The sequence below is a fragment of the Homo sapiens genome, chromosome 2 (assembly GCF_000001405.40).
Source record: "Homo sapiens chromosome 2, GRCh38.p14 Primary Assembly".
NCBI lineage: Eukaryota > Metazoa > Chordata > Mammalia > Primates > Hominidae > Homo > Homo sapiens.
In genome coordinates, this window is record NC_000002.12 from 222,852,950 (window position 1) to 222,996,591 (window position 143,642).

Consider the following 143,642-nt stretch of genomic DNA (forward strand, 5'->3'; position numbering starts at 1 on the left):
ACCTGAGGTCTGGAGTTCGAGACCAGCCTGACCAACATGAAGAAACCCCGTCTCTACTAAAAATACAAAATTAGCAGGGCCTGGTGGCACATGCCTGCAATCCTAGCTACTCGGGAGGCTGAGGCAGGAGAACTGCTTGAACCCAGGAGGTGGAGGTTGCGGTGAGCCAAGATCGCGCCATTGCACTCCAGCCTGGGCAACAAGAGCAAAATTCCATCTCAAAAAAATATATATATATTCCAGTTTTTTAACATAAGGGGAAAAGGCAGCCACTGTTTTTCATTTTTATTTTTTATTATTTTTGAGACAGAGTCTTGCTCTGTTGCACAGGCTGGAGTGCAATGGCTTGATCTTGGCTCACTGCAACCTCTGCCTCCTGGGTTCAAGCAATTCTCCTGCCTCAGCCTCCCAAGTAGCTGGGATTACAGGCATGTGCCCCCAAGCCAGGCTAATTTTTGTATTTTTAGTAGAGACAGGGTTTCACCATGTTGGACAGGCTGGTCTCAAACTCCTGATCTCAAATGTTACTCCTGCCTCGGCCTCCCAAAGTGCTGGCATTACAGGCATGAGCCACCGCATCCAGCCTAGCAGCCACTGTTGATTGTCTACTTGTAGCAGAGGTTTTGGGTGCCCTGCATACATCCCCTTAGTGTTCTCATGTCTAGGATGTGCTGTTGACACCTGTGACACCTCAGTGCCTCTACCAGTGCCTAAGCCAGTGATTTGTCCTTTCTGAGATAGATCTGTAACCTCGGTGTGAGTTTGCTTTTCCTGCCCACTGATCCTTGCCAGTACCACAATCCGAGGGCTCACAAAATGTCTGATTTGCCATCATAGAATCCTGCATAGCATCGTTCTGGGAGTGAGGGCCCACTTTATGGCAGAGGAGCAGCAATGAGCATGTGACAGTGGGACCTATGGGTCCTACCAAGTGCCTCATCACTGAGAAGTGTCACCAGATGGAACACTTCGAGTCCCGTTAAAAACCCAGCAAAGGAGCCAGCTTGAGGATGATATTCTATTGGAGTGGGGCCTTGTCTTTCAAAATGTGGCATATATAGTACTTTGAACCAAAGGTCAAATGTTACTGTGTCCCCAGTAGCTAGAATACCCTCCCCAAACCCTAGTAGATAATCTATGATTGAGATAGATTTATCAGGGTAATTTCATTTGCCAGTGATTGATTTAGGGGAAATTAGTTGAGTGCATCCTGGAAAGATGTAGCTGTTCAATAAACCCATACTGACGTGTAAGGAGAAACTGCTTTTCTCTTCTGGCTTTAGATGTGTTGTGTAAGATAACATTTGGAGCAGTGGCAGCCATCTTATCACCATGAAGAGAGAGACAACATAGAGACTGAGAATGGTAGAGTGAGCAAAGAGACAGGAGGAGCTGGGTCTTTGATGACACCATTGAGCCTTTAAAGCAGCCCTGGGGCTAGGCACAGTGGCTCACACCTGTAATCGCAGCACTTTGGGAGGCTGAAGTGAGCTGATCACCTGAGGTCAACAGTTCAAGACCATCCTGGCCAACATGGCAAAACCTCATCTCTACAAAAAATACAAAAATCAGCTGGGCGTGGTGGTGCATGCCAGCATTCCCAGCTACTTGGGAGGCTGAGGCAGGAGAATTGCTTGAGCCCGGGTGGCGATGGTTGCATTGAGCCAAGACTGTGCCACTGCATTCCAGCCTGGGAGATGGGAATAAACCCTGTCTCAAAACAAATAAACAAACAAACAAACAAACCCCCTCCCCTCCCCCCCCCCAAAAAAAACCAAAAAGCAGCCATGGAACTGTTTCCTCTGGACATTTTGTTAAGTGAAATAACAGATGGTTTTATTAAGCCACTTTTAGTCCAAAATGGGTAATTTCAGGTGATATTCATGGCAGATGTTGCTAGTTAGGCTTTCCCACATTTATCCCTTCCCATGGCTTCCTTTGTGCTGATAGTGCCTCATTTCCATTCCAGAAGCCCAAAATGCCTCTCTAACACTTTCCCAGCCTCCTTTACAGATAAGATATGGATGTGTGACTCAGTTCCCGTCAATGAGATTTGAGGAGGGGTCTGTTGTGAGCCTTCTGAGAAAGGATTTCCTCCTTAATAAAAAGTGACATTTAGGGAACATGCCCTTATTCTTTGGCCAGATGCTGTTGTGTATTCATGTGATACTTGAAACTGTGGCTGCCATCTGTGACTATGAGTGGACAGTCTAAGGATGAAACCAATATGCTGAGAATGACACAGTGAATGATAGGGAAAACCCAGGTCCTCAATGATATGCAGAGTCCTGAACTCACCTTGGACTTGCCCTGCCTCTTTAGTTCTTTTAATATGACATAAAAAATGTCTTTTTTTTGTTTTTTTGAGACAGGGTCTTGCTCTGTCGCCCAGGCTGGAGTGCACTGGCACGATCATAGCTCGCTGTAGCATCGAACTCCTGGGCTAAAGCAACCCTCCTGCCTCAGCCTCCTAAGTGATTGGTACTACAGGCATGAGCCACCACGCCTGACTAATTTTTGTATTTTAAAATATTTATTTATTTATTTATTTATTTATTTATTTATTTATTTATTTATTTTGAGATGGAGTCTCGCTCTGTCAGCAGGCTGGAGTGCAATGGCACCATCTCGGCTCACTGCAACCTCCGCCTCCTAGGTTCAAGCAATTCTCCTGCCTCAGCCTCCCAAGTAGCTGGGGACTATAGGCGTGCACCACCACGCCCAGCTAACTTTTGTATTTTTAGTAGAGACAGGGTTTCACCATGTTGGCCAGGATGGTCTCCATCTCTTGACCTTGTGATCCGCCCGCCTCGGCCTCCCAAAGTGCTGGGATTACAGGTGGGAGCCACTGTGCCTGGCCTATTTTTTTTAAAGATGGGGCTTCTCTGCATTGCCCAGGCTGGTCTTGAACTCCTGGCCTCAAGCAAACCTCCCACCTCAGCTTCCCAGAGTGTTGGGATTACAAGCATGCACCACTGCACCCAGACAATAAATGTCATTTTAAAAACTGTTTTTTGTTGAATGTTCTGCTTCTCAAAGCCAGAGTCATCTGAACTCAAACATGCAGTATCATATGCCACCTTAACTCCTGCCTTCTACCCCCAAAATTCACCAGAAGTGAAAGAACTGAAAGATTTCTGTTAAAATTTTAAACATCAGCTGGTCTTGGTATTGTACTGTAATGACTATGGAAAGTGCTTATAGTATTTTATTATATAGTCACAGACTATTTCTGCCACCCTTCACATGAAACAGATCATTAGGTATTCATGAGAATTATGAAGACATCTCTTCTCAATGTCCCTGTTATTTGGACAAATAACAAAACTATAAAAGGAACTGCTGTACTCCTACAGATGTTTTCATTCATTTGGACATAATAGTTTCTGAATTTAATTTTTATAAAAAGGAAAATATAGCCAAATTCTATAATTCTCAAAAGCTGTCAATAAAAATATATTGAAAACTTTTCAAGAGAAAATCAATTATACACATGATTTTTTTAATTAAAAAAATAAAAAATGTAGAAAGTAGAAATACTACAGGCATACCTGCTTTTGTTGCACTTTGCTTTATTGTGTTTTTTACAAATTGGAGGTGTATTTGTCTGTTCTCACACTGCTAATAAAGATATACCCAAGACTGGGTAATTTATGAAGAAGAAGAGTTGGCCGGGCACGGTGGCTCACACCTGTAATCCCAGCACTTTGGGAGACTGAGGCAGGTGGATCACGAGGTCAGGAGTTCGAGACCAGTCTGACCAACATGATGAAACCCTGTCTCTACTAAAAATACAAAAATTACCTGGGTGTGGTGGCGTGCACCTGTAATCTCAGCTACACAGAGGCTGAGGCAGGAAAATCGCTTGAGCCCTGGAGGCAGAGATTGCAGTGAGCTGAGATCACATCCCAACCCCAGTCCCCAGCCTCTCCCTCTCCTTGGGCCTCCCTATCCCCTGAGACACAGGGATATTGAAATTAGGCCAGTTAATAACCCTACAATGGCCTCTAGGTGTTCAAATGAAAGGAAGAGTCACACGTCTCTCACTTTAAATCAAAAGCTAGAAATGATTATGCCTAGTGAGGAAAGCATGTTCAAAAGCCCAGACAGTCTGAAAGCTAGGCTTCTTGTGCCGAGCCGTTAGCCAAGGTGTGTATGCAAAGGAAAAGTTCTTGAGGAAAATTAAAAGTGCTACTCTAGTGAATGCATAAGAAAGCTAATTAGCCTTAATGATGATATGGAGATACTTTTAGTGGTCTGGGTATAAGATCTAACCAGCTATAACATTCTCTTAAACTGAAGTTTATTCCAGAGCAAGGCGGAGCTCTCTTGGATTCTGTGAAGGCTGAGAGAGATGAAGAAGTTGCAGAAGAAAAGTTTGATGCTAGCAGAGTTCGGTTCATGAGGTTTAAGAAAAGAAGCCATCTCTATAACATAAAAGAAGTGCGAGATGAAGCAGCAAGTGCTGATGCAGAAGCTGCAGCAAGTTATCTGGAAGATCTAGCTGGGATTGTTGATGAAGGTGGCTATGCTGAACAACGGATTTTCCAGGTAGACAAAACAATCTTATATTGCAAGAAGATGCCATCTAAGACTTTCATAGGTAGAGAGGAGAAGTCAATGCATGGCTTCAAAGCTTCAAAGGACAGGCTGACTTTCTTGTAACTGGCTATTGCAGCTGGTGATTTTAAGTTGAAGCCAATGCTTATTTACTATTCTGAAAATCCTAGGGCCCTTAAGAATTACGCTAAATTTACTCTGCTTGTGCTCTATAAATGAAATAACAAAGCCTAGATGACAGCTCGTCTGTTTTCAGCATGGTTTATTGAACAGTTTCAGCACATTTTTGGGAGTATTGTTCAGAAGACGTGATTACTTTCAAAATATTATTACTATTGACAATGCACCTGGTCACTCAAGAAGTCTGATGAAGCTGTACAAGGAGATTAATGTTATTTTCACGCCTGCTAACACAACATTCATTCTGCAGCCCATGGATCAAGGAGTAGTTTTGATTTTCAAGTCATTTAAGAAATTTCATGGGGCTGTGGCTGCCATAGTGATTCCTCTGATAGACCTGGGCAAAGTAAATTGAAAACTTTATGGAAAGGATTCACCATTCTAGATCCCACTATGGACATTCACAATTCATGGGAGGATGTAAAAATATTGACATAACAGGAGTTTGGAAGAAGCTGATTCCAACCCTCATGGTTTACTTTGAAGGGTTTGAGACTTCAGTGGAGGAAATACCTGCAGATATGTTAGAAATAGCAAGAGAACTAGAATTAGAAGTGGAAACTGAAGATATGTCTGAATTGCTGTGTCTCATGATAAAACTTGAACGGATGAAGAGTTGCTTCATATGGATAAACAAAGTGGTCTTTGGAGATGGAATCTCTTCCTGGTGTAGATGCTGTGAACACTGTTAAAATATCAAGAAAGGATGTAGAATATTACATAAACTTAGTGGATAAAGCAGTGGCAAGGTTTGAGAGGATTTTTTTATTTTTTATTTTTTTGAGATGGAGTCTCGCTCTGTTGCCCAGGCTGGAGGGCAGTGATGCGATCTCAGCTCACTACAACCTCTGCCTCCCAGGTTCAAGCGATTCTGCCTCAGCCTCCTGAGTAGCTGGGACTCCAGGTGCGTGCCACTATGCCCAGCTAATTTTTGTAGTTTTAGTAGAGATGGGGTTTCACTATGTTGGCGAGGCTGGTCTCGAACTCCTGACCTCGTGATCTGCCTGCCTCGGCCTCCCAAAGTGCTGGGATTACAGGCTTGAGCCATCACGCTCGGCGATTTGAGATAATTGACTCCAATTCTGAAAGAAGTTTAACAGTGGGCAAAATGCTATGAAGCAGCATTACATGCTACAGAGAAATTGTGAAAGGAAGAGTCAACCTATGGTGCAAACTTCATTGTTGTCTATTTTAAGGAATTGTTACAGCCATCCCCACCTTCAGCAACCATCACCTTGATCAGTTAGCAGCCATCAACCCTGAGGTGAGACCCTCCTCCAGCAAAAAAGATTACAACTTGCTGAAGACTCAGGTGATTGCCAGCATTTTTTTTGCAATAAAGTATTTTTAAATTAAGATATGTACATTGTTTTGTTAAATATAATGCTATTGCACGCTTTATAGTATGAACATAACTTTTTTTTTTTTTTTGAGATGCAGTTCACTCTTGTTGCCCAGGCTGGAGTGCAATGGCACGATCTCGGCTCACTGCAACCTTCGCCTCCCAGGTTCAAGCGATCTCCTGTCTCAGCCTCCCGAGTAGTTGGGATTACAGGCGCATGCCACCACGCCTGGCTAATTTTTGTATTTTTAGTAGAGACAGGGTTTCATCATATTGGTCAGGCTGGTCTCGAACTCCTGACCTCAGGTGATCCGCCTGCCTTGGCTTCCTAAAGTGCTGGGATTACAGGCGTGAGCCACCGCTCCCGGCGAACATAACTTTTATATTTACTGGGAAACCAAACAATTCATGTGACTCACTTAATTTTGATATTCCCTTTAAGTGTCAGTGGTCTGGAACCAAACCCACAATGTCTCTGAAGTATCTCTATGTATTTCTACTTAGCTTGTTAAACAGCAAACAAGATGAGAATTTAGAATTTTAATTCCCAGGACCATTTTCTTTTAAATATAGGTCCATATCCATAATATATATTCCATAATATAAAGATAATGAAGAAAGATATTGTTGGAATTCTTCTAGTCTGTTTTAGGCTTATGGATAGATAAAAAGGTGCAATATTAGTTTTCTTCTCTCGGAAAAAAACCAGTATTTTCCAGAGGATTTCATGGTTCTAGAAGTACTACTTCTAAAGCCTGCTTCTCTCTGCAGAGCTGCGAATGTCTTTTCAGATAAGAAATTCTGCATTCCATTTATCTTCAGGATGTATCCTTTGATAAGATTTCAACAGATTAATGAGCAACTGAACTGCCATATTTTGAAGTGGGAGAACAGTTTGCCTGAGTCAGGTATCCATCCCTTTAGGTTCTCGATTGGCCCTTGGCCCACGGTGAGTGAGCTCTCTTTGCTTGGTGCATCATCGCTCCACCTAGTTCAAGTTCTGGCGGCTTCCTGATTTTGATTCTCTTGGGAAATGAGGCCTGCTTTAGCCTGAGGCTGGCTCAGGAAGGCAACCTTTCACCTACTTAAGGAAAAGTTCACAGGCAAACTAAACAATATGTTGGGTTAAAAAAAGAGACCAATCCTACTAGTACTGGGTGAGTGAAAATCTTCTCTCTTACAGTACATGTAGTTCTACTACCTGCACTGGATGCTTTCTTTCTTATCCTTGTTTAGTGTCTAAAACGAGAAACAATGGCAAACTCCTTAAAATACAGAACCACTGTGGATTCCTAAGAACGTTCAAAAACAATAATTTGGAGTAAACTTTATTTTTTGAAAAGAAATAGCAAATTTGCATGGTGAGTGCATTTAGAGGAAAACGGGTTATATGCTAGGTCAAGTGAGGCCAAAACAAGAGAAATGATAATGGATAAGCTTTGAGTTTTTGAGGCTCTTCTTGCCCCAGGCAGTTCCAAAAGCCATTTTATTTGGCAGGATTTGACAGCAATTTCTGCAAGAACGGGATAACTAATCCAGTTAAAAACGAAAAAGAATATGCATACTATTTCATAATTTATATTGAAATTTATACATTACAGCAATAATTGTGCGACTGTAATTTTTTTTTTTTTTTTTTTGGTGGAGGGGTGTTTTTTCCTGGAGGGACGGAGCTCCTGCAGACCCTATTGGGCTAGCCGCTCCTCCCACGTCGCTGCCGCAGATCCCCGCTCCCCTCCCCCACCCGCGGTCCGTCCCTCCTGGTCGACCCCGTTCCCGCCCCCGCCCCGCGCAGACTGCAGCCAGGTCCGGTCCGCGGCGGCTCCGCGGAATGACCCGTAGTAACCTCGCCCCGCCCCGGGCCGCCAGCGCCGCGCTCCCCGGCCCGAATTCGATAGGCCCAGCCCCGCACGCGCCACCGCTCGCGGGCCAATGGGTGGCAGCCTCTCTGCATAGGCAACGAGTGCCGGCCGGGGGTGAGCGTCCCAGGCGGTTCCGCTCAACAGACGCTGCTGTGGCTGCGCCGGGCTGCGACACTGCAGTTGTCTACGCGGCCGGGGCCGGGACGAGGAGGCGTTGGACGGGGTCGCATACGTTCGTCCCCTCGCATTGCGGCCCCGACAGCTGCGCCAGGATCCCCGGGCGGCGGCGCGGGGCGTGAACGCTCTGGGGCTCAGCCAGGCCTGCGCGGGCCCGAGGCCGGAGGAACCCGGACTCCGGCGTAGCGGTGAGTGCGGCGCCGGTTGTGGGAGCGGCGGGAGCCGGTTGGCGGCGCGGCCTCCGCGTGCGGTTCGGCTGGGCCCGAGGGGCTCCCCAGCCTCGGGGCCTGGGACCCTGTCGTCGGCGCCGCACCTGACCGCTGGGTGTGCGCGCGGGCGGCCCGCGGCACCAGGAGCAGCGGCGAGCAGGGTGGGAGGCGGCCCGCTGGGGTCCGGGAAGCGGCTGACGTGGGGCCTCGGCCCTGAGCCCACGCGAGCCGGGAGCTGCAGCGCGAACGGCGTGGGGCGGCGCTGACCAGGCAGGGAGGATGCACTGCGTGCCTCCCGGCGCTGTGGGGCGGGGTGGGGAGGCCACCCCCTTGAATTAAGAGGGCTCTGCCGCGGCCCCAGCAGTGCGGTGTCCGTGGAAGGAGACTCAGCCCTGCGATTTCGGAAAACCCTTGTTTGGCGGGGCGGGAGGGGCTGTTGCTGCGTGGGGTGAGAAGAAACTAGGTGCGTGAGGTGGGTCGACCTTGGTGATTGGTTCTGGGCACTATCGTGGTGGTGGGACTGGGATTAAGACTGTCGTTTGGGGTTTGAGAGTTGCAGCTTTGCTTTTCCCCAAGTGCGTTTTAATCATATACTGTTGATAGGTTGGGTAACTCGGGGACTGCTTACTACCAGCAGTCCTGTGGGGTAGGTGTTATCAGGCTCGTTTCACAGATGAGGAGCCCGAGGCACAGGTTTTCAAATGGTTTTCGCAGGAAGTCTGATACTAGAAAGTGTGCTCTAAGCTGCTGTATAAAAGATCCCTCGAAAATGAAAAGGCTGGAGGAATGTCTTTAAAATTATATGGAAGCTAGAAAGGCAGTAGGCTTTGTGAACGAAATTATAGCTGAAAAGAATGACAAATAGCTGACATTTATTGAGCTTTTATTACATGCCACGCACTGTTTGGAGAGCTTTATGTACAGTGTCTTCACACTGTTAACAGTCCTCTGGGGTGGGGGTTATTCCCATTTTACAGCGGGAGAAACTGCAGATTGGACGACTTAGCTTGCCTCAGATCTCAGCTAGTAAGAAGCTGGGATTCAGACAGGCCTGTGTAAATCCAGAGCTCTGAAATCTAAGCACTATATTTTGCTGCCTCTCCTTGGTGGCTGGCTGAATAGTTTCCACAGTGGATTTTAGTCTGGGTGGCCAGGAGAGTTGTAGTTTGATGATACCTTCTTTCATGTTTATCAACCTATTTTGTTTCCCCAAATTAGTTCTGAGAGTTAAGGGTGCTGATGAGTTGCTCCTGAAAGTGTATTAGAAGGGTATTATAGGGGACAGGTGGTGTGACATGGGAATCTTTTGCACAGACTTGATTTTGTTTTCTGGCATTTTTCTGGGCAGTTCCTCACACTTGGGGATGAGTAAGCCTTCTAATTGTCGCATGCGTTTTCTCTCTAGACTTTTCCTGGTTTCTCTTTTGTATAAAAATATTGGTTTTGTAGGATGACATTGGGTGTGGGGCAGAGTGGTCCATTGGACCTAAGGGTCAAGGTGACAAGTCACCTCGTATCTTTGGATCTCAGTTACTGAATTTGTAAGGCTTTAGACTCAGTGACTTAAAGCTTAAATATTCTGAGGGTCTAAAATGTTCTCCTTGAAGGAAGAAAGGAAGAATGGGAGAAATGAAGAACGCACAAATTATAAGGGGAAAATCATCCTCTGTCTGGTTTGGGGTGAGAATCAGATCTTAAAGCCTCGAGGTCTGTTTCATTTGCTTTTGTGTTTCCCTGCTGTTTGGTTCCAGTTAAGTGACTGTTTCATTCCTCATTTGATTAATTGACTCACCTAGAGCCATTTAATTTTTGTGATATGTCAGGCACCTTATTAGGTGCTGGGAATACAGCTGTGAATAGAGGGAAAAATAGACAAGAAGCAAATGGTCATACAAACGGATAGGTGGTTGCAAGTTTGATAGGTACGATGAAGGAAAAGTATTGTGTGAATGAGGATTATGAGCAAGATTGTGATGTAGATGGAAATCTAGTCTAGGGAGCTGTTTTTTGAATTGATGTGGTGAGATTTTGCTAGAGGACAGTCTTGAAATCTGAGCCTGCAATTATGTACATAATGCAAGAGTTTGGGAAGTTGTCAGCAACAATAATTCTTTTCATTGCACAGTGTATTTCATACTCAGAATGTCATCCCGGCTCTCATTGCAAGATACGAAAATGAGATAGGCAACTTTACAAGTTGTCATTCTGTCTGCCTTCAGGGTACTTAAAGCTTAAATAGTCCTCTAATACTTTCTCCCACTCAAAATGAACTGTAAGGGGGAGTAAGACTCTTTTATGTGAGATTTGGGCTTGAATATTGGATTTAGATTTTTTTTAGGAAAGCTAGGCCAAGGGTGATAGGCTTTTAAAACAACGAGCATCATAATGACTCAAAAGTATCCATTGTAGCATACGCTTCACAGGGTCATTTAACTTAAAAGTCTCATCATCTTAGGAGATCATTTTTTGATGGCTGGATTGGGAAATATAGATTGTTAAAAATATATAAATGTCTCAGTTGAACATGTATGAAGCCAATTCAAATAATACATTGCAATATATTTACTTAATGGCCATCTGCATGCAAAACACCGTCCTAGGGGTACCATGTGGCATAAATAAAAAAGATGAACTTGCCAAAGTTACTGCTTTCAAAGAGATTTCAGTTAATGTATACTAATACTCAAATTTAAGGTTTTTTTTTTTCAAAGTGCTAGCATATCTCATCTGATCCTTTTAAGAGCCATATATGATAAACAGAAATACTGAGAAAATGGAGATAAAAAATTGTCAGGATATGGTGATAAATAGTAAATGGAGTGGGAGAAAGAGGTGCTAAGTGATTACTAGGTTTCAGACCTATGCAACTAAAGAGGTATGTGTGCTATTCACTGAGCTGGGGCTTAACTGGTAGAGAACTAGGTTCTGGATATGGGAAGGGCATGACTTTAGTTTTGGAAGTGTTCAGCTGGAGCTGCCTTTGAGGCCTTTATTGAGGTACTGGTTTTGTGCTGAGAATTGGGGTGGCCATTTACCGTTTTGAAGACCTCCATGTAGAGGCAAGAGCTCAAACCATGGGTATGGGTGAGATTGCCTGTGGGGAGGCTATAGAATAAGAAGAGAAGGAGGCCTGGGATGGAGCTGGGCAGAGGAGGTTGAGCTTGTCAAGGAGACAAGAGTGGCCAGGAAGGTCAGAGGACAGCCAGAAACAGATGTTCCTGCAAGGCGATGAGTCAGTACTGTGGAATGCTCCTATGAGAGAAGAATTGAGAACCATCATTGAATTTAGCAACATGGAGGTCACTGGTGACCTTTGAAAGAGATGCTGATCTGCAGGTAGGGGTGGGATGGGGAGCAGTGGGAGGTGAGGAAAACGGAGACAGAAACTGTTTCCAATAGGTTTGATTTCAGCATGTTTAAATGCTGATGGGAAGGCTCAGTGGAGAGGGAGTGGTTGAATATAGACTAGAAAAGGGTTTGTGCAGAGTTCCTAAAAGGATGGGGTTGGGATGGGACCCAAAGTACAACTGAGGCCTGTGTCTTTGCTGGGAGGAGGGGACACCTTCCACAGTAACAGAATACAGGCCTGTAACCTATGGAGTACTAAGCAAATGCCAAAAATTGTCAAGAACTGTTAAATTTCTAAAAATTAGCCCAATTTTAGTTGACTCATGACAGTCTTTTAGAAAACTTTGTTGCAAGAGCATTGTGTGATTGATTTAAAATGTGGCTCAGTCTTAATTTCATCCCTCAATAGAGTATATATTTTCATCTGACTTTTGATTGTAATTTATTTATTTTCTGAAAAAGGAGACATTGTAAATGTTAAATCCTGTGGTGCCTTCCTTACATGTTTATTTTTGGTTTCATTAGAAAAAAGCTTTCAGACGGTTTCTGTTTTCCTGACATCATAGGTGCCTTAATTCTTTTAATTTAAAGTTTAGCTTCTGTTATTATTGGAATATGTTTATTTACGTATTTTTGATGTTTCCCATTTTGAAGGGTAAAGAATTGGATGATTCAGTAGTTTCAACTGATCTGCTAATTTTTGTTTAGAATTGAAGATACTTAAATAACCAACCTTTTGGATAAGTGGCCTCCAAATACAGCTTTCTGCTTGTTTGTGAAGGTATTTGTTATTAAGGATTCATTCATTCATGTATTTACTTAGTGTCTGTTTTGCAAGGTACTCGGAATTTGGAAATGATTGGGCGAGTTCCTGCTCTTAAGGAGCTCACAGTTCACCACAGGAAAGAGGTGTATGAACAAATTACAGCATGGTGGAACAGAAGAAGGTATATGAGCAAATATATTACAGGATGGTATAATCAGTGCAGCAGTGGAATCTGCTAGGAAATAGAGAAAAAGTGCAGAGCAGGCACAGAGTAGGGAAGGAAAAGGGGAGACTTCTCAGTGGAGATGATAGCTGAACTAGGTTTTCCAAGATGAACTGGAGTTTTCCCAGGTCAACAGGGAGCCAGGAAATAGAATGTTTTACCTTGATTTTGGATCCTCTGTGTGTGTGTGTGTGTGTGTGTGTGTGTGTACACAGATGTGTACGCATTGGAGATGTTATAACGCTACCAAAGAATATTGTTAGAAAAATTAAAAATTGCTTATCTTACTATCCTCATGTTGATTGCTCTAGCTGTGAAAAGCTGCACATTTTCCCCTGTCCTGTCATGGTCAACTTTTCTGTCTCCTATTTGATGCAGAAAGTAACTGAACTTAATTATATTATTTGGATACAAAGCCTAGTTTTTGTTTTTCTAAATGAATGGTCTTTGGAATAAGGATAATAGCCAACACCTTTATAGTATACTGTGGCCAAATGCTGTTCTAATTTTTATCTCAGCCTTGCAAAATAGGTACTTTTTTTTTTTTGAGACGGAGTCTCGCTCTGTCCCCCTGGCTGGAGTGCAGTGGCATGATCTCGGCTCACTGTAAGCTCCGCTTCCCGGGTTCACGCCATTCTCCTGCCTCAGCCTCCTGAGTAGCTGGGACTACAGGTGCCCACCACCATGCCCGGCTAATTTTTTGTATTTTCGGTAGAGATGGGGTTTCACCATGTTAGTCAGGATGGTCTTGATCTTCTGACCTTGTGATCCGCCCGCCTCGCCCTCCCAAAGTACTGGGATTACAGGCTGGGAGCTACTGCGCTGACTGCAAAATAGGTTCTTTTATCATTCTAATTTTTACAGCTGAGGAAACTGAAGCACAGAGCAATTTAAGTGACTTGCACGATTGTGTGCTAAATGTGTGCTGGATTTCATCCCAGGCACTTTGGTTCCAGAGTCCCTGTTCTTAACCTGGGCGCTGCATCTCCTCTCTGGAGTGACAGTTTGAAGTTCATGTTAACCTTTGAAGGCATGATTGTGTAGGGAAAGGAGCTGTGATGACATTTAGGGGCAGTTTTATGTCTGTTTTAATTACACAAAGTTGCTGCCCCAAATAAAACTGCCCTGCCCCCCCCGCCCCCCCCCCCCCCCCCCCCCCCCGCCCCGGGGAAATCATAAGGAAATTGAGAGAATTTAACTAGAATTTTCTTTTTTTTCTTTTTCTTTTTTTTTTTTGAGACAGAGTCTTGCTCTGTCACCTATGCTGGAGTGCAGTGGTGTGATCTCTGCTCACTGCAACCTCCGCCTCCCGGGTTCAAGCAATTCTCCTGCCGCAGCCTCCCGAGGAGCTGGAATTACAAGTACCCACCACCACACTCGGCTAATTTTTGTATTTTTGGTAGAGATGGGGTTTCACCATGTTGGCCAGGCTGGTCTCTAACTCCTGACCTCGTGATCTGCCCATCTCAGCCTCCCAAAGTACTGGGATTGCAGATGTGAACCACCATGCCCGGCCTAGAATTTTCTTTTTGGACTTGAACATAATTCCTCAGGATGCTTTCCCCTTTAACCTTACTTCGCAGGAATTGTTATTGACTTTTTAGATTGGAATATAAAGGAATTTGGGATCCCATAGTCTGCTAATTCCATTTTCTTTTCCTGTCTTTTAACTAAAATATTGACGCACTTTCTGTATGTTTGAAAAATATTTCATAAAATTTAATCCACTTAAAGAAACCCACTCCTTTCCCCCAAATCTTACAGCTAACCACTGCTCTGAATTTGGTGTTTATTATTCCTATGTATTTCTGTACAGCTTTATTACACATGTGTGTTTCCTTAGACAGTGTATAGTATTGTTTTGTGTATTCTTAAACTTTATATAGATGGTACTGCATGTATTCTTGTTCAGCATACTGTTTATTTTATCCCCACTCAAAATCACTTAGCAGTGTGGTTTCATGAATTGAGTTTCAACTCAATTCATCAGTGTGGGTTCATGTAGATTTAGGTCATTTATTTTTACTGTGACAAGTTAGTACATTTTAGGTCTATACCATATTTATTTCCCCTTTGCTCTCTTGATAGACTTTTAGGCTGTTTCCATTTTTTTTGTTATTACAAACATTATTACCGTTAAGTATTATTGAACACAAGTCTTTGTTTTAATTTTTGACACTGTAGTTAACCTGTGCTCCTTTTTCTCTGTTCTTCACATTTTTGTCTCGGCCTTCCTCTAATCGTTTCATTATTTGAGCTAAGGTACCATTCTTTGTCCATTATACTTAACAGTACAAAACTGTAATGGGCACTTTTCCTCGAAGGCTCTTTTTAGTAATCTTTACTTTAGTTAACTTTCTTTGCTTTTTTTTTTTTTAAATAAAAATATCTTAAAATATAGAAATATCTTGAACATATTTTACAGATATATATTATTTTACTTGTAATTCCATGCATGACTGCAGGGATAATTCACGTGTACCCTTTCTCTTGGGAAACGTTTCTGTGTTGATGTACATTTGATTTAGCTAATTCTGTATTTTAGTGTTTGTTTCCTTTAAATATTTTCCTCTAAATGTAGTGCACTTTTTTCATTGCAGTTTGGTGGGTAGGAACATGAGCTCAGAGTTAAGATTGCTTGGATTGGAATCCGGGCTCTACTTTTTAGCTGTGTGTCTTTGGGCAGCGTATTTAATTTCTATGTCTCAATTTCTTCATCTGTAAAATGGAGATAATAGAAATCTACCCGTAGATTGTTGTGAGATTCAAATGAGGTGTCTGGCATAGTCATTACTCAATACATATTAGCTATTTTTATTAGTTTTATTTTTTGTTAGAGTATGCAGTATTTTCTAAGCCTACTCAGTTTGTGGTGTTGCCTTCTTTTTTGAAGCAGCATTTTAACACAGACATCTATGCCTCAAGGAAATGTGTGATGTTTTATAACTGTTAGTGGAGATTGGGAAGAGATACTGTAAACTGTAGCAAACCATAAGTTGAGGTACATTAACTAGATTGTTATATTTTAATATCAATAATTTAGGATTTGGTTGGGCATGGTGGCTTATGCCTTTAATCCCAGCACTTTGGGAGGCCGAGGAGGGCGGATCACCTGAGGTCAGGAGTTTGAGTCCAGCCTGGCCAATGTGGCATGAGTCCAGCCTGGCCAATGTGGTGAAATCCCGTCTCTACTAAAAATACAAATTAGCTGGGTGTGGTAGCGGGTGCCTGTAATCCCAGCTACTTGGGAGGCTGAGACAGGAGAATTGCTTGAACCTGGGAAGTGGAGGTTGCAGTGAGCCAAGATCATGCCATTGCACTCCAGCCTGGGCAACAGAGGGAGACGCTGTCTCAAAAAAAAAAAAAAAATTAGGATTTATCGTGTTTCAATTTTTTTGAAATACGTATAAAGCACTTTGAAAGTGAGTTGACATGGTGAAATTCTCAGATAATTACCAAGGGTCTACTCTTGTTAGTTTTAAATACCTTTTGTAATATGACCCTGATAATGATTCAGATGGTGTTTCTAAGTATATTATCCTATGTCATCAACCTTGTGTTGTTCAGTGGAGAAGGAACCATTGCCATCCATGTATGTAAAGCTTCATAGGTAAATTTGAGCGAGTGACTTAACCTTTCTCAGCCTTCCATTTCAATTTCTGTAACATAAAGATTTCAATTCTTACCTCACAAGGTTATCATGACTTATGTTAGTTGCTTCCTTCATCTCTCTGGCTCCCCTGTCTTCTCTTGTAACTTCCTTTTTTTCTGTTTTCCCTATGTATATTCTTTCTTCCTCTTTATCCCTTCTCTGCCCTTCACAAGTAGTTTTTTGGTAAATGGTAACAAGACATTCTGAACCAGTGTGTGAGTGAACCCATTATATTAATAAAAATACACATTATTTAAAGGGGACTAGGAAATGTTAATTCTGTAAGGACAAGAGGATTTAGGCCATATGAAGTTACAGAGGAGATGCTGTAAATGTTAAATGAGCAGTATAAAGGACAGAGAGGTCATGTTTTGCCACAGTAGCCAGGGAATGGTCAGCTGAGCAAAATGAGACTAATGTTAGATTTGAAGAAAGATTTGTGAGGAAGGTATTCACATAGGATGTCCAGTGGGCAGTGGAGTTTGGAAGATTGGCAAATAAAACTGAGCCATCAACTGCTTGGGAGGACTCAGGAAGCTGTGAGGATAAATCACATCCCATGGGGAAGAAAGGCACATGGACTTGGAGGACAAAAGCAATTAAGACCTAGCGTAACCTCTTTATTTATTGATTAAACTCTGAAAGTAGTTGTTGAATGAATTAAACCTTCTAGGAATAGAAAGGGAGAACTAGCAGCTAGCAAATGGAGAGAATTGAGTGGCTCTGAGTTGTTGCAGGAGGAGCTTTGAAGGTCTGGCCCGAGTTGTTTGTAACCCTGCCGTTGAGACTGGTGGTGTGGCATTGTCTGTGCCATTTAGTCTGACTGGACTTCTGGTTTTTTTTTTTTTTTGGTCTGTAATCCTTTCTTGCTTTTGGGGGATGGAGAGGGATCTGCTTCATCACTGTTCTTTTTACCTCCTTTTCCCCCTCCTTTACTTGACTCAGGATTTTTGTTACCTGTGCCATATTTATTTCTTAGGTGTCTTTGACTTTATCAGTTAGCTTTGTGCATTTCCCCATGTATTCATTGATGTGTTTACTACCTGGAATTTAATGGGGTGTTTGCATGAGTCTCTTCCTCTTTTGACATCTCAATAAGCAAGATTCTCATGGAAACCATCTCAGAGGCAGTGGGCAGTAAATAGATGGAGTGAAAGATGAGGCAGAACTGTTTCTCTGCATTCTATATTGAGATGTACAATTGTTTAACAAATAATTACAAAAGAAAATGAGTGCCATGAGAGAGTGCCCTAAGGGGTCAGCGGATGGGTAGAGAAGTTCAGGCTGGGGCTAGGGCCAGTGGAGGTTTGGGTATCAGAGAATGCCTAATCAATTTAGATGCTAAGAGATAACTAGGCTTTGAATGTATGCAGAAGAATAAAGGACATTCCAGGTAGAGCTAACAGGGCAAAATGAGCAAAGGCAGAGAAGACAGGTAAGGGAGACAAAGAAGTGGATGGAATTGATTTGTTTGTAGTGTGCGAAGTAGAGAGTTGGAAGGTGAGAGTTGAAAAGTAAGCTGACTTCAAGTTGTGGAGAGTCTTAAGTACTTGGCAGACGAGTTTGGAATTGTTTTTTATTCCTTCTTTTTTTTCCCCTTTTGGACAATGAGGAGGGAATTGAGATTCTTGAAGAGAGGATTGATGTGAAATACGGGTTATAAGGGAGTGGCAACGTCACACTGGCAACATGAATGAAGGATGCATTGATGGAGGAGGGGGAGAGGGGACTAGAGACAGAGGAATAGTTAAGGATACAGTTGAATTCTGCCAGGTGACAGGAGTAAGGACCTGAACTGATAAAGTAACACGTGAGAAAGGGCAGGAGGCAGGGGATGACAGAGGAAGCAGAACCATCGGGACTTGGCAACTGACTGGATCTTTGCAGGGCAAGGGAAGGGAACATTACCAAATGCTTTTTAAGTTTTGAGTAAGTTCTAGAAATGGGAAGAGTCAGCTTTCCATTTGAGTTGGGAAAGGTGAAAGCAGAGTGACAGTAGAAGATGTGGAAAGGAGAATTCAGTTAAAAAAATTTATTTTTAAAAATGCGAAGTGGGATAGCTGGGATCTCCTCAAAGAAAGCCAGATGAGGGGTCATCTGGGTAGGCGATGGTGAGATCAGGGAGTGGCGGAAAGTGAACAAAGTTCTGGGCTTAGATGTTTATAGAATGAGGTGAGAAGTCAGTGAAAGATGTGTAAAGTGCTTATCACTAGGGGCCCAGTAGGCATTGTCTAGGGAGGCCTCAGCTAAGGCTGGGTCTCACAAACATGTGGCATTGGTCCTGGCTGTATAACTCTCCAGCTGGCAGCCTTGTGAGTAGGAGTGAAGAAAATGCAGTGAATCTGCAGGGAGCGGTTGTGTTTTAGAGCTCTAGGATAGCAAGTGCTCGGGAGTCCTCCAGGAAGGACATGGTTGTCACAGAAACATTGGTTCCTGGGACTAGGCTTTCAGGGGACAAGAGAAGACACAAGGGAGTTGGTGGCCAAGATGGAGTGGGAGAGCAGGTCTAGTGGGTGAGGGGTTGTGGGGTTACTAACAGCCTATTCTCATTCTGTTAATTTTTAAGGCTTGAATTAGTTTTCTAATGATAGGAGTCTTGTTGCTTTGGGACCACAGATGTGAATGTTATTATTATTATTTTTGCTTCTCTGCTTTATCTGTGGCATTACTGCTCTTGTGGCATTCCCCCCCACCCCCGACTCCCTTGTTTTTGGTGAACATAATAGTCACCGTAAAAAAGATGTATAATTCTAGGGAAAAACTTAAGTAGGGCAAATGCTCAACAGGGAAAAGTTCATAATTTAGAATACAGGTGTGCCTAAGGTTATAAAATAGATAATAGTACTAAGACAATTAATTTTTTGTTTTATTTTGAGACGGAGTTTCGCTCTTGTTGCTCAGGCTGGAGTGCAGTGGCACGATCTTGGCTCACTGCAATCTCCGTCTCCTGGGTTCAAGTGATTCTCCTGCCTCAGCCTCTCGAGTAGCTGGGATTACAGGTGCCCACCACCACGCCCGGCTAATTTTTTGTATTTTTAGTAGAGACAGGGTTTTACCATGTTGGCCAGGCTGGTCTTGAACTCCTGACCTCAGGTGATCCTCCTGCCTCGGTCTTCCAAACTGCTGGGATTACAGGTGCTCCTGGCCGACAGTTACATATTTTTTATAGAAAGAAAGTAAAAGTATCTTAGGAAAATTTAAATAAATTATTATTCTTAACATCTGTCATCCATCCATCTGTTTGTCTATCGGTGTGATGGATGCTCCCACCAGGTACTTTGCTAGTGGACACCAAGGATAGAATGATGAATAAGACAAATACGGCCCTTCCCTGGTGCATAGAGTGGGAAGGTGAACATTAAGCAGTTCCACAGTAATTATTTAATTACAGTTGCAGTAGGTCCTGTGAAGGCAAAGTTGTGGGGTGCCGAGGGTGGGGAACCAGAGTAGGCTGTCTTGAGAGGCTTCTCTGAGGAAGTGGCATCCAACTGATCTAGGAGAAGGGGGATGGTAGTGGGGCGGTGTGGTGGTGGGGCAACTGGGCCGCTTTCTAGGCAGAGGCTTGAAGCAATGTGGGGTGGGGTGGGATGGTGACTTGGCTTTGGGGAAAATCCACAAGAAGGGCAGGAGTTTGTGCAGAGGTCTTCTGAGATGAAGCTGGATGCAAAAATAAATGGGCCACAGCATGCATGAGACAGAAATAAAAATAAAGCCGTCTCTTAGAAGCAATCCATTGAGAGTAGACTGGGAAGATGAGGGAACTTGGAGGCTTGACTGTGCCAACTAGTTAGCAATATCTGTATCAAGTCAGTATGCTTCTTTGGTCCTCAGTTACTACAAAAAGTTTAAATTTTATTATTACAAAATTTGCAAACAGTTAACTTTTTATGATTTGAATTTTATGATTAGCAATGTTACAGTTTACCAAAATTATCTTCAGCAGTATTAAAACATCTATAAATATATATAACAATATACCTGACCATATATTATGTTGATTTTGGTATTGTTCGCCTATTAAGGCCAATGGGAAACTTTTCAGCTAGATTGGATATTATTTCATAATTCCATAGAGTTGTATGTTTTGAACAGAAATATTTTTAGTGTCTTCTCTAAGTTTACTATTCAATTTCTTGTTTAAAAGATCATAAATTGACCTAGTGTTTCAGGCATGTCAATACTGTTGCTATATAAATTTGTAGAAATTATAATGAATTTATATATTTGCTTTAAGTTTTTCTTCTAAGAATGTGTGTTTGATGAGAAAGTTTGGAAAATACGTAAAAGCATAAATTCTACATTCTAGATATAGCCAGTGCTGAGGTGCTTTCGGTCCTGATACCTGTTTGTGTGTATGTTAACAAAAGTGGAAATATATTGTGTGTAAATATTTAACCTACTTCTCATTTATCATATCATGAGCAATTCCCATGTTATTGAATGTTTTTGAAAATATTTTTAGTGGTTGTATAATAATCTACTATATGTACATAATGTACTTTACCATTTCCCAATTATTAGATTTGCATATTTTCATTACCCATTATTATAAATAGCAAATGGAAGTTCTCAAGTAAATTTGTTTTTCTTCATTAAATATTCACAGAAGTGGAATTGTTTGGTCAAAAGGTATGAAAAATTTAAAGGCTCTTAATAAAAATTACAATTGCTTCCCAGAGAGGTTGTACTTATATATCTGTGCCCTTTAGTTTGAGTGTGTCTTTCCATTGCACCTGTACTTGGATTTATTTTTTTATTTTTATTTTTTTTTGAGACGGAGTCTCACTCTGTCACCCAGGCTGGAGTGCAGTGACGTGATCTTGGCTCACTGCAACCTCCATCTCCCGGATTCAGGTGATTCTCAATGCCTCAGCCTCCCGAGTAGCTGGGATTACAGGTGCGCACCACCACACCCGGCTCATTTTTTTGTATTTTTAGTAGAGACCAGGCTTCACTATGTTGGCCAGACTGGTCTTGAACTCCTGACCTCAGGTGATCCGTCTGCCTCGGTCTCCCAAGGTGCTGGGATTACAGGCGTGGGCCACTGTGCCCGGCCTTGTACTTCCATTTATATATTGAAAACCAGAAGAGAGATGTTGTTTCATATGAATAATATTTTGTATAATTAAAAAAATTTCTTGGCTGGGCACAGTGGCTAACGTCTATAATCCCAGGACTTCGGGAGGCTGAGGAGGAAGGATCACTTGCACCCAGGAGTTTGAGACCAGCCTGGGCAGTATAGGGAGACTTGGTCTCTATAAAAATAATAAAAAATACTAACTGAGTTGGGTGCTGTGGTTCCGGCTGCTTGGGAGGATTATTTGAGCCTGGGAGTTCAAGGCTGCAGTGAAAACTGTGATCAAGCCACTGCACTCCAACATGTGACAGAGCAAGAGACCCTGTCTGAAAAAAAAAAAAATTAGCAACCCGAGTATTTATTTTAGTTAAACCAGTCTTAATCTAGACCTGATTTAAATAAAAAGCAATAATTTTGCTTATTGGATATATCCTGCTGAAGGATTTGGAGAAAGAATAGAAATTTTATAGATTTACAGTTTTTAAATTACATTGGCTCACTACTGTAATCCCAGTACTCAGGAGGCAGAGATGGGAGGATTGCTTGAGGCCAGGAGTTTTGAGACAGCCTGGGCAACATAGTGATAACCCGTCTCTACCAACAAAAAAAAAAGATATAAAAGTAAAAATAGAATTGAAGAATTAAAAATCTTCATTTATGTGAAAATTTGAATGGAGAGGTGAAGTTAGGAATAATTGTAAAAATTTAGCTTTTGATTTACTTTTTTTTGCGTTGTGTATAACCTGCTAATGTTAAGGATAATATATACAAAGTGATCAGAACAGTGCCTGGCACGTATTAAATGCTCAGTAAATGTACCTATTGTTATTGTTACTTTAAAAATGTCTCCTTCCAGCTCTCTGAAGATTAGCTCATATAATACAGTGTCTCTCAAAGTTTTTATCACTGATAAAACTTTATCACTGATCTTATCACTGATAAAATCAAGAAGATTGGGGACGGAAGGAATGGGATTTTTGTTTTTGAATAAAAACCTTTGGAGTGGTGGGTTGGAGGGAGGAATCTCATATCTATTCGTCATGATTCAGATCAGGATAATAATGAGTTGATCTGTGTAGTGCCAGTTGAAATCTTGATTTTTATTCAATGAAATAAAAAAATTCATTGGTTTGGCTTTTCACTGATTGATTTATATCCCATTCTGTATTCCTTTTGGTTCCTGGAAAAGAATAGGAATAATTTCTGTAAATTTGACCTTATTGGTATTAACTTTCATATGGCAATTTTAGAAAGAAGTGCCTATGGAAGATGACTTATTGGTGAGGCTTCTTTCCTCTTTAATTGCATGACGTTATAGCGCAGAAATGATCACATCTATGAACCTAGATGGCCTTACTGATTGCTGCTTGACGGGTTGTTGAATGAGCTGATATTGACCAGAGTTTCTACCCCTCCTCCCCTCCCCTTTTGGGTTGTCCAGTTCAGTGTCATAAGCACAGACATAATTCCTTAGCTTATTGCTGGGTTTTTTTTGATGATGTTTCTTTTTGTTTTTCCCTGTTTTAAAATTTTATTCATAAAATCAGCCAACATTTATTGAACATATACTAGGTAATACTTTGTAGGTTTCTTGGGATTCATATTTCAAAGATGCATCATTAGAGTGTTTACCTCGTTGAAGTAGATAGAAAGTAAAACAGTAAACATACAATCCATAGTTAAAAGTGCTAATGTAGATGTATGTGCAAAGTGTTTTGGGTTCTTAGAGGACTGCAAGTAGATATTAGAAGACTTCATAAAAGAGGTGACATTTGAGCTAGAGTTTGGACTGTTTCACCAGTATAAAAGTATTGGGATTAATAAGCAGGGGAAGGAGCAATAGTGTGTGATTTGTAAATCATAGGAGCAGCTTTGATTCTGGTACCCATTCCCTACCCTCATGTGGGATAGCTTTTCTCAACAGATGTTTGAGCAAGAGCTAGTTATTGCTTTATGGTTTTTTTTGTTGTTGTTGTTTGTTTGTTTTTTTGTTTTTTTTTGAGACAGAATCTCAGTCCTAGGCTGAAGTGCCATGGCACAATCATGGCTCACTGCAGCCTCAACTTCCCCAGCTCAAGTGATCCTCCTACCTCAGCCTCCCAAGTAGCTGGGACTACAGGCGTGTGCCACCATGGCCAGCCAATTAAAAACATTTTTTTTTGTAGACACTAGATCTATTTTGTCCAGGCTGGTCTTGAACGCCTGGACTCAGGCATTCCTCCTGCCTCAGTTACCCAAACTGTTGGGATTACAGGCATGAGCAACCATACCTGGTCCTACTTTATGACTTTAAAATATTTTCTTTATGCCTATTTAAATTATAGAATATAAAATAGTATTTATAAAAGTATACATTTATTCATACCCGCTATGTATCACATACTCGGCTAGATTCTAGGAAAGCAGAGAAAAAAAAAAAGTCCTTGCTTCAAGAAGCTCACAGTCTGTTGTGGGGAGACAGAAAAGCAAAGTTAAAATACAGTTGTAATAAGTTACGTTAATGGTATGCCTGAAGTGTTTTGGAAGCTCATAGGAAGGACATCTAACCCAGCCTTGATGGAGGAGGGGAGATAAACGATGGAGGTAAAAATAGATGGAGAGAGTTCATTGAAAATCTATATTCCTTTACTTCTGGATAGAGCATAGTTTTTCTGAGTTAGGAGGGGATTGGAGATGGGACCCAGGGGACATACCAAGCATAAAGGCATGGGACAAGAACACACATGGGGAATGCTTGGGGAACTGAAAGGGTGTGTTACAGGATAAGTCAATTAACAGTAGAGATCAGGCAGGGGGAGGCCTGATAGATTGAGAAAGATGGTGGAGAGCTCAAGGGGATTGGAGTTCTGGATGAGGTCAAAGGATTGAAGTGAAAGAGTTGGTGGAATAGGACTGGTTATGGTTAAGAGTAGTTTTGGAGTTTTGTACTTGAGAGATGGTTTTGTACTTAGATTGTTTAGAGGGTGTTTTTTAAAAGTTAGTTTTGTGATTTTCCTTGTAATGAAGAGGTGGAGCAGATGATAGCCCAGATGGAAAGTTCCATGAGGGCAGGATCAGTTGAATACTCAGGGCCTGTTTATGTAAATCTGAACTTTGGTATTGAGAATGAAAAGCATAGCACATTCGTAGATTTACTTTTTTGGTGAGAAACATCTATATTGGCATTTGTTGTTTTTATTAGATACTAACCTCAGTGACGGCTACATATACACTTATACCTTTATAAATACCTAGTTCAGAAATGATTTTGTAGGCATGTAACAGTTTCTGTTCTTTGCATTGATGTTTCTGGGGAGAATGGTGGACATAGTGTAAAACTGGCATATGTAATGCCTATATATTATATACTACATCATGTGTTAGATTACATGCTAGAAATTTGGATGGAACACTACCCAGAATTGTGAGTCACTATTTGGGAATTGCCCTTGATGCATGGATAATTTACCCGTAGACAATTGGGAGCTGTGTATTTAAGTTAATAAAATTTCTTTGTATTACATGATGCCAGAGTACAGGCATGTTAATTATAGGTGATCACAGTTTTTGTTTCTTGTTATTAATTTCAAATAGCTTTATGAAATAATTATATTTGCTGTCTTTCTTAGATAAGTCAAGAACATAATGTGTTTCTTTTGAGCTCCTTCAGGGAGAGTAAGTTTAATTTATTCTTCCACTAGAAAGAAAGATACTGTGCTTTATTCACTGCTGCACACCCAGTGCCCAGCGTATAGGAGACACTCACATTTGTTGAATGAATGAATCAGTCTCTGCATCCCTGCCACCTAGCACAGTAATGGACATGAGATACTGAGTAAGCATTTATTAAATTGAGTTGAAAGATTTGAATATATTACCAGAAAATTTTTGGAAGGCCAAAAATCTCATATCAGAATGACCAGTATATACTTATTAATGGAAGCTCAGGAATTCCTGAAGAATAGCTTTTCTGTTGGTAAATATGTACTAACTGGTTGAGTAATATATGCTAATGTAATTTAAAAAATTATGTGATTGTGAAGGCAGGAAAGCGATGGATTGTTTCAGGCCAGGCCCACTGCTTGCTGTACTTTAATGTCATTGCTGCTTATCGCCTTCTCTGCAGCCTTGTTGACACTCCTGACAACAAGTGTTTGTCTTTGGCTTCTAGGGCACTGTTTCCTGTTCCTTTACCTTTCTTGTTGGTTCTTCTGGCATCTGCCCTTAATCCTTTATCCTACAATTGAATATACTGTTTCTGAGGAATTCTGTGTTCTATGAATAGAGTCAATGATGACTGTGACCTCTGCATCTTCAGCTGTTTGGAGCCCCAGCCCTGTATTTCTAACAATATAGTGAATCTCTCTTCTGGTCTTTCCCACAAACTTAACATCCAGCCCTATATTTATGCGCTCATATTTGTGTCTGTTCTTCTTGTATTCCTCGTTACACGCCACCATTCTTTCATTCTGGAAATGTAGACTTTAATTTTCAGAGCCCTTACTCTATACATCCTACCTGACAGGTCCTACTAATTTTACCTCAGAGAAGCCTGTACAGTTGGTCCTGTTTCTTCTGTGTCTACTGCCTTAAATTCTGCACTTCATCACTTGGGCTGTGGTAATAACCACATACCTGGAATCCCTTTCGGTTTATTTTCTGTGTTGACCCAAGTAATCATTCTTAAAAAAAACAACAACACACATTTAGGACTGGGAACAGTGACTCACACCTGTAATTTCGACACTTTGGGAGGCCAAGGCGGGTGGATCACCTGAGGTCAGGAGTTCAAGACTATCCTGGTCAACATGGGTGAAACCCTGTCTCTACAAAAAATACCAAAATTAGCCGGGCATGGTGGCGGGCGCTTGTAATCCCAGCTACGTGGGAGGCTGAGGCAGGAGAATTGCTGGAACCCAGGAGGTGGAGATTGCAGTGAGCCTAGATGGTGCCACTATACTCCAGCCTGGGGGACAGAGCGAGACTGTCTCAAAAAAATAAAATAAAATAAAAAACAAATTTAGTTAAATGCTTTACTTGAAAACCGATCTCATGCTATCTACAACATTTTCATTGCTAACTCCCCCCATATATTTCCTGTGTTCCAGCGATCTCAGGCTACTTGTGATTACTCACTGTATGCTCACCCATGCCTCCCTGTTAGGCAGGAGTGAAGGAGGAATAAGAGCCTGGAGGGATTTATTCAGCTTTGTCTGTGGGTAATTATACTCATCCTGCATCTTGAAAGATGAGTTTATTTTGACAGTCCTCTTAGCTGCTTCTGTCTCTCTCCAATTCCATACCCCATTCCAAGTTTTGGACAGAAGAGTATGATTGGACCAGCACATTCATGTTTTTGATACAGGCTTCACTGGTCACAGGTCTGCTGGATACCTGTGGATGCACACATTTGCCGTAGTCTGCGGTGTTGGAGATGGGGACAGAACAGTATCACATATGTGAAACAGAGCCAGTGCTTCCCTTCCCAACAGTCGTAGGCCAGGCAATGTGGACTGTGGGTTGACATCACTGGAGACTGTTTCAGAATCAGAATAAAGACCAATAATAAACCTTTTTTTTTTTTTTCTATTTATGGAATATGGGAGCTGTGGAAGAGAGGTATTACTAGGCTGGTTGTTTGCTTCAGGGATCTGCTTCTCATCTTTCCAGGACTTAATTCAGCTACTACCTCTGTTAAAATTTTTCTTTGATGCTGTGCAACTTACTGAATAAGATTTTACCTGCTGATCTGTGATGTCACTATTGCCATATACAAAAGTCCCATGACTATTTCTGGTTTTAAAATTCTGTATTAACAATTCGTGTTTTGATATGGAATAGGGCAAATATGCATTAAATATGCTGTTTCTCAAAGTTTTTTCTTCTAGATAAATGTTAGAATTAATATATCACATAAGCATACAAAACAAACACGTAAGAAAAATCCTAGTAGGATTTTCATTGGGATTGCATTTGGTTTATGGGTTAATTTTGGCAGAATTACATTTATCCTTTCTACTCAGGAGCAAGTCTGTCTTTTCATATATTCAGGGTTTTTTTGTGTGTGTCTATCAGTAGCATTTTACATACACAGACACCCATATGTAAATATGAATGTTATATTACATGAAGTATTTTAAACTTGCGTTTGCTATTGTGACTATATTTCCGTTTCAATTTCTAACTGGTGATTAATAATATATAAAAAAACTGTCAATTTTTGGCCGGGCGCGGTGGCTCATGCCTGTAATCCCAGCACTTTGGGAGGCCAAGGTGGGCGGATCACGAGATCAGGAGATCAAGACCATCCTGGCTAACACGGTGAAACCCTGTCTCTACTAAAAATAAAAAAAAAATTAGCCAGGCGTGGTGGTGGGTGCCTGGAGTCCCAGCTACTCAGGAGGCTGAGACAGGAGAATGGCGTGAACCCGGGAGGCGGAGCTTACAGTGAGCAGAGTTCACGCCACTGCACTCCAGCCTGGGTGACAGAGCGAGACTCTGTCTCCCAAAAAAAAAAAAAACAAAAAAAAACCTGTCTATTTTTATTATTTACTTGGTATCGAAGTATTTTTGTGAATTCTCCCTCTGGTTGGATATTTTTCAAATGATTCCTTCAGATTTTCTTGTCAGGCAGGCACTTATCTGCACACAATAATGATTCTGTCTTTTTCAGTATTCATAACTGTCGTTTATTTTTTCATTGCATTGGCTAAAGTGCAGTGCTGTTCAGAAGACATGCCTTGAGAGCCGTAAATGTAAGCCATATATGTAGTTTTACATTTCTAGTAGGCAATTGATTTCATTACATTGTTTAATGTAATATATTCAAAATCTTATTTCAGTGTATATGTTCAATATAAAATTTATTAATTAACTATTTTATGTTCTTTTTTTACTACTAGGTCTTTGGAATCCCATGTGTATTTTACACTTAGATCACATCTCAGTTTGGACTAGCCACGTTTCAGGTGTGCAGTGGCACTTGCGGTTACCGCATTGGACAGCATAGAGTTAGAGCCTTCTTGATATATAATAATTATGATCATAGTTGGCCTTGTTGTCCCTTACTTGGTTGGAATTTGCTTTTCAGTATGATGTTTAATGTTGATTTCTAATAAATATACTGTTTTTAAGTTTAAGCAATTTTGTTTCTGAATAAGATGTTCCTTTAAAACTTAGTAATTGATATTCACTCCCCGCCCCACCCCTGAGATGGAGTTTCACTCTTGTCGCCCAGGCTGGAGTGCAATGGTGCGATCTTGGTTTACTGCAACCTCCGCTTCCCGGGTTCAAGCGATTCTCCTGCCTCACCCTCCTAAGTAGCTGGGATTACAGGCATGCGCCACCACCCCTAGCTAATTTTGTATTTTTAGTAGAGATGGGGTTTCACCATGTTGGCTAGGCTGGTCATGAACTGACGTCAGGTGGTCCACCTGCCCAAAGTGCTGGGATTATAGGTGTGAGCCATTGCGCCCGGCCTCACTTTTCTTAAATACTTAAGAAAATGTATGGTGATGCTCACACCTTTCCCCTCCTACTTATGCCTGTTAAATATAGAGGATGGTAGTAATAAAGAATTCTCATGGTGAAGCATCTTTTCACTCAGAGTAAACAAACCATGCTTGGTTATGGTGTATCATTCTTTTAACTCAACTGGATTAGATGTGCTGACATTTTAGGATTTTTTCCCTCATATTCTTTAAAGAGATTGTCCTATGTGGTATGTCACGTTTTGGAATCAGCATTATATCAGCTCTTGTAAACTAGGTAACAAAACTTCAGATCATTCTGGCTTAACAAAATTGTTTTAAAACTTAAAGGAATATATGCACATGATTGAGGACTTTTTAAAGTAATTTCTTAGCAAAATGTATTTGTGGAATGTAAATTTTCTAAGTCCTTGAAAGTCTGAAAATTTCTTTATTCTACTTGCAATTGATTGGGAAATTAGCTGAGAGTAGAATTCTAGGTTAAAACTTTCCCTTAAAACTTTTAAGGCCTTGTTCATAGTTGCCTACCTTCCTGTGTTTCTGAGACATCTGATGCCATTATGATTCTTACTTCTTTATAACAGCGATCTCCAAGCTTTTTGGCACTAGGGACCCAGTTTCGTGGAAGACAGTTTTTCCATGGACAGGGGTCGAGGAGGCAGTGGGGTGGGGGATAGTTTTGGGATGAAACTGCTCCACCTCAGATCATCAGGCATTAGATTCTCATAAGGAGCGGACAATCTAGAACCCTTGCATGCCGAATTCCTGCTCCTGTGAGAATCTGATGCAGCTGCTGTTCTGACAGGAGGCAGAGCTCAGGCGGTAATACTTGCTCACCTGCTGTTGCCTACCTGCTGTCAGGTCTGTGGCCTGGGGGTTGAGAATTCCTGCCTTACAGGAAGGGTGACCATATATCCTGATTTGTCTGGAATACCTCCAGATCACTGTTTTTTTTTTTTTTTTTTTGAAGACAGATTCTCGCTCTGTCGCCCAGGCTGGCTGGAGTGCAGTGGCATGATCTTGGCTTACTGCAAGCTCTGCCTCCTGGCTTCAAGTGATTCCGCTGCCTCAGCCTCCTGAGTAGCTGGGATTACAGGCAGATGCCACCATGCCTGGCTAATTTTTGGTATTTTTAGTAGCAATGGGGTTTCGCTGTGTTAGCCAGGATGGGCTCGAATCTCCTGACCTTGTGATCTGCCTGCCTTGGCTTTCCAAAGTGCTGGGATTACAGGCATGAGCCACCACACCTGGCCCAAATCACACTTTTTAATAGTACCTCCTTTTATTCTGATATGTATCCTTCTTTGTTGATCAGTTATAGAATCACCTTATTTGTAGGTGGTTTGCTTTCTGTTTTTTTTTTTTTTCTTTTTTTCTTTTTTTGAGACAAAGTTTTGCTCTTGTTGCCCAGGCTGGAGTATAGTGGCAGGATCTTGGCTCACTGCAACCTCCCCCTCCCGGGTTCAAGCGATTCTACTGTGTCAGTCAGCCTCTCTAGTAGCTGGGATTACAGGCATGCGCCACTATGCCTGGCTAATTTTGTATTTTTAGTAGAGATGGGTTTCTCCTTATTGGTCATGCTGGTCTCGAACTCCCGACCTCAGGTGATCTGCCTGCCTCGGCCTCCCAAAGTGCTGAGATTACAGGCGTGAGCCACCATGCCCAGCCAGCCTTTTGTTTTTTTAGGAAGATTTGAGGATATTCTTATACTCTGAGCTTTGAGAATTTACGTGGCTCTGTCTAGAAGTCAGTTATTTTTTCCCTCATTCATCTGCCCAGTCCTTTCAAACTGAAGACTAGTATTTATCAGCTCTGGGATATTATATTGCAGTGTGCTTTAGGAATTTCTGCTTGCAAAATGCTTCAGGAATTTTTGCCTCTTTGTTCTTTTTTTCTATTTCTGGAACTCCTTGTAATGGAACTTGAATCTCTTGGATTAATTTAACACCTTATTTTTTAAAATGAGAATTAAATTTTCTATATTCTACCCCTTGCTTTTGCTCTTCTTTATCTGGAAAAGAGTCTCCACCTCATTTTCTGACACTTGTATTGACTCCTTAATTTCAGCTGCTATTAATTTCAAAGAACTTTTTCTTATTTTTATTCCTTCTGTTAATATATAGCATTGCATTCTTGTTTCATAGATGGCAATAGCCTCTCTTATGCCTTTGAGAATATTACATAGACATATTTTAAAATTTCCCACATTTCCTACATTGTCTGTTTCCACTGAGGCACTTTTTGTCTGCTGTTTGTCTCTTTCTTTGATAGTGATGGTTTTTCACAAATATCTGGTGATTAAGAACTTTATCTTCTGTCTGGATTTTGAATTTTTAAATGGTTTTCCTGTTTCTAGTTTCTTTTTCCACAAATAAATTCTCAACATTTGGCACCAGGTTTAATATTATGAAACAGATCCGAGTATGTCATCCCCCTGCTAATAAAAGTTAGAAGACTTTTAAGAGATCTGGATAATGTTTCAACCACTTAGGGCAGCAAACATTCACAGTGGCAGTGAGGCATTTGTCTTCTAGGGCCACTGCAACAAATCACCACAGACTGGGAGGCTTAGAACAACAGAAATTTATTCTATTAATGTTAATAGAGACCAGAAGTTCAAATCAGTGTTACTGGGTTGAAATCAAAGTATCAGCAGAGCTTTGAAGGCTCCAGGGAAGAACCTGTTCCTTGCCTCTTTCAGTTCTAGTGGCTGCTGGCATTCCCTATTATCAGTCCAATCTTTCAGGCCAGCATCTTCAAATCTCTCTGCTCCATCTTCACGTCACCATCTCCTTCATGTGTGTCCAATCTCCTTCTGCCTCTCTATTTATAAGGACATTTGTGAGGGCATTTAGGGACCACTGGGTAATCTAGGGTCTTTTTCCAAATAAGGTAACATTTGTAGATCCTAGGGATTAGGGCCTGATAACCTTGAGGTCCTTTATTCAGCTTACTACAACTACTTAGAGTCTTCTGAAATTTCTCTTTTCTTGTACAGTTCCCTTCGCGTTTACAAATAATTGTTATTATTGCCTGCAGTTATTGTCTGCTTGAACAAAAATACATGCATCAACTCAGTTTATAGTGATTTCCTTGACCTTGTCTTCTCCACCCTAGACAAAAGGCTGCAATTGCCTGTTTTCCTAATGCAGCTGATGCACTTCTCATAGTTTTTGCCACGTTAAAGTGATTTGTCAGGCTCTACCACTGACTAGGAATTTTCTTTTTTTTCAGTACTATGGTGTCATTCTTAGAATGCAAAGTGTCGGGTCTGGAGCTGAGTAAGGCATTTAATAAATATTTGTTGAAGAGATTTTTAACATTTATTGAGGGCCAATTACATACCTAGTAGGACCTGTCACCTTGGGCCATTTAATAAAGTAGGGTAAAGTAAGCATGGCACATAAGTTTCCCCAGGGCATATTTGTCAAAAGGGATTGCTGGGTCATAGGAGTCTACATTTTCAGCTTTTGCTAGATGCTGCCAAATTGCTCTCTTAACTGGCTGTACTTCCGTAAGAGTGCCAAGATCTATCTTGTTTGCCATATCTTTGCCAACACTTGTGAATTTTTTTCATTAAAAAAATTTTAATGTAGGAAATGATACTGTTTTAATTTGTATTTCCTTGATAATTAATGAGGTTAACCATTTTTAATAGGTAATAAACAATGTGGAATTTTCTGTTAATATACATAGCCTGCTTTCTCCTGTTGCTCTTTTTTATTTATAGAAATTCTACAACTATGGATATGAATTATATATAGCACTGTTCTCTTTTACATGTGAGGAAACTGGCACAAGAAATTATTAATAACAAGAAGATTTCTAAGTTATTTCCCCCCTGGATGAATAGATGCATGACCTTGTCTGGAGTCATAGCTAATAAGAAACAGCAGGGATTTTGAACCCAGTAGTATCTGAGTTTAAGGTCTGTCCTTTTTTTTTTGAGACAGAGTCTCGCTCTGTCACCCAGGCTGGAGTGCAGTGGCATGATCTCGGCTTAACGCAACCTCTGCCTCCTGGGTTCAAGTGATTCTCCTGCCTCAGCCTCCAGAGTAGCTGGGACTATATGTGCACGCCACCACACCTGGCTAATTTTTGTAATTTTAGTGGAGTTGGGGTTTCATCTTGTTGGTCAGGCTGGTCTTGAACTCCTGACCTCAGGTGATCCACCCGTGTCAGCCTCCCAAAGTGTTGGGATTACAGGCGTGAGCCACCATGCCTGACTTTAAAAAAAAAAGTTTATTTATTATTTTACTTTAAGTTCTGGGATACATGTGCAGAACGTGCAGGTTTACATGTATACGTAGGTACACACGTGGCATGTTGGTTTGCTGCACCTTTCAACCCATCATCATCTAAGTTTTAAGCCCCACATGCATTAGGTATTTGTCCTAATGTTCTCCCTCCCCTTACCCCACCCACCTACAGGCCCAAGTGTATGATGTTCCCCTCCCTATATCCATGTGTTCTCATTCTTCAACTCCCACTTATGAGTGAGAGAACGTGTGGTGTTTCTTTTCTGTTCCTGTGTTAGTTTGCTGAGAATGGTGGCTTCCAGCTTCATCCATGTCCCTGCGAAGGACATGAACTCATTCTTTTTTATGGCTGCAAGGTCTGTCCGTTTTTACAAAAATTAATAACAAATTAAAAGTTAATGAAGCAGTGGTATGTTGAATTAAGTGATTCAAAAAAACTTAGCTTTTAGCTCTACTTGTTAATATATTCTTAAAAATAACTATATAATGACTGCTAACCTGTTTGCTTCGCAGGTGATAGAGAAAATCATTGAAAAAATTTGAAAGTGTTTTTTAAAAACAATGTATTAATATCACCACATATACATCTTAATACTTATTCTTTATCATCATCATGAGTAAATGAACGCAGCCTTTATAGTATACTTTTTGAGTTTTGGAAATACCTTATTTTTTATAATAGAGTTTATTTTTTAGAGCAGTTTTAGGTGTACAGCAAAATTGAGAGGAAGGTGCAGAGATTTCTCATATACCCCTTCCCCTACACAGGCATAGCCTCCCTCTTTATCAACATCCCCCTACCTCCCCAGAGTGCTACATTGGTTATAACTGATGAACCTACATTGACACATCGTTATCACCCAGAGTCCATAGTTTACATTAGGGTTCACTCTTAGTACTGTACCCTCCGCAGGTTTTAACAAATATATGATGACATGTATCTACCGTTATAATACATACAGAATAGCTTTATTGCCCTAAAAGTCCTTTTGTGCTCTGCCTATTCATCCTCCTCTGTGCTCTAACCTCTGGCAACCATGGATCCTTTTACCATCTCCATAGCTTTGCCTTTTCCAATATGTCATATAGTTGGAATCATACAGTACATAGCATTTTCAGACTGTCTCCTTTCACTTTGTAATATGCATTTAAGTTTCCTTCATGTCTTGTCATGGCTTGATGGCTCATTTCTTTTCAACACTGACTCATTTTCCATTGTCTGGATGTACCACAGTTTATATATCCATTACTTTGTTGAAAGATATGTTGATTGCTTCCAGCTTTTGGCAATTATGAATCAAACTGCTATGGACATGCATGTACAGGTGTTTTTGTAGACATATTTTCAACTCTTTTGGGTAAATACCAAGCACTGTGGTTGCTGGATCATATATTTGGAGTATGTTTAGTTTTATATGACACTGTCAAACTTCCGTAGTGGCTGTACCATTTTGCATTCCCACCAGCAATGAATGAGAGTTGCTCCACATCCTTGCAAGCATTGGGTGGTGTTAGTGTTTTGGGTTTTGGGCATTCTTACTGGTGTGTAGTGTGTGTACTATATGTTTTTGAAGAAAAGTTACATGATAAAAATTTTGTTTGCTAGCGTGATAGGTTGGTGTTTCCAGAAAAACTCACCGGAAACTTTTCATGTGAGGTTTAGAAGTAAAATAGTTCCAGGAAAAAGTTGGCATTCGGCTCTGATTAACTAGAATATGAGTAGTAATGCTTGTCTTTTTTATGTTTGTTTTGACAGGTTTTGACACAAGGGCGCATATCTTCAAAGCACCTAGTACCTCCTACCATTGTCAACTGGTAAAATATTTAATTTTTTATTACAATAGATTTCTTTTATTTGTTATAAAATAAATATTAAGTTAAAACCAATTATGGCTAAATTGACCAAAAAATTGTAATTCTCATTTTATGATTATATATGGAAGATAGTTTTATATTTACTTTAATTCTGTATAAATCAATTGGGACATTAAACCATGTCATTGAGCAGTATTGTCTATCTTCCTTTCCTTAACTTGAATTTCACTAAGTATCTGCAAGGGATTTGAACTCAGTGGCCTCTTTATTTTGGATAGTTTAGCATGAATTAGACCATTTTAATATGTGATGGTCATTTAAAATTTGTATGAATGTTACTGTAAATTTCTAACTGGACATTTTAGTAGAGATTGTAGTTTCAAGGGCTTTTTGTCAACCCATAGAAGGTTCTGCATGGTTATTACAGTTGTCATGGGGCATAAGAAATATAGCACAATTTTATTCTTTCTGTGTCATCTGAAGTGAATTAGAGTTTATGAAATTTTAGGGCAAAAATTTAAGGACGAAGGTTTTTAGCGTTCTGTGAAATGAAAAAATTGAGTAGGACTGCTGTAGGGAATAGTCTATGTTGGTAAAGTGCTTTGATGATGACGTAAAGGCAGTAAGCATTTTATCCATTAGAATCATGATAGTTGACATCCTTCTTTTCAGAATCTCATTTCGAAGTCTTTTTTCATATCAGTTGAATTTATTAATCTTAACATTTTTAACTGATTTTAAAAGGAAATCACACAAGTAATATGTTTATTATTAAAAACTGTAAGCAATGTAGGAGCATCTAAGTAAACAGGAAACTCCTATGTTACCCTGGTTCTTTTGCTAGGGATTATCCCTTATTTTCATAGAGTGTATCTTTCCAGACGCTTTGTTTGCGACGCTTTGTTTGCGTATCCAAGATTGCCATCTTTTAATGAAGTAGATGTGATGGAAAAAGGAATATACTTTGTCCACTTTAATAGTACGCCTCACTTTGTTTTAGACATGTCTGTGCCTGCGTCTCTTTGAGGGATATACGTGATCAAATTAAGAGTGCTTTTGAAGTGACTAGGTAAACCCATTGTAACACAGTACTCCTCTACAAATTTCTTTTAGTAGTTAATGGGTTATGGGAACTCCAAACTTTGAATTCTTAGCTAAGAATGCATCAAGAGAGTTTAGCAGATTTACAATAAAATTGAAATTGCAAAGATAATTATGACATATTAAATGATAGATTTTAAATAGGTAGACATTTATAGAAATGACTGTAATTACTGTTGAGGATCAGCTAGGTTTGTGTAGGTGAAGAAGTGGTTTTGGAGCTTCAGTGCATTTATGTGTGCTCAGTAGGGTACTTAGGATATTTGAGGAGGGAAAAGGCCGTCAGAAACTGATGTGGGAGGGTGGTGCACAGGAAGAAGTACTATGGTACAGTGACAAAGATAACTTTGTCATAATTTTGCCTAAAAAGAGAAATAAGACTCGTAGTCATGTTATATAGGTTAACTGTGCGATGAAGTAAAGGGAATGTCATGAACTACTTGGGAAACCCAGTGTCTTGAATCCCGAAACTTAGAACTCAACCTTTTCACGTTTGGGAATTGCTTATGTTCAGAAGTCCCATGATTTAAGAGATAATGTAAAAATGGAAGTTAATTCACATTTGTACGTGTCCTTTGTGTGATTGTCGGATTGAAACATTTTAAACTTCTTAAGAAATGTAGCGAAGCAAATTTGGATTTGTATGTGAAAGTGACCTAGATGAGAAGTATGGAAGGAGACGGAGACAGCAGCAAGTTTGCTCCTCCCTTGGTTTCAGAGGAAAATGGTTTTTAAGAGCTGGGCCAGATGTTTCTCATAGCTACTTAAGGTGGATTCCTTTTTTCTGTGTCTTCTGTTTTTAAGTGTAATCTGGTTTTTGAGCACTTGCAGAAAAGCTGCAGAGGCCAGGGAATGACACAGCAGAGAATGGAGGTGAGAGGGAAGACAACTGGTGATCTTAGTTGCTTTGATTTTGAAATATGTTGTTCAGGAATAGCTTTTCTTAGTGGTAAAATAATTGGGAATTTGTAGGAAGAAGAAAATATGTTGTAAAGAATTTAAAGATAAAAAAGCAAGTAATATTTGAATACAACACAAGACTATTGACTAAAGGAAGTAATCGGATGTTTAAACCTTATTTTTAGCTACTTAACCTTTACATAGTACAAATGAAGACAATATGTTAATTGTGATGCAGGTTATTTATTCTGTATATTTCCACAACATACTTTTAAGTTCTAATTATATGTTATTTTCCTTTTCTTAACTTTGTTTTTTTAGCTGGTCCATGCAGACTACAGATAAGAAACTGGGCTTTTGGGGGTGGGAAGGGGAGTGGAGGAAGAGAAAAGGAAACATCTAAGTAATCTTACTGAATGATATATAAATCGTTGAAATTAAAGAAAATATATTCTGGGTAGACTTAGCTTGCAAAATTATTTTAAGCTATTGTACCTCTTATAAATGGAATAAGCATTTTAAAATCATCTTGAAAATCTTCAGAACCTTTAATTCTTTTACATTCTCAAAGGTTAAACATAACCGGAAGAGCTGTCTTCTCTCAAATATGCATACTTTGTTCATTAGATTTACTTTTGCTAACTTTTTTTTTGTATGTTTGGAACTGTTATATTTTTCCTCTGGCCTTTGAATTTTCTTTAATTTTATTTTTTATTTCACCCTGGGGGAAAGAGAGGTGGGTAGATTTGTTTGTTTGTTTGTTTATTTTTGAGACAGAGTCTTGGTCTGTGGCCCAGGCTGAGGTGCAGTGGCGCAATCTTGGCTCACTGCAACCTCTGCCTCCCAGACTCTGGTGATTCTTGTGCCTCAGCCTCCCAAGTAGCTGGGATTACAGGTGCGTACCACCACACCTGGCTAATTTTTATATTTTTTAATAGAGACGGGGTTTCTCCATGTTGGCCAGGCTGACCTTGAACTCCTGGCCTCAAGTGATCTGCCCACTTCAGCCTCCCAAAGTGTTGGGATTACAGGCGTGAGCCATTGTACCTGGCCGAAAAGAGGTATATTTAAAAGTGAATTTGTTACTTCAACTAACACAACCTTCACTTAAAAATTAGGCTGTCTGTTCACTCTCCTTAGTACAGGTTCATGTAATGCCAAATGTAGTACGTAGCTGGATTGAGTTGGAATTATGAAGATCCTCAAATATTCATGAGCCAGGTTGATGTCATTAAGTAATCCAATAGTTCATGTTCTCCTGAAATACTTATATAGCTGGCTTTCTCATTAATCATTTTGTAGGAAATGATTGGAATAAATAAGGAGTAGTACTGAAAAGAGTAAAGAATCCTATTCAGTATTGTCTTAATCAGTTTTGGGAACCCTAGGCATCAGTAGAATATAGTCTTAAAATCGATCTAGTTGAACTGCATCAATATTAATGGTGAACAAATTAAGATTTAGTGACCTGCTCAAGATCTCTTAGTAATTGGCAGCAGAGCTCAGTCTAGTCTAGTGTATGTGTTTATGCACATATGCATGTGTGTATATGTATTTAAAATCCCTGTTGTGTATCTAACTGAAAAAGATATATATTCCTTTGCCTGATTTCTGTTTCCTGTTGATTTTTATCTAGAAGAGGGATAAAAGCTGTTTTTTAAAGAAATAGTGGGTCTTGATCAGTTTTGGGGAAATTGAGGGGACTGTATTTATAGTTTAGGGAGAGTACTCAAGAGTCCTACTGTTATTTCCGCTATCATACTAATAGGACTGAAACAATTTTAAAATTACACTGGATAACTGAAACTTAAAAAGTTGGCTTTGTTAAACTGCTTTTTCATGTAGATATATTCATGGGAAAGACTTGCTATAATAAATGTTCCTCCCTCTCTCCTTTCCAATGTTTATCTTTAATGCCAACATTTCATTTTCTGAGGTTAAAATAAATATAGGCTTTATAGTTTTCTTAAAAATAAAATACCAAATTATTATTTCCTCATAAAACTTCCTAGTTGTAAAGTGGAACTTTTTATCTAATCCAGATAGTAATATGACTAAACCTTCTAATAATGTTTTTAATTGATTTCCTGTCCAGAATCTTTTCGACAATTTTATTTTTGTATTAAGGAGGTTCTTGCATGGATTAATGATCTCGATTTCAGCCCTGTAGTCATTGCGATGTCATACATTGCAACTGTGTGGGCATAGTTGAAATCTTTGAAGTTGTTGAAAGATTGTGTTAGTATTTGAGGATTTGGAGAGGAAAAATTCTTTGTCTTTACTAAATACATAAGAACCACTGTATTACACATAATAAGTTAGTCTGTGTGTTGTTGATATTTGTAAGAATTTAAAACAACTGTCCTACTTTTAGGTCTGCTTTTTTTCGGGAGGGAGGCAGCAGGATATATAGTAAGTAAATGTTTTAAAACCATTCTCTTGAACTAGGTATCTAGGTATGTATTTTTATTATGTGTTTAGCTTTGGATGCCTGAGAAGCAAACATGTTTGTGAGAACCAGGGTGCCCCTCTAAAAAAGAAACTCTTTCCCGATAGTAAATAATAGTCTCTGGTTGCACTTTCCATTATAACTCTGAGAGATTAATTCTGGGTAGGAAATAGTTCTTTCTGCCCTTCTTGACCCTGGTTTCCTATTTCATAATACATGATTTGCGTCATTCATCTGGGACTCTTAAGTCTCTGTAGAGTGTGTATGACTGTCACCTAACTTTTGTGGAAAGGAGACTCTCAAAAGTAGTGTATTAAAGGATACTTTTTTCTCCCCAACAATAAGGTATTAACTATAGAATTTATTAAGAGAGTATAGGGTCATTAAAAAGTTTGGACATGCCTTGGAGAGACATGTAGGTTAATATCCTACCTTACCTGCTAGCTGTAAGTGCCTTTGGGGACAATCTATTTGAAATTGGGTTTTGTGAGAATTAAATGAGATAACATAAAAAGTTCCCTTCACTGTGCTTGTTTGCCTGCACTCAGAATTGTTTCCCATTTATTGCAAGCTTGGTGAAAAATTCCAGCCACATTTCATACTAGCAAATACGGATTCCTTGATATCCAGCATTGTGCAAGCCACTCATTTATACTTCATTAGAGATAAAATGCTAAGCCATATTATTATTATTGTTATTTGCAGATATGAACAGTTGTATAGTATTGGTGCCTGAGTGTGGTAGGCTGAAAGAAAAATACAGAGGAGGAAATCAGATTGAGTGGTGGGCAGGATTAACTGAGAAGTAAATTGTGGCATATCAAGATGCACCGTCTGCAGTATTTTCTCCTTTTCTGTCCTCTCTTCCCCCTGTCCTCATCCTCTGCTGCCTTTGACTTTGTGGGAGCATTTCTAAGTGTTGGGGCTCTCTGCCTGCTCTGCAAGTTGAGTTTTCAGATTCCTTTTCATGATGGTGGTGGATGTGAGGGGCATAAAATGTCTGCTTGCTCTGTCAGTAGGGTGTGAATATAATACCATTGTTGACTTCTTCCCTCCTTAGACAGTGTACATGTCTTAGATTCTGAGAGTGACTCCTGTTTTCTTTGTTCAGTCCATGAGTTTTGTGGAGGTTAATTTCACAGGTCTGCCAATTTTGGGTTGAGTTACCATGTTGTATCTCTCTTGCGCCTAAGAGATTCTTGAAACCCCAGATCTAAGCAGGTAGAACCATTTGATACGTTAGTCTGAAAGTGATCCCTGTGGCAACCTACTTTTTTCCTGTTTTTCTCTTAGGAAAACACGTCATCTCTGATAGAAGATTTTCTTCCTTCTCTTTTCTTTTCTCTTTTTCTTCCTTCTCTCTTCTCTTCTTTTCTCTCCTCTCCCTTCCCCCGCTTTCCGCCTCCTTTCCCTCTCCTTCCCTTCCCACCTCTCCCCATCCCTCCTCTGCCTCTTCTCACCTCACAGGGTTGTTTTTTCTCACAGGGTTTCTTTCTTTCTGACTTTGTCTTTTCACAAAGTCTTGCTCTGTTGCTCAGGCTGGAGTGCTTTGGTGTGATCACAGCACACCACAACCTCAACCTCTGGGCTGGAGAGATCCTCCCACCTCAGCCTCCATTGTAGCTGGGACTACAGTCATGAGCCACCGCTCCCGGCAAGAAGCTTTCATATGAGCATTTGTAGCAATTTTTGTTTTGAAAAATTGGGAGTTGTTACAGGGCATTTGACTATGATATTAATAATATTATTTAATAGCAATTTTTAACATAAAATTTTATTTTAACATCCACTTCATACCTTTTGGAAGTATATCATTTGAAAGTGATTTCCTGGCTGATGGTTAAGCTCCGTTACTTTACTTACATTTGTTTCATAACACAAGATCTGAATAACACAAAATCCTGTCTGGTCTCCTTTTCCTTCAGTCTTTCCAAGTCACCTGTGTTCTTCCTCTCAAATAATAGAGGTCATACAGAGAAGAGATCTTCCTTGTGCTTGATCATTCTGATTTAAAACAATTGCTAATTAAAATATAAGATGTAAATAACTCTTTGATCTAATGCAACTGACCATTGGCATAGAACATTTTAAAAAACACATTTCAAGTGTTTGAACCTAGCTATTTATCACACAATTTTATATTTCAAGATTTTGTTTGCTCATCTTTATTGTATAAGTAGTAATAGGTCATTTTCTTTTAATGCTGTTAAACTTAATTCATCTTGTTATTTTAATTAGCAGTTGTGAGAGTTTAGTGAAGTTGGGAGTTGTTAAATTCTTCATGGTGAAAGATTAATGGACTTAGACCTGCATTTAAATATTCAGGGATAATTTCTTAAAAACCTTGACTTGCCTATATCTTTTTCTGTAGTCAGGCATGAAGCCAGGCATGCCCGTGTATACATTCTTCTCAGTTGGCAAGGTATCATAGAAGTTCTTCTAGGTCAATGCATGTACATGTAGCTTACTTTTAATGGCTGCATAATAGTCTGTTCAATGGGTATATATGTTTTTCAGGCATTCTTTGATTAATGAATCTTTAGATCATTTTCTATTTTTGGTTTTTTGCCACTGAAACAGTACTGCCATGTCTCCCAGGTGTGTGTGTGTGTCTTTCCAAGTTTTATCTTCAGACTATGTTACTACTAGTTGCAGTTAACTACTCATCCCCAAATCTGTAAATATGTCTTCCTGTGACCCTGACACTACTCTGTCGTGATTCTTAGTGATTTCAATATCGTTCTAACACTGTGGTCTTATTATTTCATACTCCAGCCTGCCTTTGCTATTCCTTTTCCATGACCATTCATTCTGCCACTCTCCTAGATGACTATTTTATACTTTCTCCTTAATTTTCTAATACCTTCCTTTCTGCCTCCCTCACATCCAATGATTTTGCTTATTACTCTGAGAAAATAGAAGCACCCAGAAGAAAATCTTCTGCAAGCTCCTATTCCTGCACATCTGTGTCCCTGTTTCTCCCACCCTCTCTCCTCCTCCAGAGGTGTGGCTCTCTTCTGCATAATACTTTCCTCTGCTGGTTCATAGCTATCAGTCTGCAGACAAGCTCTACTATTTATGTTAAAAACAAAAGAACCTCTTTTGTCCTGGCCTGTTACCATTACTTTGTTCTTTTTTTTTTTTTTTTTTTTTTTTTTTTATTGATCATTCTTGGGTGTTTCTCGCAGAAGGGGATTTGGCAGGGTCATAGGACAATAGTGGAGGGAAGGTCAGCAGATAAACAAGTGAACAAAGGTCTCTGGTTTTCCTAGGCAGAGGACCCTGCGGCCTTCCGCAGTGTTTGTGTCCCTGGGTACTTAAGATTAGGGAGTGGTGCTGACTCTTAAGGAGCATGCTGCCTTCAAGCATCTGTTTAACAAAGCACATCTTGCACCGCCCTTAATCCATTTAACCCTGAGTGGACACAGCACATGTTTCAGAGAGCACAGGGTTGGGGATAAGGTCACAGATCAACAGGATCCCAAGGCAGAAGAATTTTTCTTAGTACAGAACAAAATGAAAAGTCTCCCATGTCTACTTCTATCCACACAGACCCGGCAACCATCCGATTTCTCAATTTTTTCCCCACCCTTCCCGCCTTTCTATTCCACAAAACCGCCATTGTCATCATGGCCCATCCCCAATGAGCCGCTGGGCACACCTCCCAGACGGGGTCGTGGCCGGGCAGAGGGGCTCCTCACTTCCCAGTAGGGGCGGCCGGGCAGAAGCGCCCCTCACCTCCCGGATGGGGCGGCTGGCCGGGCGGGGGGCTGACCCCCCCACCTCCCTCCCGGACGGGGCGGCTGGCCGGGCGGGTGCTGACCCCTCCACCTCCCTCCCGGACGGGGCGGCTGGCCGACCCCCCCCCCCGCCGCCTCCCTCCCGGACGGGGCGGCTGGCCGGGCAGAGGGGCTCCTCACTTCCCAGTAGGGGCGGCCGGGCAGAGGCGCCCCTCACCTCCCGGACGGGGCGGCTGGCCAGGCGGGGGGCTGATCCCCCCACCTCCCTCCCGGACGGGGCGGCTGGCCGGGCGGGGGGCTGACCCCCCCACCTCCCTCCCGGACGGGGCGGCTGGCCGGGCAGGGGGCTGACTCCCCCTCCCCCCTCCCGGACGGGGCGGCTGGCCGGGCGGGGGGCTGACCCCCCCCACCTCCCTCCCGGACGGGGCGGCTGGCCGGGCGAGGGGCTGACCCCCCACCTCCCTCCCGGACTGGGCGGCTGGCCGGGCGGGGGGGCTGATCCCCCCACCTCCCTCCCGGACTGGGCGGCTGGCCGGGCAGAGGGGCTCCTCACTTCCCAGTAGGGGCGGCCGGGCAGAGGCGCCCCTCACCTCCCGGACGGGGCGGCCGGCCGGGCGGGGGGCTGACCCCCCCACCTCCCTCCCGGACGGGGCGGCTGGCCGGGCAGAGGGGTCCTCACTTCCCAGTAGGGGCGGCCGGGCAGAGGCGCCCCTCACCTCCCGGACGGGGCGGCTGGCCGGGCGGGGGGGCTGACCCCCCCACCTCCCTCCCGGACGGGGCGGCTGGCCGGGCGGGGGGCCGACATCCCCACCTCCCTCCCGGACCGGGCGGCTGGCCAGGCAGGGGGCTGACCCCCCTCCCCCCTCCCGGACTGGGCGGCTGGCCGGGCGGGGGGCTGACCCCCCCACCTCCCTCCTGGACGGGGCGACCGGCCGGGCAGAGGGGCTCCTCACTTCCCAGTGGGGGCGGCCGGGCAGAGGAGCCCCTCACCTCCCGGACGGGGCGGCTGGCCGGGCGGGGGGCTGACCCCCCCCCACCTCCCTCCCGGACGGGGTGGCTGCCGGGCGGAGACGCTCCTCACTTCCCAGACGGGGTGGCTGCTGGACGGAGGGGCTCCTCACTTCTCAGACGGGGCGGTTGCCAGGCAGAGGGTTTCCTCACTTCTCAGACGGGGCGGCCGGGCAGAGGCGCTCCTCACATCCCAGACAGGGCGGCGGGGCAGAGGTGCTCCCCACCTCTCAGACGATGGGCGGCCGGGCAGAGACGCTCCTCACTTCCTAGATGGGATGGCGGCGGGGAAGTGGCGCTCCTCGCTTCCTAGATGGGATGGCGGACGGGCAGAGACGCTCCTCACTTTCCAGACTGGGCAGCCAGGCAGAGGGGCTCCTCATATCCCAGACGATGGGCGGCCAGGCAGAGACGCTCCTCACTTCCCAGACGGGGTGGCGGCCGGGCAGAGGCTGCAATCTCGGCTCTTTGGGAGGCCAAGGCAGGCGGCTGGGAGGTGGTTGTAGCGAGCCGAGATCACGCCACTGCACTCCAGCCTTGGCACCATTGAGCACTGAGTGAACGAGACTCCGTCTGCCATCCCGGCACCTCGGGAGGCCGAGGCTGGCGGATCACTCGCGGTTAGGAGCTGGAGACCGGCCCGGCCAACACAGCAAAACCCCGTCTCCACCAAAAAAAAACGAAAACCAGTCAGGCGTGGTGACGCGCGCCTGCAATCGCAGGCACTCGGCAGGCTGAGGCAGGAGACTCAGGCATGGAGGTTGCAGTGAGCCGAGATCGCAGCAGTACAGTCCAGCTTCGGCTCGGCATCAGAGGGAGACCGTGGAGAGGGAGAGGGGGAGGGGGAGGGGGAGGGGGAGGGGGAGCTACTTTGTTCTTTAGAGCTCTTTCTACTTACTGTCTTTCTGCCCTTTCTTGAACCCTCTTCATTTGAGCTTTGGTCCTTAACACTTAAGCTCTTTTCAAGTTTAAGGTCAGTGGAGACCTTCACATTATCAAAACCAGTGTTTAACTCTCAGGCTTCCTCTTTTATTTCCTCTTTTTTGGCTTCCCTGTTCATACTCTGTGCCCATTTTCCTTGTGTTGCTTGACTTTTATTTTAATTTATAGGCGCTCTTTGTATATTTTGTCAGCATTTTTTCCTGGACACTTGTTTTCCTTTTGATTCTTTTAAAGTTGTGTTTCGTCATACAGAAATGTTAACTCCTCTGGATTTTGTAGGAAAATAACTCTATAAGAATCAATGAGAATTTTGAAAAATGTGGGTAGTGAAGGTCTTACCAGATATTTAAAGCAGAAGTTCTCAAGCATTAGTGTACAAAAACCTGCATGGTTGCATTTTAAAAATGAATCTGTCACAGGAGTTTTCAATTTTTAGGTATTGGGGCAGTAAGGAACATAGGGAGGCATATCTGAGGAATCTTCATTTTAAATGACCTCTAAGGTAATTCTGATATGATTGGTCCATGGGCCACATTTAAGAAACATTGCACTTTGGGAGGCCGAGGCGGGCGGATCACGAGGTAGGAGATCGAGACCATCCCGGCTAACACAGTGAAACCCTGTCTCTACTAAAGATACAAAAACAAAATTAGCCGGGCGCAGTGGCGGGCGCCTGTAGTCCCAGCTACTCGGGAGGCTGAGGCAGGAGAATGGCGTGAACCCGGGAGGCGGAGCTTGCAGTGAGCCGAGATTGCGCCACTGCACTCCAGCCTGGGCAAAAGAGTGAGACTCTGTCTCAAAAAACAAAAACAAACAAACGAAAACAAAACAAAAAAAGAAGCATTGCTGTAAATTTATATTTGGTATAAAGGGGTATTAGCAAAGTAGTAGGCAAATACATGGCAGGAACAGAATGGTGTTTAGAAACACATTCAAGTGTGAATGAGAAATTATTAATGAAGAGGACATTTTGTCTATTTGAGAAAAGAGTGGTTTATTTAAAAATGCTTTAGGCAGTTTATCTGAGAGGAAAGAATTTAGCTTTCACCGTCATACGATATAGAAAAATAAACACTGTTGAATTAAAGATCTAGATGTAAAAATTAGGTAAACACTGGAAAAAATACAGGAGACTGATAGTTTAACCTTTGGATAGCTGAGGCCTTTTAAAACTAGATTGGAAACCTAGAAGCTGTGAAAGAAAAATTGACAGATTTAGCTGTTCAAGTTTACTTTTACTTTTGAAAGATAATGTTCTAACACGGTGAAATCCCATCTCTACTAAAAAATACAAAAATTAGCTGGGCGTGGTGGCAGGCGACTGTCGTCCCAGCTACTCAGGAGGCTGAGGCAGGAGAATCGCTTGAACCTGGGAGGCAGAGCTTGCAGTGAGCCGAGATCGCATCACTGCTCTCCAGCCAGGCAACGGACGGGACTCTCTCTCAAAAAAGAATAAAAAAATAAATAAATAAAAAGAGAAAGATAATGTTACAGGACAGGGGTCCTGATCTAAACCTGAAGGGAAGGTTCTCGGATCTTGCGCAAGAAAGAATTCAGGGCGAGTCCATAGTGCAAAATAGAGGCAAGTTTATTAAGAACATAAAGTGGCGCAAGAATAGCTACTCCATAGACAGAGTAGGATGCTCCTGAAAGTAAGAGGAGGAACGCGCCCACCCTGGGTACAGTGCTGGTATACATGGGAAGATGTGCTCTGCTACAGGGTTTGTGATAAAGGAATAATTTTCTTAATTACTATATTAAGATAACATTGCAAAAATCAATGTTATCTTTAAAGCAAAATTAGGAATGCCTTTGTTCTCCAGATATCGGGATATCTGGACACTCCCAAGTCTGGATCTGTTTTTTAAACATTATTAATTTGTTCCCTTAACTGGAAACACCCGGAGGCTCGGAATGCCTAATTTTCTGGGAATGCAGCCCAGCAAGTCCCAGCCTCATTTTCCTAGCCCTCACCAAAGACGGAGTCGCTCTGGTTCAAACGCCTCTGACAGTAATACTCATTCTAAGGTGTAGCAACATAAAGTATCTATGACTAGTTCTAAAGATTTTTTAGAGCCACCTAGCAAATAAGATGCGGTTGTCCAAATTTGTTACTTTACTTAATTTATCTAGAACATTTTAGAAAAATTAAATGGCTTAATTGAATGTGGCTGGTATCACTAGGCTGCATTTGACGCCCTTGAATACTTGCTCTGTGGCTCTCCCCTCCCTTGGCTTTTGCAACACTGTCCTCTCCATTTTCTTATTGGTTTCCTCAGTGGTACTTTCTCCTTCTCGGCCCCATGGATTGGTTTCTTTTCAAAGTTTTCTGTCCTTGAGCTTGATCTTGTAGATTTCCTATGTGTTCTGTTTGGGCATTCTCATCCTTCTCTTTATGGCTCCAAAATGTGTGCCTCTAGCTCTGGCCTCTCTGAAGTTTCACAGTTTGTGTATATTTGGATGACTCACAGGAATCTTAAACCCGTATTTTCAAGACTGTATTTATTTTCTTTCTACCAACCATGCAACCACTGACCACCTATTTTACTTCTTGTATTTCTGTCTTGGTGGAAGGCACCAAGATCATTTTCTCTCCTTGTATTGTTACAGCTCTAATTCATGACTTAATTCTATATTGTATTCAGATACAGAATTCGTTGTTGGGAAGGACTGGGGAAACAGCTGTAACATTTGCCACCCTCAGAAGCTGCTGGTCCTGTGTCACACCACCTTAGCCTCTTGATCGAGGAAGGTAAAGAATTACTTTCACTGATTTTTATCTAATTTCTTTGCCTTTTGTTTCTGCTGCCTTCACATTGTCTTCTACAGATAGTTATTTTCTAAACCTGCATTTGTGTACATTAGAATGCAAACTAAGTTCTTTTCAAAGGGCACAACAGTTCAACTTCGTCTCCTCCCAGCCCTGCTCTTCTGGTTTATTTTTTGTTGCTTGAACAAAAGACAAACTTTTTGGTGCTTGGTCAATCTGTGTGGTGCCATAACTTCTAAAGCTCCATCCCTACTCCCACTCCCCTACACCATCTTCACTTGTCCTCAGCCTTTTAAGATCACAAAAAATTGCCATTTGATCCAAGAAGATTTCTCAGAAAATGCCAGAACTAGTCTCTACCTTTTACTGTACTCTTCCTGAAGCACCATTAACACTTGATTAATACTTACCTTTAGGTTATATGATCAATTTGAGTTAACTTTTTGTATGGTGTAAGGAAGGGTTACAACTTTTGCTTGTTAGTTATTTCAGTACCATTTGTTGAAAAGACTGTTCTTTCCCCATTAAATTTTCTCACCACCCCATTGAAATTCAGTTGTCCATAATATAAGGATTTATTTCTGGATTCTTAAATTGACTCCATTGATCTATCTGTCTGTCCTTTTGCCAGTACCACACCATCTTAATTACTTTTCCTTTATAGTAAATTTTAAAATTAAGACATATAAGTCATCCAAGTTTGTTCTTTTTCAAGATTGTTTGGCTGTTCTGGGTGCTTTTAATATCCATGTGAATTTTAAAATCAGCTTACTTATTTCTGTCTAAAAGCCAGCTTTTATACAGCTGAGATCTTTTTTAAGCTAACCTTAGATTTAATGAACTAGTTATTTAGGTCCAAAAGAAAAGGCTGGGCATGGTGGCCCACGCCTGTAATCCCAGCACTTTGGGAGGCCAAGGTGGGCGGATCACAAGGTCAAGAGATCGAGACCATCCTGGCCAACATGGTGAAACCCCATCTTTACTAAAAATACAAAAATTAGCTGGGCGTGATTGAGCACGCCTGTAGTCTCAGCTACTCGGGAGGCTGAGGCAGGAGAATCACTTGAACCCGGAGGCGAAGGTTGTAGTGAGCCGAGATCGCGCCACTGCACTCCAGCCTGGGTGACAGAGTGAGACTCGGTCTCAAAAAAAAAAAAAAAAAAAAAGAACTCAAATATTGTTGAGGTAGCAAATATTCTATCATCTGAAACCTCAGTGGTAAACACAATACCCAAATTTAACATATTTTTGTTACTTGTTAAATACATGCGTGTAAATATATTCACTTAAGTAAACTAAGTGGACAAAATTAGATAAGTCTTTTTTCATATCCAACTTATTTAACTTGATACACTTTCCAGCTTTCAACATAATTGCAAATTTTTATAATCTTGTAAGATAATGTTATGTAATTCAACTTGTCAGTATTATTCTAGTGCTATTAGCTATATTAATTACATAAAGACATTGATGTAAGGGGACTCAAAAATTCATAGGTTTGGGTAGAAAATGAGAACTAGACAGTGATTTCATCACTATAAATTTAGTTGTTACTTAGCGTCCCCTGAGGCTAATGTATGGCAGATCCCTGTAGCCATAAATTGCATTCTGGGCTTTAAGGGATTAAAATATAATTCAAATCCTTCAATAAAATCATACCATTCACACCATTACCTTTGAAAATAAATACTTGGAATTCTAGTACATACCTTAGATCTTGTTTGTACATGCCATTCAATTTATTATAATGCTTTAAAAAAGATATTGATGCAGGATTCTTGCTCCTTAGTTCAGCTAAATCCAGGTTCTTGTCTCATGACCAGAAAAAAATTAGGCATGTGGACACATTGAAGGATGAGGAGGGCGGAATTTATTAAGCAAAAGGAAAGCTCAGCAAAGAGAGGGGTCCTGCAGGCAGGTTTCTACCTCACAAATTGAATACCAGGGCCACCACACAGGAGCTGAAGAGTGCAGACTTCTCCTCTGCATGAGGCACAAATTCCTGGTGGCTCCACCCTAGGGCATTATTCAGAAAGAATCAGTCAGGAAACGGTGGGCAAACTGGGACAGACTTTCTCCCTCTGGGTCACGGGTTTCAACCTGGACCAGCAGTCCAGTCTTTCAGCCTTCAGGTTGCTTTAGGCTTGAAGGTGAGGTTTCACCGGGGACTCTACCCTATCTGCCTAGGTATTTGTCTGCCTCCAGCCTCTATCAATATGGTACTACAAATAGAAGGAAGAAAAAAAAGTCAAATCACACCTTAGGAAATTACAGCCTAGTAGCATCAGTAAAAATGGTACTGTTAGTCATGTCATGAAATAGACGTAAAATTGAAGGTTGATTTTCTTTTTTTTTTTGAGATGAGGTCTGGCTTCGTGGCCCAGGCCGGAGTGCAGTGGCATGATCTTAACTTATCGCACTTTTCATCTCCTGGTCTCAAGTCATCCTCCCACTTGATTCCGCCTCTTGAGTAGCTGGTACTACAAGTGTGTGCCACCATACCTGGCTAACTTTTGTAGTTTTTGTAGAGACAGGGCTTCGTCATGTTTCCCAGGCTGGTCTCAAACTTCTGAGCTCAAGTGATCCATTTGTCCTGGCCTCCCAAAGTCCTGGGATTACAGTTGTGAGCCACCATGCTGGCCTGTTTTTCAATTATTGATTGCTTTCAAGTTGGAAAGTGCATTGTGAAACACTCAAAGATGTTGCTGGGATTATTTAGTTCTTTTGATACTATATAAATAAATGACAGAGTAACACCATAGTTATATGATTGGAACTCAAGAAATATTAAATGATAGGATTGAAAAGAGTTATATGAGTCATTTGTCCAGAATTTATAAAATTTTTTTCTGTATCCCAATGGAATAAATTTAAACTATGTATATTCTCTGAAATAGTCTTCCAGTTTGCCCAACATGCTTGCTCTCCTGACTAGATATTAGCTAAAAATTAACAAAACAGTCTTTTCTCCTGTTACTGTGTGGTAAAGATGTAAAACCCTTTTTGCCAGCAGGGCTGCCCTCTACTGGACTATTTAAGGTATTCAGTGAGCAGGTCAATATGACTATTTTACAAGAAGGTAACACAGTGGGTATAAATGTAAACATCCCATATCCCAAACAAACTGAAGTTCCCTGAATAGTTAAAAAAAAAAAGCCCTTTAATAAACTTTTACCATTAAAACAATTATGGTCGGCTGGGCGCGGTGGCTCACGCCTGTAATCCCAGTACTTTGGGAGGCCGAGGCGGGCGGATCACCTGAGGTCAGGAGTTCGAGACCAGCCTCAACATGGAGAAACCCCGTCTCTACTAAAAATACAAAATTAGCCGGGCGTGATGGTGCATGCCTGTAATCCCAGCTACTCGGGAGTCTGAGGCAGGAGAATTGCTTGAACCTGGGAGGCGGAGGTTGCAGTGAGCCGAGATCGCACCATTGCACTCCAGCCTGGGCAACAAGAGCGAAACTCCATCTCAAAAAACAAAACAAAACAAAACAAAAAACAATTATGGTCATTTTGAGAACTGGTAGTGAAGTTTATATGGTCTTAGTCTCCATTTCAACCTTGGAGGCAGATCTGTGGCAATGAGAATAGTAATGTATAGGAACGGTGGGTCTGCTCTGATGTCAGTCTTTTATGATGATTTGTATATTAATACAAATCACGTTTTTGTGAGTCCATTCATGCTGTGGATGTTTTCTTAGGCATTAGCATAGGTCATAGTGGACACATACTGAATAGGTCATATCTGTTAAGGCTCTTGCTACAAAGCATCAAAACTTTTCAGAACTATTTCCTCTGTGAAAATTCATTTTAAGTAGCAAGTTGTTTTTTTCTGTGGTTCATTCCCATGCCTGAGATTTGCAGTAATGTAGAACTAGTTTACCATCACTGCTGAAACACTCATAGAAGGTTCCAAATTCCTGGTCCAGGGAAAGAGCAAAAGCCTGACTCACATAAATAAACAACTGAGGTTGCAAGTTTAAGGAACTTTTTTGATGAAGTCAAGGAGTCTTTGGATGGTTCGAGTTCACTCTACTGCCTGCTTCTTTGTTTTCATAATAGGAACATGTCCCACAGCCTTTAGTAGGATGTCAGAATTTTCTTGATGTTGCCAGCAGGATCCTGTGTCCCAGGAAACTACAGTGGAATAAGGGGGGTCTGAGGTGCTTGCTTTGGGGAGACCTCTAGAGTAAGTCCTTTGCTGCCAGCAGCAGTTAAGGGAGGTAGCTGTGACATTGTCTTCAGCTTCTGCCATCTTGTTAGGTCCCAGGTGAGATTTTGAAAAGGATTGTTCAGGGGTGGTAAGAGCTCAAACAGGCCTGCCTCAGCCTCATGATAAGCCACTGCATCTGGCTAATTTTTTTATATATGTTTTTTGAGACAGGGTCTTGCTTTGTTGCCCAAGCTGGAGTGCAGTGGCAGGATCACAGCTCATTGCAGCCTCGATCTCCCTAGGCTGAGGTGATCCTCCCATCTCAGTCTCCCGAGTAGCAGGGACTACAAGTGTGCACCACCACACCCTGCTAATTTTTCTCTTTTTTGTAGAGATGAGGTTTTACTATATTGCCCCGGCTGGTCTTGAACTGCTGGGCTCAAGCAATCCGCCTGCCTTGGCCTCCCAAAGTGCTGGGATTACAGGCATGAGCCACCATGTCTGGCCATGATATTATTTTTAATTCAAAAACAAACATGCAAAATTAAATTTTAGTGAGAGAACTTAGTTGGATAACATCTTTCTTCTGGGTTATTAGGGTATGTTTATTCTTTGCAACTCTGATGTTCTAGGTGTAGCAAGACCGTTTGTTTTCATTTTGCCATTTTCCTGTACAGAAAGCTTTAATGTCTCCCCATGACCTTTATGGCAAAAACCAAATTCCCTCGACCAGTCTTTGGATTACTACACAATACATTGTCAAAGAAAATAGCCTGGAATGGTGAACAGAGCCTGAGGCTCAGTTGGGAGTCCTGACTTCTCATCAGCTGTGCATGAGCAAATTTGGAGGTGTTCCTTAACTTGTAAAATCGATTTGGATTTTTGGTATTTTAAGCATGATTTCCTTTAGTTCTTTTTTTTTTTTTCCAGAGTGCTAGAATTCAGTCTTTTAGTTCTTTGAACATATTTATAATAGCTGCTTTGCTGTCTTGTCTACTAAGTCTGACATCTGGGCCTTCAAGGACAATTTCTGCTGCCTGCTTTTCCCTTCTTTCTGTGTGTCATACTTTTCTGTTTATTTGCATGCCTCATGATTTTGTGTTGTAAACTGGGCATTTTAGATAGTATTTTGTAGCAACTCGGAATACTGATTTTCCCTCCCCTCTTCCAGGGCTGCTGCTTGTTGTGTTGTTTCCTTATTTGTTAACTGACTTGGCTGAGCTATTACACTGAGGTTTGTTTATTCTGCACAGTGTACCCTCAGATGTTTCTCCTCAAGAGGGTACACTTGGGCACGCACATAGTCACCCTGGACTGCCCTTCTTGAGAGATGATAGCCGATTTTCAGCAGGGCTTTCTTTAACTCTCAGATCTCCTTGTTAAGCTTCTGCTTTCATTGGTATCACCACCCAGCAACTATTCTTCACTAATTGCTAACTGATTGCTTTATTGTTTTGGACAAAGCTTTGGGCCATAAATTTCCCCACTTGTGATCCAGTTAAATTAAGATGCCCTTTGTATAGGGGTTGTGTTTGATGGCAGTCTTTGAGGCTTGTCATGTCAAAAAGGAGGATTCTTAGGTATCTCTTTCCCTGGTTCTCTGTGAAACTTCTACAGTAGTTGGTTAGTCTTTCACTTGCTGCTGTCACAGAACTACCAGCCTCATTTTTTTTTTTTTTTTAGATGGAATCTTGCTCTGTTGCTGGGCTGGAGTGCAGTGGCGCTATCTCTGCTCACTGCAATCTCCGCCTCCCAGGTTCAAGCGATTCTCCTGCCTCAGCCTCCCGAGTAGCTGGGACTACAGGCGTGTACCATCACGCCCAGCTAATTTTTGTATTTTTAGTAGAGACGGGGTTTCACTGTGTTGGCCAGGATGGTCTCGATCTCCTGATTTTGTGTTCTGTCCTCCCTGGCCTCCCAAAGTACTGGGCAGCCTCATCATAATTGCTTACCACCAATGTCTGTGTTGTTTTTGACAGTGCCATTAGGCATGAACTTTTCCATTCTTTGTTCTAAATATAGTCGGTCTTAGAAATTGCTAAGGGGCTCTGTGTTCTTACAGCCTGCTTCTCCAGCCTGTGCAGAACCTTTGTGCCATTGTTCTGGAGCTGGGGCTGGGGACAGCAGCTTGATTTTCTTATAGTTATATCTGTTCTGTGAGTGGTCTACTAGGCCATCAATGTACCCATCAGTCTTCTCTGTTTGGAGCTTCTTGGCCTGCATGGAACCTCTGCTTTACAAGAGGTGAGGCAAAGATGATCTGTGCTTGGTGTCCTTGGCCTGATGCATCTGGGGTAGAGCTTCTGCCCTAAGAATGGGGACTGGATGAAAGAGAAAGGATTCTTCAGTTCTCTCATCTATCTACACTTGCCTGGAATAGAATTTCTGCAACACAGAGCTAGGGGTAGGAGGTGAAAAATGCTGGCTGCTTGCGTCACTTGGGAAGAAATCGTAGTCCTGGATTTGGAGCTGGGTAGGGTTAACTAGTTACTAGTTAGCTTCAGTTTTGTTTCTTCAAGAATGATGGCCGGATGTGGTGGCTAACACCTGTAATCCCAGCACTTTGGGAGGCTCAGGTGGGAGAATTGCTTGAAGCCAGGAGTTTGAGACCAGCTGGGGCAGCATCATGAGAGCCTGTCTCTACAAAAAAAATTTTGAAAAATTAGCTGAGTGTGGTCACACATGCCTGTAGTCCCAACTGTTTGGGAGGCTGAGGAGAGAGAATCGCTTGAGTCCAAGAGTTTGAGGCTGCAGTGAGCTATAATCTTGTACTGTACTCTATCCTGGGTGAGATCCTGTCTTTAAAAAAAAAAAAAAAAAGGTATTATTACCCACCTGCCACACAATGGCTGTTCCCCTCTGCCCGGAGTGCTCTTTCTTACCCAAATAGGCACATGGTACGCTCTCTCTTCCTTATGAGTCTCTGTTCAGATATCACTTAGCTGTAGCACCTCTCCAACGTTGCCCCAGTCACTTTCTATTTTCCTTACCTGGGTTTATTTTCCTCATAACATTTATCACCATCTGGCACGTACACATGCATGCATGCATACCTACATATTTGCTTGTCTACCTCTCCCAGTGAACGTGTAGGTTGCACGAGAGTGGGAACTTAGGCCGTTTTGTTTACTGTTACTTTCGCAGTGCTTAGAACGATATCTAACATAGTGGATTTTCAATAAATCTGATGAATGCAAAGTACAGAATGACCAAAGTATACTGCTTTCTTGCGTCATAGTTTAACCTAACTTGAAAACTATCTGTAGAGCCATTGTGGAAAATGAATTTTTTGTGTTTGCAAACTCCAGTTGCTTGTTGCTGACTAGAGTGAGAATGGGGCTCACAGGGAAGGAATGTGGTGATTATTTGGCAGTGGCTGCTGGGGCTGTGAGAGAGGATGGATGTGTTGTATTTGTAAAGTACTTGCCATCCCTAATGCAGTGAGATGCTAAAGCACAGGAAATGGGTAAATTTTTGGTCTTCCCCCAACCCTCTTTCTGACTTGCTCCCTTTTTACTACTGGGAAATGTTTGTGGATACTTAAGGTTTTGGTTGGAACAGCCGCCTGTTTACAGTATGATGTGGAAACTTTTCTTGTAATTCCGTTGTTAATAGATATTGTACAAATGAGTCTCTTAGAAATATCAAGACATTGTAGGGGACCAGTGTGGTAGCTGCTGCCTGATAGAAAAAAAAAAATCTTCATTTGCCGATGTAACTTTTCTTTAAATTATTTTAAAATGATTTTGAACTAACGCCTTTCTTTTTCTTCCTCCTAGATTCTCGCTGAAGTCTGTTAATTCTACTTTTTGAGTACTTATGAATAACCACGTGTCTTCAAAACCATCTACCATGAAGCTAAAACATACCATCAACCCTATTCTTTTATATTTTATACATTTTCTAATATCACTTTATACTATTTTAACATACATTCCGTTTTATTTTTTCTCCGAGTCAAGACAAGAAAAATCAAACCGAATTAAAGCAAAGCCTGTAAATTCAAAACCTGATTCTGCATACAGATCTGTTAATAGTTTGGATGGTTTGGCTTCAGTATTATACCCTGGATGTGATACTTTAGATAAAGTTTTTACATATGCAAAAAACAAATTTAAGAACAAAAGACTCTTGGGAACACGTGAAGTTTTAAATGAGGAAGATGAAGTACAACCAAATGGAAAAATTTTTAAAAAGGTAAGATGATCTTTCATTGCCTTTGAATTCTTTCGAATAAAATATCCTGTTAGAAATGAAGTAAAGGGCAAGCACAGCCTGCCTCCATTAGAATTCGCTGTTGAAGGAGAAGCAGTGTAGGAAGGGGGCTAGACTACCTTCTAATTTCTTCCTGTACTTACCAGCACTGATATGTTCTGAGTTTTCAGAAGGACATCGCAACCCAGTGGTGTGGAGCTCTTCCCCAGTGTCTACCAGGGTTTGGAATGTCTAGGGCAGTTTTGAGTATGAAACCATACTCCCTGTCTCTAGAGCAGCTGGGTGCTGGAAATGGCTCCAGGTTTTGGGGTGGGACCTGCTGTGTTAAATGTGGCTTAGATGTGGGTTGCAGTGAGTGCTTCATGTCTTTGTACTTTGGCTGTGGCAGTTGCATGGTTCTTAAAACATTTCTTTTCAGAAATATGGAGAAACCTGCCATTGTTGATTTGAAACAACGGGCAAGATGTTCTCAGAGGCAGTGTAACAGCGATTAAGAGCCTGGACTCCAGACCCAGACTATAGGTCTGAATCTTGGCTTTGCCACTTAACTGGCTTTCTGACCCTGGAAAAGTAGGTTAACTAATTCGCCTCAGTTTCTTTTTCTGTAATATGAAGATAATGATCATTACTGACACTCAAGAGCCAAGCTGTTCTAAGAGCTTTACATATATCATCTTAAGACTCACAGTTACCCTATGAGTTAGTTGTTATTATTTTCACTTTACAGATGACAGCACTGAGGCACAGATAGTTGAGGTAACCTACCCCAGGGACACTACAGCTAGGGAAGCTGGGACTGGAATCCAGGCCTTCTGGCTCCAGAACTCATACCCTCCATTCTTCACTGATCACAGCTTTCATGCTTGTGAGGATTGAGTGTGTGTGTATATATCTGCAATGTGCTTAGAACAATTTGTGGCACTTAATGTAAATGCTCTAGCTTTTATTATTAGATTACTATTATCTTGAGAATTCAATGAGGAAAATTATAGTAGAAAATTCAATGAGGAAAATTAGATCGTGGAATAGTGTGTTTCACTGGTAGTATAGAAATGGCGTGAGAATGCCGTTTATGAACTTGGATATGTGACTTCCTTATGAGCAGTTCTTGAAACTCTAGTAAGTTAAAAATTGAAGATAAAGTATTTTTTAGAGGGGGTACAGTGAAGTGATGTGTAGTTGGTTGATAATTTGGTTAGGTAATAGGTTTAATATCTTTTAACCATTTCCAGCTACTTTGATCCCCAACTGGCTTTTTTTCCTGTCAGTTACAAGGAAACCGTCAACTCTTGAAGGAGAGTCCAAATAACTGCAACTATGGAATGAAAAACTCAGAGCTCCTCTTTTACTGGAGGGCCAGAGGGATGTTGCTTAACCTCCTCTATATATGGCCCATTAATTTTGCCACTTAAACAAATTTCATACATCATTTTCCTCAAAACATGAAGGAGATGCCAAGCAAGTTGATGTCAGTAATTCCTAGAAACTAAAAACATTTTAACTTGACAACAGAATATGTAAATTTCCTCACGTTTAAATAGAGTAGTTGTGTATCTTGTTTTATCTGAAACCATCCTGATTTATACTTGTTGCTGTGACATTAATAGTGCCCCCTTACAGTCTCAAAAGTGCCCTAGTTTGGATAGTTATGTGGTCACCTTATTTTTAAGACATATTCCCTATTTCTTTTGCAGACTTAGAAAAAACTGAATTTTTTTCTATTTAAGATCTCGCTGAAGTTAATAGCACATTTCTAGAAATTGAAATCATGAGTTAAGCATGTTTGATTTTTCTTTTCCAGCCTATGGATTGTAATTTCCAAAACATTTTATCATAATGAAGTTTGCTTTTGTCATATTTACATATCTGGCACTGCCTTTTTTTTTTTTTTTTTTTTTGAGATGGAGTTTCACTCTTGTTGCCCAGGCTGGAGTGCAATGGTGCCGTCTCAGCTCACCGCAACGTCCGCCTTCTGGGTTCAAGTGATTGTCCTGGCTCAGCCTCCCGAGTAGTTGGGATTACAGGCATGCGCCACCACGTCCGGCTAATTTTGTGTTTTTAGTAGAGACAAGGTTTCTCCATGTTGGTCAGGCTGGTCTCGAACTCCCAGCCTCAGGTGATCCGCCCACCTCGGCCTCCCAAAGTGCTGGGATTACAGGCATGAGCCACAGCGCCCAACCAGCACAGCTTTTTATGGCACTCTGTTCTTGAGTCTGTTTTTGAGAAATCGGGTAGTTATGAGAAGGTACTGAAAACAGTACATTTTTATGTGCAAAAGTTTTCTACTTTTCTATCTGCTTATAGATTCATTTTTTTGTCTTTGATATGCTATTTGAATTCAAAGGTTGGATTCTCTTTTAGTCTAAGCATATATACAGAAGTCTTATGTTTCAGGAAGCTTCGTTTTTCTCCGGTATCCCACACATATTTTATTCATTTTAATGTGGCTAGTATTGTCTTTCAGTCGTCATTCGGTATGTACAGCAGCAAACTAGTTCTCAATTGTGTAAAAAGAAGAAAAGCTTATGTGGTGAATATGAAATTTCTTCCTAATTCGTGTATCAGTATAACTGGACAAAATAAAATCCTAGAGCTATGATAGTTGTTTCCTAAATGTGCGTGTGTAAGTGTATGTGGCTCTTTCCTGCTTATCTTAACCATAGTGCCTTTGTATTCAATGATTATTCAACAAAGTATGAAGTATTTGAACTCATAAAAGTTAGGTGAGACAGACTGTTTTTTAGCAACTTTTTCTGTCTATAGTTCATTACTGTGAAGTTTTATTTAGTTAGTAAAAGGAGGTTTTGAATTTCTATATGTCAGAAGATCTGCCTACTAGCATTTGCTATGAAATTGGCATTTGTGGTTCATCAAACTTTGTTCAGAAGGCTGTGTCTAGACTGTGTCTTGGGAACATGTTATAGTTTTCTTTAGGTTCATTGGGAAAGTAGAATTAATTTTTAGATTTTGCATATAATAAATGAAACAAGTAGTTTCTCTTGGCCATACTCAAGAAGAAAGTGTGCAGTGTCGCTGGTTAGCTGAGGCTTTAGTTTCTGTTCATTCTGTGTTGCAGCTGTGGCAGTGATCTGCAGACTGCAGAGTGGGTATCTCAGCTGCATGTTAAACATGCTAGGCCTTTTTCGTTTTCCCCTCTCTTGGTTTCTTGTTACACCCATTGCATTGCATCAGTAGCAGCATCTGCCTAGGGTGTTGAAAAGGGGAACTTTCACAACTGGTGGGTTAAGCTGTGTACTTTCTGCTATTAGTGCCTGCTAGCTGATCAAGCTCAGTGAAGTGTGTCTTCATTAAATAGTTTCCATATTTGAAGATAATCTTCAACTGGAAAAGAAAACGAATGTTGTAGCAATATTTAAAATATTTTTTGAGTAAGACTTTTGGGGATTAACCCCAGAATGTTGTATCTGATATGGTTGAAGGAAAGATGCACAAGCCTTATTTCAAATTAATGAACTTTGAAGCTTTGTTTCCATCTTATCCCAACAGTCTATTTTGAGGTCCTGAGGGGAGGATGAGTGGATGAAAAAAGGCAGTGGCGATGACCCTGCTCTCGTTGTGTCCAAGGTAGAGTAGCCACCAGCTTCACTACGACCAGATTCTTCCTTGGGGGACAGAAAAACAAAAGGCACTTGGTTGCTTGGCAGGCCTTTTCAGGGTCCTTTTAAGTTTCATATGGTTTTATAAAACTGTAGCAGAGTTAAGAGCTGGAACCTGTGTCAGCATCACCTGATTCCAGTGTTCCCAGCAGTAAATGCATTGCACTAACGTCGTCTTGAAATGAACAGTGAAATGATTTCAGGACAACCTTAAAATACATGTATACCTGAAATAGAACAAAGCTGCAAAGACTAAAAATAGAAACAGAAAAGAGTACAAGCTGGCTCATATACTTTGTGAGCCATCAGAAACACTTGATTTTTTCTTAGATATTTTATAAAAATAAGAAGAGAATGAGGGATTATGTAATATGGTGCTTAGAGAAGACTTCACTATGACATTCCTTCTAAATTGATCCAAAAAGATAATAGAAACACTCATTTATGTCCTTGTAAGTTGACTTAGCTTTCTTTTCCTCTTTCTTAATGCCGTCTTTTGTGTTATTTCTTAGTCACATTTTTTTACCCTGTTTGTGTATGTGTATAAAACTTATTTTCTGATTTATTAGGACATTTGCATCATGCTATATGTAACAAATTATGGTCAGTCTCTTGGCTGGGATTTGTGGGTTGGTTATTATATTACTCTTCTCTTAGTTTCCCCTTCCAAACTGTCCCTCTCCTTTCATCCTATTTATTAAAGGCACTGCTGCATACCAAATTGTTGAAGCCAAAAAATCAGGGGTGTCTGATTTACATCCCTTACAGCCTCCCCCCGCCTTTTTTTTAGCAGGCCTCCTTGCTTCCACACTTGCCCCCAACTGTAATTCACTCACACACAGCATAAAAATGATTTTTCACAATTGTTAATCAGGCCACCTTACTCACCTGCTTAATAAGACCCGGACTTCTTTCTACAGTGCAGTTGAAGCATTGTGATTTTATGCTTAATCTCTGGAATGAGTTTGCCTGGGTTCATATTCTAGTCCCATTACTTATTAGTTACATGATTTTGAACAAGTTATATTTACTCTACATCTCCATATTCTCATGTGTAAAATAGGGATAATAATAGTAACAGTTTTTTACAGGTATGGTAAGAGTTTAATAAGTTAACACTTGCCGTGTCCTTAGCATGTAGTAAGCACTAATAAAGGTTAGTTACCCTCATTATCATTATCATGATTATTACAACTATCCAGATCTCTTGAATATTTTTACTCTGTGGCTCCCCTCAGAATAATTTTTTCATAGTGATCTTCAGTTGCAGAGAGAATGGTTAAATGAAGCCAGGTGTACTTTACTGAAGAAGACAGGAATGTGTGTAATTTTGAAATATTTCTAAATAGTGAAAGTAAAACAAGTCCTAGTGCTTAAAGAGGTTTTCAGTAGGAGACAAGATTACCACCTGTAAGTAGAGAGAAGGAAGGGTGGAAGGTGTGTGTGTACGTGTGTGTGTGTGTGTGTGTGTGTGTGTGTGTGTGTGTGTGTGTATTTTGAGACAGGGTCTCACTCTTGCCCAGGCTGGAGTGTAGTGGTATGATCATAGCTCTCTGCAGCCTTGAGTTCCTGGGGTCAGGTGATCCTTTTGCCTCAGCCTCCTAGGTAGCTGGGACGACAGGCATGTACTGCACGTCTGGCTAATTTTTACACTTTTTTAGACATGGGGTCTTGCTGTGTTGCCCAGGCTGGTCTCGAATTCCTGGCCTCAAATGAGTTGCCTGTCTCAGCCTTCCAAAGTGTTGAGATTACAGGCATGAGCCAGTGCACCTGCCCAGAGGAGGCTATTTGAATAGAGAGAAGGTTTCAGAGGTATTTCAGAGGGTGAGAAAACGAATAGACCAGGGATGTATGATAGGATTGCTTCAGGGTGTTGAGGTCCTAGATTTAATAAGGTTGGCTGTTCTGCAGCAGTGTTCAATGATATTGGCAAGGAATAAATAGTTTAATCTTGTCTTGGGCTAGCCATAGGGACAAAGTTAGGATTAGAAACTTTTCCAGCACAAATCAGATACAATATAGAGTGGGTAGTGTCCTCTAAATGTAATATTTATGAAAAACATAATTACTAGATGATTCAGTGGTTTAAAGAATTAAAATCATGAGATTCAGATTTCGTTTTATATTTTATTTTTTACATATGTGGAAATCTTACGCTCATTTGATTCCTTTGCCACATGGTGGCATCATTGCATGAGTTTACATATTTAGATTATATATCAAACACCTTTTCAGAACACACATAGTCTTTGAAATTTATAAATCCTGTCACTTACATATTAGAATCTGGAAGGTAGTGCATTCTTAACCTTTAGAGTGTAAAATTCTTAATAATTATAATCCAGTTCCTGCACATTTTGGCCAAGTTGTCATCTGTCTTCTAACCCTCACAGAGCTCCTTTTGAAGTCATTGGAGCTCCCTGTGCTGAGCATTTCATGGGGGTAAAGAGCAAGGTGAGAGTTTGGGACCAGTAAAGTAAATAAGTACCATCTTAAATGCAGTTGCTTTATCCATCAAAATAAAAATTTATTTCTTAAATGCGTAATTGCATGGGACACTAGATGGCAGCATTTATCCTTTTCCGTTTTTATCCAACCTCTTCTAGAAATTTCTTAAATGTTTACATTTATAAAATGAACATGGTCAGATGATTTTAAGGTGTTTGAGATGTATATTACTGACACAGCCATGTTTGGGAATTAATTACCTATATATTTTTGCAGAGAGAGGAGCTTTTTATACAGTCCGTATGTAATTAGGGATTTATGGTTTTGTCTAAGTTGAGGAAAATTTCTAAAGACAATATGTTAAAAAACTTCAAAAGGGAGTTTTTACTAATGCATATTTGGTATTACCAGCACTTACGATAAACAGATAAAATATTGAAAACCTGGCGGTGCCAGTAAGCATTTAAGGCTTGAATAGAGGGACTTTGAATAATATAACTAGTCCACCTGGTTATGTAAACAGAAACTTGTTTACTTTGCTTTTGCTTATCCAGAGTTTGGTATGGCAATTCAAGTTCAGCAATCATAAAGATTTCTGTTAGCTTGGATAGAGAAAGTTTCTGTGAATCATTTTATACCGTCTGATACTGACATTTAGGAATTCCTAAATAGAGAGAAATTAAAATTTTGGCATCTGCGGTACTTGGTACTAGGCTAAATATTAAGTTAACACCTACATCATTTAAATAGGTGAAATTTATAAGTAGATTATTAGTGTATGACCATTTGGCCAGGCAGTTGACCTTTACGAGCCTATCAAACTCTCAATATTTTTGAAAACCAAAAATAAAGCCAAAAAACCCCCCAGTTACAATATAAGATTTGAGTTGTTATAGAAGATGTCACAAAATAGCTAATTTTTAAAATAGATTTTTCACTCAAACTCAGTTTCTGGCTTTTTATTAAAAAGATAATTCTATGCAAACGTAACTTTCTGGTTCATCATAACATTTGGACGATATTCTGGTTTCTTCTGTAAATTATTATTTTGATTACATTAAAAAAATTTTTTTTTGTTTTATCAGGTTATTCTTGGACAGTATAATTGGCTTTCCTATGAAGATGTCTTTGTTCGAGCCTTTAATTTTGGAAATGGATTACAGATGTTGGGTCAGAAACCAAAGACCAACATCGCCATCTTCTGTGAGACCAGGGCCGAGTGGATGATAGCTGCACAGGCGTGTTTTATGTATAATTTTCAGCGTATGTAGACTTTCTTATCTTCTGGAAGAATGAACTTAACTGATATTTATTGAAATACTTTACTCTGAAGAGGTTAAAATTCTGATGTTAATTTTCACCCAGTGTCCAGTTAGTGGAGAACTCTGTTGTGACTTGGAATTTTTGGTTTATTTTGGAAAATAAATCAATTATATGACAAATTGTACCAATCAGTGTTGCAGTGAGGCTTGAACCTCTTCATGGGAGACTTTCAGGTCTTGAGAACTAGACCTACACTTAGGGGCCGTTGTTCCAATACCATTTCTCAGGAATCCTCTTTAGAAGTTACTGTCAATTTTGTTCTGTCACCTCTATCAGTAACAACAGTTGACCTCCGAAACACTTCCATACTGAAACCTGGTGAACTTCAAGGTGCAGGTTAAACAATAGAGTTTTCATATTGTAATTATCTGAATGGTAATTGTGGTGGCTCAGTCTGTGAGATAGTTCTGGAAGCATAAGTTCAGAGGTCTCGGTGCCAAAATGTGACAGTAATTTGTGGATGTTTAGTCTCATCCTTCAGATGAAACAGAAAATACACTTTCACCAGATTTCTTGCTGTAAATTCCTCCACCTTTTCTTTTTCTTTTTTTTGAGATGGAGTCTCACTCTGTCGCCAGGCTGGAGTGCAGTGGCACAGTCTCAGGTTACTGCAGCCTCTGCCTCCCGGGTTCAAGCAATTCTCCTGCCTTAGCCTCTCGAGTAGCTGGGACTGCAGGCGCATGCCGCCATGCCCGGCTAATTTTTTGTATTTTTAGTAGAGATGGGGTTTCACCCTGTTGGCCAGGATGGTCTTGATCTCCTGACCTTGTGATCCGCCCACCTCGGCCTCCCAGAGTGCTGGGAATATAAACGTGAGCCACCGTGCTAGGCCTCCTACACCTTTTCTTTTAAACAAACATTCCATTTTTGTTGTCACAGGTTTGGATTTACATTGTTTCTTTTGAGGAGCTTTAAAAGAATTATTTTCAAAGTCATTTTGTGTATCTTTTTTGAGTTAGGCAGAAAGTAAATAAAAATCTACACTATTCATGTTATGTAATTTCAGCATTTCAGAGAATGTTTGTCTTTAGATATTTTTGCTTGAGAATAAACGGTACTGCCACTTGTTTGTGCTCTTTTCTTGACATACACCGTAAATCTGACATTCAGTGTGTCATCCTATTTGTATATGTTCTTTTTCACATTGTAAAGCCAAGTGGCCAACAATTAAGAATTTGAAGTCTTAGAAATCAGTTATAATTCCTTCACAATGTGGTAGTCCCAGAGTAACATCTGTAAGTGAAACAAAATAAAAATTTAAATATCTTCATCTTTAAAAATTGGAAATCTTGGGGCATTTAGGGGAGGATGAGTAGGTGTAATGTTGATTAGTATGATAAGATAACTTTAAAAAACATAACACTTATAGACTGTGGATTTAACAGTTTAGGGCTCCTAATGCGTTATTATGATTCATCTCCACATTCAGAGACTTTACATTTGTAGTTAAATGTTTGAATATTTGACTGGCTGCTGCTTTTCCTTTTAGTTGTTACATTATATGCCACTCTAGGAGGTCCAGCCATTGTTCATGCATTAAATGAAACAGAGGTGACCAACATCATTACTAGTAAAGAACTCTTACAAACAAAGTTGAAGGTGAGGACTCTAGTTACTTTCTAACTGTCTGATACTTTAGAATTTTCAGTGTCATGAGCCCTATTATTGATACTTAGTTCTTTTATGACTTTTAAGTCCTTAATCTTTGTGGACTTTTATGAATATCATACTTTATTTTTTCCTTTAGAAAATAAAAAGTAGATTTTGTATATATTCATGTATAAGTAATCCAGAGTTATAAATTGTTAAGATGCCTATGTTTAAATTGAAGAAATTACGACTACTTTTTCTCTTATTGTGCTCATCTATTTTCTAGTTTACTTTTAGTAAATTTGTAATTTTGAAGGGTTATATTTTAAACTAGTAATTTTTATTTTACTTCTGAAGCATTAAGTAATTACAAGTTTTCAGAATTGTTTGGAAGTTAAAAAGGGAGACTTTTAATTATATTACAGTAAAAAGAGTTTCTTTGGTCTCTAGACAACTCCCAGAAATATCTGGGCTATTCTATATGGGGGAAGGAGGAGAAAATTCACATGTAAACTTGTTCAAAAAGAAAATTTTGAACAAGTTTGCATGTGAATTTTCTCCTCCTTCCCCCATATATTTTTATGTAGTCTCTTGAAAATATGAGGGGCTTCTGGTTTCTCTACAGTTTAGGCAACCTGTGTTTACATGCCCGTTTTATAAGGCAGTACCCTTCTTGATCAGGGTTTTACCAAAGGCCAAGGGTACACACAGTGAATCTAATGCTATAAAATAATAATTTAAATTCAGACCAATACTTAATCATCTGTAAAAAGTGATATTATGCCAGTGTACCCTTTCTTCTTTCTTTTTTGAGGCAAGAAATTACTTAATGATTCACCGAATATGGTAAACTAGTATTCTTATTCGCTAAGCTGCTTGAAAAATAATGAACGTGATGAATGTTGGTGTATTTCTAGGATATAGTTTCTTTGGTCCCACGCCTGCGGCACATCATCACTGTTGATGGAAAGCCACCGACCTGGTCCGAGTTCCCCAAGGGCATCATTGTGCATACCATGGCTGCAGTGGAGGCCCTGGGAGCCAAGGCCAGCATGGGTATGTTACACTTTTCTAATTCCTTACCTGTGCTTTCTGGTGACCACATTCTCCAGAATTATGCCAAAGTTTTGATTCTGAGGTTAGCTCAAATGACACATCAGTTTTCTAACATCAGTTAGGAAAACAGGTCCCTCTAGGTATACTTTCATCTTGTCTTTAAAGAAAGTTTTAAGGAAAAATATAAACATTAATTATTAATGTTTTAAAGGTAGTATTTATTTGAAATTTAAAATATTTTACATTCAGTTTTCATTTCTTTTTTATGGTGATAGTTTTGGGTGGTTTAAAGTTAGTTTATAAATAATGACATTTATCTTGTCCTATGTGAATTACCTGTAAGTGTTAACAGAGTGGCTAAACCTGGAGGCCTCCTTTTACTCCCTGTTCCAGTTCTTCCCTTTCCTGAGGTGAAAACCTTACCCTCCAACTAGCACACCTAGGCATGGTGACTCTACAAGTTCCTATTCTCAAAAAAGCGTCAGAAAATGTTAGCTAGTGTACTAGTGTTTAGAGATACTGCAAAAGCTGCTGGGATGCTGGGACTGCATTTCCTCTGTAGTTGGAAACCTAGTAATTAGATGTAAGCATTCACTCAACTCAAATTTTAGGCACCTGGAATTTGAGTGGTAGTGGGATATTTAGATGCAGATATATTGTGGACAGTGGTGTGTAAAAGTCTAGTACTCGAGTTATGTTTGGACTTAGAGATTTGGAAGCTAGAAGCAGTTAGGTTTTAATTATAGCTGTGGGAGTAGGGGGTGAGGTCACCAACAGGGAATGGTGGCTTCAGAGGCTACTAAGGACTAGTCAGAGAGGAAAGAAGAAAATATCTAGTAGTATGTGGTTCCTGGAAGCCAAGGGAAAGGAGATCTTGGTGAGTCATCAGCAGGATCAGGGGCTGCATGCAGAGGTCAGATGACACAAGGATTGTAATTTCCAAGAAGTGGTGGTGTTGGAGAAGGGTGCTGTGCATTGAAGGAGTGAAGGGCTGATTTGGAAGTAAAGACTTCCAAGTGTAAACATTATTTAAGAAATGTATCTTGACTGACAGGAGAGGAAGGGTATTCTATTGGGAGTACATTTAAATAATTTTTTCACACTCATTTAGAAGTTCACATGTAGAGTAGTTCTGGGAGTGGTTCAGACATATCAGCAATGCCAACCATGACCTATTTCTCTTTGTTCTTCTGCTGTGCCACCTCTATAGCTTCTCAGCTGTTGTCCTTAGGCTGGTACTCTTCTGATTTCAAATGGTTCACATCGTGTTTTAATGCAGGACTCTGAGTGTAACCAAGTTAGTCACCATTCTGAAGCAGTGAATAGTTTTTAGCAAACACCTAGATACTCTAGTCCAAAGCTACCTTTATTTCTTAGTTGAATTACTGGGATAATCTTGTCTCCCTGATACCTTTTTTCCCCTTGTAAAGTTAGTTAGCCACACAGCAGCCAAAGTGATCTTTTTTTTCACAGATAATAACATACTCCTGTTCAAAACAACATTGCTTTACATCCAGAACGTAATCCAGAGTTCTTCCCGTGGCCTTTGAGGTCCTATGTGTGGTCCCTGATAGCCACTTGACTATTGTTTCTTGCCACTCTTCCTCTTGCTCACTCTGTTCCAGCCACACTCCTTGCTGGTCTTTAGATATGCTGAGCACATTCCTACCTTTGGGTCTTTGCATTTGCTTATTTCCTTCTAATTAGAACACTCTTCTCCCAGTTCCAGGGTTTCCATGGCTCCCTTCCTCACTTTATTCAGGCCTTTGCTAAACGAAACTCTACAGAGACGGTCTCCAGGCTTTTCCATCCAAATAGCATCTATTGTCATCTTCTCACCTTGTCTTGCTTCAGTTTTCTTCATAGGTTAATCTGTTTGTATATCTCAATAGAATATATCTCCCATACGTGCAGGGACTTGATCTGTTTTGTTGATCTCAGTATAACTAATATTTGTTGAATTGAGTTAAATTAACTCAATTTGATTGAGTTATTTATTTGATGATAATGAAAAGAAATTGTTGATACAGCTGAATCTCATGAAAGTGTATGTGTGTGTTTTTTCTCTTCAATGCAGAAAACCAACCTCATAGCAAACCATTGCCCTCAGATATTGCAGTAATCATGTACACAAGTGGATCCACAGGACTTCCAAAGGGAGTCATGATCTCACATAGTAACATTATTGCTGGTATAACTGGGATGGCAGAAAGGATTCCAGAACTAGGGTATGTCATAGTAAAGTAACATTGAGTAGTTAAGTATTTATGTCTGTTATAATGTTAGCATTTGTGTCATTTTATTAATATATGGCTAAATTAGTCCCTCAGAGTCTGTTTGTAGTAGGCATTTCCTTAAAAAATAAAAAAGGACATTAAAATTAATGGCAAAATAGTTATAGTTGTGAGGTTGAAAATATATCATATAGATATATTTTAAAAAGTACAGAACTTAAATTTGTATAGTTGTAAATCCTTTGTTTTAATCAGCTTGTATTTGCTGCTGTAGTTTTTTTTATATCTAAATACAATTCAGGTGAACAGGTAACTTAATTTATCCACTAAGTATTTGTTGAGCTTCAGTATTTGGTCTCTGATTTTTCTTGTTAATACAAACTCCAGTGGTAGCAGTGGAAGGTAGAGTGGAGTGGGGAAGAGACTGATGGAGGAAACCAGATGGAAGTTTGAGGGACTGTCAAGGAAACATTGCCAGAGATGCAATTGGTATTCTGATGACCGATAGGGTACAGTGGTTGGATATTTTTGATGCTTTTATGCACAGAAATTACAAACATACACGCACACACACACTCACGTAATTGCTATGGTACTGAACTTGGGGATGGAGGAATGTCTCTTACGTATGCATACATTTCAGAAAAAATTAAGTGCAACAATTTTCTTACAGGTTTGCCTCAGTTACCTTCTATATTTTGGTTATGGGGGCAGCTCTTGAAGTATATACAAATACTTACACATTTTCTGTATATTAAGATCTAATTTATTATGTAATCCAATTCCCACAACAAGAGTCTTATCTGTAAAATTTCTGGCAGATAGTTGTGGATTCTACTTTAACTCTTCTGGTTGGCAACCCACTAGATGTAAAGACCATTTCCTCCTTGGATGATTTCTTCTGTTCTTCAAAAGAACCCTGTATTATTATTTGTTTAAGCCACTGTTTCTTGTGCCTCAGTACTTTGCTTCAGCAACGCTTATAATTCCTGAGTGCTTTTAAGTAGGACGGGAAACAGCATTCCTTCCTGCAAGTGTGCGCCTCCTTGCTTTTGGGTTGAGCTGTAATTCTTTTTCCCTCCCATCCCCAGCATCTGCCTATCCTCTGTTTTCACCTGTCTCTCTCTCTCTCTCACAAACACATACACACTTGACCAGCAAATTGATGCCCTGGGGCCCTTCCATGTGCCTTCAAGCTTGCTCCCATTATAGGGCACTTTTGGCATAGACGACACCTGACTTTTGTTTCTGACGTCTCCCTTTTCTTTTAGAGAGGAAGATGTCTACATTGGATATTTGCCTCTGGCCCATGTTCTAGAATTAAGTGCTGAGCTTGTCTGTCTTTCTCACGGATGCCGCATTGGTTACTCTTCACCACAGACTTTAGCAGATCAGGTAAGTTCAGTGTCTGTGACTTGAAATACTAAAAAATCATAGTGAATTGTAATGCATTTTTTTCAGTCAGTATGACAGTATATTGCGAGAGCGATGGTTCATTTTAAAATGAGCTTTAGCCTTTTAAGTGCTTCTTAGACTGTAAGTACATTAAAATAATTTATAATAGGCTTTTTGATCTAAGAATACCATTGAATTTTAAAAATAAGGATCACTTTATATGGATCACTTTTTCTTATTTTGTAGTCTTCAAAAATTAAAAAAGGAAGCAAAGGGGATACATCCATGTTGAAACCAACACTGATGGCAGCAGTTCCGGTAAGAAGTGACCCTTATTTAATATTGAGTATTAAAGAAGTATCACCCGCTACAAAGCATTAGTGCTAGTGAAAAATATATTGTTGACAAGGTAGTTTATGTAGGATTTATTCCTTATTGATTATAAATATTGCCTTAGGCGCTATGGGATTTCTTCAGTCTTGTTTTAGCTTGCTTTCTTATTTACTAAGCACTCAACTTAATTTCAGCTTCTGTGTGTAATTATCAACTTGTTTGCCTAAATACCTTCTTGTTAAAATAAAAATTATTTTCATGATATCTGTTGGTGAATTCATTGACACTTGAAGCCTATTGAGAGCTAGGAGGGAAAGTGTGAGATCACCTCCTTTTAAGCAAGCTGTATAGTTACCTCCTGAGTCCTCAGGGAAAGTCTGGCCTAAACACCAAACAAAGTGACAGAGAAGCTGGTGCAGCTTTGAATGACTTAAGAGGGGCTGTTCATCCTTACATAATATAGGGGCCTGGGAATAAGACAAGGGAAATGGGGCAGCAGTGATTTTCTGGCTCCTTATAACATAGGCTGAGTTTGTTTGGAAATGATGGGAATTATTGTCGGGTACCTAAATGCTTACGTCAAGAATAATTACATAGTTACTTCAAAGTCAAATATAAATAATCAGTAGTTTCTTTCTATAATTATAGTTTCTTTAGTATCCAACTTAAATTCTTAGTTCACTTAAAAATGACGTACAATTTAAAGTTGTGGAGGAAACATTATTTTAAGTCATTAAAGTATACTTCACAGTAATGGACCTAGCAAGCAAAATGCAGCACAGACAAGGAAAACTTCCTGGTGCAATATCGAAAGTCAAATAGCCAAACAAAAACTCCCAAACGTTGCATGGTCTTTTTGTGAGCAAAGAATGTGGTACTGTATATTTTTATAAGATAAAGTTAGGACATTTTGAAAAACCATTTCAGACGGTTGTTCGTTTATTTTGTGAGTAGGTTTTAGTTCAGAATTAGTAAGATAAGCAAAGCAATATAAAGAATATCTTACAATTTATATGAGTATCTAGATATATTTCTGCTTTTAAAAATTATTTTTGTGGAAACTTTATTTTTAAACTAATTGTGGTTCGATTTTAAAAGTTTGATCTTGATAGGATACATCTTTTTGAAAAATTCACAAAAGGTTTTTTCCTTCTTGCTGAATCACATCCACAGTTGAAGAGTACTTCTTTTAAAATGCCTTAATATTGCTAGAAATGTTAATCTAATGCTAAGTGAATATGTAAGGCAGCTGTTATTATTAACTATGTTAAACTCATTTTTATACATTTAGGAAATCATGGATCGGATCTACAAAAATGTCATGAATAAAGTCAGTGAAATGAGTAGTTTTCAACGTAATCTGTTTATTCTGGCCTATAATTACAAAATGGAACAGATTTCAAAAGGACGTAATACTCCACTGTGCGACAGGTAAGTAAAGACTCTCTACCTCCTTCTTTCTCCTCTTGATAATTTAATCATTTAGTTCACATTAATAGCCCAATTAATTGAGATAGTTATAAGAAAGAAATATATTTCATAAAGTCAAGAGAACTCTTTAAAAAAAATCCATCCCAGGCCAGGCGCGGTGGCTCATGCCTGTAATCCCAGCACTTTGGGAGGCCGAGGCAGGTGGATCATGAGGTCAGGAGATCGAGACCATCCTGGCTAACACAGTGAAACCCCGTCTCTACTAAAAACACAAAAAGAAATTAGCGGGGCTTGGTGGCGGGCGCCTGTAATCCCAGCTACTCAGGAGGCTGAGGCAGGAGAATGGTGCGAACCCAGGAGGCGGAGCTTGCAGTGAGCCAAGATTGCGCCACTGCACGATCTGTCTGCCTGGGCGACAGAGCGAGAATCCGTCTCAAAAAAAAAAAAAAAATCCATCCTGGCTGAACACGGTGGCTCACTCCTGTAATCCCAGTGCTTTGGGAGGCCAAGGCGGGCAGATCACCTGAGGTCAGGAATTCAAGACCAGCCTGGCCAACGTGACAAAACCACATCTCTACTAAAATTACAAAAATTAGCCAGAGTGGTGGCATGTGCCTGTAGTCTCAGCTGTTAGGGAGGCTGAAGCAGGAGAATTGCTTGAACTCCCTCGGGAGGCAGAGGTTGCAGTGAGCCGAGATCGTGCCACTGCACTCCAGCCTGGGTGACAGAGTGCGAGACTCTTGTCTCAAAAAAAAAAAAAAAAAAAAAATCCATCTTGACATGGGAGGATTGCTTGAGGCCAGGAAATCAAGACCAGCCTGGGCAACATAGCAAGATTCCTTCTCTGCTTAGCTGGGCATGGTGTCATATATCTGTAATCCCAGCTACTTCAGGGACTGAAGTAGGAGGATTGTTTGGGCCCCCAGTGGGAGGATTATTTGGGCCTGGGAGCAATGACTGCACCACTGCACACCACCCTGGGTGAAAGTGAGACTCTGTCTCTTTAAAAGACAAGCAAACAAAAAACCTTTGTAATAGTATGAGCAGTTTAAAAAACCTGCAATGTCATTAAAAGTGTGTTTTCACTTAAGATTTTGCTATTTGTGAGTTTATATTTTCTGTGAACACTTAGGGAGTTTTAATTATTTTGAGAAATAGTTTCTCTTTTGCTTTTATATTTATTTCAGTATGAATATAATTAAATGTTTTGTATTTAAAGCTTTAAATGATCAGTTTTGTTCCAGCTTGTATTTGTGTAGTGTTAATAGAGTACATAGATTTATGATTTGATCATAAAATAGCTTAGAAGTTAGAAAATGGAAGTATGACATTCAAAGTATTTTTTATGGTAATATTAATATAGTTTTCAGATGCTTCACATAATTTAGAACTTTGTAAGTTTTTTTCCTGCCTTACGTTAGTTATTTCTTCAGTGAGTTGTAAAGTCGGCCCTCTGTATCAACAGGTTCCACATCTTTAGATTCAACCAACCGTGGATCAAAAGTATTCTGGGGAAAAAACAATAAAATATAACAGTGGAAAAGAAAATACAGTATAACAACTATTTACAATGAATTTATATTGTATTAGGTATTATAAGTAATCTAGAGATAATTTAAAGTATTTTGGAGGATGTGTGTAGGCTTTATGCAAATACTATGCCGTTTTATATAAGGGACTTAGGCATCTGAGGGTTTTGGTATCCAGAGGACTGGATGCCAAGGGATAACTGTAAAAGCTGATTTGAAAAGTCTGTTAATACCATTTTTAAAAAATTGTCACCGTGTAGTCTTCACCTTTTGCAAAGATTTTTTTTTTTAAGTACTACCTCTCCTTTTTGATCAAGGCAGTATGCAATCTTTGTATTAGTGTATTTTCAGAAACATCAATTAGATGTTTAACTTGTTTCCTTTTTTAAATGCTTCACAGATAATTTACTAGATTATTTTTAACAAACAATTCAAAGCTTGAATTAGTGAAACTTCAAAAACAGATTGTGGTATACAAATTATACACATTTCTAATAAAGTACATTAAAGCAAAAATTAATTTGATTTTAATACATTTCATAAAGATGATAGAATTGTTCAGTATTAATATATGATAAATATTTTATGTAAATAATGATATAAAAGTGGCCATAAGCAAGGGTTTTCCTGTCACTATACAAAACTAAACCTGACAATTCAAATTCGAATATCACTTGAAAAGCTCTTAAGAGGAAATAATAAATTCTTTACCTTGTTGAACTTCAAAAAATTAACATTTGGGGCTCAAGAGACTCTCCAAATTGGCTGTGTGACCTTGGATAAGTAACTTAATCTCAAAATCTCTCATATCAAAACTGGGGGATTAGTTTAAGTGATTTGGAAAATCCCATTCAGTTTTAAAATCCTGTGGTTCTCTAATTTTTTTCTTTAGCTTTGTTTTCCGGAAAGTTCGAAGCTTGCTAGGGGGAAATATTCGTCTCCTGTTGTGTGGTGGCGCTCCACTTTCTGCAACCACGCAGCGATTCATGAACATCTGTTTCTGCTGTCCTGTTGGTCAGGGATACGGGCTCACTGAATCTGCTGGGGCTGGAACAATTTCCGAAGGTAGTGTTCTCCATGGTCAGAGGCTGGAGTGTGATGCCAGACGTTTTTTTGGGGTATGGGATATTTTCTGCAAATATATAGGAGAAGAGTAGTAAGGTGTTTGTGAGGCAGAATAATGGTGGATTCCAAGTACTATGATCATTGATATCAATTTTTAGAATGTATTAGATGCATCTGGAGTCAATAATTTATCTGGAGAAGTTTTTATATCAAACTGATAGGTAATATTAAAAACCACTTAGCATTTTGGAAGAGAAACTTTAGTAACAAACACTGACTGTTTTGTGTACATTTATTTTCTCACATCAGTGATTAAATTTCTTTTTATGTAGAAAACTTAAGGTGCTTTTGTTTATTTGTGTAGGTGAGTATATTAAGGCTCAGGTTCAGAAATGTTTATGAGGATTTCTGTAAGTGTTAGAGAAGGAACTAAGTTCTGGTCTAGGGAATATTATTACCAGAGTTTATCATGTGGTTGTGTTTGAGGAGGAGATCTACCAACTAATCAGCAGTTCTGAGATGAATCGCATAGGGCCTCATGCGTCCCTTTTATGGGAGAAAGTTATTTTGCTTTCCGGTACAGGATACAGCTGTGCTTCTCCTACTTTGTATTTGCCATATACGGATAGATACAAAACCTCATGACTGATTTTTCCCTATTTATTTTGAGTGGCTCTGTATACCATTTTCATGTATTACTTCATTTTTCTGTTTTTCAGTTATGTTCTCTGTTTTCGTATATTTTTGGAAGCTAGTTCTAAGTCATGTTTTGTAGGAAATAAGCAATCTTAAATACATGCATAGGGGATTTCTTTCTTCTGAGGATCCTTAATTTCTTCTATTTTTAAGATTCAAATTGAATGATTAATCAGTAACAGTTTATGTTTTAAATAAAAGTCTTTAAAATGTTAAATATCAGCCTTTCATTTCTGATATTTGGTCTTTGAAGAGGAAACATAATGCAATAGTAATTCATAATAGTGGAGGGTTCTTTCCTCACATCCTTGAAAGCCACCAGTCTTATTCTTCAGCCTGGCTCTTGAGCTATTGCTGTATTAATTTTAAATAGGGTGTGATAGCATAAGCTGATGGAAGCCTGCAGAGATCTCACTTTGAAATGGTGATACATTACATGGGAAAAGATTAGAGAGGTGTTTTATACTGCACATCGGTGAGGCCTAATAAGAAAGTAGAATAGACGTAAACCATTGTTTTCATCATCCTTTAAGACAGGGATTTCAAACTCAAGAACCAGGCAGCTACCTATTTAAATGAGTCAAGTGGGCCCTAATGTAAGACAATGTGATGGGTAAGGATTGATTCTGAGGGAACAGGAGCAGGCATGCCCTCTCTAACAGAGGCCGTCAGTTCTGCTGTACCTGAAATGTGGGCCCATTGTTGCTGGCGATTCCACACTTACATCTAAAATTTCCTGATTTTTTAAGAATGACAATAACTAATTTAAAAAAAAAAAAAAAACCTCAATGTAGGCCAAAAAATACGACTCTACAGGCCTCACGGCCTGTGCTTCACCAATATGTGACTTCTGCTTTTAAGGAATAGCTGGGGATACCTCAGCCTTAGGATAAATAATCATTTTTGGTAATTTAGAAAAATGAAGCAGTGTATTAGCTACTGTTCTCAAATATCCTTTTTTTCATTTAATTCCTAGTGTGGGACTACAATACTGGCAGAGTGGGAGCACCATTAGTTTGCTGTGAAATCAAATTAAAAAACTGGGAGGAAGGTAATAAACTATTTTAACCACAGAGCATTAATTTTTAAAGTATTAAACTTGAAAATTAGTGCTTCACTTTCTTGCTTTAGAATGTAAACACCCATAAGTGCTCATTTTTGTCCTTTGTGATAGACGTGTTTTATCTCGAACTATATGAATGCATTTATTTTTCTTGTTTCAAAGATGTTTCTGAAGAACTATTATTGTTTTCATTTTACTTATTACGTAGATGCAAGTAAGAATTATGGCAAAAACTTGAGAAATGTACTAATAAGTGAATAATGTCAATAAATTAGGAGTGATCATAACTTTATTTTGCAGAAGTAAAATTATAAAATTTATTTTATGAAATTGTGGATTTTTAAATGATTTTTTTCTTTTTTTTTCTGAGGGCTTCAACCTTGTATTATTAGAAGGAAATTTTCACTGCAATTCCATAGAAGTCTGTTTATTCTCATGCCATTTAAAATAATGGTCACTTAAAAATTTATTTGATCCTGTTAAAATATACAAATTATCTGTGTTTTATTGGGATGCACCTTTCCTCTACATTAAGTAAAGATAAAGATTCTGGCCGGGCGCAGTGGCTCACTCCTGTAATCCCAGCACTTTGGGAGGCCAAGACGGGCGGATCATGGGGTCAGGAGTTCGAGACCAGCCTGACCAACATGGTGAAACCGTCTCTACTAAAAATACAAAAATTAGCCAGGCGTGGTGGTGCGTGCCTGTAATTCCAGCTACTCGGGAGGCTGAGGCAGGAGAATCACTTGAACCCGGGAGGTGGAGGTTGCAGTGAGCCAAGATTGCGCCACTGCACTCTAGCCTGGGTGACAGAGCGAAACTCTCATCTCCAAAATAAATAAATAAAGAAAGATTCTAAGGCTTGGATGTCTTTTAGCTATCTTTAGCAGAATTAGTGGGAATATTTAATAAATTTAGGCTTGGAGTCATTTTGAAATTATCTATAAGAATAAATCTTAATATGTAGTAACTCACTTTTTTTTTTTTTTTTTTTTTGACACGGAGTTTTGCTCTTGTTGCCCAGGCTGGAGTGCAGTGTCAATGGTTTCGGCTCACTGCAACCTCCACCTCCTGGGTTCAAGTGATTCTCCTGCCTCAGCCTCCCTAATAGCTGGGATTTCAGGTGTGCGCCACCATGCCCGACTAATTTTTTGTATTTTTAGTAGAGGTGGGGTTTCACCATGTTGGCCAGGCTGACCTCAAACTCCTGACCTCAGGCGATCCACCCTCCTTGGCCTCCCAAAGTGTTGTGATTACAGACATGAGCCACTGGCCCAGCAGTAACTCATTCTTATATAGGGATTTGTTCTATTAATTGCATGACTTAATACTTCTGTCAGTTTATCAATATGATATTTAAGATGTTGCAGAATCTTTCAAATAATTTGTCTCTTGTATTTATAATTTTATACAACAAATGGAAGATGTTGGGTTTTAGAGTTTAATTTTTTTCTCAGAATAGAAGTTTGAAAACATAAATACTTATGGTTTAGCAACTGAGATTTTGTGCCTACTGTTAAATTGATAAACTTTGTTCATTCATAGTGTCTGCCTTTTTTCCTTTGGGAAGTTCTAATTGGATTAAAATAAGATGACTGTTTAGAAACTAGTAGTTTCAAATTTTCATGTGTTGTATTTAACTCAACTATTAACTCAATTATTATTTTATTAGGTGGATACTTTAATACTGATAAGCCACACCCCAGGGGTGAAATTCTTATTGGGGGCCAAAGTGTGACAATGGGGTACTACAAAAATGAAGCAAAAACAAAAGCTGATTTCTTTGAAGATGAAAATGGACAAAGGTGGCTCTGTACTGGGGATATTGGAGAGTTTGAACCCGATGGATGCTTAAAGATTATTGGTAAGTCATCTAATATTTTTTTGAAAATGAATGTTTCTGAAATAGTTTACACAAGAAGCACAATATATTTAGAGGAGGCGCTGAATAATATAAATCTTTATGTAATCTTAGTTTGGGTTGTTGCATCACTCCTGGAATATAAAATATTACGGACTGTGGAATTTATGAGGCCTGACATGTTATGAGTTCTCAAAGATGGTTCAGCAGCAGTGGTATTTTAAATTACTCTTAGATAACCTTCAGTCATTGTTTCCTGCCTGTGTTTCTGACATCTAGAGATTAGTGGATGGAGCTCTCACAGTCTGAACTGCACCCTTGCCTTGCCCTGCCCAGGAGAATAGAGGAAAGCCAGGCAGCTCAAGTACTATGACTCATATGGGTTGAAAAATACCTTATTCTGCTTCTCCTTTTAGGTTCTTTTTTTTTAAAAGTTAATGGCATTTCAGTTAGCCGTGTGTGGTGTCTTTGTCGGGCACCTGTAATCCCAGCTACTTGGGAGGCCGAGGCAGGAGAATGGCATGAACCCGGGAGGCAGAGCTTGCAGCAAGCGGAGATCGCGACACTGCACTCCAACCTGGGCAACAGAGCAAGACTCTGTCTAAAAAAAAAAAAAAAGTTAATGGCATTTCTATCCCTGTCTTGCTAACTAGAAACCTGGGAGGAGACTCAAGACTGTTCTCTTCAGTCAGCTTCCCATGCCTATTTTATATCCCACTAGTTTATTTTATGAGCTATGTCTCAAAATCATACTCTTCTCTCTTTGTCTCTCTTACTTGATCATTGGTCAGGCCTGTACCTTCTGCCACCCTCTCCCAATAATTTCTCTGTTGCCATGTTTACCCCCTTAAACACACCCTCTCACTGCCACCATGTAATTACTAAACATGGATCTTACTGGCCACAACCATTTAATGTCTCCTAGAAGCTCAGTTCAGGGTGCCCCTGTTAACATTGTTCCCCTCTTCACCTTCATCGTCAGTTGTTTTCCTCCTCCTCCTTGATGCAGCTGAAATTAGAGCTGATGTTCTTCTGGCTTTTGCCAGTGTTGTTGCACCTGACCTCTCACTTTTCCCTTAGGACTCGGCTCAAGCAGCTGAGCATAGTGACTCAGGCCTGTAATCCCAGCTACTCGGGAGGCTGAGGTGGGAGTATCACAGGAGCCCAGGAGGCCGTGATTGTGCCACTGCACTCCAGTATGAGCAACAGAGTGAGACCCTGTCTCAAAATCTCAAAACCAACCAACCATCCAACCCTCAGCTCAGGCCTCACTTGCAAGAATTTTTTCCAAATCCCCAGGTTGGAGAGTCTTAACACTTAGCGCTACCATTGTAGTACCAATGTATTGAAGTAATACGTTTTTGCATTATGCATGTCTCCAGATAGGTTGTGAACTTGCAGATGGCATTGAATATCTTCTTCACCTGCCTGGTACTAATGGATACCAGAAATAAACCTGTTCAGAAGAACATACTTGAAGCCCTGCTAATGGAGTCCATTAAGTAGAAGTTAATTGTTTTTCTTTCTTTCTTTTTTTGAGATGTAGTCTTGCTCTGTCGCCCAGGCTGGAGTGCAGTGGCACCATCTCAGCTCACTGCAACCTCTGTCTCCTGGGTTCACGCAATTCTCCTGCCTCAGCCTCCTGAGTAGCTGGGATTACAGGTGTGCACCACCACGCCCAGCTAGTTTTCGTATTTTTAGTAGAGTCGGGGTTTCACCATGTTGGCCAGGCTGGTCTCGAACTCCTGACCTCAAGTGATGTGCCCGCCTCGGCCTCCCGAAGTGCTGGGATTACAGACATGAGCCACTGGACCTGGCCTGTTTTTCTTTTAAAAGCATGGGCCGGGCGCGGTGGCTCACGCCTGTAATCCCAGCACTTTGGGAGGCCGAGGCGGGTGGATCATGAGGTCAGGAGATCGAGACCATCCTGGCTAACAAGGTGAAACCCCGTCTCTACTAAAAATACAAAAAATTAGCCGGGCGCGGTGGCGGGCGCCTGTAGTCCCAGCTACTCGGGAGGCTGAGGCAGGAGAATGGCGTGAACCCGGGAAGCGGAGCTTGCAGTGAGCCGAGATTGCGCCACTGCAGTCCGCAGTCCAGCCTGGGCGACAGAGCGAGACTCCGTCTCAAAAAAAAAAAAAAAAAAAAAAAAGCATGTATTTAGCAGTACAAAAATTAGGGCCTAATTTTAATATGTGCTTTTAATTTCAGCATAACCATTAATGCTTAATTTTGCAAAGTTTTAAATAATTTGATAGCAAATTACTTAGAGAATGGCCAGTATTTATATATGTATTAAATGTTACTAATATTATTACTCATTGTTTTCCCCTCTCCACCTTTCTTTGTTTTGCAGATCGTAAAAAGGACCTTGTAAAACTACAGGCAGGGGAATATGTTTCTCTTGGGAAAGTAGAGGCAGCTTTGAAGAATCTTCCACTAGTAGATAACATTTGTGCATATGCAAACAGGTAAGAACGTGGAATTCATACTACTTTTACTTAAAATATTTGATGTCCATAGACATTTCCTACCTGTATGGACCTTCTTTGTAAAAATGTTCCGAGAACTCTTCCTATCTGTTACTTGTGGGAATGGCCTCCTTCTCATTGCAGCCATTAGCTGACTCTTTTCCTTGTAAGGCTTCCCCTGATCTTTCTCTCTGTCCCTGTTTTCTGCTTTACGTCTCACTGCAGTGTCCCATGGAGGGAGGTGAAGAAAATAAAACCTTCCTTCCTGCTGCCTTGGTACCCCTACCTACCTGTCCCTCAGCAGGGGAAGCTTCACAGAACTACTCCAGAGGAATGGGGAGTAAAGAAGTGGCAGTGAGGAGTGTGCTGCTTACTTACTCCTGCTCTACACTTGAGCCTGCTCGGCACTCCAGGCAGGTCTTGGGGCTCCTATGTAAGCTGTGTTAAGCTGCAGCCTAAACACACAGCCTCCCCACCTCATGATGATGAAGAGGCAGCTGGGGACCTGTCTACGACAGTTGACATGAATTATTATGGGAAAATAAAATCTGTTATCAGGAAAACTAATTTAGAAACAGATGTTGGGGGTACAGCCCAAGTTAGAAATGAATTGCATTTATTTATAAATGATTCTGGTCTTTAGCCATTTAGTATTTTCTTTAGTGATGATACAGATCTGGATTTATTCATGTGATAGTAACCAGAAGCATCTTCTTCCTGATGTTACTATTTTATGGCCTTCAAAAAAGTATTTGCCTTCGTTGGGCATAGTCAGAGTTCCTCTATCAATACAAATTCTGATGATAACAAAAGAAAAAAAAGAATATATTCACATCATTTTGATTCGTTGCTGAATTTTTAAGATAGTTTTTAATTTATGTTAAATTTTAGTTTTTTAAAACACATGCTATGAAATACTGATAGGGTTTAAAGGTGAATATTCTAATATTTGTAACTTTCTTTTAAAATGTGTACATGGCAGTATTCATAACAGTTTTTCATAGTTGAAATTCATCATGAAATGTCAGATTGAAGTTTATTTAGCAACGAACTCTGCCAAAGCATTGGAAAATATTATGAATCAAACAGTAAAACTGGCGGTTGCATGAAATGGATATGCCAGTGCCAAGTATGGCACATGCATTTTAAAAAAAATGAGGAGTTATTTACTACTTGTCACTGTAATAATAACTGCAGTCAACACAGTTCACCATTTTGTTCCTTATCTGTTATCCTTTCTATATTTCAGTTATCATTCTTATGTCATTGGATTTGTTGTGCCAAATCAAAAGGAACTAACTGAACTAGCTCGAAAGAAAGGACTTAAAGGGACTTGGGAGGAGCTGTGTAACAGTTGTGAAATGGAAAATGAGGTACTTAAAGTGCTTTCCGAAGCTGCTATTTCAGGTGAGTATTCGGTTAAACTGATACTAAAAACTGAGATGGGAAGAGAGTACTTACATGCATTCAACCTGTTTTAAGGTTTAGGGTTCATTACTTTCTGCTCAGAAACCATTTCTACCGTTAGTATATGGAAGAGTAAACTTATCAGTCCCCCATTCAAGCCTTGCTACACAAATTAACCACTCCCACCAAACTGATGTACATGTATCTTGAATGTTCTTGTCTCTGCAACCTTTGCTTTCTGGGTTACCCTTTCTCTTATGTCAGCTGTTCTTCAAGGCCTTGCTCAGTTTTCTGGCCACACTAGCCCATAGTGATCAGGCCAAAACTCCTTTTGAAACTTTATACAATGTTAGAGTACTGGTAGTTGGTTGTACTAATAGTTTCATAACCATTTTTGGTGGGGTGAGGAGTGCCCAAGACTAGTTTAATATTGTTGGTCTAATAAAAACATCTGTGTCTTTTGAGTTGTTGTGTCAAGCATAAAACAAGCGTGAATTATTTTTTATTTTATTTATTTTTTTAAGAGACAGGGTCTCTTCTGTTGCCCGAACCAGAATGCAGTGGCAGTCATAGCTTACTGCAGCCTTGAACTCCCAGGCTCAAGCGATTCTTCCCTTCAGCCTCCCAAGTAGCCGGGACTACCAGTGCATGCCACTATGCCTAGCTAATTAAAAAAAATTTTTTTGTTGTTTTGTTTTGTTGTTGAGATGAGGCCTCACTATGTTGGCCAGGCCAGTCTTGAACTCCTAGGCTGCAGCGATCCTCCCAACTTAGCTTCCTGAGTACCTGGGACTACAAGCATGTGTCACCATGCCAGGCTCCAGCATTTACTTTTTAGTCTCTTCACATTTCAGTAATGTCAGATTCCACACAGTCTTTTAAGTCAGCCCTGTGGTACATGCCTTATTGGTTTTGCTCATAGTGTATATTCCTTTGGAAACCACTCCTGAAATATTTTTAATCTTTGAAGACTGAAACCTTGTGTATTATTTCTATGTTTACTTTTACAGGTTAGAGTTAATACATCTTTTTTTACTCCCAAGGCACTTTATGTCTTTAATTTTGCATATTTCTTTCTTTTATTGTAGTAAAAATCTCATAACGTTCAATTTACTATCTTAACATTTTAAGTGTACAATTCAGTAATGTTAAGTGTATTTACATTATTGCACAACTGATCTTTATAACTATTTCATCTTGCAAAACGGAGACACTATACCCATTACACTAATTCCCCTTCCCTCTCTCCCCCTTCCCTCCACCTTTTTACTTTATGTTTCTAAAATTTTGATTACTTGAGGTACTTCATACATGTGGAATCATACGGTATTTATTCTTTTGTGACTGTCTTATTTAGTGTATCTTCAGGGTTTATTCATATTGTACCATGTGATAGGATTTTTCTTTTTTAGGTTGCGTAATACTCCATTGTATGTATATTGCACATTTTCTTTATCCATTCATCTGTGTTTGGACATTTGGGTTGTTTCTACCTTTTGGGTATTGTGAATAATGCTGTGATGAACATAGATGTGCAAATATGGCTTTGAGATTCTGCTTTGAATTATTTTGGATATATACCCAGAAATGAGATTGTTAGATCCTATGGCAATTATTAATACTATATTTAATTTTTTCAGGAAACTCCATACTGTGTTCCTTAATGACTATTGATTTACATTCCCACCAACGGTATTAAGGGTTTCCATTTCTCCACATCCTCACCAACATTTGTATATTTTTTTCTAATATCCATTCTAACAGATGTGAAGTGATATCTCATTGTGGTTTTGATTTGCATTTCTCTTTTTATTAGTTATGTTGGGCATCTTATATATACTTGTTGGCCATTTACATATCTTCTGCAGAAAATTGTCGATTCAAGTCCTTTGCCCATTTTAAAATCAGAATTCTGCACCCTCCCCCCCCACCCCACCCCCGTAGTTAAGTTGTACAAGTTTCTTACAAATTCTGAACATGTATTAGTCTGTTCTCACACTGCTATAAAGACATACCTGAGACTGGGTAATTTATAAAGGAAAGAGGTTTAATTGACTCACAGTTCTGCATGGCTCGGGGAGGCCTCAGAAAACTTACTGTACATTTGTGGCAGAAGGGGAGAGAGGGAAGCAAAGGGACATCTTACATGGCGGCAGGCGAGAGAGCAAATGAAGAGAGAGAGAGAGAAAGCGAAGGGGGAAGAGCCCCTAAAACCATCAGATCTTGTGAGGTCTCACTCACCATCACGAGAACAACATGGAGAAACCGCACCCATGATCCAGTCACCTCCCACCAGGTTCCCCCCTTGACATGTCGGGATTATGGGGAATATAATTTGAGATGAGATTTGGGTGGGGACCCAGAACTAAACCTTATCAGGACATTGCATTTATTTGTGTCTTTTAAAATTTCTTTTAGTAACATTTTGTAGTTTTCAGGGTACAAGTCTTTCACCTCCTTGGTTAGGTTTATTCCTAAGTATTTCCTCCTTTTTGATGCTACATTAAATGGTATTGTTTTCTTAATTTCTTTTTCAGAACAGTTATTGTTAGTGTATAGACATGCAATTGATTTTTCGTGTTGATTTTTTTTATCCTGCAACTTTGCTGGAATCTTTATTAGTTATGAAGGTTGTGTGTGTGTCTTTAGAGTTTCCTACATATAACTTTTCTTTTTGATCTTCTGATTGTTCTATTCATAAATGAAAGTGGAGTATTGAAGTCTCCTACTATTATTGTATTGCTTTCTATTTCTTCCCCTAGTTATGTCAGTGTTTGCTTCATATATTTAGAAACACTCAAGTTACGCGTATATTTGTAATTGTTATATCATCCTGGAGAATTGACTCTTTTATCATTATATTGTAATTAATGTCCTTCTTTGTCTATTGTGACAATTTTTGTCTTAAAGTCTGTTTTATTTAAGTATGGCCATCCCCTTTAGGTTCTTATTTTCATGGAATATCTATTTCCATCCTTCACTTTAGGTTACGCATGCCCTTGGATCTAATGTATGTTTCTTGTGGATGGCATATACTTGAGTCTTGTTTTATATTCAGTTGGTCAATCTGTATCTTTTAATTGGGCATTTAATTTACATTTCAGGTCATTATTGATATGAAAGACTTTTCATACCTATTTCCATTTTGTTAACTATTTTCTGTATATCTTGTAGCTTTTCCTCTCTTGCTGCCTTCTTTTGTTTTGTTGATTTTTTGTGTGTATAATTACATTCTTTGATTCCCTTGTCTTTTATCTTTGTGTATGTTCTATAGACATTTTCTTTGTGGTTGTCAATACAGTTACATAAAACATCTTAAAATTATTAACAGTATATTTTAGTTTGATAGCAGCTTAATCTTCCGTCTCATATAAAAACTTGACTCCTTTGTAACTCTGCTCCTCCCTCAAAAAAGACCTTTTTATTGTGTAGTCATTAATATAGATTCATAATTACTTTTTATGTCTTTGTTTTTTAAATTCTATACAGATTTAAATGTGACTTATACACCTATATCAAATTACTTTCAGAATTCTGTATTTGCCTATGTATTTACCTTTACCAAGGAGTATTGTAGTTTCTTATGGTTTTGTGTTACTGTTTGTTTTCATTTTGCTTTAACTTGAAGTACTCCTATCATTATTTTTTGTAGGACTGGTCTAGTGGTGATAAACCCCCTCTACTGTTGTTTATCAAGGAGTCTTAATTTTTCCCTTATTTTCGAAGGACAGGTTTAGGTTACAGTATTCTTGGTTGACAATTTTTTTTCTTTCAGTATTTTGAATACTACTATTTTCTAACCTGCCAGTTTTCTGCTGATAAATGATAGTTCAATGAGAGCTTCTTTGTATGTGATGAGTCATTTTTCTCTTGCTGCTTTCAAGATTTTTTGTGACTTTTGACAGCTTGATTACGAGTGTGTTTTGGTGTAGTTCTCTTCCTAGTGGAGTGTTTTGAGCTGCTTGAATTTATACTCCCATTTCTCTTCTCAGATACAGGAAGGTTTTGGCCATGATTTCTTCAAATAGGCTTTCTGCTCCTTTCTGTCTTCTTTTTCTGAACTCCTATAATGAGCATTTTTCCACTTGATGGTGTCCCATTCATTCCTTAGGTTCTCTTCATTTTTACATTTTTCCTCTCTTAGTAATTTCAGAAGTCCTGTCTTGGAGTTCATAGATTCTTTTTTCTACCTGGTCAAGTTGCTGTCGATCCTCTAGTGAATTTTTCAATCCATTTATTGTATTTGGTTCCAGAATTTCTATTTGGTTCTTCATTTTAAAAAAATTTCTTTCATTTATACTTTCATTTTGTTCATGCGTTGTTTTCTTGTTTTTTTTCAGGTGTCTGTCTGTACTCTCTTGTAATTCATTGAGCATTCTTATGACGGTTATTTTGAATTTGGTAATTCATCTATTTCCATGTCTTTCTGGGGTTTATTTCTGGAGATTTAATTTGATCTTTTGATAGCCTGTGTTTTTCTATTTCTTTGTATGTCTTTATTTTTGTTGGGATGTCAGCATTTGAAAAATCAGCTACCTTTCTCTGTCTTACAGTCTGCTTTTGTATTGAGAGGACTTTGTCCAGTCAGCCCTACTACGGATTCTAGAGCCAGCCATCTTAAGCCTTTTCCGAGGCTGTGTCCTTTTTGAGTTTGTGGGGTACAATCTAATTGAAGAGGTTTGCTGGTTTCTACTCAGGAGCTCCCTCTGGTGTCTGTCTGTGATATTGTGGCCTCACTGGTGCTGTAGTTGGCCATGGTACTGGAGCTCTACCTAGTGTCTGTGATACTGCAGCCTCTGGTTCATGTTAATCTTTGTTCTTGACAGCTCCCAACCTGGTGCCCTGTTCCTGTTATTTAGATTCAGGAAAGACAGAAGCAAGTTTCTTGCACCCCAGAAGTCAGAATATTGGATGTGTGTTCCACTCCTCTTAGGGATTTCTTCCCTATTACTTTGTACTGTGCTGAGGGGAGGGTCTCTGGCAAGCGAATGCCTTGCATTTTTCTACCAGCCTTTGATGCGGTTGGTTTCCTTCTGTCCCGGAGTGTAGGAACTTCTTAAGTGGTTTCTGGGTTTCTTACACAGGCAATAAATAGGCCCATATAGCATTGTTAAATCCATGTTTCTGTAGGGGAAGGAGGGACTGCGTTTTCCTATATTGTCATCTTGCTGACATCACTCCTTAACACATTTCTTTCATGTATCATATGGCTAGCTGTTTACCCATTTCCCTTTGTTAGATTGCATGCTACTTGAAAGCAGAAACTTGTCATTTTTTTGCATTTTTAAAAGAATGTTTAGTAAAGCACTTTACATGTAGTAATAGTTTTTTAATATTTGTTGAACAAATGCTTAGAAAAATAAGTCAGTCCTACTGACGACATACGGTTTTTCAAAACTACATCTGCCCCTTAATCTCCTTTAAATGTTTTCCTTTCTTCCCTTCCTTTCTCCCTTCATTTGCTGCTATCATGAATCTCCTTAGTATTAGGCAATATGTTAGTAACACAATAGTGAGCAAGCATTCTGTATCCACATAGCTTGTAGGGAATATCCTGGTTCAATGACATAATTTGTCTTAAACTTTATTATTTTTTAATTTCTGAAGTAAATGTGCTCTGCATAATAAATTCAAGGAAAACAAATAGGCATAAAGGAAAAGGTGAATTTCCCCATTTCCTTTCTCCTGGATACCAGGCTCTAGAGGTGTGGAGTTTATAGCTTGGTATGTATCCTTCTCCTCACATCTAGGTGCATATAAGTTTATGCAGCCTGTGCTGGAACTTGTCTTTTTTTTTTTTTTTTTTAACCTAACAATAGGCATTTATGCAGCATATAATGAAGTTTCAGTCAGTGACAGACACAGACTGCATATATGACAGTGGTCACGTAAGATTATAATGTATTTTTACTGCCTTTTCTATGTTTAGATACACTTAAATACACAAATACTTAACTATTGTGTTACAATTACCTATGGTATTCAGTACAATAACGTGCTGTGCGGGTGTGTAGCCTAGGAGCCGTAGGCTAGATAATGCAGCCTAGATGTATATATAGTAGGCTATACCATCGACATTCGTGTAAGATATGCTATGATGTTCCCATGATGGCAAAACTGCCAAGTGTGTGATGCATTTCTCAGAACATATCCCTGTCATTAAGAGATGCGTGACTATATTGGATACCCTATTAGATACCTGTCTAAATGTAATTTTTTTTTTTTTTAAATGAGATGGGGTTTCGCTCTGTTGCCCAGGCTGGAGTGCAGTAGCACGATCATAGCTCACTGCATCTTCAGATCTCCTGGGCTCAAGTCATCCTCCCACCTCAGCCTCCTGAGTAACTGGTACTACAAGCGTATGCCACTATACCCAGCTTATATTTTTTATTTCTATTAAAAAATATTTTTAAGTTACTTATTTTAGAGACAAGGTCTCGCTATGTTACCGAGGCTGGCCTTGAATTCCTGGCCTCAAGCGATCCTCCTGCCTGAGCTTTCAGAGTTACTGGGATTACAGGCATGAGCCATCATGCCTGGCTCTAACTCGTTTTCAATGACAGAATATATATTCTATTTTGTTCCTATATCATATTTTATTTAACTCATTTTCCTCTTGATGGGGACTTGTTAAATAGTTTATTGTTTTACTTATGTTTGTATTTTGAGGAATAGATTCTTTAGAAGTGACATTCATGGTTCACTTGTTGGTTGTGCATTTTGATGGATACGCAAAAAGTGGGGAAGTTACACCATTTGCTAAGAACTTAAATACCTTTTCTTCTTTTCTTTTTTTTTAATCATCTTAGCAAGTCTGGAAAAGTTTGAAATTCCAGTAAAAATTCGTTTGAGTCCTGAACCGTGGACCCCTGAAACTGGTCTGGTGACAGATGCCTTCAAGCTGAAACGCAAAGAGCTTAAAACACATTACCAGGCGGACATTGAGCGAATGTATGGAAGAAAATAATTATTCTCTTCTGGCATCAGTTTGCTACAGTGAGCTCAGATCAAATAGGAAAATACTTGAAATGCATGTCTCAAGCTGCAAGGCAAACTCCATTCCTCATATTAAACTATTACTTCTCATGACGTCACCATTTTTAACTGACAGGATTAGTAAAACATTAAGACAGCAAACTTGTGTCTGTCTCTTCTTTCATTTTCCCCGCCACCAACTTACTTTACCACCTATGACTGTACTTGTCAGTATGAGAATTTTTCTGAATCATATTGGGGAAGCAGTGATTTTAAAACCTCAAGTTTTTAAACATGATTTATATGTTCTGTATAATGTTCAGTTTGTAACTTTTTAAAAGTTTGGATGTATAGAGGGATAAATAGGAAATATAAGAATTGGTTATTTGGGGGCTTTTTTACTTACTGTATTTAAAAATACAAGGGTATTGATATGAAATTATGTAAATTTCAAATGCTTATGAATCAAATCATTGTTGAACAAAAGATTTGTTGCTGTGTAATTATTGTCTTGTATGCATTTGAGAGAAATAAATATACCCATACTTATGTTTTAAGAAGTTGAGATCTTGTGAATATATGCCTGTCAGTGTCTTCTTTATATATTTATTTTTTATTAGAAAAAATGAAGTTTGGTTGGTGATGCATGAAACAAAATAGCAAGAGAGGGTTATAGTTTAATAGTAAGGGAGATAACACAGCATGTGTAGCACCAGTTGATAATTGGTCTCTAGTAGCTTACTGTCAAAATGTTCAATGAAGTCTTCTGTTCATCTGTTGAAACTAGGAAAATACCCAAACTTAAATGGAAGAATTCTGAAAGAGAGGATAGAATTTAAAGAACAAGAGTATATAAAGTTATTCTTTGAATATTTCGTTGACTATATGTACATTGAGTTATCTATATTTGTAAACAAATTAGTCATGGAAAATTATTCTATCTCAAAGTCTCCTTTTAGTCTAGATAATCATTATTTCATTTTAAAATTAGTGTTTTTCCTAGTTTGCACTGATGCGTGTATGGATGTGTGTGAGTCAGTGGTAGCTTATTTAAAAAGCACCTTATCCTTTCTCCCATAACCTTTGTACACTAAAAAATGAAAGAATTTAGAATGTATTTGATGATAGCATTCTCACTAAGACACATGAGAATTTAACTTTATAACCGCGTGAGTTAAGATTTAATTCATAGGTTTTGATGTCATTGTTGAAGTTATTTGTAATTCAGAAACCTTGCTTGTGTGATACATAGTCTCTTCATTTATTACTGCTTGTCTGTTGTTATATCTGGATTATCAAAAGCAATAGTGCACCAATTAAGATGTGCTCAAATCAGGACTTAAATCATAGGCACCACATTTTTCATGTCAGACTAGTTACTTTGTTGATTCTCAGTTACTGTAGGCATCAAAAGGCAAAAATCAAAAAAAAAAAAAACAAAAACAAAAAAAAAGATGAACCTAGGTCTGTGTAAAGTAAGGGGAGTGTTAGGAGCAGCCAGGACTGTGTAGTGTGTGTTTGGTTGCATCACAAACATCGTATGTGGAGACATTGCAATACAGTGTTTTTTGTTTTCAACTTTTCTTGTATTGTATATTTGTATTATGTTTTGAATGCTTTTCTCTTTTCATAATTAAATATTAATGTTTGGGATAACTGCCAAGAAGAAGTAAAAATATTGAATGGAACTTCTATATGAGGATGCTGTGATCTAAAAATTAAATCTCAGTGGGCGGAGAGAATTTGTTTCTGATGCCTTGTCTTTAGAATAATTGTTTGCTTTCAGATGATTAAAAAAAGGAGATTGTATCTAGGAAAAAAGTGTGAATGCTTCAAAGGAGAGATACTGATAATTGTGACTTGAAATAGTGTCAGATGAATTATGTAGCTGATCACTGATGGAACCATCTAATGAGGCAGGCTTAAACTCTATTTAGTTTCGTTTGTTTTCTCATATGAAGTTTATAATTCCTTTCAGTCCTAAAATGTCAGATGCCAGGTGTCAAATGCCACAGTAGAAAGTGAAATTAAGTAGAGTCCCCTTTTAAACAAATTTGTCTGTAAGCAAAACTATCTTTAGTGACTTAAAAAATAATATCCTCTAAAATTACCCTTTCAAGAGGAAAAAACTGTTCAATGAAAAAACCACTCAATTATGACTCATATAAGAAATACTGGTTTAACCAGGAGATATTTGGGGAGCAAAATTTTAAGGAATTTCAAATTGCTAAATCTAATACAAATATCTGACAATAAGATACAGATCTAAAAGAATGGTTCTTAAGAACTATTGTTTACTGGGAATAAACTAAGCTCTATGAAGAATTCGTAAGCATTACATGTTCCAGTAAGTTTAGCAACTTAGAGCCAAGACTGGTGGCCACCTCCATTTATTTCCCCACTGCTCCTCCACTGACATCCTTCTTAGCAGAAACTTCATGAAAAAGTTTTTGCTGACACAGAACAAACCTGAAAGTAGTATCTACTTTCTAAATACTACTTTGCTTTTCAGTAGTGGATTTGATATTTATAATGTTCTCTAAAGCTTGCAACTTTTTCAGCAACGTTTAAAAATAGATTAACCTGGAATAACTTACTTGTTTGCTGCTAAAATACTCAAGATTTTGCCATTTTTAAACAACCAGTCCCTGTGATACAACTTTGAAAAAACTTTTAAAAATCTCTGATGTGTGGGCTCTTTTTTTCCCATAAGAATTATGTACATCTGTGATGTTTTACAGGGGGATCCGCTTTTAAACAGTGTACATATTGGACCACACTGAAATGTCATATATCCTTTCTCTACTTAAAATTGGTTATTTACTGTGAGTTCATTTCCGATGTGTTCTTGGTTGTTGCTGTTTTCTGCCTGAAGACGTGTATCATAAAGAGCTACATGGTATGGACTATTTATTTGTAATTTGACATAAAGTTTGAAGAATAAAGATCTATAAAAGTTGAAGTTTCTGATATTAAAGCTCTTAATATATTGGCTTTTTTTTTTTTTTTTTTTGGTTTTGGTTTTTAAGAAAAGCTGTTCCTGTAAAAGTGAAACTTTCATTGACATTCCTGAAATACTTGAAGAAGGAGTTTGGGGAATTTTCCATCCTGACCTAACAACCTAACCAAAGGAAAACTTTTTATTCTAGAAATTCTGTTAATAATCTATTTCCTAGCCTTTTTATATTCTAACTTTCCCCTAACCCTTCCCGAATTCCTCCTTTCCATTCCTCCTTTTTGGTTCTGACTGCCCAGAAGATATACTGTCAGCATTTTAAATTCCAAAATATTCATACAGCATAAAATCTTGAATAGAGGTGGTAAATTGAAATTTGGCATCAAAATTAATGGGGTAGAATCTACAATGTGGCAGAAATATCTAAACTTTGTGCCAACATTTAATCCAATAATTGTGGGAGGAAGAGTTGTATCATGCTGTGTTTCAGAAACTAACCTCCCTCACCCACCCCATCTTTGACTGCCAGTCAATATTTGTGGGTATATGTAACTTTATCATAGCATACTTTTGTCTCTGTGTGTAATCCTGTAACAAAACCAGTTAAAGCTTTCTTTACATAAACATTTGGCATCTTTGTGTGTTTTGCATTAACTTAGACAGTTGTGCCTAATTTCTCCTCATTAACTTTGCTCAGGTTATTCTTTTAAACATTGGTAACAATATTTCTACCACACCAAATATGCAAATGATTTTAGGATGAGGCTGGTCTATAGTGTCATGGAATGGTTTTTATGGCATAACGTGAAACCGGTTATATGCAGATCTATAGTCTGATTTATGTAATAACATTATCTTCAATCTGATAAAATCTGCCTCTGATTTCCTCCTAATTAGTTGGTCCACATGCAAGCATATAGTCTGCAAGGGCCTGTCCATTTCAGAATCGCCTCTGTAAACCAGATGCCTTAACATGGTGCATGCATGGCCCCCAGAGGAGGTGTTCAGTAACTGGTTTTGAGTGAATTTGAAGTGTTAACGAAATTATTATAACAGTGCATACGTATCCTCTAATGTTACATGCCTATTTCTGGTTTGGATTTTCCAAAATGCTTTTCAGCAAACCCTTCCCCATTAGTGTCTTTATTTAGTGATTTTGAATTGTGTTCCCTTTGGTGGGATTCATTCAAAAGCAACTTCCTGCATTTGGTGATTTTTTTCTTAGATTCATTCTCATTTGTTTCTGAAGAAAGGTTGTTCTGTGTGGGTTTTTTGTTCTATAAAAAAGTGACTTTTCTGCGTGGATTACTTTTATAGAAACAAGGTTTGTCTCCCATATGAATGTTTTGATGCTGAAAGTTTTTCCATGTTAGTGCACTTACAGTTTTTCTCTCTGGAATGTACCCTCTCATGTTGAGAGAGCGAAGAGCTATAGCTACAGGTTTTCCCACACCGTCTGCCTTTGTAGGTTTCTTCCCAGTGTGAGTTCTTTCGTGTTTAATCCAGGCGAGCTACAAGGGAAAAATTCTCCACATTGACCACATTTGTGGAGTTTCTCCAGTATTAATTCTTTACTGGTTACTAAACGACGCTTTTTGCTTAAGATTTCCCCTCCTTCTTTATATTCGTAGGTTTTTGGTTTTTTAACTTACATGAACTCTCACATGTTGAACAAAGGAGGAGCAGTCTTTAGAGATTTTAGATACTTTATGTTCACAGGATTTCTCACCTGTATGATTTTTCTCATGTTGATTAAGGCAGTAGTTCTCAAACTTTCTGGTTTCAGGACCTCTTTATGTTCTGAAATAAATTATTGAGAACTCCAGAATGTTTGTTTATGTGGCTTATATCTATCAGTATTTCTTTGTAAAGGGTTTGTATTTTATCATGAAACATGTAGAAGTAAATCATTCACTTTGATTTTTCTTCATGACCATAATCATATTAAGAATACAAAAGGTATAAGAGAGTGGCACAGGATGAGGGTTTATTAGGAGGGCTGTATGTATGCCTTCCCCACCCCTGACTCCCAAGAAAAAAGATTATAGCTATCAGAAGAACATAGCTTTGCAAGATTTGTTCTGTGATAAAGGCAAAATTCCACATTTTTCCTCAAAATAGAAATGAAAAACAACTATGTTGTCCAAATAATTTGATGCCCCAACTTTCAAAATGTTTATGTATAGAAGCCTATAGCTCCAACGCGCTGCCTAGCCCTGCCACTTTGTCAACCCCATGGCCATATTCTGGGCCCTGTTATCGCTCAGAAGGCCCTTGTCTGGAATCTGGGAAAAGGAGGATGTTGAAGACTTAAAAGTCCTAATGCCTTTAATGGGGGCCTGGAAGGATGGGGCTTCAGGCCTGGCGGGAAAGGAATGGTGTTGTGTGGGAAGGTGCTCACATATAAAACATCCAGCTCTAACAACCCAGCAATGTGCTGTCCTCAAAGCTCCCAACCCCGCTGTGAGTCACCCCATCTGAGGACCTCCATGAGTGGCCAGGGCACAGTCCCTTATTCTGCTAGATGCTCTGCCTGCCCTGTATAATACCTCTCTGCTCAGCCTTAGCACTAACGCCATCCTCACTCCAGTCCTCTCTTGGTTTGAATGTTTTGGATGTCTTGAGAGCATTGGGGCAAGAACTCCGAGAATTTTTTTTCTGTTTTCTTTTTTTTTTTTTTGAGACAGTGTCTCACTCTGTGGCCGAGACTGGAGTACAGTGGTACGATCTCAGCTCACTACAACCTCCATCTCCCGGTTCAAGTGATTCTCCTGCCTCAGCCTCCTGAGTAGCTGGGATTACAGGCACCTGCCACCACACCCAGCTAATGTTATATTTTTAGTAGAGACGGGATTTCACCATGTTAGCTAGGCTGTTCTCGAACTCCGGACCTCAGGTGATCCACCCGCCTTGGCCTCCCAAAGTGCTGGGATTACAGGCGTGAGCCACCGCTCCCGGCCTTAGAATTCTTTTAAACGTTTCCACAAATGTAAGAAAAGATGGCTTTTTGGTAGCCATGGTCAAAAATAGCCACCCAAATCTGTTTTTACCCTGTTCAGCACATCAGCAGTTCACCTCATGTAGGAAAGTGAGATGCACCAGAGGCTTAAAAAAGTTCCTATGGTTTGCCCACTAATTCCACATCTAGGAATCTGACCTTAGAAAATACTCAAGAGACGCGGGTTGAGATTTCTTCAGGAAGACCTTCATTGTGAAGTTGTTTATAGCAATCCATCAATTGGAAACAAGTGCACTAAAGTAAGATATCAGGTAAATATTAGACACTATCCACTTGATCATAGAGGCACAAAAAATGTTTATACAGCTTTTTATATTGTGAGGAGGACTTCATACTATGAATTTTATGGGGGAAGAAAGTAGGAATCAAAATTTAGTAGGCACTTTATGTCATAATGTGTGTGTGTGTGTGTTGTGTATATATTTCATAGAGAAAAGTCTAGAAAGAAATGTGCAATCATTGGCCAAAAATTGTAATTGACATTTTTCTCTTCATACTTTCAAAATTCTTTACATTGGCTTTACTTACTCCTACAATAAAAAGTCAAGCTTGTGTAAAGAAGCCTAGCTTAAAATATGGACCATAAGCTTTAAAATTTTTTATCTTAGCAAAATTATCAATTGTTAAGAAAAAATATTTGAAGCTATCTTAAGTGTTCTAGTAAAGAAGAAACTAGAAACCCTTTTATTTTCTAATCCCATTCATATTTATATATTTTTTGAAAGCTCCCTTCAACTATACCCTTGTTTATCAATCTTGTTCTGTTTGTTCCAGCTTTATAACGTGATATATGGGTATCTGTGCCTGTCTTCTGTATGTGCATTTTTTTTCTGGTAATTCTGCCCATGTTCTGCATATCTTTATTTTCATGTTCTTAATCCTTTTATTTACTGCTTCATGACTCAATTTTAATTTTTCTGTAACTGAATTATGTAGGACCTTGGCCCCTAAATAGCTCTTTTCAAGAAGATTTTCTTCTTGTGTGTCCAATAGATTTGCTATGCCCTTTCTCCTCCTCCTGTTAAATGTAAAACTTTATTAGTATCAATATCTGATATAGTTTGGTTGTGTCCCCACCCAAATCTCATCTTGAATTGTATCTCCTACAATTCCCACATGTTGCGGGAGGGACCTGGTGGGAGATCATTGAATCATGGGGGCAGTTCCCCCATACTGTTATCGTGATAGTGAATAAGTCTCACGAGATCTGATGATTTATAAGGGGTTTCCCCTTTCACTTGGCTCTCATTCTCTCTTGCCTCCCACCATATAAGATGTGCCTTTTGCCTTCCACCATGATTGTGAGGCCTCCCTAGCCATGTGGAACTGAGAGTCCATGAAACTTACTTTTCTTTGTAAATTACCCAGTCTCCAGTATGTCTTTATCAGCAGCGTGAAAATGGACTAATACAATATCATATTGTATATTTTTCTGTAGATCATCCATTTTAAAAAGAGGAGATGATTTGCTAATTTTTAAAAACAGCTCCTATAAGAAAAGGGAAATTCAGAAAGATGCTTTTCTTCTATCTTTTCCCTGAAAGTTGCCCAGTTCTTCTTTGCCTTTTGGTTGTTTTATTGGCTGATTCTAGCTCTGGGTCTGGTGTCAGTGTTGACCTGTGATCCCTCATCAGGGCCAGTGCTGAGACCTGTGGATGATTGCACCAGACGTCCTTTACAGACCAGGCTTGAGTCTCCCTGCTATTGTGATTTTTTTTTAAGCTTATTTGGAATGTTAGACAAACAGGTGTAAAAATACCATATTAGTTTTTGAAAGATTTGCTTATTTAGCATAACATGAATTTATGCTCATTATAAAATTTCTAGTAATTTGGAGATATAGACTAAAAATGGAAATCCTCCCTATATACACAGGGTTTTTAGAAAACATATAATGAATTAAATTTTGTCTCTCCTCCCAAATGTATATGTTGAAGTCCTGATCTCTAGTACCTCAGAATGTCAGTAAATTTGGAGATAGGGCCTTGAATAAGGTGATTAAGTTAATATGAGGTCATTAATGTGGCCCCTAATCCAATATGACTAGAGTCCTTGCACAAGGAGATCAGGACACAGATCTCCACAGAGTGAAGAGTGTGGGATGCCAACCCAAAAAGAGAGGTCTCAAAAGATACCAGCCCTGCTGACACCTTGATCTTGTCCTTCTAGCCAACAGAATTGTGAGAAAGTGAATTTCTGTTGCTCAAACCACCTAGTCTGTGATTTTGTTATGGCAGCCCTAGCACACTAATACAGACCGCAGTTAGATCCTGGTCTAGATTCTATAACTTGCCTTTTTTATTGTGAGCATACATTGGACATCTTCCTGTGTCAGTACATATATAATGGACCTGATTCATAAATAACCTTGTTAACGGCGAGGCAATATTCCACAGAATGGGTGTATCACAATGTAAACCATTCTCTCATTGTTAGGCACTTAGGTTATTTCAGTTTTTACCATTAGAATCAGTGTGACAACACAAAGCTTTTACTCCCATTTTTGTGCTTAAGAGGAAGCTCATCTACAGGACAGCTTTCTAACAGGAATGGCTAGGTAGATCAAACCTTAGCAGTTTTGTAAACTATCCAATTGTTATTTGGTTTTGAGTGTGTGTGTGTGTGTGTGTGTATGTACATATATATCTCCTGACTTCTCAGATAAATTTAAATTCCTGAGGAATGGGTGTTTTAGTGATTCTTTGTATCCTCCAAGTCTAGTGTCATATGACTTTCTTCTAAGAGATTCTGAGTGAATGTTGGGTATACTATCATTTTCATTAATTAGCCTTTTATCATCAATTAGCTAAAATGTGGGAAAGAAGGGGAAACATGGTGTGTAGTGTGACCCAGGCAGGTCCCGTCCCTCTGAGCCTTTGTAGACACTGTGTTAGTTTTCTTTTCTCCCTTTTTTTGCTTTTTGAAATAAGGTCTTGCTTTGTCACCCAGGCTGGAATGCAGTGGTGTGATCATGGCTCAAGCAATCCTCCTGCCTCAGTGTCCCAAGTAGCTGCGACTACAGGAGCGAACTGCCACATCTGGCTTATTTATTAATTAACTAATTAATTAATTTAATTATTTGTAGAGAAAGGGACTCACTATGCTGCCCAGGCTGGTTTCAAACTCCTGGCCTCAAGTGATCTTCCCGCCTCCACCTCCTAAAGTGCTTGGATTACAGGCGTGAGCCACCGCACCCGGCCCTGTGTTAGGTTTTTTTTTGTCATGGGTCTCTTTTTTCCACCTCCTTCCTTCCTCCTTTCCCTCCCTGCTAATAAACAATAATTTCATATGCCTTCTGAGTCATTTGAGAAATTGTTTTGTTCTACCTTCCGGGAATATGCTAATAATGAGTAAAATAAAAATGGGCAGGAATTTGATGTAAAATCCGAAGGCAGATTTGTGTTTGTATATCTCATCTTCTCTCCTCTGCGGCATTTACAGGAAGCAGCAGGGCTGCGTGGGTGATGGATGTTGCTGTCTGTGACCGTCTGCCGCCCATTCCTCTTCTTTGAATCACCAGCCTATGGGCTGTTCACCATGCAGCTGATGTTCACCAGCTCTGTATCTTCCATCTCCCCAAAGTGGCACGGACACAGAGCCTTGCTTATACACAGTGATGGGAATCTGGTGCAGTAGAAAACAAAATTTTCTTATTTTTCTCCCACCCCAAACCCTGGCAATACTGTTTTCACAGGTAGAGATGGTGAAGAACGCAGACTCATAGCAAGACACCCATGATCACCAGTCACCTGTGTGTCTGTGATGTCGAGGCTGACAATTAGATATGATTACAGATATGTGAAAAAAGGACAGTTTTTTTTATTGTAGTACTGGTAACAAGAATTGCTTTTTGAATTTTTTAATTGGGATCTCCTGTTTTTCCCCCCTCCAAGTCCTTCCTGCTTTTTCTTTGCTTTTAAGGATACAGAAAGATGATCACTTTTATTGGAAAAACCTGTTGAGAAGCTATGCTTGCGAGACATTAGCAATCCTCATGCTTGTGAGTTCCGGAACATTATACAGGCTGGGCATGGTGGCTCATACCTGTCATCCCAGTACTTCGGGATGCTATGGCAGGAGGATCTCTTCAGCCTAGGAGTTCAAGACCAGCCTGGGCAGCATAGGGAGACCTCAGCTCTACAAAAAAAAAAAAAAAAAAAAAAAGCCAGATGTGATGGTGCACACCTGTGGTCCACTAGGGAGGTGGGAGGATTGCTTGAGCCCAGGAGGTTGAGGCTGCAGTGAGCTGTGATCGTGCCACTGCACTCCAGCCTAGGCAACAGAGAGAGACCCCTGTTTCCAAAAAAACAAACAAAAAAAACCAGAACAACAGGACACAACAGTTAACTCAGAATTTGCCAAATATTTGATACATGTTACCTCCATAAATCCGCATGACAGTGACACAAAAATGGGTGTCCTTATTCATGCTGTTTTACAGATTAGGCAGCTGGGGCTTACAGCAGTTAAAAGAGTAAGTGACAGCTAGGTTGGAACCTTGTCTGTCTGAAGCTCACTGCACACTAGTTTGATGTGGTCTGGTCCCCCGACTCCAGCCTTTTGACTAATGCTGCCAGACCTTCTTGAGCCATCCTGTTGGTCTTGGCTTGTTGACTCCAAACCCCTCAACCCCACCCCAGCACCTTGCTGACCCATGATGCTTTACTATATTCTGCCCACCTGGTCTCCAGTTCCAAGCATGGCACTGACCATCTGCCCTGAGCAGTTAATAAAACAACATTTGGCTGCTGGCTTGCCACCTGCCTGGCACTGTGCCAGGTGCCTTGTGTAGCACCAAGTATAAATGGACACACTAGATATGTGCAAACCTAAAGACTGCTGTATCCTTAGAATGGAGTTCTGTTAACTTTGGCTTAGAGTAGGCAACATAATTATTCTGTTCTTGAGACTTCAGTCATTCTGGCTATTTCTAGTTTGGGTTGCATATTAAAATTGAGGCCACATTTTATGATTAAATTTTCCATCTAAGGATTTTTTCTTTTTTAAAATAGCTTTGGCCAGGGGCGGTGGCTCACGTCTGTAATCCCAGCACTTTGGGAGGCCGAGGCGAGTGGATCACGAGGTCAGGAGATCGAGACCATCCTGGCTAACACGGTGAAATCCCGTCTCTACTAAAAACACAAAAAATTAGCCGGGTGTGGTGGTGGGCGCCTGTAGTCCCAGCTACTCGGGAGGCTGAGGCAGGAGAATGGCGTGAACCTGGGAGGCAGAGCTTGCAGTGAGCCGAGATCACGCCACTGCACTCCAGCTTGGGCGACAGAGCGAGACTCCGTCTCAAAAAAAAAAAATAGCTTTATTGAGGTATAATTTACATACCATAAAATTCAATCATTTTAAAAGTGTATAATTCAATGATTTTTAGTAAATTATAGAGTTGGACAATCATCACTACAGCCCAGTTTTAGAACAAGTTCCTCACCTCACAGCAATGCCTCATGCCCATTTATGGTTATTCTGGGGGCTTTATTTGCTCCCTCCTGGCCCCTGGCCCTGGACTTTTAAATAACTTCACAGGGAAGGGGCAGGATTCGCACTGTAGACCCTCTGGCTTTTCCTTGTTCCCTCTCCCTGTGGTATCATTTCCAGCTGGTGTGGGACATCATTGCTAATAGCCTGGATGTTGGTTCTTTAAAAAAAAATTTACTTTAAGTTCTGGGATACATGTGCAGGACGTGCAGGTTTGTTACATAGGTAAACGTGTGCTATGGTGGTTTGCTGCATCTATCCGTCACCTAGGTATGAAGCTCCCAATGCATTAGCTATTTTTTCTGATGCTCTCCCTCTCCTCGCCACACTGACAGGCTCTGGTGTGTGTTGTTCCCCTCTCTGTGTCCCTGTGTTCTCATTGTTCACCTTCCACTTATGAATGATAATATGTAGTGTTTGGTTTTCTGTTCCTGTGTTAGTTAGCTAAGGATGATGGCTTTCAGCTTCATACATGACCTTGCAAAGGACGTGATCTCATTCCTTTTTATGGCTGCATAGTATTCCCTGGTGTATTTGTACCACATTTTCTTTAATGCATGTTGTTTCTCTCAACCTCTCACGATGTTTGATGCTGGCTCCTTCAGGTGAACTCAGACAAATGCAGCCTGTCACCTGGTGACTTCCCCCAGAGCCTCCTGCTGTGGGGCATCTATGGGAGCGTGACACCCACCGCAGTCCCAACAGGATTTCTACCCAGCCTTTCTTTGGGTCCCCTTCACTTTGATGGGGAGGTTCTAGGGGAGCAAAAGCATACTGCCATGCCCTTAGCTACCTCTGGCATGTCCTTAGCTATCTCTGGCAGCCTTCTCTGGGCCCATGTTTGCCCAGACACCTCCCCACCTCCATGCCCATGCCCATGCCTACCTCTGCACTGGGGAAATGGTGGTCGCAGTGGTGCTGCTTCCAGGGATTCTCCTGGGTCGAGAGGCTGCACTGTCATCTTTCCAGTGTCTCTGGAGTGGCTTGCTGGTTGGTCCAGCTGTTATCAAATTGCTAGTGAGGTGTAAGTGCACCCTCCCACCTTACCCCAAGAGATGAGTCCAGGGTCAACATGTTAATCTCCCTAGATCCCTCCTTTCTGCCCACTTTTTTTTTTTAATTTGCAAAAGATGTCAAAGCAGATCTGCCTCTTATGGATTGTAGTGTGAACTGAGATCCTTACTCCAGGAACTGGGCTCCTGGAACTGAGCCTTGTAGAATATAGACTGCTGTCGCCAAGTGCTTTGTCCACAGTAATCCCTCCTCCTTCTGTTTGGGTCCTTCGCATATCAGTGTTACAAGTCCGTGTTCAACCCTAGATTTGTGGAAAATTGAGGCTCAGAGATGTTAAGGAGACTTGGCATGGCCACACAGTAGACATACACACAAACTCGTCTTACTCCTGACTTGGGAGGAGCAAGGAACAAAGAAGAAAACAGCAACAATCTATTTGCCAACAGCAGGGAAAGAGATGAAAATGATGGTACAGTCCTATGATGTTTTATGCAATCATGAAAATTCATCTGTTTAAAAATATTTGAGTATCTGTAGCAGTTAGAAGTCGTGGACTAAAGGGAACTTAGAAGCATGCTGAGTAAAACATTAAGGACAGCATGAGCTGTGTACGATGCATGCATTGCACAGAGCTATGTGCATTACAGGAGCGCATACAAACAAGAGGAGAATGGGATGAAGGGAATGAAGGTAAAAAGTACTGTTGCTAAGTACAAATATAACACACACGAACATGTCATTCACTGGGGAATATGACTGACTCAACCCTCTCCACCTTTAAAAAATTTTAATAGCAAGAGCTATGCTTATAATATTCCAAAACTAGGAGCATATAAAAGTGTATAAAACATGATCTGATCCTATCCTAATTTTATGAAAAGGCACATATAAGTGTGTACACAAATATAATGAAAACTAGCCTATCATCTGGTTTACAGCTTTCAGCATTTCCCACATTTTCTTGAATGAATTTCCTTCTATGTTTTTTGAATAGAAAAGTAGCAAACTTTAATGGCAAAAGGGGTGTTAGTCTGGCAACTTCCCCCCCGAAACTGTAATTACTGTGTTGTAAGTTCCTTTTTTGTAAGGGACACCAGTCTCCCTGGACTGGTGTTTAATACAGTTTGAACTCTAATAACCAGTCACAATTCTGTGCCACCTTCAGAATTCCTGAGCTAACATTTTTTATTGGCTTCTTTAAAATAATTTTATATTTTGAAATAATTTCAGACTTACAGGAAAGTTGCAAAGATAGTATAAGAATTCCAGTATGCCCTTCATCCAAATCCTTCAAATGTTAACATTTTACCGTATTTGCTTTATCATTCTCTCAAATTTTTTTCAGAACCATTGAGAGTAAGTTGCAGACATGATACTCCTTTACTCCTAAATATTTTAGAGTGTATATCCTAAAAACAATATTATCTTATATGGCCACAATTACCTAAATCGGTTAGTTAACAATGACATAGATTTTATTCAAATTTTTCTAGTTGTCCTGTTAATGTCCTTTAGGGCAAGAGAAAAATAAGTAAATAAATAAATCCACCTCCTCCTGGGGGCCAGGACTCAATTAAGATCTAGGTGCTAGATGTACTCATTCCTACTGGGGGAGGGGGTCACTCTTTCTAGGCTGTCTCAGAGGACAGCATTAATAAATACACATATGTATTCACACACACACACAGACACATACACACCCTATATTACTATCTGTATCTGTTTTCCTTTCTTCTTTGCTTTATTCTGTCTGTCCATCCTTCTATCCCTCCTAAAACCTTGAGTTCATACTGGTACCTCCAATACTAACCCAGCAACACAAGGTTCATTCTAGCCTTCCTTCTTTCCGTGTCTGTAACACTCTTCAACAGTTATAAACCTGGCTCCCCTTATTCAGAATAGAGTCACTTAAATCCTCAATCTTAGAACACACAGAAAGACATTTTTTTTTTTTTTTTTTTGAGATGGAGTCTTGCTCTGTCACCAGGCTGGAGTGCAGTGGCGCCATCTCGGCTCACTGCAACCCCCACCTCCCGGGTTCAAGCGATTCTCCTGCCTCAGCCTCCCAAGTAGCTGGGATTACAGGCATGCACCACCATGTCTGGCTAATTTTTGTATTTTTGTATTTTCACCATGTTGTCCAGGCTGGTCTCAAACTCCTGACCTCAAGTGATCCTCCCACCTTGGCTTCTCAAAGTGCTAGGATTACAGGTGTGAGCCACTGTGCCTGGCCAGAAAGTCATTGCAGAATTGCTAACCATATCACTGTGGAAAGTGAAGATATGAACTAGAATTCAATGTTTGTTTACAGTTCATTTTTGACTTTAGCTTGAGGGTATATGGTCAAAATTCTGAATTCAAAAGTTACTCCAGTAAGTGTTCAACCCCCTTCAGTGTATTTATATAATTTACTTGAAAATAGGTTAGTTTATTTCTGCTTACTTTCAATTTTGGGTATTTTCCTACTCCTTCTCATTTAATTATCTATCTATCTGTCTATCTACCCATCCTTTTTATTTGGATATGTGAAACGTTAACGTGATTCTACATATATGCTATAACATAATTATACCAAAAGGTACACACTCGGGAAATTATCCTTCCCCTAAACTCCTCACCCTGCTCCCACCCCCACCCTTTAACCCTCATTACTACTCACCTCCTGGAAGTCGTGGTACCAGCCAGGGTTCTCCAGAGAAACAGAACCAATAGGAGACTATACATGATTGATTATGGGAACTGGCTCACACTTATGGAGGCTGAGAGATCGTACACTATGCCACCTACAGCCTGGAGAACCAGGAAAGCCAATGATGTATTCAGAGTCGGAAGGCCTGAGAATGGGTGTAGCCTGGGGGTGGAGACCTATTAATAGATTTAGATTCCTAATCCATTTTGAATTTATTTCAGTATGTGGTCTAAAGTATAGATTTAATTTTCTCTTAATCTAAATGGCTAATTAGATATGCAGGTACTGTTTATTAAAAGGTAAATTTTGCCCTAGTGATTTGAGATGCTGCTTTGTTATATGCTAAATTTCCATATGTATTTGGGTCTATTTCTGGACTTTCTATTCCACTTCATTAGTTTATCCACTCATGCACCAGTACCACACTGTTTTAATTATGGAACCTTTATAGTATGTTCCAATGTCTGGTAGGGATAGTCCTTCCTTATAGAATTCCATTTTCAGTGTTTTCTTTTCCAGTGTTTAATGGTCATTCTTGCATGTTTGCTTTTCTATATAAATTTCAGTATTAATATCTCTAGCTACATAAAAATGCTTGCTGGAATGGATATTACATTTATAAAATAAGGATACCTGATATCATTATGATATTGATTCTTCCTATTTAAAAACAAGGTGTGTTCTCACTTATTTGTAGGATCCAAAAATAAAATCAATTGAACTCATGGACAGAGAGAGTAGAAAGATGTTTATGAGAGGCTGGGAAGGGGAGTGGGGATTGTGGGGGAGGTGAAGGTGGTTAATAGGTACCAAAAAACATAGAAAGAATGAATAAGGCCTACTATTTGATAGCACAATAGGACGACTATAGTCAATAATAACTTAATTGTATTTTGAAAATAACTTAAAGAATGTAATTGGATTGTTTGTAACTCAAAAGATAAATGTTTGAGGGGACAGATGGATACCCCATTCTCCATGATGTGCTTATCTCACATTGCATGCCTGTATCAAAACGTCTCATGTACCCCATAAATATTTACAATGGCTATCTACCCACAAAGATTTTTCAAATTTATAATAATAGAAAATAAAAATATAGTATGTCTCTCATTCGTTCATGTCAACTTTTCTTTTAGAATTGTTTTAAAGTTTTTCTTATGTAGATTTTGCACATTTCTTAAGTTTATTGCTATACCTTCTTTGTTGCTATTGTGAATGAGGTTTTATCATAAAACTTTCTAATTGGTTATGGCTTACGTATATGAAGACTATTGATTTCTGTACATTAGCTTTATTATCCTGCTATCTTATTTGAATCTTTTGAGCTAGTTTTATCATTGATTCTCTAAGATTCTCCAGGTATTCTTTCATGTCATCTGCAAATAGCTATAGTTTCACTTTTTTCAAATTTGTATGATTCTGCTTAGTTTATCTTATCTAGCTGTACTGTCTAAGATTATAGTACATGTTGAAGAGTAGTGGAGATAGTACAGATAGCTTTCAACAAATTACTCAGTGTTTCAGAGGGCTGATTTCCTATCCCATTTTCTCACTCCTTCTTGGCAACAGAACCCCAAACTCACTCAGTCAGCGGTGGATTCAGCTAAAGAACTGCAATCTAGATGTAACTTTACCTGGGTGTGATAATGAGACTAAATTTTGGTAAAAGAGAAATAAGTGGAATCATTATATGGTACTTTAGATCCTTCTCCTTCACCACTTTGCTACTACCTGGAATTGGGATGTAATGGCTGGACCTCTAGAGGGCTTTTTGGGCCGCAAGGTGACTTTGAGAATGGAAGCCATGCATCAGGATGGCTGCATTAGCAAGACAGAAAGAGCCTGTGTCCTTAATTATCAAGGAGCCCCATACCAAGCCAAGACTGCCTGCCACTGGACATTTTTACATGAGATAAAAAACAAATTTTTAACTTGTTTATGTTACTATTTCTTGGAGTTTCCAGTCACATGCAGCCAATCAAAATTCTAATGGAGTTTTGGTTTCTTCATCTGTAAAGTGATAGTATTTTACCTCACTGAGTTATCAGGATTAAATGAAATAGTTCATGTAAAAAAAGGCTGCATGGAGTAGGCACATTAAAAAAGTCTCCCATGATTTTGTGAGGTTTGAATGAGCTCTGTATTTGAGTGCCCTTTGCAAGTTGTCAACGGAAGGCCAACATTTTCATCTGTGCTTTGCACCTGTTCTCTTTCTTCTTTCTCAACTCTTCTATGATCAATTATCCTTTCATTTCTTGAATAGCTTACCTCTCTCTTTCAACTTGACTCTTCATGTTGATTTTAAACATTTGTGAGTTGTTCCCATTAAATCAAAACTGTCCCTTTTCCCCTCCAGCTATGATTTTGTCTTTCTCCTATTCTTCAAAGTCAAACTTTTCAAAATAATGTTTTCTTATCTGATGTATCAGACAGTGTTGGCTGTCCACCCAGACCTTTGAATCCCTGCTTTGTGTGTGTGCCTGCCCCCCTTCAGCGTGCTTTTGCTTCTAACACCCAGCACTATGGCTTCATGAGGACTGCCTTTGGGCTATGAGAACCACTCAGCTCCCACCTCCACCCTCCACAGATCCAGAAGGCCTTGGAATATATTCTAGGTAATTTCAGTACATTCCAGAAGTTCCTAGAATTTACTCAGGGTGACTCAGGGGCAATGCTTGAAAGCCACGCTCCCTCGCCTCAGGCTGGAACAACTGACACCACAGAGCTCTCCAGTGGGATCCAGGATCCGGCTGAAGCCACACTCTGCTGGCGTTTCCTGAGATTGCACCTTGGTTGGCCTCCTTCTCTTGTCTTCTTTGTTCTCCTTTCCCTCCCCTGACTGGCATTTTCTTGGGGCATTTTAATCAATCACTTGCACTTGAATGTCCCAGTCTGCATCTGAAAAACCTAACCCAAGACCCCTAATCTCCATCTCCTCCCCTCTTATTCACTCTCCAGCCCAACACAATTTGGCTTCTGGGCACATCATTCCAGGGAAGCAGCTCTTTCAGACAGCCCCCAAAACACGATGTCACTGAATCCAGTGCACACAGTTTAGTTCTGTCTTCCTTGACTTCACAGCACCATTCAATGCCACAGATCCATGGTTCTTGAAGCCCAGGTGTTCCCTGATGACGTCCCTGGCTTTCCCCTACATTTCGTGGCCTTTCTTCAGCTTGTCCTCTTCTATCCAGCCATTGAAACAGAGTGAGTTCTTTAGGCTCAGTCCTCTTTTCCCAGGTGGTCTCACCCAATCTCAGAGCTTCATTGCTACATGAAGGTTACCCACACATGTCTGTTGTAGCACTTTCTCTACTTGCTAAACATCTTTGCTTGAATGTCTCAAAAGTACCTCCAAGCTAAATTCGTAATAACCCTGTGCACAGAAGCAAGCTTGGTCCTCTTGCACTCTGCTCTAATGTGGTGAGTGTAGCACTTCTCCATCTGGCTAGAACCTGGGAGTCATGCTGGACTTCCCCCTCACCCTCGTGCACGTAGCCAACCAAGCACCAACTCCTGTGTCTTGTGCCTTCTGAGTCTCTCTCGAGTGATTCACTTTTCTCTACCACCACCTCCACTCGTGCCTTCTGTCATTCATAACCACGTTGATGGTAAAAATAGCCTCTTCACTGGCCTTTCTGCATTCATTTCTATACTCCTCTAATTTTTTCCCACATGACTGCCAGGCTGATCTTTCCAAAACATAAATTTAATTACATCTTAAAAAATAACTTGCTGAGATATAATTCACATACCACACAATTCATCTATTTAAGGCATAAAATTCATGCTTTTTAATATATTCACAGAGTTGTGCAAACATCACCACAATCTAATTTTAAGATTATTTCCATCATCCCAAAAAGAAACCCTGTATTCATTAGCAGTCACCTCCTGTTCCCCCACACCCCATTCCTGGGCAGCCACGAATCTACTTTCTGTCTCTATGGATTTGCCTATTCTGGACATTTCACATAAATACAATCATATAATACATAGTCTTTTGTGACTAGATTCTTTCACTTACTATGTTTTCAAAGTTTATCTATGTTGTAACACGTATTAGTACTTCATTTTTTTTGGCTGAATAATATTTTATTGCATGGATATATCACATTTTGTTTATTCATTAGTCACTTGATGGACATTTGGGCTGTTTCTCCTTTTCAGCTATTCTGAATAATGCTTCTGAGAGGTTCACATATAAGAGTTTTTGTTATTTTTTTTGAGATGGAGTCTTGCTCTGTTGCCCAGGCTAGAGTGCAGTGGCACTATCAGCTCACTGCAACCTCTGCCTCTGGGGTTCAAGCAATTATTGTGCCTCAGCCTCTTGAGTAGCTGAGATTACAGGTATGTGCCACCACGCCTGGCTAATTTTTGTATTTTTAGTAGAGACAGGGTTTTACCATGTTGGCCAGACTGGTCTCGAACTCCTGACATCAAGGATCTGCCCACCTCAGCCTTCCAAAGTGCTGGGATTATAGGCATGAGCCACTGTGCCTGGCCTCACATATAAGAGTTTTTGAGCGTAGATGTGTTTTCATTTCTCTCAGATATATACTTAGCAATGGAATTACTTGACCATATGCTAATTATATTATATTCTTTTACAAGCTTTTCAATGGCATTTCATGGCTGTTATGATGAATTCAGTCTCCTTTTTCTTGGTGCCCAAGTTTCCATATGGTCTGACCCTCACCTGCCTTGCTGCTGGTGTGGTCCTTGGATAGACTGTGCCATTTTTTTTGTTGATGTCTGTGTCATATTTTGGCTGGAACAATCTCAAATATTAATCTAAATCAACCTTAATCATTTACTGATTTCTATTTCTATGATATATCTATCATATATTACATGATTAGTCCAATCTTACTGTCAGACTGTGATATGGTTTGTTTGTGTCCCCACCCAAATCTCAACTTGAATTGTATCTCCCAGAATTCCCAAGTGTTGTGGCAGTGACCCAGGGGGAGGTAATTGAATCATGGGGGCCAGTCTTTCTCATCCTATTCTTGTGATAGTGAGTAAGTCTCATGAGATCTGATGGATTTATCAGGGGTTTCTGCTTTTGCTGCTTCTTCATTTTTCTCTTGCCGCCGCCATGTAAGAAGTCACCTCCTGCCATGATTTTGAGGCCTCCCCAGCTATGTGGAACTGTAGGTCCAAGTAAACTTCTTTTTCTTCCCAGTCTCAGGTATGTCTTTATCAGCAGCATGAAAACAGACTAATACAGTAAATTGGTACCAGTAGAGTGGGGTGTTGCTGAAAACATACCCAAAAATATGGAAGCCACTTTGGAATTGGGTAACAGGCAGAGGTTGGAACAGTTTGGAGGGCTCAGAAGAAGATAGGAAAATGTGGGAAAATTTGGAACTTCCTAGAGACTTGTTGAATGGCTTTGTCCAAAATGCTGATAGCAATATGGACAATAAGGTCCAGGCTGAGGTAGTCTCAGATGGAGATGAGGAACTTGTTGGGAACTGGAGTATATGTGACTCTAGTTATGTTTTAGCAAAAAGACTGGTGGCATTTTGCTCCTGCCCTAGAGATTTGTGGAACTTTGAACTTGTGAAAGATGATTTAGGGTATCTGGTGGAAGAAATTTCTAAGCAGCAAAGCATGCAAGAGGTGACTTGGGTTCTATTAAAGGCATTCAATTTTATTAGGGAAGCAGAGGAAAACTTGCAGCCTGACTATGGAATAGAAAAGAAAATTCCATTTTCTAGGGAGGAATTCAAGCCAGCTGCAGAAATTTGCATAAGTAGCAAGGAGCCTAATGTTAATCCCCAAGACCATGGGGAAAATATCTCCAGGCCATGTCAGAGACCTTTGAGACAGCCCCTCCATTCACAGGCCCAGAGGCCCAAGAGGAAAAAGTGGTTTCGTGGGCCAGGCCCAGGGTCCTCGTGCTGTGTGCAGCCTAGGGACTTGGTGCTCTGTGTCCCAGCTGCTCCAGCCATGGCTGTAAGGGGCCTACGTACAGCTCAGTTAGCAGCTTCCACGTGGTGTTGAGCCTGAGATGCACAGGAATCAAGAATTGAGGTTTGGGAACCTCCACCTAGATTTCAGAGGATGTATAGAAATGCCTGGATGCCCAGGCAAAAGTTTGCTGCAGGTGTGGGGCCCTCATGGAGAATCTCTGCTAGGACAGTGCGGAAGGGAAATGTGGGGTCACAGCCCCCACACAGAGTCCCTACTGGGGCACTGCTTAGTGGAGCTGTGAGAAGAGGGCCACATTCTCCAGACCCCAGAATCATAGATCCACTGACAGCTTGCACCGTCCACCTGGAAAAGCTGCAGACACTCAACACCAGCTTGTGAAAGCAGCTGGGAGGGAGGCTATACCCTGCAAAGCCACAGGGATGGAGCTGCCCAAGACCATGGGAACCCACCTCTTGTATCAGTGTGACCTGGATGTGAGACCTAGAGTCAAAGGAGATCATTTTGGAGCTTTAAAATTTGACTGCCCCGCTGGATTTCAGACTTGCATGTGCCCTGTAACCCCCTTGTTTTGGCCAATTTCTCCCATTTGGAATGGCTGTATTTACCCAATACCTGTACCCCCATTGTATCCAGGAAGTAACTACCTTACTTTTGATTTTACAGGCTCATAGGTGGAAGGGACTTGCCTTGTCTCAGGTGAGACTTTGGACTGTGGACTTTTGGGTTAATGCTGAAATGAGTTAAGACTTTGGGGGACTGCTGAGAAGGCATGATTGGTTTTGAAATGTGACAACATGAGATTTGGAGGGGCCATGGGTGGAATGACATGGTTTGGCTGTGTCCCCACCCAAATCTCAACTTGAATTGTATCTCCTAGAACTCCCACGTGTTGCAGGAAGGACCCAGAGGGAGGTAATTGAATCATGGGGGCCGGTCTTTCCTGTGCTATTCTCGTGATAGTGAATAAGTCTCATGAGATCTGGTGGGTTTACCAGGGGTTTCCACTTTTGCTTCTTCTTCATTTTCTCTTACCATGTAAGAAGTGCCTTTCACCTCCTGTCATGATTTTTGAGCCCTCCCCAGCCACGTGGAACTGCAAGTCCAGTTAAACCTCTGTTTCTTCCGGGTCAGGTGTATGTCTTTATCAGCAGCATGAAAACGGACTAATACAGACGGATTTCTATTTCCTCTTTTTGCTCCAGGACTTTGGGCCACAGTGGGCTTTTTTTCATCCCCTGTCTTCACTAAACTGTAGGTCTGGAAAGTTCTCTCTGGGCGTTAAAATTTTTTCAGTTAAAATATGACATAGATATCAACAAAGAAATGGCACAGCCTATCCAAAGACCATACCAGCAACTGAATAAAATTTTACTGGTGGCAGGTAACTTCTCAACAGTGGATGAGGTCAGGAGGCTTACTGGAAAGTGAACTCACCAGGGATGAGAATGTTGTTTCTCATGGAGCAAGGAACCCCAAGGTCTGCCACCAAACTAAATTACTCTAGGGTAAAATGATGTGTATTTCTTAGGGTCAGAAGCTCATAGCTTGGTTTTGTGACAGGACACCTCCACTGGCTTCCTGTCTAATCCCTGCATGTGCCTCAGAGGGATTAGAATATAAAGTGAGTGTATTTAATTAGAATATAAAGTGAGTGTCTCCTCCCTTCCCCTAAACTATGAAACAAGAACATTTTACAAAGAGGGTGCTTCTTTGTAATTCCCCCAGTGGGTTTTAAGGAATAAGCTGCACTGAGAGCAAAGTTCTGCCTGCCTTCTGAACGCTGAGGCTTCCTTCTTGCAGTTCTCTAAACTCCAGGACAGGAAATTTCTGCAAGATAGGCTGTGGAGCAATAATGCTAACTCCTAAAGGACCCCCTGGGTCATCCTCAAGATCTCTTGCAGACCAGAGGAACCTTTCCAGACTCTGGGAGCAGCTTGAGTCTTGTCTCGGAGCTGCTTCACAAGGCCAGATACACATCCTGTGGGGCCGCTGTGCCCGAGCACCATGGTCAGTAAGGAGTAAGTCTCCTCATCGCATCACACGTGGGCCTCTGAGTCAGTCTGTTTTCATGCTGCTGATAAAGACATACCTGTGCTGGGCGTGGTGGCTCACACCTGTAATGCCAGCACTTGGGAGGCCAAGGCGGGCAGATCACCTGAGGCCGGGAGTTCGAGACCAGCCTGACCAACGTGGAAAAACCCCATCTCTACTAAACATACAAAATTAGCTGGGCATGGCACATGCCTGTAATCCCAGCTACTCAGGAGGCTGAGGCAGAAGACTCACTTGAACCTGGGAGGCGGAGGTTGTGGTGAGCTGAGATTGTGCCGTTGCACTCCAGCCTGGGCAACAAGAGTGAAACTCTGTCAAAAAAAAAAAAAAAAAAAAAAAAAGACATATTCAGGACTGGGTAATTTATAAAGAAAAAGAGGTTTAATGGACTGACAGTTCCACATGGCTGGGGAGGCCTCACAATCATGATGGAAGGTGAAAGGCACGTCTTACATGGTGGCAGGTAAGCGAGGCTGAGAGCCAAGTGACAGGGGAAACCCCTTATAAAACCATCAGATCTCATGAGATTTATTCATTACCATGAGAGCAGTATGGGGGAAACCACCCCCATGATTCAATTATCTCCCACCGGGTCCTTCCCACAACATGAAGGAATTATGGGAGCTACAATTCAGGATGAGATTTGGGTGGGGACACAGCCAAACTATAGCAGACTCTGAGGGCTAATCTCCTCCCATTCCTTCTCCTTCCCCTGTTTCAAGCTTGCTCTTACTTTTCCCCTATCTGTCTCAGTCTGGGGTCATCAGAAGCAGACCTTAAGGTGAGGGTGTGTGGGTGACAGGTGGAGGATGCACTCCCAGGTCCCCAGGAGGGCATGGTAGGAGCAGCAGAACACCGGGAGGCCAAGTGTGAGAGTGGTTCTCCCATGTCCACAGAAGGAAGCTCCCACTGAATCCTGCAGGGGGCTGTGGAAGGGAAGAGATGCTCTAGCCAAGGCCCAGGAGTGGGCTATTACATCCCTGTCCCCATCCATTGTGGGTCAAGGGCCTGAGGGGGTTGGCAGCTCAGAGCTTCTCCATTTCCACTCCCTGCACCTGGGCCAAACCTGCCCCAGGAGCCCTGGCCTCTCAAGAAGAGCCACAGGTGCTGGCATAAGCACAGGAAACAAAAGTACAGGAAAGAAGGTGGGAAACACAAAAACAGTAAAAAGGGACCCAAGGGGAGGAGCACGGACAATGTCCCCTTACCCTGCTAGGGTGTGCATTACAAGTAAAGGTCAAGGCCAAAGACTTCATGTGCATTCCCCGCACACTGCTGAAGCATGTTTGAATTCTCGTTCTTTCATTCCACTGCCAGCTCCCATGGGCAGATCCAGCTCCTTTGTGTAGGAGCCATAGTCACAGCTTCAGAGGTCTCTTTCCCTCCCGACTGCTCCAACTGCTGTCAGCTTTATCCTCTTCAAACACCACCTTCACTGTGTCATTTTCTTTTCAGAAATCTCCTATGGCTTTTCATTGCTTTAATGATACAGTTAGAAATCCTGGCCAGGTGTGGTGGCTCATGTATGTAATCTCAGCATTTTGGGAGGCTGAGGCAGGAGGATCCCTCAAGGCCAGGAGTTCAAGACCACCCTTGGCAACACAGTGAGACCCCTGTTTCTACAAAAAAAAAAATTAGTCGGGCATGGTGGCACATGCCTGCAGTCCCAGCTACATGGGAGGCTAAGGTGGAAGGATTGCCTGAGCCTCAGAGGTTGAGGCTGCAGTGAGCCATAATCTTGCCACTGTACTCCAGTATGAATAACAAAACAAGACTGTGTCATATGAAAAAAAAGAACTCCTTTACTTAATATTTTAGGCCCCTGAAAATCTACCCTCAACTTACCTTTCTAGTCATAGAGCCCTCTTTTTAATTGTGAGAACTCTCATCCCTGATGAGATTTATGAGTGAGGGACTTAGAGCCTGGGGTCATCATAGGTGTGAATTCTACTCTAGAATCAACCACTGTGTGACATGAATGCATTGCCTCTCTCTCCTAGGCTGAGTGTCCTGAGCTATACATGAGAGCTGTGAGATGGTTGTGAGGATTCCACTGGGTGCAGCATTAAAGGGGCTCGGAACAATGTCTGAAGATGCCAATGCTAGAGAAATGGTGGTTGAATCTGAATCTAGGCAGCTTCTGTAGGCATAACTCAGGCTCTTTCTGGTCTGAATTCTTTGCTTGCTGGGCTTTGTATCTTGAGACCTCTCTTTCTTCCCACTGGTCAGAATCCTGAACATCCTTCAAGGCTGGGCTGAAAACTTCCCTCCTCTGTGCCGACTTTTCTGACTACCTGAATCCTCAGTGATCAGTCCCACCTCTCAATTCTTACTGTCTTCTGTTATGTCTTTGATAATTTCTTCCTCTCTCTCTGTCTCTTCTGGTTTCTCTTTTTTTGTATTAGTTCTATTAGTCAGACACTGGATCCACAGATTGGTCTTCTAGGTCTCCTATTTTTTTCTATTACCTTTTTTATCTCTTATTTTGAGATCTGTTTTTTGGGAAGTCATCTGGATTTTATTCTCCAACCTTGTAATGAATTTTCCTATTTTTGCAGTCATTAAAAAATTTCCAATAGCTCTTTTTTTTGGTATCTGATTTTTCCTCTTGATATAGCATCTTATTTTTGTTTCATGGGTCTAATTTCTAATTAGAGGATTTTATTTTGTGTTCTATAGCTTAACTTATCTTTGTTTTGGTTGGAGTCATTTAAAAAACTTGTCTCTATTCTGAAATAACTGCACAGTCTTCATCCTCGTTCATTTAAGTCGAAGTGCGAGGCAATGAAAAATCGTGCATGTGAACAAGATCTGTCAGGTAGATGGATTTGCGTCTGGGAGATTGAGGACATCCTAAGTGCCAGAATGCAGAGATGTTTCCAGTGGGGCTATCAATTTGTTTCAAGGAGGACCCTTTGATGCTTAGACTGGGGAGTAAGGTGGGGTAGGCCAGGGAGATGTCTGGTTTCTAGTGTGCTGAGAGAGTGCAGTGGGACAGGGCAGCCCATGTCCACACCTTCATTTCACTGCCTTCATTATTCTGTTTCTGAGTGCTGAAACCTATCAGAGTCTGGCAAGGTAGATGGGCGTATCGCCTCCCATAAGGACTCTAGGCCATGGTTCCTCTGATCTACTTCATCTGTTTTCATCCATCTTCTAGTCATTTGTTGAATTTCTATTCAGTGACAGCCCTTCTTTTACTTTCTTTATCGTTGTGCATTAAATCCTTTTAAATTGTCTTGCTGTCATTTTAAAGAGAACCCAGCTGAAGATGGAGTTAAACAGCCTTCCATTTAGAGCTGGAATTCCCCTGTTCTATCCTATTTAATGAGCCATTCAAATCAAGATAGTTTTCTGTTGATGGGACTGGCTTTTCAAAAAGGCACAACTAGATTATAATCCAGAATGGGGAGGAAATAATGCCTTATTTTTTGTTTTGTGGAGGCTAGCCCAGTATCTTTTATTTGGTAGGTGCTCAATTAATGTCTATCAATTGAGTTTGCTTTAACATTTAAGCTCTACCATTTTTTTTGTTTCACATTTTTGTCTGCTCTCACAAATGTGATTTCTCTTAGAACAGACTCAAACATCTGGAGAGCCATTTGTATCTCCATTTTTATGGCCTTTTATATTTTCAGTCTTGACTATGCACTTCTACAGGATTTGAAAGAAATGAGAAAATACAGTAAGCACCCTATGTGGAGAGATTCATATTCCATAACTTGTCTTCAAAGTTATAGTCCTCTTGACTCACTTTACTTGCATGTAAAAACATAACTTGGGCATTTTATTATCCCTTATTGCTTGCTTCTCATTTTGTTGCTGTTCAATAGGGAAAGTAGGTTGTTTCCTATTGTAATTTCCAGAGTTCTTTGAGTTAAGGGGTGATTTTTCCTCCCTTCCCCATGGCTGTGAACACGTGGATGTGCACACTTGCACGTGTCCCTTACCCCCGTGCATATCTCAGTATACTCTGGACATTTTTCTCTTCAAAAGAAAACCAAGTTTCTGATTTCAGGTCATCCAAATAGATACCATCAGGCAGAGCAGCGTGACATGGTTCTTAAGTCCCATAGGTCACGTTTTTGGTAAATAGCTGTGTCCTGTAACTGTCATTCCCGTCATGTCTAGCTTACTCACCAGTGAATGCATGACATTTTCTTGGCCTTGGAATGTTCCATCTCAATTAAAACTAGAGGGAAAAAAAGCCATTCTTCATACTGTAAATATGAGAAGAGTACATCATGGAGACTTTTCTCATCAAACTGTAGAGGAAGAGCCTGCCCTGCTGGGGCCTCTTGGGAGACATACCTGGTTCAGGATGGAACCAGCTCAGGAGGACTGGAAGAGTCCTTTTAGTTTGTATTGTGTATTGAGAAAATTTATCGTAACATCTTTTCCTTTTGTACTGCCGTAGTCAATAAAACTATATAATTAATTAATTCACACCTATTCAACACATGTTTTGCACAGAGTAAAATTTAGCAAAATACGCAATACAATAAACATAGAATTAGACAACATAATAGAAGGGATATATATATATATTCCTTCTACAAATATAAATTGTAATATATATTTAAATTGTTATATATATATATATATATATATATATATATATATATATATATATTTAGGGCTAAGAAAGACATGACTTTGAATAGTAACCCAGTACCATTTTCTATCTATCTATCTATCTATCTATCTATCTATCATCTATTTATCATCTATTCTATCATAGTGATAAATATACATAACATAAAGTTTACCATTTTAACCTTTTTTTGAGTGTACAATTTAGTGGCAGTAAATACATTCTCAATGTTATGCAATCATTGCCACTATCCGTTTCAAGAACTTTGGCATCACCCCAAACTGAAACTCCACACCCGTTAAACACTAACTCACCATTCCTCCCTCCCCACAGCTCCTAGTAGCCTCTATTCTACTTCTCTTCTCCATTAATTTGCCTATTCTAGGTACCTCAGTGGAATAATGCAATATTTGTCCTTTTGTGTTTGGCTTATTTCGTTTAGCATACACACTTTGAAGGTTTATTCATGTTGTAGCTTACATCAGAATTTCATTCCTTTTTAAGGCCTAAAAATAATACATTTTCTGGGTGCTGTGGCTCATACCTATATTCCCAGTACTCTGGGAGGCCGAGGCAGGAGGATCACTTGAGCCCAAGAGTTTGAGATCAGCCTGGCAACATAGAGAGATCCCATCTCTACAAAAAAGTTTTGAAAATTAGCCAGGCATAGTGGTGTGTTCCTGTGGTCCCAGTTATTCGGGAGGCTGAGGCAGGAGGATCACTAGAGCCCGGGAAGTTGATGCTGCAGTGAGCCATGATTGTACCATTGCAGTCCCACCTGGGTGACAGAGCAAGACCCTGTCTCGAAAACAAGACAAAACAAAACAAAACATTGTATGTTTATCCCACATTTTGTATATTCATTAATCTGTCCATTGGTATTTGGGTTATTTCTACCTCTGGGTTATTGTGAATATGATGTTATGAACATTAGTGTACTAATATCTGTTGGAGTTTGTGCTTTCACTCTTAAGTATATATTCAGAAGTGAAATTACTGGATCGTATGGTAGTTTTATGTTTAACTTTTTGAGGAAACACCCAACTGTTTTTCACAGCATCAGCACACCATTTTACAGATCAGGAAAATGAGGTTCAGAGAGGTTAAACTACTAGCTCAGGATCGCATAGCTGGCCTCTAATGAGGATTATTAAATTTAGGTTTGTAAACAGCCTTCCATTTAGAGCTGGAATTCCCCTGTTCTATCCTATTTAATGAGCCATTCAAATCAAGATAGCTTTCTGTTGATGAGACTGGCTTTTCAAAAAGGCACAACTAGATTATAATCCAGAATGGGGAGGAAATAATGCTTTATTTTTTGTTTTGTGGCTGGATAGTGCATTCCATAAATGGGCTTTCAATCAATCTTTACTCTCTTCCCTTCCCTTTCTGATGCTAATTCATACATACTGGTCTAAAGTTTAAATTTACTTATGAGTCCACACTCTTTCTTCCATTTTCTTAACATATTACAAAAGCAAACAATCTCTTTGATCTTGGCTAAAATGATTCTAGAACTTTCTCACACCTCAGAAGTGCATGCTTCTTTCAAACAAACCATGTGCTGGTTACAAATCATGGCTCTTTGTCCACCGTCTTTCCCCAGGCAAGCTTGGGTGGCTGTAGTTAATATAGTTCGAGGGTCTTGAGGTAGTGGAATTGCTGTACGAACCCTTGGAGTGTAGAATTTTCACAATGAAGATGGATCTGGCCATTTTCCCCTCTTCAATCCCAAACACACAGGATGGAATCAGTGAGTTGACACTATGCATGGGTAGGCCGAGTAGGAGGGAAATTGTAAGGTGTGTGCAGTGGAATTTGGAGGGTCAGGTGGCCTTTCTTGTCCCAGACCTGCCTTCCCCACTAGGTGACTAGCGGCCTTTGTCTGCCCTCATTCTCCACCTCCTGCCTGTAGGTTGGCTGTTGGTCATTCGGGTCGGTATGACTGGACATTAGTGCTCCTCTCCCAGGAGTGTTTACATCTAAAACCTGAGTTCTGACAGTGGAATAAAAGGCATATTACAGAGGGCCCACCGGACTAGGGGGTGGTGTGCTGGCCTCACATGGTGCTGCTGAAATCATGCCTCCTAGGACAGCCCCTTTAGATACTGAAGACTCATCTTACCTGCTCAGTTTCCTGATTCAGAGAGTGAACTAGATGCTGCTGCTAAGGGAAAGACACTCTGGGAGAAGCCAAACCGCAAGGAGCCTTCAGTTCTCTCCTTACTGGGCCAGGAGGAGGAATTTTTTTTTTTTAACTGAAAAAGGGAATTACCAGCTTAAAACACAACCAAGAAGCCTTTAGCATTGAGGACTGGTGAGGAGAGGAGGTATTCATTTTGGTGTGGGGAGGAGACATCAGTAAGCTTTTCTTTCTCGTGTACACACACACACACACACACACACACACACACACGCTGGGACGTAAAAGACGTTTCAGTAGGTGTCATTCCCAAGCTGTCCACAAGATGGTGCAGAAACCCTGCTCACAGTCTGTCCTCCAAAGGCACCACCTCTGGAGTGATTTGCAGCCTCTGCAGGCTGCTGGTAAATTGAGGTTTGGAGAGCAGCATGAAGCTTTCACCGCGGTGAAGATACCTTTGACATTTTCGGGATTCTGATTGTAAATTCAATTAAAAATCGATTGGGTTCCAGTAAACAAAATGAAATGACAAATGTGTACAAAAGCTCCTTGTGCAGGGCTTAGCCTGGAAGAGAGATGGAGGTCATATAGGAAGGCGTGGAAGGAGACCTGGATAAGCTGCTGTGGGTGATACGACACCTCCTGTTCCTGGGGAATCTTGAAGTCTGCGGGGGGTTCAGCTGTGCATCGCTGGGCATTTACCGTGGATGGCACTCGTCTGCATGCTGTGGAGACAGTCATACGGAAGAGTCCCGGTCTTTAGAGAGCTTGAATCTGTCAAAAACTCATACCAGAAAAATAACGAGTGTGCCAGATGGTGGTCAGCACTACGGGAAAGATATTACAGCCGACCACTGGAGGTGCAGGGTTTCACTTTTAAATAGCGTGGCATCGGAGACCTCTTGGAGCCAGTGACATTTCAATAAGACCTGAAGGATTGATGGTGTGAGCCACGGGAGTTTTAGGGGAAGACCATTCTAGGCAGTGGGCACAGCAAAGGCAATGGTCCTGGGGTCGGGAGGTGCCTGGAGGAGGCATGGAGGACCCAGGAGGCTGATGTGGCTGCTGGGGCAGGTGAAGGGGCAGGGCAGGATATGAGTCAGAGAGATTCTAATGGGGGAAAAGCCGGAGATTTCGAAGCTGAGTGATCACACGAGACCTTGCAGCACAGTATAAGGACTTTCGACTTTACTTTGGAAATTGCTGGAAGCCATTGAGCGTTCTGAATAGAGGCGTGGCATGATCTGCCTTGCATTTTGTAAGGATCACTCCGGCTCTTGCATTGAGAAGGTCCTACAGGCAGGAGCCGAAAGACCAGTTAGGAGACAGCTGCCATGTCTGGGTGAGAGATGGTGGTGACCAGGCCCAAAGGGAATGACAGTGGAAGTGAAGAGAAGTGGTCAGATTTAGGATATCTTTGGAGCCAGTAGAGTTGATGGTAGATTGAATGAAAATTTGAGAGGCAGAGAGGGGTCACGGATGACTTTGAGGTTATTTCCCTGAGCAATTGGGCAGATGGAATGGCAATTAACTGAGATAATTTGGAAGGGCAGGTTTTTGGGGGAAAGATCAGGAACTCAGTTTGGGATATGCTGAGTGCGGGATGCCTTTCAGATGTCCAAATGGAGATGTTCAGATCTATGAAACTAGAATTCAGGGGCAGGGTCCAGTCAGATATAAATCTGGGAGTAGCAGGTCTGAAGATGATATTTAAAGGCATAGACTGGAGTGACAATGGGTAGACAAGAGATAAAGCCCAACACTAGTGCGCTCCAATGTTTAGAGTTTGGGGAGGTGTGGAGGAGCCAGCAGAGGTAACTGAAGAGGGTGGACCAGTGAGGTCGGAGAAAACTCATGGCCGAAGAATGTGGTGTCCTGGAAGCCAAGTAGGTAAAAGGCTGAGGAGGAGGGAGAGGTCTACATGTCAGCACGGCCAATGTTTGGGGCTGGATAATCCTTTGCTGTCAAAGGCTGCCCTGTGCATTATAGGATGTTTAGCAGCATTTTTGTCTTCTTCCCACTGGATACCAGTAGCACTTCCCTCCCTACTGTGTCAACTAAAAGTGTCTCCAGACGCTGAGTGCCACAGATCCCCAAAGGACAAAATCTTTTCTGATTGAGAGCACTGTTCTAACTCAAGAAGTGGAGAACTAAATTCTAGCACAGGAAGCTCTCTCTTAACCCAGGGCAGAGGAAGCTACTGGAGAGGCTGACATGTTTTGAGTTGAACTTGGAAGGTTGGGTAGTGTATTGACAGAGAGTAGCTGGGGTTGAGTGCGGAAGGCAGCTCAGCCTGGGAAAAGTTCCTGATGCTTGACAATGTCCCTGCACAGAGAACCAGCATCACTTTTTGAAGCCATGGAAATAGCGATATCATTTTTACCATCTCTTCCTTTAGGCACAGGCATGGTTTCCATGACATCTGTCTTCCCAACAAAGGAAAGGAGGTTAAATGAATTTTTTTTTTCTAAAATATAATTTAGGGAGATTTAGGCATGACCATACATGTCACACTATTTAAAAAATGTTATTAAAAAAAGAAAAAAAACTGCACCCCTGCCCTCCTCAGCTCTCCCACCTCCTACCCCTGGCATCTTTCCAAATTATAAATGAGAAGCTTGTCTTTCCCTCAGATTCCATATACGAGACCAAATTGTTTTTTTCCATCATTGGAATATAAATTATTGCTTTGTTTAAATTTGATTAAAAATCTCTCCCTTCCTTTCAACACACGCACAGTCATGTACACACACGCACACGCGCACACACACACAGAACTGAAATACAACTTTGGTTTTTTAAAAATTTATTTTAAGCATCTACTCCATGCTCATTAGGAGTTTTACTGAGCACTTATTGGAGCAATTCTTTTTCTGGACATTTAGCCAATATGTCCAGGGGACGCACTCATGTTGCATATATAAGAATCTCAACAGAAAAAGTATTTAGGGTGAGAAGGGGTAAATTGGGTTTCACTTTGAGAGGGGGGAGGTTTAGATATGACTCAAGGCCAGTTTAAGTGGAAAGTGTCAGGACTTTGGAAGAAAGGAAAGACTTTTGCAGCAGAGGAGAAGGGAAACTCCTGGGTAAATAGGAGGGACTGGCTATCAGCGTTATGTTATCTTCTTGAAACTTGCTGGGCAAACTTCCTAATGGCAAGTTATAAGGAAATGCATTAATTAATGAACATGACATTCAGATGCAGACTCTGTAAATCTGGGCATGAAAATGGCCTGTTTCAGGGGTTCCCAAGACTGGCCCCTCATCATCATCATCAGGGATGCTCAAAAGGATGGAACCCTCCCCTAAAGATTCTGGATCTATCCACGTGGGGTAAGCTCAAGGCATCTGTAAGTTGTAGAAGTTTCCCAGGTGCTGCATATTAGTCCTGGACTCCACATTGCCATTTGGGAATTATTTGCCTAATTTTAACAGAAATGAAGGAGCTTCGGGTCTTAGCCAAGAAAGAGATTCTGTAACTTTGTGAATCTGATTTCCCTTTTTTTTTTTTTTTTTTTTGAGATGGAGTCTCACTCTGTTGCCAAGACTGGAATGCAATGGTGCGATCTTGGCTCACTCCAATCTCCACCTCCTGGGTTCAAGTGATTCTCCTGCCTCAGCCTTCCAAGTAGCTGGGATTACATGCATGCGCCAACACACCCAGCTAATTTTTGTATTTTTAGTAGAGACAGGGTTTTACCATGTTGGCCACGCTGATCTCAAACTCGTGATCTTGTGATCTGCCTGCCTTGGCATCCCAAAGTGCTGGGATTACAGACGAAAGCCACCGCACCTGCCCCCCCCTTTTTTTAAGTCAACAATTTGGTGGCTAAATGAAGATGGTAAGATCTGAGCAGATATGTAGTTCAGAAAATAAATTTTTGACTTTTTATTGTAAGGAGACTTGAGTTGAGCATGTGGCAAACTTCTCCTTTCCTGTTTTCATCCCTCCTCTTCGTCTTGGCAGTGAACCCTATCATCCAGCACTATTTGTGCTGTGGTCCATGATGCTCTGGCCAATGACCTGGTGTGTAGGTCACAGCCAGTAAGTGAGACTCTGCTTGTGCCAGTAATTTATATACACTGATATGTGTTTGCCATTCATATGAAGTGATAGTGACATCATGCATTTCCTCTTTTGACCTCTCTTGAAGAAATGCCCACTTCTCCTAGTGTCCTCTTCAAAATGTCCCTGGTAAGTAGGGCTGGATAACCCTATTCACCAGGGATGGGAAAAGCCAAGAGTTTCCCAAAGAATGGCCACCAATACTCTGATAACAAACCAGCACCAATCCAAGAGATCCTTCTATGCTAGCAATGGAAAGAACAAGACAAGTGGAGGACCCCTCTTCAAAGATCATGGCTTGCTTTGGAACCATAAACCTACAACGACGTGATATTTAAAAAGAGGTCCTTTTTAAATCTTAATGGCCTCCTGACAGGTCCTCAGTAGCCTCGGTCACAGAGCTGTCTTCTAAGCATGTAGGTTGAAATCTGTATATATGACCAGCTCATTTGGTATCTTCCTCTATCAACAGGAATCTCTTCTCTCCTTGGATGAAGTAATGAGACATGGTTTATACTCTGTAAAGACAGATGGCTAAGTTATAAGACATTTTCACAGGCTGCTAATAAATATAATGATAATATTAGCTGATGTCTGTTAGCACTTCATCAGGAAGTAGGCACTACATGAAGCCTTACATGCAATATCTCATTTAATTTCCTCAACAATCATATGAGGTGGGTACTGTCATTATTACCATTTTACAGATGAGTAAAGTGGAGGCTCAGAGGGATTAAGAAGTTTGCTTGAGACTGGTAAGGGGCAGATCTAGGAGTCAAACAAGGTCTGTTTGACTCCGAATTCATGTTCTTAAAAATGTCTTTGCTTTGCTGTCCTGTATGAGCTTTTGACACATTTGTTGCACAGTAAAAACAATGGGGTCCACACGCATTCTGATCACTGTGGATTCCTGCACATCTTACCAAGAACAACTGTCTGTACTTCAAGACTGCTGACCTTAACATGTCTGTTGCTGGGGAGGGGGAGGAGGAAGAATGCAAGAGGATACAATTCTTCCTTCTGCTTTACTGCATCACCCAGATCCCCATATAAAGGATCTATTGAAGAATAAAATAACCCGTCTTATTTTTCATCATCTAATCACCCCAGGAAATCAAGTTAAAGATTAAATCCTGAACGCACCAATGTTATTAGACATCACCATCGAGGGCTTTAGCCCATTAGGTAATATCAAGCTCCTGACAGGTCACTGATTTCTTAATTGGCAGCTTGTGACTCATAGCTAAAGAAGGGAAGAAAAGCTCTATGATCCTGCAATGTCCTAATTGCCAATTGAGTTTCTCTCAGAGGGCATGCTCTGTGTATTTTGAAAACCTCATACTGCCACCTGCAATTTCATGATCACCCAGGAAACTTTCAGATATCTTCAAAGATGTTACTTTCCTGTAGGTGTTATTTCCACTAATGAGACCAGAGGGCAAGGCGACCTTGTCTTCCTCCTTCTGAAACTTTGTCTTCATCCTTCACTGTCTGCTATTTACTGCCACAGGGCTGTCTTTACCTAGTCCCTATTTCTCTGAAATTCTTCTTGAATTTTAAACACTTTATTTTTACCCTTTTCAGAGAAGCAGCAATGCCTCTGGCTCAAAGACAATGCATTTGGGTACAACTGGCTGCCTGCAGGGTGAACCTCACCCTTCAGGCCTCGTCACAGCAGAGGAGTGGCTCAGGCACCAGGGCCCAGGCGCCGGGCACACCTGCTACATTCCTCCAACTGTGAGTAGCCATGGGGGAGTTGGGGGCACACAAGATGAAAAGAACATTTTTTTTTTTTTGAGACAAGGTCTTGCTCTGTCACTTAGGCTGGAGTGCAGTGGTGCAATCACGGCTCACTGCAGCCTGGACCTCCTGGGCTCACACGATCCTCCAACCTTAGCCACCTGAATAGCTGGGACCACAGACATGTGCCACAGTGCCCAGCTAATTTTTGTATTTTTTGTAGAGACAGGGTTTTGCCATGTTGTCCAGGCTGGTCTTGAACTCCTGACCTCAGGTGATCCACCTACCTTGGCCTCCCAAAGTGCTGGGATTACAGGTGTGAGCCACTGTGCCTGGCCAAAAGACCTGCTTTCTGTCTTCATAGTGTTTACAGTCTAATGTGGAGGAAAATAAAAGTCTATAAAATAAGCACAGTACAAGAAAAAATGTAGCAGATTTCTTAAGAAATATCTTCACCAAAGTGCTATAGAAATTAAGAGAAGAAAATGGTATTTCCATACAAGCCATGTCAGATGCATTGCAGAAGCCCCCTGCTTTCAAAACTCTTCTCCAGCACAGTATAAATACACTATTAAGCCTAAACCAACCTGATTCTAATTTTTCCCTACAAGTGAATGTGTGTTTAACAGCCCAGGTTGTTCCACTTAACGGCAGGTGTTGCCCAGTATTGCCTCTGCTTCATTCCGTTCCTTTCTTCTCTGCATTTGGCTTGGTGCCCCTGAAGGTCACTCTGTTGTCCAGCTAAAGATGGTGAATGTTCCCTCTCCAGGCAGAAGCAGGCCATTGGGTGGGTATTTCTGAAGGGCTCGGAACATCGTTCCAGAGGGTCCCCAGATTGCTCTGGATTCTGACAGTGGTACCTGGACGTGATACTCAAGTTTCCTTGAATGGAGACATGATGCTTCTCCAGCAAGTGTTAAAGTTACCCAGATACTTCTGAAACTTGTGAAAAGATATGGCTTTTTCATGTATGTTATTTTCACTAATGAGACCGGAAGGTCTTTCCCTTCTATCACCCTGTCTCCATCCTTCTTTATCTATGTCAACATGAAATAATCAAAAGGATCAGAATCCAGTATTCAAGAGTTTGTTCAAGTGAAAAGCTGGGAATAACCACTTAGAAGACACAAACTCCAGAAAAATGGGTTCAGTCCTCCAAAATTAAAAGTTACCTTCCTGCTTATATTGGCAGAAAACAAAGAAGCTTGATAGGATTATAGCATTTTCTATACAGGGCTTGTTGGTGATTTACAACAATTTAATTCATTACAGTTTGTTTTCTTTTCCACAGGGCTTGTTTTCATTTTCTTTCCAATTTAAAAGAATGTATTCAACATTCCATCTTTAGAAAATGTGATAACCATCAAGTCTTTGCATGAGAAAGGTAAGAGGGAAGTTAATCTATAATGAAGATCAACTGTGAAGAGGGATGGGGTCTTCCCTGCCTCCCTTTAGTCATTTACAACATTTAAAAAAACAATGCAGGTAAGGAAGAAGTCTAATCTATAATGAGAGAAACAACAGTTACACCTGCCCAGGTTACAGATGCCTCTCACATGACTCAGGCACTATAGTCATATTTCTTTAAAACTCAAAATAGTTTGGAGTCCCCACAGCCTAGATTTTATTTTCACATCTGCAAGTCATTGAGAACTACTCCTGTCTCCTTGTCCCTCCCTATACCATTTCCTCCCCCTTCTCTGAGTTCTTTTTCCCAGTCTCCTTTGCTGGGCACCTCACAACCCCCACTCATCCTTACATGCTGAAGTCATCCAGGATTTGCTTCCAGATTCCTTGCTTCTATTTCTGAACCCACCTGTTCCTTTTAACCATTTGCCTGGTTTAATTCCCATTGCCTTTCCCCTTGAATGTAAAAATTGAAGTATGACTTACTTGCCTTAAAGTGCACACTTCTTAAATATATATGTGATGAATTTTTACTTATATGTACACCTATGTAGCTGCCAGTTAAACCAAGGTTAGAGAATTTCCAGCTTCCAGAAATGCTCCTGCATGACCATCTCAGCCAGTACCCCACAACGAAGCCTCGAGTCTGACCTCCACCATCATAGGTTAGTTTTGTTTACTTTTGGACTTCATATAAATGGAATCATACCGTGTGTACTCTTCTGTCTTTAATTTGTTTCATTGAACATTATGTCTATGAGATTCACACATGTATCAGTAGCTTATTCTTCTTATTTGGAGTGATTTCAGATACTCCCTACTGATAGCATTGTCTCATGAGCATGAGGCAGTGGGGGAAGAGGAAAATTACAGATAAAAATATAAATAACACCAAATCTGCTGACTATAACGGTTTGAGAATTCCAAGGGAGTTTGAGAATGTTGAGACTGTCTCAGGCAGTGAGTCTTTGGTGGTTAAAGTAAAGCCAGAACTGTTTCCAGCCATATGACCCTTTGAGTCCAATGGCACCTTAGAGTTATGGGAAGTTGTTTACCTGGGAGACGATAATGTCCACATCTCAGTGTCCAGTGCCCTGGTGTTGAACACCTAGACACCTAGACTAGTACTTTCTATTTTGAGCAAAGATGGGACCTTGTGCTCCTGGGACCTTTAAATTTTTGTGAGGAGCCAGTGGATATGTCGGTGCACCGGCATTGAGACTACATGAATACTACGTCTTGCAAATGTATTTATTGCCACTTTTGTGGTCTGCATAGATGCTCTTCTGATTAATAAATATAAAAGTACTAGATGTATCATTGACTCCATTGTTTTCTGCCATTTAGATAGCTTTTTAAAAAATGAAGCAAAAGGAAAAGTATGATGACATTCATGTAGAAGTGCTTTGGAAATTTTCTGGTATTAAGATATGTTCTTTTATACTTAGAAAGGTTAGAAACCATCTCGGTTTATTGTACCCAGAAAGCATTTAGGGCTCAAAATGTGCTCGTTGAATGTTGAACAAACAAGGAGATGGGGCTCCTGGGAGAGTAAGTGACTAGACAAAGGTCTCACTGCAGTTAATGGAAAAACTGCACAGGAAGGCAGGTCTCACGGCATCAAGAAAGTCTAAATTTTTACCCCTAAGGTTTTGCATAGATAACGGCTCCTGGGAACCATCTTCTACCCTCCTTGTGTCTGGGTCTTTCTAATTAGGCTTTCTCCCTTGTGTACCAAATTCTCCCACAAATCACTAAAGATTTTATAGGCCTTAAATTGAAAACAAGATGATATCATTTTGTCATAGTGCACAAGTTAGTAATAAAATAGTGTGATTGTTTTTCAGTGATTTGATTTGAGAAGTTTGTAGTTATTTGTGCCCAGACAGGTTAACCAGTAACTGCTTAGCCAGCTTGTCTGCATTCAGTTCACTCTTTAGAAGGAGCAGCCTTTGACTAACCTCTCCCCATTTCCCCCATCCCCAGCCTCTGGCGGCCACTCTTCCACTCTATTTCTATGAGTTTGACTTTTTTAGATTCCACATAGAAGCAAGATCATACCGTCTTTGTCTTTCCCTGTCTGAGTTATTTCACTTGGCATCATGTCTTCCAGGTTCATCCAAGTTGTCGCAAATGGCAAGATTTGCTTCTTTTTGGCTAAATAATATACAATTATATATATATACACACACACAAACACACATATACATGTATTTCACAATTTATGTATTCATGTCAATGGACACTTATGGTGGTTATACCTTGGTTATTGTGAACAGTGCTCCAATGAATAACGGAGTGCAGCTATCTCTTTGAGCTATTGATTTCATTCCTTCTCAACACCACACACACACACACACACACACACACACACACACACACACACACACACACACACTGGTAAGTAGGTGAGGTGATGGATGTATGAACAAAATTGATTGTGGTCATCATTTTTTCACAATATATACATATATCAAATCCTAATATTGTACATCTTAAACTGATAGAGTTTTGTCAGTTAGTTATACCTCAATAAAGCTGGAAAAAATAAATAAAAGGAACATCCTGCTGGCTGTCTCTGTGGGACAGCCTGGCCCAGCAGAGCCACTCTCCAGACACTGCACATGCATGTGTCCCTGTAAGAAGCCGCTGCTGTTCCTTCCTGAACAGTGAAGCTGGTCCCTGTGAGATGTTGCCATCCTTGGGGGAATACCTCAAGTGGCTTCTGCAATGTTCAAAGGCTTCTGCGACAACCTCAAACCGACCTCTAGCCCTCCAAAGATTGTGCTGGACTCTGCCTGGAAGGGTGAGGGAGGTGCCCATTTTTTCTCTTGCCCAAAGACCCTCCCCTTCTTCCATGTGTGCCTGAAGCTGTCTTGAGGCACCAGAGAGCCCCTGTCTGTTTTTCACTCATTTCTGCTAAGCCTGTGTTCACAGATTGAGGTAAACCCCGCTGGAGAAATAGAATCTGCTTTCAGCTTCATCTGCAGAACTAGGTCACTTTAGTCTTTTGCTAACCAGATTACCAATAAAAATTGCCTGGAAAAAGATGGAGAATGAAAACAAACAAAATGAAACAACATTAAGACAAAAGATAAATCTGTGATAATTTCTTGAGTATAGCATGTTTCTATTTCTGCTTCTGTGGTTCAGATATTAAAGACTTAAAGTAAATCTCTTTGTTGTAAGATTAAAGAGAATTTCCCATATTAAATAAAATTAAAAGCTTGGATTAAAGGAAGCAACACTATCAGCTAGTTTCTTCCATTGGTTGCATCATCGACATCTTTGAACCCCAGGATTTAAGATGGAGCAACTTCCAAAAACTCTTGTCCTTTCAAGCCATTTCTGCGGTGACACTGAGGCTACTGGGGAATCTGTTTGGCCAGTGGAGGGCACTTCAGCCTCTTGCTCTGGGTGTAATCACTTTGCTTTTCACACATGACCTGGCAGAGCTGATGCAACTCTAGTGCCTCACACAAACATTTCCATTTGCAACCTACTGGATTGTGTCATTCATCTCTTTTTGCTCTTGCATTTCCTTCTAATATTGAAGGTAGACTTGCTGGCTTGGAAACCTGACATCTGTGCTTTGAAGTCTAGGAGGATGAAAAAGTCTTGAAGCCAGGACAAGATGGCCCGCAAAGGGATCAGGTTTTATTCTGACCAAAATAAAGACTTTTTAAAGACTTTTGAAGCCTTGTTTATGCTATCAGGGCTCCAATTTAAAAGATGTCACTGTCAGTAGATGTCTTCTGATTTTGAGAAGCACATGTGATGAGTTCTGGGTCACTCACCTTCCCACGGTGTCCTCGGTGTTCCTAGCCTCATTGTTGCTCTCAGCCAGCCTCAACCAAAACCACTTCCTCTGGAAGCCTGTCCCTTCCCCCACTCCCATTTGCGAGTCTTCCCAGATGCCCTTTTCTAGTGCTTCAACCACGGTCCCCCACCTGCCTCTCCCTCTACCTGCTCCCTTAACAGCTCCACCTTGCCCCTCCTCTTAAGGGTGAGGAGTAGCTACAGGTAGAGAAATACTTAACGTCATGCTTTTATTTTTGGACTCCCCAGTAGACCTGAGTGCTTTATTCAAGGAGGACATCAGCATTGATTTTCCCTCTCAGCAAAGTGCTTTAAAGGTGAAAGTGCCTTTTCACAGAGCTGGGGCCACCTTGCATCATAGCCTTGGAGCCATTTCTGTGTGGCAGAGAGAAGGCTACCCACTCCTTCCCCACTTCCCGTCTCCATTGACAGCCTTCTCTTTGAAGCTGATGTGTGCCTCTGACTTTCTGCAACCCTGAACTTTCAGCATTGTGTTTTTCGGCTAGCCATTCTACAGCTTGATCATCTGAATGCAGATATGCATAGAGGTTCTGCTCGTGACCATGTGACCCACCTTTGTATCCTGCAAGAACAATGGGATTGGTGTGGAGGATGAGAGCTGGAGCTCTGGAGTCAATATGCCTAGAGGGAATTGTGGATTACTATCATGTAATCTTCAGCAAGCTAATTAATGGCTCTGTGCCTTAGTTTCCTCCTCTGCAAAATGAAGGTAGTAACGGAAGCTACTCATGGGATCATTAAAAGAATTCTATGAGACAGTACTTATTATAAATTTAAAGTGGTTTGTGACATATAGTAAATGGTCAAAAAATGTTAGCTAGTAGTCAAAATAGAAGTAGGGTGAGATTTAATTACATTTATAAAAATCACTCAAGCCTGCAAATGCCCAGTGCACCTGAGGGAGTGACAGAATCATCATTGTCCAAATCTAGTTCCTACTTGTCCCAAGCAAGAAAATGTCAGGGCAAACAGCTCCGTCCTTTCTTCCTCCATCTGTGAGGTAGCAATGTGAATGCCTCTCTTCCTTTTTCTCTAGGTACCCATAGTAGGAGAGACAATGTATTCTACACCAGGACTTCTAAAATGTTCATGTGCGTAGAACTCACTTGGAAATCTTAGACAGATATGGATTCTGATTTAGTAGTTCTGGGCTGGGGCCTGAGAGTCTACATTTCTTTTCTTTCTTTTCTTTTTTTCTTTTTGAGATGGAGTTTTGCTCATTTTTCCCAGGCTGGATTGCAATGGCATGATCTCAGCTCATTGCAACCTCTGCCTCCCTGGTTCAAGTGATTCTCTTACCTCAGCCTCCCAAGTAGCTGGGATTACAGGCATGCACCACCATGCCAGGCTAATTTTTTGTCTTTTTAGTACAGATGGGGTTTCACCATGTTGGTCAGCTGGTCTTGAACTCCAGACCTCAAGTGATCCACCCACCTCGGCCTCCCAAAGTGCTGGTATTACAGGCATGAGCCACCATGCCTGGCTGAGATTCTGCATTTCTTTCAAGGTCACAAGTGCTGCTGTTGCTTCTGGTCTGGGCACCACATTTTGAGTAGCAAAGATCTATACGATGATCTGACCTGGAGGCAGGAGCCCATCTGGGTGAATATTAGGTGGAAAAGAACACCAGGAGTGGCTCAGCTGCTAGGGCTCAGAATGGTGTTTCAGGCTCCTGTGTGGTTATACCCCAGAAATGCAAATGGACTCTTGCTAAAAGGTTCTGAAATGGCCACAAATATTTGAAAACCCTGAGGCCAAGGCCATCTTATTTTGGGCTCAGTCTTTATGTATTTTTATTTTAAATATTTATTTTATAGATCTATCTATCTATGTATCTAGCTATCTAGCTATGTCTGTGGTCCCCCACCCAGAGATGGACTCAGTACACAAGGGCCATTTTCCACACCCCTGATTGCAGTCACAACCAATTAGCAGGACCCAAGGACCCATTCCCTAGTCCCTATATATATGTACACACACACGCACACACACTCACACACACACTTTTTTTTCAAGAGAATCATAGTAAACTTTAAAAAGGGACTCAAACATGCATTTTGAAAGCAAAGGTAGTCACAGTAAATGCAGTACATTTTTGAAAAAATGATTCAGATATACATTTTAAAAGAAAAGTCACAATATTTTCAGCATTTTAAAGTTTTAGGAATACATGACATAAAGTTCTTGTGACTCTGGAGCCCTACTTTCCTCTTTATCCTCCCTTCTGTGTATGTACAAATCACACATTCATATCCATATTTCATTTGGCTAAAATGGTAAGTTTCTAAGCTTGTAATTCTTCACTGTTATTGTAAGGGGAACTTGAGGGAGGTGGTCAAAGTGAGGGGCAGGGAAGGAGCCCTTCCCGGTGAGCAGCAGCAAACTACCACTGGAGCAAGGTCAAGACTGTCTTGATTTGCAGCTAGTTCCATCAGCCCAGAGTTTTTCAGAGCACACCAGCAGCTCTGAAGTTTCCTATCCTGTGTTTTAATGTGGTTTTTTGAGATTTAATTTTGGTGAATCAGATCCTCAGGGGCATACATTTTTATATTCTAGGCTAAAGCTGCCACAGGGAGGGAAACGTAGGGATTCTTTTTTAGATTAAGTGGTATCTGTCATTTGCAGATACTCATCTTTGCAGATGCCCATCTTTGATGGCACTTTTTATGTAGGTAAGTTTTGTGGTCCATGGGTCTCTGGTTCATAGTACGTGGCTGACTCAGAAGAGAGACTCTATCCACAAAGGTGTAATCACTTGACACCCTCTTTGTGCCTGCTGCACAGACAAAACCAATTCACTGAGACCACGGTATTGCAGTAAAGAAAGAGTTTAATTAATGCTAGGCTAAACACATGGAAGATGGAGTTATTATTACTCAAATCAGTCTTCCCAAAGGCTTGGAGGTTAGGCTTTTTCAAGGCAGGGGACTAGGGAATGGGTCCACATGATTGGTTGGGGATGCAGTCATAGGGTGTGGAAAATGGTCCGTGTGCTGAGTATGCCTCTGGGTAGGTTTAGGGGGTGCAGAAGATCAGTTGAGTCATGAGCCATGAGTCTAGGTGGGATTACTGAGTTTCCAGAATGCAAAGGTCTGAAAAGCATCTCAAAAGACCAATCTCAGGTTCTATAATAGTAATGTTATCTATAGGAACAATTGGAGAAGGCACAAATCTTGTAACCTCTGGCCACATGACTCCTGAGCGGTAGGAGGTTATAGAAACTATATCTACATTTTAGTGGAGTTCAGGCTCCTCCCATAATCCTAATCTCATGGCCTTTCACCAGGTTTTTGCACTGAGCAAGGGGAGAATTAGTTTTAGGGAGGAACTGTTCTCATCCTTGCTTCCAAGTTAAACTATAAACTAAATTCCTCCCATGGTTAGCTTGGCCTACGCCCAGGAATAAGCAAAGACAGTCAGCCTGTGAGGCTAGAAGCAAAATGGAGTCAGCCCTGTTAGACTTCTCTCACTGTCATAATCTTTACAAAAGAGGTTTCAAGGTTGCCAGGAGAGTTTCACAGGACCTGGTCCATTTGGATGTAAGACACCTCTTTCTTCAGACTTCCTCCATGTGGACCCATTCTGCTGCTGGACTGGATATGTTGATGTGAAATTTGCTGTTGACCTGGCAGTCTACATTCATGCTGCAGAAGGACAGTCGTAGCAATGTATTTCCTGAGTATTGGAAGAAACAGCCAAAAAAGAATTGACTTCACCTTGAGATGAACCCCGTACCCTTGAACCTGTAGATGTATATTCATGAAAACAAATGGAAGGACTTTGGGCACTTGACCTCTATTTTGTTACAATTTATATTATTAGCAGCAGAGATTTAGGCCAGGAGACTGGATTCTTGTTTGTGACCTTGATAGAACGTATTAACTTTATTTATGTTGTAATGTGAATGATTCTTTGACTTTAGGAGAGGGAAGTCCACTTCCTTGAATGTAAGTTATACATTTTATTTTATTTTTCCGTCAACTGGGAGAAGTCCATCTCTCTACTAGGCTGATAAGCTCTTACCATATGTACATGTCTTTCCTTTTATATGTTTAAATCTTTGAATTTTATAGAATACTAAGAATTGAAACTTTATGCACTTTTGAACCTTTGAAATCTTTCTTTCTGCTAGGACCATACGACACTTAAATATACCTAAATTATATCTTATTAGATTTTGAATATTTTATATGGCTCTGTCTGATTTGATGCCAGAACTCACTGGGTAATTCTACTATTATTCTCCCTGGAGTTAAAAACTGCTTTTTATTTATATTCACTCTTCCTAATCTTTGTCAGTACACAAATGTGATTGAATAACAAGGCTCAACAGAAATACATGAAAGTATTTCACTCTCTTTTAAAATGTTTTATGTTAACTCTTTTTCATTTTGTGTACAACAAGTATTTTTCTAAAAACTTTATTTCTCAGACCCCTTTGAGAATCTGACAGGCTGTAGATTCTCTTTCTAGAAAAATACACACACATATAAGACATTTTGTCCCGGCTCTTAATTATTGGTTATTACTGGGTTATATTAAATTCTTTATCTGCACTTCACTTTTTGTGGTATTTCTGTCTTCCTATTTTTTCTTATATTTTCTCATTTATTTGTTCTTTCTTTTAATCAATTTCCTTTCTTTCAATTTAATATCTAAGTACTATAACACAGCTATGAGCGCATTGCTATAGGCACATAAAATATTGAACAACGAGCTTCCTCTTTGGGATCAGAGAATATTGCCAAGAGGCAGGAGGAACTTTGAGCTGGAAATTGAGAAATGAGCTCAAGTTTCCAAGGCAGAGTAGATAGAGGAAAAGATGTGGCCCTCCACTCCAGCCAGGGTGAAAGAGAAAGACTGTTTAAAAAAAAATTAGATGAAACACCACATACTAGGGCAATAAAGTGTGGAAAAGTTTGTAAAAGTCCAGTGAGAAGGGGCAATGGCAGTACAGGGGACCAGGGCTGTGGTTGGTGTGCTGGAGAGAAGAGCAAGTGTCAGCAAGAATGAGCATAAGGAGACCTCTTGCTCTATATTTAAGTTCCAACATCATGAACACAGTGAGTGTTTCTGTTCCTTGGTCTGGGGGTTTAGCAGTCCCTGAAGTATCCCATTTGAAGCCAAGAATAGCCTCAATCAATAATAATATCTTTATTTCTAAATATACAACTTAAACCTTTTGAAAGAATAATTGGTGTTCAATTCTGATTTAGGTCCGTTTGGGTGGTCATTACAAAGTATCTTAGACTGGGTAATTCATAAACAATAGAAATGTATTGCTCACAATTCTAGAGGCTGGAAAGTTCAAGAGCAAGGCATCAGCAGATTCAGTGTCTGCTTAGGGCCTCTCCTCATGGCTAGTGCTTTCTATGTGTCCTCCCAGGGCAGAGGGGATGAATAGGCTCCCTCAAGGCTTTTTTTATGAGGGTGCTGTATTAGTCCATTTTCACCCTGCTGATAAAGACATACCTGAGACTGAGAAATGTAAAAAAGAAAGAAGTTTAATGGACTTACAGTTCCACATGGCTAGTGGGGGGGAGCGGGGTTCACAATCATGGTGGAAGGCAAGGAGGAGCAAGTCATGTCTTACATGGATGACAGCAGGCAAAGAGAGAGAGAACTCATGCAGGGAAGCTCCTCTTTATAAGACAATCAGATCTTGTGAGGCTTATTCACTATCACAAGAACAGCAGGGGAAAGGCTTCCCCCCTTATTCAGTTATCTCCCACAAAGTCCCTCCCACAACACATTGGAATTGGGTGGGGACACAGCCAAACCATATCATTCTGCTCCTGGCCCCTTACAGATCTCATGTCCTCACATTTCAAAACCAATCATGTGGCCAGACACAGTGGCTCATGCCTGTAATCCTAGCACTTTGGGAAGCTGAGATGGGTGGATCACGAGGTCAGGAGTTCGAGACCAGCCTGACCGATGTGGTGAAACCCCATCCCTACTAAAAAACACAAAAATTAGCTGGGTGTGGTGATGCACACCTGTAGTCCCAGTTACTAGGGAGGCTGAGGCAGAATAATTGCTGGAACCCAGCAGGCAGAGGTTGCAGTGAGCTGAGAGCATGCCACTGCACTCCAGCCTGGGCAACAGAGCGAGACTCTGTCTAAAAAAAGAAAAAAAAAAAAAAACAAAAGAAATCAAAACCAATCATGTGTCTTAACTCATTTCAGCATTAACTCAAAAGTGCACAGTCCAATGTCTCATCTGATACAAGGCAAGTCCCTTCCACCTATGAGCCTGTAAAATCAAAAGCAAGTTAGTTACTTCCCAGATACAATGGGATACAGGCATTGGGTAAATATAGCCATTCCAAATGGGAGAAATTGGCCAAAACAAAGGTACTACAGGCCCCATGCAAGTCTGAAATCCAGCGGGGCAGTCAAATCTTAAAGCTCCAAAATGATCTCCTTTGACTCCATGTTTCACCTCGAGGTCACACTTATACAAGTGGTGAGTTCCCATGGTATTGGGCAGCTTCACCCCTGTGGCTTTGCAGGGTATAGCCTCCCTCTTGGCTGCTTTCATGGGCTGGCGTTGAGTGCCTGTGGCTTTTCCAGGTGGACAGTGCAAGCTGTCAGTGGATCTACCATTCTGGGGTCTGGAGGATGGTGGCCCTCTTCTCACAGCTCCACTATGTGATGCCCCAGTAGGGACTCTGTGTGGGGGCTCTGACCCCACATTTCCCTTCTGCACTGTCCTAGCAGAGGTTCTCCATGAGGGCCCTGCCCCTGCAGCAAACTTCTGCCTGAGCATCCAGGCATTTCCATACATCCTCTGAAATTTAGGTGATGGTTCCCAAACCCCAATTCTTGACTTCTGTGTACTGGGAGGCTCAACACCACATGGAAGGTGCAATGACTTGAGGCTTGCACCCTCTGAAGCTGTGGCCTGAGCTCTACATTGCCTCCTTTCAGCAACTGCTGGAGCAGCTGGGATGCAGGGCACCAAGTCCCTAGGCTGCACACAGCACAGGGAGCCTTGGCCCAGACCACAAAACCACTTTTTCCTCCTAGACCTCCAAGTCTGTGTTGGGACCTTTGAGTCTGCCTCAAAGGTCTCTGACATGCCCTTGAGACATTTTCCCCATTGTCTTGTGGGTTAACATTCAACTCCTTTTTACTTATGCAAATTTTCTGCAGCTGGCTTGGATTTCTCCTCAGAAAATGGAATTTTCTTTTCTATCACATTGTCAGGCTGCAAATTTTCTGAACTTGTATGCTCTGCTTCCTGTATAAAACTGAATGCCTTTAACAGCATGCAAGTCACCTCTTGAATGCTTTGCTGCTTAGAAATTTCTTCCACCAGATACCCTAAATCATTTCTCTCAAGTTCAAAGTTCCACAGATCTCTAGAGCAGGGGCAAAATGCCACCAGTCTCTTTGCTAAAACACAACAAGAGTCATCTTTGCTCCTGTTCCCAACAAGTACCTCAACTCTGCCCGAGACCACTTCAGCCCAGATTTCACTGTCCATATCATTATCAGCATTGGTCAAAGTCATTCAACAAGTCTCTAGGAAGTTCCAAACTTTCCCACATTTTTCTATGTTATTCTGAGCCCTTCACATTGTTCCAAACTCTGCCTATTACCCAGTTCCAAATTCGCTTCCACATTTTCAGGTATTTACAGCAGTGCCCCACTCTACTGGTACCAATTTACTGGATTAATCCGTTTTCATGCTGCTGATAAAGACATACCCGAGATTGGGCAATTTACAAAAAAGAGGTTTAATGGACTTACAGTTCCATGTGTCTGTGGTGGGGGGTCACAATCATGGCAGAAGGCAAGAAGGAGCAAGTCATGACTTACACAGATGGCAGCAGGCAAAGACAGAGAGAGAGAACTCGTGCAGGGAAGCTCCTCTTTATAAAACAATCAGATCTCATGAGACTTACTACCATGAGAACAGCATGGGAAAGACTTGCCCCCATGATTCAATTATCTCCCACTGGGTCCCTCCCATGACACATGGGAATTCAAGATGAGATTTGGGTGGGGAGACAGCCAAACCATATTGGGTGCTAATCCCATTCACGAAGGCAGAACGCTAATGAACTAATTACCTTCCAAAGGCTCTATCATCACCTTGGAGGTTAAGTTTCAACATATGAATTCTGGGGGGACACAAACATTCAGAGCATAGCAAATTTAATTTATAGTAGTTAAAGGTCTGCTCTCATATTCTAAATGGGTTGTCATTGTCATCATTATCATCATCATGATAACAATCATGTCAACAATGATAACCACCGCCACCACTCACTTTGGATGGAAGAGCTTAGGTTAGGTTCAGGATAAGGTAATTTTTAATAAAGATAAGCCCAAAACACACATAATCCTTGCCTTAAGATGCAGACATTCTCTTGCCTGATTCCACATTACAATATTAGGCAGGAAAAAAATATTACCTTAGGAACTGAGTGATAAATAATACAAAGCCGTCTTTTCCAAACCCACATCACTGCCTTTGTTCAGACCCTCCCGATCTCTTGCTTGACTTTGTGGTACCTTCCTCACTAGTTTCCCCACCTCTGGTCTAACCCCAGTTGCATTATCCCTGGTACTGTAGCCAGAAGGATATTTTTATTTATTTATTTATTTTTTTAGATGGAGTCTTGCTCTGTCATCTAGGCTGGAGTGCAGTGGTGCAATCTTGGCTCACTGAAACCTCTGCCTCCTGGATTCAAACAATTCTCTGGTTTCAGCCTCCTAAGTAGCTGGGATTACAGGTGTGTGCCACGATGTGTGGCTAATTTTTGTATTTTTAGTAGAGAAGGGGTTTCACCATGTTGGCCATGCTGGTCTCGAACTCCTGACCTCAAGTGATGTGCCTGACTCAGCCTCCCAAAATCTTGGGATTACAAGTGTGAGCCACCTCACCCAGCCCGTAGGGATCTTTCTAATATGCAAATCTGATCATGATGCATCCTAATCTAAACCACTTACATTTCTCTAATTTTCATGCAACAATGTCCAAACCACTAAATAAAGAACGTAGAGATCATAGGATGCACTATGCCCTGACTTTTTTCTGCTTGGGTAGTCTCATCTCTAATACTGCTACCGAACGCAGTTCCCTGAATACATAAGCTAGTCTTCATCTTCACATTTTTTAAGTTGACTTTCCTTTAGCCTCATAAACTCTTTCCTTTTTTTCTTGGTCTGGCTAGAGAATCATTATTCATCCTTTAAAAGCCAGCTCAAATGTTGTTTCCTCCAAGAAGCCTTCTTTGATATCTCTAGAGACAATTAAGAGTTTATTTCACCATATTCCCATAATGCCTTGCTTCTATCTGTATAAAAATCTTAAGACCAGAACAAATTATTAGAACACTGGGAGGCCTAGGACAGTGGAGTTTGTGCTTAGTTCACCTTAATATCTTCTCCACAAGGCTGAGTACAGAGTTGGTATTGATAGTTATTGAATGAGTGAAAACACACATGTTATTTAAAATAATCTTTGAGTATAAACACCAAAAGTTTATTTTTCTGATGAGAAAGTCATCTTTTTCCCCCCTCCTGAGAATTCTTTTCCCATTTACTTTGGTGAGAATGGGATGGAGGGCTAGGAACAGAACTAGGAGGGACAGGAGAGATGAAGGGGATTAGAAGAGATTGGAGTGTAAAGAGTGATAATTGAGACAGAAAGGAAGTGAAAACAAGGCTATTCCTCTTTATGTTAGTGTATCAGGCTGAGGTCCAGAGAGAAAAATCCCCGTGGGTTTTCAAAAAGGAAGCTTGGGCTCCCAGTATGTGTCCATGTAGCAGAGCAGTGTCTATCTGTCCCTGCTTCCAAGGGAGGAAAGGAGAACGTGTGAGGTCTCTGTGTACAAAGTTCAGAAGGAACTTGGGTATCCACACTACAGCTGTCTCTACATTCTGTTTGTTTTCCTTTTCATTCTCCCTCCCAGCACTTAGGAACCTTCCTTTTCAGGCTGTTCAGCTGAAGATGACCAGGAAACATAACCTAAACAACCCTAAGCCTTTGGGCCAAGGGCATTCAGCCTTCCATTGCTCCCAATCCAAGAGCTAGATTTTGAGCGTCTTCCATTAAGGACCCATTTTGCTTGAGAACTGTGTCCAGTGTCTTGGCAGTGCTTGGTAGCCCTCTGGAAAGATGCTGGCTTTTCTAGTGGCAGGACTGAGTGGCATGTAGGTGAACGGGCAGTAGTACTGTTGGCCCGCCTGAACATGGGGAAGTAGATTTGGGGGAAGAATTAGTGCTGTATGCTTTTATCCTTGAGGATGTGAAGACAGCCTGGAAAAGGTACTCTTGGACCATGCTCTTGCCTTAAGAAGAGAATGTCATGGTGGAGGCAGGAGCACCTGGAGCCTGGCTGCCAAGATCGTTGACTTTTATCTTCCCAGAAAATTGTGCTCCTATAGTTAGCTCTGTAAGTGGAAGCTCCTCTCTCACAGTAGATTCTGTTTTGTGGTGGGCTAATGACTTAGCATAGCTCCTTTCTCTGTCCTGAAATATCTAGGCCTATTGCCCACTTTTTAGGACCTAGCTTCAAAGGAGCAGAGGTGAGGGAAGGGGCTTATCCCTCATTTGAAATAGGAATATGGACAAAAATTGGTTAAATAAAATGTCCAAGGTAGGTGTGGTCAGTAATTATCCCTGGAGAGGTATTTCTGAGATGAGATACCAGAAAGGGATAACAAGAAACTTGAGGGGTATAAAAAGAGACAATGGGTGATGGTGTTCATAGGAGACTTTTAGTTGCATTTTAGGGACCGACAGACAACAGTTCTATTTCAGCTGCTAGCTGATAATTTCCTGATTCCTTCTTTCACTGATATGGTAAGGCTCTCCTTCCCTAGAGTGCTGGTCTTGATGAAACTGTCTTCATTTGCTCCTTTTTAGAGATGTTTCAGTTCTTTCTCACAAAGGGAAAAAAAGATAATTGAATATTAAAATATTCAAATGTATGGTTTATCCCTGGGATAACTAGACTCAAAATCTCCAATTAGTAGGATATTCTGACCAGACCATATTATCCTTTCATCATCTAGCCAGCTACACATAGACACGAGGTCATATTTTCCTGGTCTTTGGTACTTTAGGAGCTTTACTATTTCAGAAGTACTTCAGAAGCAGGGATTCAATGAAATACATGCACATACACAACACACATATGTACACACCAGCCTTTTTCATGATTAGGATTGGTATGGAGGAAAATTAGGTAATGTCTCTCATTCATTTATGAAATATGTTTTGAGCACTTCTATGAACTAGCTTTTCTACTAGGAGCTGGGATACAGCAGGGAGTAAGTCAGAGGCTCTTTATTTGCATGTGGTTCAAAAACCGATAAACATCAGGCAAATAATGCAAATCTCTATTACTCCTACAATACACTATTCCAATTTAATTTTTTTTCCCTCTGTTTTCTGTTGTGGGAGTCCTCAGGGTCTTGGCAACTTTCCAGTTCTAGAACAGATGCATGGAAGGCACAGTCAGGGATGTGTCTTAACATCGATTCATCTCTGCCAGACAACTGGATGAGCCAACGGGTTTCTTGGGAGCGTCTGTCTCCCTGACCACATTATGAAAAAGCCGATACCCACCCTAACCAGGACGCCCATTCTGTTGACTTTCAGCACTGCCCTGGTTTCAGGAAGCATCTGTGGTGCTTTTGCCCATTAGCGTTTCATGCTGTCTGCCCAGTGTCCATAGATATGATGGGAAGACCACCTGGTCAGAGGTGGCTTGCTCTGTCTCACAGTGGAATCCTGGCTTCTCTCTCCATCTTGTTTATAAAGCTGCATCTGCTCAGTCTCAGATGAGAAGAGGACACGAGGCAGCACTGCTGGCAGCTCTTAGTCACTCTGCAGAGAGTTCTGGTAATTTTCCTCTGTGAGAAAGGGGGCTGGTTGCCAGCCTCAGTCTGTGATTCCTGTGCTGTTCCCTCCAGTGTCAGCTGATGAAATAAGGCCTTTTGATTTCCTTCACTGTTACATTCTCTGGCAAAGAACCACCAGGGAAATGAGACTAGGAACTTTCAGGCTATCCCAGGCAGCTGAGAAGTATTCATAGAAACAAAAATATTAGATTCGTTAAATATTAAGTGCCAAATCACAATGATACACTGGTGCTCATGAATGTATTACGCATATGTAGATTTGAACATAACGTTTGCACTTGTATGTTTTTCTCCCCAGAAGTTTGCATCAGTTAGGAAAGAATAATATTCCCTTTGCATTATCTTGGCTCTTTCTGGATGAAAAGCAAAAACACCATTTAGCTCTTGGCCCAGAGGTGTTTCTCTTCTGTACATTTTTGGGGCAGGGTTTTCTGAGGGAATGTGGGCCTTTCATTTCTTCTTTATAATCCTATATTCCAATTATTGTAGAAGCCTTTCCTCTTGGAAGATGTGGGTTTAGGGTGTCTAGCACTGCACACCCTGGTTGAAGTATTAAATCTCTCATACTTTAGATTTGTGATTCTGGTGGGACAATTAATTATAGGATCCTCCTCCTTTCCTATAAGCTGCACAGTATAGGCCTGGTTAATTACAAATTCCCATTTTCTTGACCACTCTGATGATACAGGTAAGAGCCTGGTACCTGAGACGGACCAATCTTTCTTTAGGGTTCTTCTGTTTGGAGCTGGAGCTCTGAGAAGAAATCTTGCACTGGGCTTGAGAACAGGAAGCACACTAATTAAAAATCTACTTCACCACTGATACGTTTGGCTCTGTGTACCAACCCAAATCTCATCTTGAATTGTAGTCCCCACAATCCCCACGTGTCAAGGCTGGGACCAGGTAGAGGTAATTGAATCATGGGGGCAGTTTCCCCATGCTGTTCTCGTGATAATGAGTGAGTCCCATGGGATCTGATGGTTTTATAAGTGCCTGGCATTTCCCCTGCTTGCACTCATTCTCTCTCCTGCCACCCTGTGAAGAGGTGCCTTCCACCATGATTGTAAGTCTCCTGAGGCCTCCCAAGCCATGCAGAACTATGAGTCAATTAAACCTCTTTTCTTTATAATTACCCAGCCTCGGGTATTTCTTCATAGCAGCTTGAGAATGGACTAATACAACCACCATACAGAGAAAGTCTGTCTATGCCACTGAAGAGTACTTCCAAATAGAGAAAATCAGAGAGTGGGCTGGACTGGGAGGCAGAGGTTTCCTCATTTATGTTCCTAGACACAGTCAGCAACGGAACTAAAAATGTCCTACCTAATTGATAAGGTGAAGCAATGTGTTCCTTATAACATCTCTCTGTTTTAATATAACTTTGCTGATCAGAAAGGAAAAGGCAAAAAATTGAATCACCACTAAAGGACTTATCCATGTGACCAAAAACCAACTGTTCCCTCAAAATGATTGAAATAAAAAAAGTCAAATACTATATAACATTAGCAGAATAAAACATTGTTGCTATTATGAGTTAATTTTTTAAACTAGTTATTATAAATACATATAAAAGTTGTTAAGTTTTGAATATTTTATTTTATTTTATTTTATTTTTTTAGATGGAGTCTTGCTCTGTCACCCAGGTTGGAGTGTGATGGTGTGATCTCGGCTCACTGCAGCCTCCGCCTCCTGGGTTCAAGCGATTCTCCTGCCTCAGCCTCCTGAGTAGCTGGGATTATTAGCATGTGCCACCATACCCTGCTAATTTTTGTATTTTTAGTAGAGACAGGGTTTCACCATGTTGGCCAGGCTGGTCTCAAACTCCTGACTGCAAGTGATACACCCACCTCAACCTCCCAAAGTGCTGGGATTACAGGTATGAGCCACCATGCCTGGCTGAATATTTATTTTATAAGCAGCCACTTTACTGAGTGCTATAATTTGGCCACAGTATTTTTTAGTTGATTTTCTTGGGTTTCACCAATAGATAAATATATTACCTACAAATAATGATAATTTTGTGTTTTCTTGTTAGTTATATCCCATTTGTTTTTGTGTATATCTTTTTCCATCTCTCTCTACTTTTAACCC

General features: G+C 40.6%; 1 protein-coding gene, 1 long non-coding RNA gene and 2 pseudogenes across 5 annotated transcripts, besides 11 other annotated features; 1 reads left to right on the forward strand and 3 right to left on the reverse strand.

Annotated features, from left to right (window-relative positions):
• Nucleotides 7,802-8,096: an enhancer, noted in NCBI's record as "tiled region #9896; HepG2 Activating DNase matched - State 1:Tss, and K562 Activating DNase unmatched - State 1:Tss". NCBI's record gives its function as "activates a minimal TATA promoter and a strong SV40 promoter by Sharpr-MPRA in HepG2 and K562 cells {active_cell/tissue: HepG2 | K562}" and the evidence as "EXISTENCE:reporter gene assay evidence [ECO:0000049][PMID:27701403]".
• Nucleotides 7,802-8,142: a biological region, named in NCBI's record as "Sharpr-MPRA regulatory region 9896".
• Nucleotides 7,813-8,142: a silencer, noted in NCBI's record as "silent region_12373". NCBI's record gives its function as "represses an Ori minimal core promoter by ATAC-STARR-seq in GM12878 lymphoblastoid cells {active_cell/tissue: GM12878}" and the evidence as "EXISTENCE:reporter gene assay evidence [ECO:0000049][PMID:35858748]".
• On the forward strand, nucleotides 8,087-91,690 carry ACSL3 (acyl-CoA synthetase long chain family member 3). 4 transcript variants are annotated; one of them, NM_004457.5, is made up of 17 exons: nucleotides 8,087-8,309; nucleotides 34,881-34,939; nucleotides 47,725-47,831; nucleotides 55,784-56,201; nucleotides 63,370-63,547; nucleotides 65,097-65,206; nucleotides 66,115-66,253; nucleotides 68,331-68,481; nucleotides 69,759-69,882; nucleotides 70,129-70,200; nucleotides 71,507-71,646; nucleotides 74,068-74,240; nucleotides 75,913-75,987; nucleotides 77,672-77,863; nucleotides 80,217-80,331; nucleotides 81,581-81,738; nucleotides 88,548-91,690. In NM_004457.5, exons 4-17 carry the CDS (start codon nucleotides 55,824-55,826, stop codon nucleotides 88,703-88,705), a joined length of 2,163 nt encoding a protein of 720 aa, NP_004448.2. In that variant the 5' UTR covers nucleotides 8,087-8,309; nucleotides 34,881-34,939; nucleotides 47,725-47,831; nucleotides 55,784-55,823; the 3' UTR covers nucleotides 88,706-91,690. The 4 variants fall into 4 exon arrangements, with proteins under 4 accessions (NP_004448.2, NP_976251.1, NP_001341087.1 ...); NM_203372.3 differs by lacking the exon at nucleotides 47,725-47,831; NM_001354158.2 differs by lacking the exon at nucleotides 34,881-34,939.
• Nucleotides 8,213-8,582: a silencer, noted in NCBI's record as "silent region_12374". NCBI's record gives its function as "represses an Ori minimal core promoter by ATAC-STARR-seq in GM12878 lymphoblastoid cells {active_cell/tissue: GM12878}" and the evidence as "EXISTENCE:reporter gene assay evidence [ECO:0000049][PMID:35858748]".
• Nucleotides 13,323-13,824: an enhancer, noted in NCBI's record as "NANOG hESC enhancer chr2:223730990-223731491 (GRCh37/hg19 assembly coordinates)". NCBI's record gives its function as "activates a minimal SCP1, AML or CMV promoter by ChIP-STARR-seq in primed H9 embryonic stem cells {active_cell/tissue: H9 hESC(primed)}" and the evidence as "EXISTENCE:reporter gene assay evidence [ECO:0000049][PMID:30033119]".
• Nucleotides 42,319-42,519: a silencer, noted in NCBI's record as "peak4046 fragment used in MPRA reporter construct". NCBI's record gives its function as "represses an SCP1 promoter by STARR-seq MPRAs in K562 erythroleukemia cells {active_cell/tissue: K562}" and the evidence as "EXISTENCE:reporter gene assay evidence [ECO:0000049][PMID:32103011]".
• ATG12P2 (autophagy related 12 pseudogene 2) lies at nucleotides 48,715-52,110 on the reverse strand (annotated as a pseudogene).
• Nucleotides 53,180-53,752: an enhancer, noted in NCBI's record as "OCT4-NANOG-H3K27ac hESC enhancer chr2:223770847-223771419 (GRCh37/hg19 assembly coordinates)". NCBI's record gives its function as "activates a minimal SCP1, AML or CMV promoter by ChIP-STARR-seq in naive H9 embryonic stem cells {active_cell/tissue: H9 hESC(naive)}" and the evidence as "EXISTENCE:reporter gene assay evidence [ECO:0000049][PMID:30033119]".
• Nucleotides 53,753-54,324: an enhancer, noted in NCBI's record as "H3K27ac hESC enhancer chr2:223771420-223771991 (GRCh37/hg19 assembly coordinates)". NCBI's record gives its function as "activates a minimal SCP1, AML or CMV promoter by ChIP-STARR-seq in primed H9 embryonic stem cells {active_cell/tissue: H9 hESC(primed)}" and the evidence as "EXISTENCE:reporter gene assay evidence [ECO:0000049][PMID:30033119]".
• Nucleotides 54,496-55,118: an enhancer, noted in NCBI's record as "OCT4-NANOG-H3K27ac-H3K4me1 hESC enhancer chr2:223772163-223772785 (GRCh37/hg19 assembly coordinates)". NCBI's record gives its function as "activates a minimal SCP1, AML or CMV promoter by ChIP-STARR-seq in naive H9 embryonic stem cells {active_cell/tissue: H9 hESC(naive)}" and the evidence as "EXISTENCE:reporter gene assay evidence [ECO:0000049][PMID:30033119]".
• ACSL3-AS1 (ACSL3 antisense RNA 1) lies at nucleotides 63,705-66,652 on the reverse strand. The gene is made up of 3 exons (XR_923949.3): nucleotides 66,590-66,652; nucleotides 66,281-66,410; nucleotides 63,705-64,840 (listed from the first exon to the last, which is right to left on the reverse strand). It is a non-coding gene; the product is annotated as an ACSL3 antisense RNA 1 (long non-coding RNA).
• Nucleotides 91,073-91,222: a silencer, noted in NCBI's record as "silent region_12375". NCBI's record gives its function as "represses an Ori minimal core promoter by ATAC-STARR-seq in GM12878 lymphoblastoid cells {active_cell/tissue: GM12878}" and the evidence as "EXISTENCE:reporter gene assay evidence [ECO:0000049][PMID:35858748]".
• LOC100419511 (zinc finger protein 79 pseudogene) lies at nucleotides 92,986-93,691 on the reverse strand (annotated as a pseudogene).
• Nucleotides 107,434-107,533: an enhancer, noted in NCBI's record as "active region_17170". NCBI's record gives its function as "activates an Ori minimal core promoter by ATAC-STARR-seq in GM12878 lymphoblastoid cells {active_cell/tissue: GM12878}" and the evidence as "EXISTENCE:reporter gene assay evidence [ECO:0000049][PMID:35858748]".

What these genes read in the sequence shown, in the direction of transcription:
- ACSL3 (NM_004457.5), top strand. Translation starts at nt 55,824, where the DNA reads ATGAATAACCACGTGTCTTCAAAACCATCTACCATGAAGCTAAAACAT. An exon ending in GAAAGGATTCCAGAACTAGG is followed by an intron (nt 68,482 to 69,758) that starts GTATGTCATAGT and finishes CTTTTCTTTTAG; the next exon opens with AGAGGAAGATGTCTACATTG. An exon ending in ATTTGTGCATATGCAAACAG is followed by an intron (nt 80,332 to 81,580) that starts GTAAGAACGTGG and finishes TCTATATTTCAG; the next exon opens with TTATCATTCTTATGTCATTG.